At 50.4% G+C, this 142966-nt stretch overlaps 5 protein-coding genes across 7 annotated transcripts in view; 2 read left to right on the top strand and 3 right to left on the bottom strand.

Annotated features, from left to right (window-relative positions):
• The window catches only part of LOC140468189 (adenylate kinase isoenzyme 5-like), a 600803-nt gene extending 567435 nt beyond the window's left edge, over positions 1 to 33368 (bottom strand). Inside the window, exons 1-6 of one of the 2 annotated variants that reach the window (XM_072564424.1) lie at positions 32896 to 33368; positions 23844 to 24030; positions 21402 to 21569; positions 17967 to 18139; positions 17408 to 17521; positions 12827 to 13015 (exon numbers count right to left, since the gene is read on the bottom strand). In XM_072564424.1, coding sequence (XP_072420525.1) covers positions 12827 to 13015; positions 17408 to 17521; positions 17967 to 18139; positions 21402 to 21569; positions 23844 to 24030; positions 32896 to 32955 — 891 coding nt within the window. In that variant the 5' untranslated portion in view covers positions 32956 to 33368. The remainder of the gene's footprint in view (positions 1 to 12826; positions 13016 to 17407; positions 17522 to 17966; positions 18140 to 21401; positions 21570 to 23843; positions 24031 to 32895) is intronic. The other variant, XM_072564423.1, reaches the window with a different exon arrangement.
• Positions 33369 to 48500: 15132 nt separating this feature from the next.
• Positions 48501 to 61457, bottom strand: LOC140468185 (alpha-N-acetylgalactosaminide alpha-2,6-sialyltransferase 3-like). 2 transcript variants are annotated; one of them, XM_072564415.1, is made up of 5 exons: positions 61240 to 61457; positions 56686 to 56871; positions 51591 to 51997; positions 51404 to 51511; positions 48501 to 48837 (listed from the first exon to the last, which is right to left on the bottom strand). In XM_072564415.1, exons 1-5 carry the CDS (start codon positions 61354 to 61356, stop codon positions 48648 to 48650), a joined length of 1008 nt encoding a protein of 335 aa, XP_072420516.1. In that variant the 5' UTR covers positions 61357 to 61457; the 3' UTR covers positions 48501 to 48647. The 2 variants fall into 2 exon arrangements, with proteins under 2 accessions (XP_072420516.1, XP_072420517.1); XM_072564416.1 differs by lacking the exon at positions 61240 to 61457 and adding an exon at positions 60296 to 60510.
• Positions 61458 to 69925: 8468 nt separating this feature from the next.
• LOC140468187 (ras-specific guanine nucleotide-releasing factor RalGPS1-like) lies at positions 69926 to 137282 on the top strand. The gene is made up of 20 exons (XM_072564422.1): positions 69926 to 70000; positions 70901 to 71005; positions 79322 to 79417; positions 81354 to 81404; positions 90288 to 90371; positions 91062 to 91151; positions 91449 to 91541; positions 94828 to 94954; positions 123124 to 123261; positions 124507 to 124597; positions 125487 to 125551; positions 126455 to 126560; positions 127324 to 127442; positions 129217 to 129274; positions 130460 to 130531; positions 131408 to 131495; positions 132337 to 132429; positions 133364 to 133466; positions 134455 to 134549; positions 136470 to 137282. Exons 2-20 carry the CDS (start codon positions 70952 to 70954, stop codon positions 136497 to 136499), a joined length of 1653 nt encoding a protein of 550 aa, XP_072420523.1. The 5' UTR covers positions 69926 to 70000; positions 70901 to 70951; the 3' UTR covers positions 136500 to 137282.
• Positions 99565 to 117724, bottom strand: angptl6 (angiopoietin-like 6). The gene is made up of 6 exons (XM_072564414.1): positions 117287 to 117724; positions 107706 to 108383; positions 106470 to 106662; positions 101422 to 101612; positions 100079 to 100349; positions 99565 to 99985 (listed from the first exon to the last, which is right to left on the bottom strand). Exons 2-6 carry the CDS (start codon positions 108345 to 108347, stop codon positions 99789 to 99791), a joined length of 1494 nt encoding a protein of 497 aa, XP_072420515.1. The 5' UTR covers positions 108348 to 108383; positions 117287 to 117724; the 3' UTR covers positions 99565 to 99788.
• Positions 137283 to 140209: 2927 nt separating the features above from the next.
• The window catches only part of LOC140468183 (suppressor of SWI4 1 homolog), a 9679-nt gene continuing 6922 nt past the window's right edge, over positions 140210 to 142966 (top strand). Inside the window, exons 1-2 of the mRNA XM_072564413.1 lie at positions 140210 to 140368; positions 141063 to 141233. Coding sequence (XP_072420514.1) covers positions 140351 to 140368; positions 141063 to 141233 — 189 coding nt within the window. The 5' untranslated portion in view covers positions 140210 to 140350. The remainder of the gene's footprint in view (positions 140369 to 141062; positions 141234 to 142966) is intronic.

Below are 142966 nucleotides of genomic sequence, written 5' to 3'. Positions count from 1 at the left end.
TGAGGAGAGCGGGGGGGTGATTGAGGAGAGCGGGGGGTGATTGGGGGGAGTTGGGGATGATTGAGGGGAGTAGGAGTTGATTGGGGTAGTGGGAGGTGATTGAGGGGAGTTGGGGGATTGTGGGGAGTGAGGGGTGATTGAGGGGAGTGAGAGGTGATTGGGGGAGAGTGGGTGGTGATTGGGGGAGTCAGGGGTGATTGGGGGAGTGGGAGGTGATGAGGGGAGTGGGGGGGGTGATTGAGGGGAATGGGAGGTGATTGGGGGAGTGGGAGGTGATTGGTGGAGTGGGGGTTGATCGGGGAAGTGAGGAGTGATTGGAGGGAGTGGGGGGTGATTGAGGGGAGTGGGAGGTGATTGGGGGAGTGGGGGTTGATCGGGGAAGTGAGGAGTGATTGGAGGGAGTGGGGGGTGATTGAGGGGAGTGGGAGGTGATTGGGGGAATGGGGAGTGATTGAGGGGAGTGGGGGATGATTGAGGCGAGTGAGGGGTGTTTGAGGGGAGTGGAGGTGATTGAGGGGAGTGGGAGGTGATTGAGGGGAGTGGTGGGTGATCGGCGGTGTGGGGAGTGATGGAGAGTGGGGGGTGATTGAGGGGATTGGGAGGTAATTGAGGGGAGTGGGAGGTGACTGATGGGAGTGGGAGGTGATTGAGGGGAGTGATGGGTGATCGGGGTGAGTGGGAAGTGGGAGGTGATTGAGGCAATTGGGAGGTGATTTGGGGAGTGGGGGGTGATCGAGAGGAGTGGGAGGTGATTGAGGGGAAGTGGGGGTGATTGAGGGGGAGTGGGGGGTGATTCGGGGGATTGGGGGGTGATTGAGGTGAGTGGGCAGTGATTGAGGGGAGTGAAGAGAGATTGAGGGGAGTGGGAGGTGATTGAGGGGGAGTGGGAGGTGATTGCGTGGAGTGGGGGGTGATTGGGGGAGTGGGGAGTGATGGGGAGTGGGAGGTGATTGGGGGAGTGTGGAGTGATTGAGGGGAGTAGGAGGTGATTGGGGGAGTGGGAGTGATTGAGGAGAGTGGGGGTGATTGAGGGGAGTGGGGGTGATTGGGGGAGTGGGGTATGATTGGGGGAGTGGGGGGTGATTGAGGGGAGTGGGAGGCGATTGCGGGGAGTGGGGGGTGATTGGGGGAGTGGGGAGTGATGGGGAGTGGGAGGTGATTGGGGGAGTGTGGAGTGATTGAGGGGAGTGGGGGTGATTGAGGGGAGTGGGAGGTGATTGAGGGAAGTGGGAGGTGATTGAGGGGAGTGGGAGGTGATTGAGGGGAGTAGGAGGTGATTGGGGGAATGGGAGGAGATTGGGGGAGTGGGGAGTGATTGAGGGGAATGGGGGTGATTGAGGGGAGTGGGAGGTGATTGAGGGGAGTGGGGTGTGATTGAGGGGAATGGGGGTGATTGAGGGGAGTGGGGTGTGATTGAGGGGAATGGGGGTGATTGAGGGGAGTGGGAGGTGATTGAGGGGAGTGGGGAGTGATTGAGGGGAATGGGGGTGATTGAGGGGAGTGGGGTGTGATTGAGGGAAGTGGGCGTATGATTGAGGGGAGTGGGGGTGATTGGGGGAGTGGGGGTGATTGAGGGGAATGGGGGTGATTGAGGGAATGGGGGGTGATTGGGGGAGTGGGGAGTGATTGAGGGGAATGGGGGTGATTGAGGGGAGTGGGGGTGATTGGGAGAGTGGGGCATGATTGGGGGAGTGGGGGGTGATTGAGGGGAGTGGGGGGTGATCGGGGGAGTGGGGTATGACTGAGGAGAGTGGGAGGTGATTGCGGGGAGTGGGGGGTGATTGAGGGGAGTGGGGGTGATTGAGGGGAGTGGGGGTGATTGGGGGAGTGGGGGTGATTGAGGGGAGTGGGGGTGATTGGGGGAGTGGGGTATGATTGGGGGAGTTGTGGGTGATTGAGGGGAGTGGGAGGTGATTGCGGGGAGTGGGGGGTGATTGGGGGAGTGGGAGGAGATTGGGGGAGTGGGGAGTGATTGAGGGGATGGGGGTGATTGAGGGGAGTGGGAGGTGATTGAGGGGAGTGGGAGGTGATTGAGGGGAGTGGGAGGTGATTGAGGGGAGTAGGAGGTGATTGGGGGAGTGGGAGGAGATTGAGGGAGTGGGGAGTGATTCAGGGGAATGGGGTGATTGGGGTAGTGGGGGTGATTGAGGGGAATGGGGGTGATTGAGGGGAGTTGTGGGTGATTGAGGGGAGTGGGAGGTGATTGCGGGGAGTGGGGGGTGATTGGGGGAGTGGGGAGTGATGGGGAGTGGGAGGTGATTGGGGGAGTGTGGAGTGATTGAGGGGAGTGGGAGGTGATTGGGGGAGTGGGAGGAGATTGGGGGAGTGGGGAGTGATTCAGGGGAATTGGGGGTGATTGAGGGGAGTGGGAGGTGATTGAGGGGAGTGGGGTGTGATTGAGGGAAGTGGGCGTATGATTGAGGGGAGTGGGAGGTGATTGAGGGGAATGGGGGGTGATTGAGGGAGTGGGGGGTGGTTGAGGGGTATGGGGGTTGATTGAGGGGAGTGGGGGGTGATTGGGGGAGTGGGAGGTGATTGAGGGGAGTGGGGAGTGATTGGGGGAGTGGGGGTGGTTAAGGGGTGTGGGGGGTGATTGAGGGGAGTGGGGGTGATTGAGGGGAGTAGGGGGGTGATTGAGGGGAGTGGGGGTGTTTGAGGGGAGTGGGAGAATATTGGGGAGTGGGGGGTGATTGAGGGGAGTTTGAGGTGACTGGGGAGTTGGAGGTGATTGAGGGGTGTGGGGGGGTGATTGAGGGAAGTGGGAGGTGATTGGGAGAGTGGGGGTGATTGGGGGAGTGGGGAGTGATTGAGGGGAATGGGGGTGATTGAGGGGAGTGGGGGGTGATTGAAGGGAGTGGGAAGTAATTGGGGGAGTGGGACGTGATTGAGGGGAATCGGGAGTGATTGGGGGAGTGGGAGGGTGATTGAGGGGAGTGGGGATATGATTGAGTGAATTGGAGGGTGATTGAGGGGAGTGGGAGGAGATTGATGGGAGTGGGGAGTGATTGGGGGTGCGGGGGGTGATTGAGGGGAGTGGGGGTGATTGAGGGGAGTGGGGGTGTTTGAGGGGAGTTGGAGGTGACTGGGGGAGTTGGAGGTGATTGAGGGGTATGGGGGTGATTGAGGGGAGTGGGAGGTTATTGGGGGAGTGGGGAGTGATTGAGGGGAATTGGGGTTGATTGAGGGGAGTGGGAGGTGATTGAGGGGAGTGGGAGGTGATTGAGGGGAGTGGGAGGTGATTGAGGGGAGTGGGAGGTGATTGGGGGAGTGGGAGGAGATTGAGGGAGTGGGGAGTGATTGAAGGGAATGGGGGTGATTGAGGGGAGTGGGAGGTGATTGAGGGGAGTGGGAGGTGATTGAGGGGAGTGGGAGGTGATTGAGGGGAGTAGGAGGTGATTGGGGGAGTGGGAGGAGATTGGGGGAGTGGGGAGTGATTGAGAGGAATGGGGGTGATTGAGGGGAGTGGGAGGTTATTGGGGGAGTGGGGAGTGATTGAGGGGAATTGGGGTTGATTGAGGGGAGTGGGAGGTGATTGAGGGGAGTGGGAGGTGATTGAGGGGAGTGGGAGGTGATTGAGGGGAGTGGGAGGTGATTGGGGGAGTGGGAGGAGATTGAGGGAGGTGGGGAGTGATTGAAGGGAATGGGGGTGATTGAGGGGAGTGGGAGGTGATTGAGGGGAGTGGGAGGTGATTGAGGGGAGTGGGAGGTGATTGAGGGGAGTAGGAGGTGATTGGGGGAGTGGGAGGAGATTGGGGGAGTGGGGAGTGATTGAGAGGAATGGGGGTGATTGAGGGGGAGTGGGAGGTGATTGAGGGGAGTGGGGTGTGATTGAGGGAAGTGGGCGTGTGATTGAGGGGAGTGGGGGTTGATTGGGGGAGTGGGGGTGATTGGGGAGTGGGGAGTGATTGAGGGGAATGGGGGTGATTGAGGGGAATGGGGCGTGATTGGGGGAGTGGGAGGTGATTGAGGGGAGTGGGGAGTGATTGGGGGAGTGGGGGGTGGTTGAGGGGTACGGGGGGGTGATTGAGGGGAGTGGGGGGTGATTCAGGGGAGTGGGGGTGATTGGGGGAGTGGGGTTGGTTAAGGGGAGTGGGGGTGATTGAGGGGAGTGGGGGTGATTGAGGGGTGTGGGGGGTGATTGCGGGGAGTGGGGGTGTTTGAGGGGAGTGGGAGGTGATTGGGGGAGTTGGAGGTGATTGAGGGGTGTGGGGGGTGATTGAGGGGAGTGGGAGGTGATTGGGAGAGTGGGGGTGATTGGGGGAGTGGGGGAGTGATTGAGGGGAATGGGGGTGATTGAGGGGAGTGGGGGGTGATTGAAGGCAGTGGGAAGTGATTGGGGGAGTGGGATGTGATTGAGGGGAATCGGGAGTGATTGGGGGAGTGGAGGGTGATTGAGGGGAGTGGGGATGTGATTGAGTGAATTGGAGGTTGATTGAGGGGAGTGGGAGGAGATTGATAGGAGTGGGGAGTGATTGGGGGAGTGGGGAGTGATTGGGGGAGTGGGGGTGATTGAGGGGAGTGGGGGTTGATTGGGGAAGTGGGGGTGATTGGGGAGTGGGGAGTGATTGAGGGGAATGGGGGTGATTGTGGGGAATGGGGCGTGATTGGGGGAGTGGGAGGTGATTGAGGGGAGTGGGGAGTGATTGGGGGAGTGGGGGGTTGTTGAGGAGTATGGGGGGTGATTGAGGGGAGTGGGGGGTGATTCAGGGGAGTGGGGGTGATTGAGGGGAGTGGGGTGTGATTGAGGGAAGTCGGCGTGTGATTGAGGGGAGTGGGAGGTGATTGGGGGAGTGGGAGGTGATTGAGGGGAGTGGGGAGTGATTGGGGGAGTGGGGTTGGTTAAGGGGTGTGGGGGGTGATTGAGGGGAGTGGGGGTGATTGAGGGGAGTAGGGGGGTGATTGAGGGGAGTGGGAAGTGATTGAGTGAATTGGAGGGTGATTGAGGGGAGTGGGAGGAGATTGATGGGAGTGGGGAGTGATTGGGGGAGCGGGGGGTGATTGAGGGGAGTGGGGGTGATTGAGGGGAATCGGGAGTGATTAGGGGAGTGAAGGGTGATTGAGGGGAGTGGGGATGTGATTGAGTGAATTGGAGGGTGATTGAGGGGAGTGGGAGGAGATTGATGGGAGTGGGGAGTGATTGGGGAGCGGGGGGGTGATTGAGGAGAGTGGGGGTGATTGAGGGGAGTAGGGGTGTTTGAGGGGAGTGGGGGTGTGATTGAGGGGAGTTGGAGGTGATTGAGGGGTATGGGGGTGATTGAGGGGAGTGGGAGGTTATTGGGGGAGTGGGGAGTGATTGAGGGGAATTGGGGTTGATTGAGGGGAGTGGGAGGTGATTGAGGGGAGTGGGAGGTGATTGAGGGGAGTGGGAGGTGATTGAGGGGAGTAGGAGGTGATTGAGGGGAGTAGGAGGTGATTGGGGGAGTGGGAGGAGATTGGGGGAGTGGGGAGTGATTGAGGGGAATGGGGGTGATTGAGGGGAGTGGGAGGTGATTGAGGGGAGTGGGAGGTGATTGAGGGGAGTAGGAGGTGATTGGGGGAGTGGGAGGAGATTGGGGGAGTGGGGAGTGATTGAGGGGAATGGGGGTGATTGAGGGGAGTGGGAGGTGATTGAGGGGAGTGGGGTGTGATTGAGGGAAGTGGGCGTGTGATTGAGGGGAGTGGGGTGTGATTGGGGGATTGGGGGTGATTGGGGAGTGGGGAGAGATTGAGGGGAATGGGGGTGATTGAGGGGAATGGGGCGTGATTGGGGGAGTGGGAGGTGATTGAGGGGAGTGGGGAGTGATTGGGGGAGTGGGGGGTGGTTGAGGGGTATGGGGGGTGATTGAGGGGAGTGGGGGTGATTCAGGGGAGTGGGGGTGATTGAGGGAGTGGGGTGTGATTGAGGGAAGTCGGCGTGTGATTGAGGGGAGTGGGAGGTGATTGGGGGAGTGGGAGGTGATTGAGGGGAGTGGGGAGTGATTGGGGAGTGGGGTTGGTTAAGGGGTGTGGGGGGTGATTGAGGGGACTGGGGGTGATTGAGGGGAGTGGGGGTGTTTGAGGGGAGTGGGAGGTGATTGGGGAGTGGGGGGTGATTGAGGGGAGTTGGAGGTGACTGGGGGAGTTGGAGGTGATTGAGGGGTGTGGGGGGTGATTGAGGGGAGTGGGAGGTGATTGGGAGAGTGGGGGTGATTGGGGGAATGGGGAGTGATTGAGGGGAATGGGGGTGATTGAGGGGAGTGGGGGGTGATTGAAGGGAGTGGGAAGTGATTGGGGGAGTGGGGATGTGATTGAGGGGAATCGGGAGTGATTGGGGGAGTGGAGGGTGATTGAGGGGAGTGGGGATGTGATTGAGTGAATTGGAGGGTGATTGAGGGGAGTGGAAGGAGATTGATGGGAGTGGGGAGTGATTGGGGGAGTGGGGAGTGATTGGGGGAGTGGGGGTGATTGTGGGGAGTGGGGGTGTTTGAGGGGTGTGGGGGTGTGATTGAGGGGAGTTGGAGGTGACTGGGGGAGTTGGAGGTGATTGAGGGGTATGGGGGTGATTGAGGGGAGTGGGAGGTTATTGGGGGAGTGGGGAGTGATTGAGGGGAATTGGGGTTGATTGAGGGGAGTGGGAGGTGATTGAGGAGAGCGGGGGGTGATTGGGGGGAGTTGGGGGTGATTGAGGGGAGTAGGAGTTGATTGGGGTCGTGGGAGGTGATTGAGAGGAGTTGGGGGATTGTGGGGAGTGAGGGGTGATTGAGGGGAGTGAGAGGTGATTGGGGAGAGTGGGTGGTGATTGGGGGAGTCAGCGGTGATTGGGGGAGTGGGAGGTGATTGAGGGGAATGGGAGGTGATTGGGGGAGTGGGGGTTGATCGGGGAAGTGAGGAGTGATTGGAGGGAGTGGGGGGTGATTGAGGGGAATGGGAGGTGATTGGGGGAGTGGGGGTTGATCGGGGAAGTGAGGAGTGATTGGAGGGAGTGGGGGGTGATTGAGGGGAGTGGGAGGTAATTGGGGGAATGGGGAGTGATTGAGGGGAGTGGGGGATGATTGAGGCGAGTGAGGGGCGTTTGAGGGGAGTGGAGGTGATTGAGGGGAGTGGGAGGTGATTGAGGGGAGTGGTGGGTGATCGGCGGTGTGGGGAGTGATGGAGAGTGGGGGGTGATTGAGGGGATTGGGAGGTAATTGAGGGGAGTGGGAGGTGACTGATGAGAGTGGGAGGTGATTGAGGGGAGTGATGGGTGATCGGGTGAGTGGGAAGTGGGAAGTGATTGGGGGAGTGGGGATGTGATTGAGGGGAATCGGGAGTGATTGGGGGAGTGGAGGGTGATTGAGGGGAGTGGGGTGTGATTGAGGGGAATGGGGGTGATTGAGGGGAGTGGGGTGTGATTGAGGGGAATGGGGGTGATTGAGGGGAGTGGGAGGTGATTGAGGGGAGTGGGGAGTGATTGAGGGGAATGGGGGTGATTGAGGGGAGTGGGGTGTGATTGAGGGAAGTGGGCGTATGATTGAGGGGAGTGGGGGTGATTGGGGGAGTGGGGGTGATTGAGGGGAATGGGGGTGATTGAGGGAATGGGGGTGATTGGGGGAGTGGGGAGTGATTGAGGGGAATGGGGGTGATTGAGGGGAGTGGGGGTGATTGGGAGAGTGGGGCATGATTGGGGGAGTGGGGGGTGATTGAGGGGAGTGGGGGGTGATCGGGGGAGTGGGGTATGACTGAGGAGAGTGGGAGGTGATTGCGGGGAGTGGGGGGTGATTGAGGGGAGTGGGGGTGATTGAGGGGAGTGGGGGTGATTGGGGAGTGGGGGTGATTGAGGGGAGTGGGGGTGATTGGGGGAGTGGGGTATGATTGGGGGAGTTGTGGGTGATTGAGGGGAGTGGGAGGTGATTGCGGGGAGTGGGGGGTGATTGGGGGAGTGGGAGGAGATTGGGGGAGTGGGGAGTGATTGAGGGGATGGGGGTGATTGAGGGGAGTGGGAGGTGATTGAGGGGAGTGGGAGGTGATTGAGGGGAGTGGGAGGTGATTGAGGGGAGTAGGAGGTGATTGGGGGAGTGGGAGGAGATTGAGGGAGTGGGGAGTGATTCAGGGGAATGGGGTGATTGGGGTAGTGGGGGTGATTGAGGGGAATGGGGGTGATTGAGGGGAGTTGTGGGTGATTGAGGGGGAGTGGGAGGTGATTGCGGGGAGTGGGGGGTGATTGGGGGAGTGGGGAGTGATGGGGAGTGGGAGGTGATTGGGGGAGTGTGGAGTGATTGAGGGGAGTGGGAGGTGATTGGGGGAGTGGGAGGAGATTGGGGGAGTGGGGAGTGATTCAGGGGAATTGGGGGTGATTGAGGGGAGTGGGAGGTGATTGAGGGGAGTGGGGTGTGATTGAGGGAAGTGGGCGTATGATTGAGGGGAGTGGGAGGTGATTGAGGGGAATGGGGGGTGATTGGGGGAGTGGGGGGTGGTTGAGGGGTATGGGGGTTGATTGAGGGGAGTGGGGGGTGATTGGGGGAGTGGGAGGTGATTGAGGGGAGTGGGGAGTGATTGGGGGAGTGGGGGTGGTTAAGGGGTGTGGGGGGTGATTGAGGGGAGTGGGGGTGATTGAGGGGAGTAGGGGGGTGATTGAGGGGAGTGGGGGTGTTTGAGGGGAGTGGGAGAATATTGGGGAGTGGGGGGTGATTGAGGGGAGTTTGAGGTGACTGGGGGAGTTGGAGGTGATTGAGGGGTGTGGGGGGGTGATTGAGGGAAGTGGGAGGTGATTGGGAGAGTGGGGGTGATTGGGGGAGTGGGGAGTGATTGAGGGGAATGGGGGTGATTGAGGGGAGTGGGGGGTGATTGAAGGGAGTGGGAAGTAATTGGGGGAGTGGGACGTGATTGAGGGGAATCGGGAGTGATTGGGGGAGTGGAGGGTGATTGAGGGGAGTGGGGATATGATTGAGTGAATTGGAGGGTGATTGAGGGGAGTGGGAGGAGATTGATGGGAGTGGGGAGTGATTGGGGGTGCGGGGGGTGATTGAGGGGAGTGGGGGTGATTGAGGGGAGTGGGGGTGTTTGAGGGGAGTTGGAGGTGACTGGGGGAGTTGGAGGTGATTGAGGGGTATGGGGGTGATTGAGGGGAGTGGGAGGTTATTGGGGGAGTGGGGAGTGATTGAGGGGAATTGGGGTTGATTGAGGGGAGTGGGAGGTGATTGAGGGGAGTGGGAGGTGATTGAGGGGAGTGGGAGGTGATTGAGGGGAGTGGGAGGTGATTGGGGGAGTGGGAGGAGATTGAGGGAGTGGGGAGTGATTGAAGGGAATGGGGGTGATTGAGGGGAGTGGGAGGTGATTGAGGGGAGTGGGAGGTGATTGAGGGGAGTGGGAGGTGATTGAGGGGAGTAGGAGGTGATTGGGGGAGTGGGAGGAGATTGGGGGAGTGGGGAGTGATTGAGAGGAATGGGGGTGATTGAGGGGAGTGGGAGGTGATTGAGGGGAGTGGGGTGTGATTGAGGGAAGTGGGCGTGTGATTGAGGGGAGTGGGGGTTGATTGGGGGAGTGGGGGTGATTGGGGAGTGGGGAGTGATTGAGGGGAATGGGGGTGATTGAGGGGAATGGGGCGTGATTGGGGGAGTGGGAGGTGATTGAGGGGAGTGGGGAGTGATTGGGGGAGTGGGGGGTGGTTGAGGGGTATGGGGGGTGATTGAGGGGAGTGGGGGGTGATTCAGGGGAGTGGGGGTGATTGGGGGAGTGGGGTTGGTTAAGGGGAGTGGGGGTGATTGAGGGGAGTGGGGGTGATTGAGGGGTGTGGGGGGTGATTGCGGGGAGTGGGGGTGTTTGAGGGGAGTGGGAGGTGATTGGGGGAGTTGGAGGTGATTGAGGGGTGTGGGGGGTGATTGAGGGGAGTGGGAGGTGATTGGGAGAGTGGGGGTGATTGGGGGAGTGGGGAGTGATTGAGGGGAATGGGGGTGATTGAGGGGAGTGGGGGGTGATTGAAGGGAGTGGGAAGTGATTGGGGGAGTGGGATATGATTGAGGGGAATCGGGAGTGATTGGGGGAGTGGAGGGTGATTGAGGGGAGTGGGGGTGATTGTGGGGAGTGGGGGTGTTTGAGGGGAGTGGGGGTGATTGAGGGGAGTGGGGGTGATTGTGGGGAGTGGGGGTGTTTGAGGGGAGTGGGAGGTGACTGGGGGAGTTGGAGGTGATTGAGGGGTATGGGGGTGATTGAGGGGTATGGGGGTGATTGAGGGGATTGGGAGGTTATTGGGGGAGTGGGGAGTGATTGAGGGGAATTGGGGTTGATTGAGGGGAGTGGGAGGTGATTGAGGAGAGCGGGGGGTGATTGGGGGGAGTTGGGGGTGATTGAGGGGAGTAGGAGTTGATTGGGGTAGTGGGAGGTGATTGAGGGAGTTGGGGGATTGTGGGGAGTGAGGGGTGATTGAGGGGAGTGAGAGGTGATTGGGGAGAGTGGGTGGTGATTGGGGGAGTCAGCGGTGATTGGGGTAGTGGGAGGTGATTGGGGAAGTGAGGAGTGATTGGAGGGAGTGGGGGGTGATTGGGGGAGTCAGGGGTGATTGGGGGAGTGGGAGGTGATTGAGGGGAGTGGGGGGGTGATTGAGGGGAATGGGAGGTGATTGGGGGAGTGGGAGGTGATTGGGGGAGTGGGGGTTGATCGGGGAAGTGAGGAGTGATTGGAGGGAGTGGGGGGTGATTGAGGGGAGTGGGAGGTGATTGGGGGAGTGGGGGTTGATCGGGGAAGTGAGGAGTGATTGGAGGGAGTGGGGGGTGATTGAGGGGAGTGGGAGGTGATTGGGGGAATGGGGAGTGATTGAGGGGAGTGGGGGATGATTGAGGCGAGTGAGGGGTGTTTGAGGGGAGTGGAGGTGATTGAGGGGAGTGGGAGGTGATTGAGGGGAGTGGTGGGTGATCGGCGGTGTGGGGAGTGATGGAGAGTGGGGGGTGATTGAGGGGATTGGGAGGTAATTGAGGGGAGTGGGAGGTGACTGATGAGAGTGGGAGGTGATTGAGGGGAGTGATGGGTGATCGGGTGAGTGGGAAGTGGGAGGTGATTGGGGGATTGGGGGTGATTGGGGGAGTGGGAGGTGATTGAGGCAATTGGGAGGTGATTTGGGGAGTGGGGGGTGATCGAGAGGAGTGGGAGGTGATTGAGGGGAAGTGAGGTGATTGAGGGGGAGTGGGGGGTGATTGGGGGGATTGGGGGATGATTGAGGCGATTGGGCAGTGATTGAGGGGAGTGGAGAGAGATTGAGGGGAGTGGGAGGTGATTGAGGGGGAGTGGGAGGTGATTGCGGGGAGTGGGGGGTGATTGGGGGAGTGGGGAGTGATGGGGAGTGGGAGGTGATTGGGGGAGTGTGGAGTGATTGAGGGGAGTGGGAGGTGATTGGGGGGTGTGGGAGTGATTGAGGAGAGTGGGGGGTGATTGAGGGGAGTGGGGGGTGATTGGGGGAGTGGGGTATGATTGGGGGAGTGGGGGGTGATTGAGGGGAGTGGGGGTGATTGGGGAGTGGGGTATGATTGGGGGAGTGGGGGGTGATTGAGGGGAGTGGGAGGTGATTGGGGGGAGTGGGGGGTGATTGGGGGAGTGGGGGGTGATTGGGGGAGTGGGGAGTGATGGGGAGTGTGGAGTGATTGAGGGGAGTGGGAGGTGATTGGGGGGAGTGGGAGTGATTGAGGAGAGTGGGGGGTGATTGAGGGGAGTGGGGGGTGATTGAGGGGAGTGTGGGGTGATTGGGGGAGTGGGGAGTGATGGGGAGTGTGGAGTGATTGAGGGGAGTGGGAGGTGATTGGGGGAGTGGGAGTGATTGAGGAGAGTGGGGGGTGATTGAGGGGAGTGGGGGGTGATTGAGGGGAGTGTGGGGTGATTGGGGGAGTGGGGATGATTGAGGGGAGTGGGGGTGATTGAGGGGAGTGTGGGGTGATTGGGGGAGTGGGGATGATTGAGGGGAGTGGGGGTGATTGAGGGGAGTGGGGGTGATTGGGGGAGTGGGGATGATTGAGGGGAGTGGGGGTGATTGGGGGAGTGGGGAGTGATTGAGGAGAGTGGGAGGTGATTGAGGGGAATGGGGTGAGTTGACCAGAGTGGGGGGTGATTGAGGGGAGTGGGGAGTGATTGAGGAGAGTGGGAGGTGATTGGGGGAGTGGGGAGTGATTGAGGCGAGTGGGGGGTGATTGGGATAGTGAGGGGGGGTGATTGAGGGGAGTGGAGGGTGATTGAGGGGAGTGGGGAGTGATTGAGGAGAGTGGGAGGTGATTGGGGGAGTGGGGAGTGATTGAGGGGAGTGGGGGTGATTGGGGGAGTGGGGATGATTGAGGGGAGTGGGGGTGATTGGGGGAGTGGGGAGTGATTGAGGAGAGTGGGAGGTGATTGAGGGGAATGGGGTGAGTTGACCAGAGTGGGGGGTGATTGAGGGGAGTGGGGAGTGATTGAGGAGAGTGGGAGGTGATTGGGGGAATGGGGAGTGATTGAGGCGAGTGGGGGGTGATTGGGATAGTGAGGGGGGTGATTGAGGGGAGTGGGGAGTGATTGAGGAGAGTGGGAGGTGATTGGGATAGTGAGGGGGGTGATTGAGGGGAGTGGGGGGTGATTGAGGGGAGTGGGGGCTAAGTGTTCTGAATGACAGAGGATTGTGAGGGAAGGAGTGAGTGAGTGAAGTTACTGCAGAAATTAAAGGAGTGTGGGATAGGAGGGAATTCCTGAGGGTGTGCTGTGTGGGGATGGAAACCAGGTACAAGACTGAGGCAATTCTGAAAGGTCAGAGAGAGAGACCGGATGAAGGGCAGATATCGAGGGCTTGGGGTAGGGGTGGATGAGATAGTGACTCTCCTGAAGGCTGTAGTGTAAATGGGCTGAAGGGCCTGAGGATTCCCAGGTGTTCAGTCCCACTCACCGTCACGATGAGCTTCCTCTCCTGATAGTATTGGACCAGGGGCATGATGTTTTGTTTAAAGGTGACCAGGCGCCGGTGAATGGCCTTCGGATTGTTATCAGGCCGACCATCCTCAGCCCGTTTCTCCAGGCGTTCCTTCAGCTGGCCCACCGCACACGACAGGTAGATCACCAGGTCTGGAACACAGATCTCAGAGAGACACACACCTCCAAACATTACCATCCACATTCTCACTCTGCACTGAGAAACTCCCTCACTCCCCACTTTGAAACACCCACTCTCCACATTCTTTATCCACACTGAGAAACACCCTCACTCCACATTATCACTCTACACTGAGAAACACTCATTCCACATCCTCACTCTGCACTGAGAAACACTCACTCCACATTATCACTCTACACTGAGAAACACACTCACTCCACATTCTCACTATGCACTGAGAAACACCTTCACTCCACATTCTAACCCCGCACTGAGAAACACTCTCTCCACATTATCACTCTACACTGAGAAACACACTCACTCCACATTCTCACTATGCACTGAGAAACACCTTCACTCCACATTCTAACCCCGCACTGAGAAACACTCTCTCCACATTCTCACTCCACACTGAGAAACACCCTCACTCCACATTTTTACTCCGCACTGAGAAACACTCTCACTCCACATTCTCACTCAGTACTGAGAACACCCTTACTCCACATTCTCACTCCGCACTGAGGAACACCCTCACTCCACATTCTAACTCCGTACTGATAAAAACTCACTCCACATTCACACTCCGCAGGCAAAACACCCTCACTTCATATGCTCACTCCGCACTGAGAAACACCCTCACTCCACATTCACACTTTGCAGAGAAACACCCTCACTCCACATTCTCACTTCGCAGAGAAACACCCTCACTCCACATTCTTACTCCACACTGAGAAACACCCTCACTCCACATTCTCAATTTGCACTGACAAACACCCTCACTCCACATTCTCACTCTGCACTGAAAACACCCATACTCCATGTTCTCACTCCGCATTGAAAAACACCCTCACTCCACATTCTCACTCTGCACTGAGAAACACCCTCACTCCACATTCTCACTCCGCATTGAGAAACACCCTCACTCCGCATTCTCACTTCGCAGAGAAACATCCTCACTCCATGTTCTCACTCTGCATTGAGAAACACCCTCACTCCACACTCTCAATCCATACTGTGAAAACCTTTCTCCACATTCTCACTCCGCACTGAGAAACACCCTCACTCCACATTCTCACGCTGCACTGGGAACACCCTCAGTCCACATTCTCACTCCGCACTGAGAAACACCCTCACTCCACATTCTCACTCTACACTGAGAATCACCCTCACTCCACATTCTCACTCCACACCAGGAAACACCCTCATTCCACAGTCTCACTCCACGCTGAGAAACACCCTCAGTTCGCATTCTCACTCAGCACTGACAACACCCTCACTCCACATTCTGACTCCAAACTGAGAGACACCCTCACTCCACATTCTCACTCCGCACTGGGAAACATCCTCAGTCCACTTTCTAACTCCACACTGAGAAACACCCTCACTCCACACTGAGAAACCCCCTCACTCCACACTGAGAAACCCCCTCACTCCAGATTCTTACTCTGCATTGAGAAGAGCCATCACTCCACATTCGCACTCCACACTGAGAAACACTCACTCCACATTCTCACTCTGCACTGAGAAACACCCTCACTCCACATTCTCACTCCGCACTGAGAAACACCCTCAATTCACATTCTCACTCCACACTGAGAGACACCCTCACTCCACATTCTCACTTCGCATTGAGAAACACCCTCACTCCACATTCGCACTCTGCACTGAGAAACACTCACTCCACATTCTCACTCGGCACTGAGAAACACCCTCACTCCACATTCTCAATCTGCACTGAGGGACACCCTCTCTCCACATTCTCACTCCACACTGAGAAGCACCTGCAATCCAAATTCTCACTCTACACTGAGAGTCACCCTCACTCCACATTCTCACTCCACACTGAGAGACACCCTCACTCCACATTCGCACTCCACACTGAGAAACACTCACTCCACATTCTCACTCTGCACTGAGAAACACCCTCACTCCACATTCTCACTCCACACTGAGAGACACCCTCACTCCACATTCTCACTCTGCACTGAGAAACACCCTCACTCCACATTCTCACTCCACGCTGAGAAACACCCTCACTCCACATTCTCACTCTGCACTGAGAAACACTCACTCCACATTCTCACTCTGCACTGAGAAACACCCTCACTCCACATTCTCACTCTGCACTGAGAAACACCATCTCTCCACGTTCTCACTCCACACTGAGAAACACCCTCACTCCACATTCTCACTCCGCACTGAGAAACACTCACTCCACATTCTCACTCTGCACTGAGAAACACCCTCACTCCACATTCTCACTCCACACTGAGAGACACCCTCACTCCACATTCACACTCCACACTGAGAAACACTCACTCCACATTCTCACTCCACACTGAGAAACACCCTCACTCCACATTCTCACTCCACACTGAGAACACCCTCACTCCACATTCTCACTCCTCACTGAGAAACACTCACTCCACATTCTCACTCTGCACCAAGAACACCCTCATTCCACATTCTCACTCTGCACTGAGAACACCCTTATTCCACATTCTCACACCGCATTGAGTATTCCCTCACTCCACATTCTCACTCCGCGTTGAGAACACCCATATTCCCCATTTCTGATGAACATGTTAATCTTTCTCCCCCATCTTACTCCCAACCAGACATTTCAGTTTGCCCATGACCCCTAACCTGCAACCACAATTTACCCATTATTGTTCAGGGACAATCGGTCCAGAGTCAGAGAACATACAATTTTATCCAAAATCCACAAACTTCAACCTCACGTGCAAACTGAATATGAGTACAGTTCTCAGGGAGTGATCACGTCGGAGGGTCAGTGCTGAGGGAGGGGCACTGTCGGAGGGTCAGTGTTGAGGGAGTGGGCACTGTCGGAGGGTCAGTGCTGAGGGAGCGCCGCACTGTTGGAGGGTCAGTGTTGAGGGAGTGGGCACTGTCAGAGGGTCAGTGTTGAGGGAGTGGGCACTGTCGGAGGGTCAGTGCTGAGGGAGCAGCGCACTGTCGGAGGGTCAGTGCTGAGGGAGTGCCGCACTGTCGGAGGGTCAGTGTTGAGGGAGTGGGCACTGTCGGAGGGTCAGTGCTGAGGGAGTGGGCACTGTCGGAGGGTCAGTGCTGAGGGAGCAGCGCACTGTCGGAGGGTCAGTGCTGAGGGAGTGCTGCACTGTCGGAGGGTCAGTGCTGAGGAAGGGGGCACTGTCGGAGGGTCAGTGCTGAGGAAGGGGGCACTGTCGGAGGGTCAGTGCTGAGGGAGTGCCACACTGTCGGAGGGTCAGTGCTGAGGGAGCGCCGCACTATTGGAGGGTCAGTGCTGAGGGAGTGCCGCACTGTTGGAGGGTCAGTGCTGAGGGAGCGCCGCACTGTTGGAGGGTCAGTGCTGAGGGAGCGCTGCACTGTTGGAGGGTCAGGGCTGAGGGAGCGCCGCACTGTTGGAGGGTCAGTGCTGAGGGAGCGCCGCACTGTCGGAGGGTCAGTGCTGAGGGAGCGCCGCACTGTCGGAGGGTCAGTGCTGAGGGAGTGGACACTGTCAGTAGGTCAGTGCTGAGGGAGTGCCGCACTATCGGAGGGTCAGTGCTGAGGGAGTGCAGCACTGTCGGAGGGTCAGTGCTGAGGGAGTGCCGCACTGTTGGAGGGTCAGTGCTGAGGGAGTGCCGCACTGTCGGAGGGTCAGTGCTGAGGGAGTGCCGCACTGTTGGAGGGTCAGTGCTGAGGGAGTGCCGCACTGTCGGAGGATGTTGTGTGTTTTGAGATTTGAAGGTGAGGTTCTGTCTGTTTCCAGCTGCTGTTAAAGCTCTGGGAATGTTATTGTTGAAAGTGGGGAACGTGACCCAATCATTAGGCCGTCTGATTTATCCCTCCAATCAGAATGTTGTTGTGCACCACACAGTGTCCCTTAACCAATCACACAGTGACTACATCGTACACATATTAGATTATGAGGTTCAGGGTCTGGGGTTGGGATTGGGATTGGGATAGTGATTGGAATTGTCAGGGTCAGGGATTGGGTTTGTCAGGGACTAGGATTGGGATTCGGATTGTCAGGGAGTGGGATTGGGATTGGTATTGTTTGGGTCTGGAATTGGCATTGAGATTGTTAAGGAATGGGATTGGGATTGTCAGGATCTGGGATTGGAATTGTCAGGAACTCGGATTGTGTCTGGGATTGTCAAGGATTGGGATTGTCACGGTCTGGGACTGGGATTGGGATTGTCAGGGTCTGGGATTGCGATTGGTATTGAAAGGCATTAGGTTTGGGATTGGGAGTGTCAGACACTGGGATTGGGGTTGTCAGGGACTGGGATTAGGATTGGGATTATCAGGGATTGGGATTGGGATTGTCAGTGTGGACTCTGTGACAGTGAATGTTTTTCCTTTTTGAGTTGACCGATTGGATCATGTGATCACCTGATCATCGAAGCTGATTGCCTGGGACACTTCCCGGGGGAATCCATCAATTACAAATCCCAGAGCTCCGGGCTGCTGCATCAGCTGCTGCTTAATCTCCATTATCGTGGTCTCCTGCCAGGGAACCAAAACAAACGGCTCTGAACGTCACAAACAGGCAAGGATTTCAGCTCCATACCCTGGGCACTGGTGAGTCCGGGCCTGGTATTCCAGGCTTGATGGAGTGTGGGACCTTCAGAGCCCAGTCCCTGGGGATCACCCACTGACCTGACTCAGAGCTAACCTCACCCTGTCCTCCTCAAACCAACACAGCTTCAGATTCTCCTAATCCCTCTTTCACAGGATCCGGGCACCTATAGGCATTCGCTGCCCACCCCAATTACCCTTGGAGGCCTCTCTCGCACATTTCGGAGGGCAAACTCCTTGCTGTGGGTCTGGAGTCACATGGAGAGGCCGGGCAGAGTAAGGATGGCAGATTTCCCTCCCGAAAGGGCAATGGTGTACCTAACCCCCACCCCCTCCCACCGGCCCATACCCAGAGCTGTCTGCCCTCCATTACCTGAGGAGCCAACTCTCCGTTGGTGATGATCTTGGCGATCAGGCCCCATTTGCGGTTGGTGCTGGCATTGTGAAGCATCTTCTCCCTCAGCAGCTCACCCACGGAGACTGAGACAAAGCCATAACACTCGGTCAGCTTCACACTCTGTGTCCTTTTACCACTGGCTGGGCCGCCTTCAGGGGGAGGGGGGGAGGGGGAGGGGGAGAGAGGGAGGGGGAGAGAGGGAGGGAGAGGGAGGGAGGGTGGGAGGGAAAGAGGGAGAGGGAGAGAGGGAGGGAGAGGGAGAGAGGGAGGGAGGGATAGAGGGATAGAGAGGGAGGGAGAGGGAGAGAGGGAGAGGGAGGGAGGGAGGGAGAGAGGGAGAGGGAGGGAGGGAGAGAGGGAGAGGGAGGGAGGGAGGGAGAGGGGGAGAGGGAGAGGGAGAGAGGGAGGGAGAGGGAGGGAGGGAGGGTGAGAGAGGGAGGGAGAGGGGGAGTGGGAGAAAGAGAGGGAGGGAGGGGAGAGAGAGGGAGGGAGAGAGGGAAAGAGTGAGAGAGCGAGAGGGAGAAGGAGGGAGGGAGAAAGGGAGAGAGAGAGAGAGAGAAGGAGGGGGAGAGAGAGGGAGAGAGAGGGAGGGAGGGAGAGAGGGAGGGAGGGAGAGAGAGAGGGAGGAAGAGAGGGAGGGAGGGAGAGAGAGGGAGGGAGAGAGAGAGGGTGGGAGAGAGAGAGAGATGGAGGGGGAGAGAGAGAGGGAGAGAGGGAGGGAGAGAGGGAGAGAAGGAGCGAGGGAGAGAGGGAGGGAGAGAGGGAGAGTGGTAGAGAGGGAGGAAGAGAGGGAGGGAGGGAGGGAAAGTGGGAGTGTTGGGGGTGGAGGGAGGGAGGAGACACTGATATTACAGGCAGGACAACGCAGAGATCAATCTGTCATTGAGATAATGCTGGGTTCCTGACCACTCCCCATGTTGTACAGAAAGGCAACATCCAGGACAATGGTCGCCATTTTGATCGACTCCCCACCCACACACATCCACTCCCTCAGTAGCTGCAGCAGTGCGGACTATCTACAAGATCAGTGCAGTTCTGGTCTCCTTCCTATCGGAAAGATGTTGTGAAACTTGAAAGGGTTCAGAAAAGATTTACAAGGATGTTGTCAGGATTGGAGGATCTGAGCTACAGGGAGAGGCTGAACAGGCTGGGGCTGTTTTCCCCGGAGTGTCAGAGGCTGAGGGGTGACCTTATAGAGGTTTACAAAATTATGGGGGGTATGCATAGGAAAAATAGACAAAGTCTTTTCCCTGAGGTCAGGGAGTCCAGAACTAGAGGGCATAGGTTTAGGGTGAGAGGGGAAGATATAAAAGGGACATAAGGGGCAACCTTTTCACCAGAGGGTGGTACGTGTATGGAATGAGCTTCCAGAGGATGTGAAGGCTGGTACAATTGCAAACAGTTAAGAGGCATTTGGATGGGTATATGAATAGGAAGGGTTTGGAGGGATATGGGCCAGGTGCTGGCAGGTGGGACTAGATTGGGTTAGGATATCTGGTCGGCATGGACGGGTTGGACCGAAGGGTCTGTTTCCATGTTGTATATCTCTATGACTCTATGCCCTGGAGACAGATCCTCAGACATCACCTTCAAACCACGAGGACTTAAACATCCAACATAGAACTGTACAGCATGGGAACCGACCTCCCAGCCCACTGTGATGCCAAATTAAACCAATCCTGTGTATCTAAAAGTCCCTTAAATGCCCCAATCGTATCTGCCTCCACCAGCATCCAGACTTCCATCTGGAAGGACAAGGGCAGCAGATCCATGAGAACACCACCCCCTGCAAGTTCCCCTCCGAGCCCCTCACCATCCTGACTTGGAGATTTATCAGAATACAGGAACCCCCTCCCTCGGGGCATTGTGGGTTACCCCACAGCAGGTGGGCTGCAGTGGATGTTCCTGAACACCAATCCCCTGGGGCAGCAAGTATTGGGCTGACCGGTGATAGCCCCAGTATGACTGAGGGATTGGGCAGTGGGAAGGGATTCAATGAGATCCAATCCTGGCCAATCTAGGCATGGATATGCCCCCCCCCCCCCCCCCCCCCCCCCCCCCCCCCCCCCCCCCCCCCCCCCAGTGTCACTGGTCACAGGAAGGGGCAACTATGCTAATACCTCCCCCCATTCGAATCTAAGACCTTGATCAAATATAGTCATCCAAAAAGAAACGGTTACTTCAGTTTGTCAGTCTGTCATTCACAAGGTGTGGGAGAGATGTGCCTGGCTCCTACAGAACTGTTTATGGCTGTAATTATCCCTTCACACCCAGTTTAGCTTCATCATCATTCACAAGTATTAATATCACAGCCGAGGAATGAATCATAGAGTCACAGAGTCAAATGGAGACAGCACACGAGAGGATGGTCGGCCCATTGAGTCTGTCCTCAGTCAGTCCCAGTCTGCTATTATCCCCTGGCATCTACACAGCACAGTCTATACTGTCCTCAGGCAGAGCCAGTTCCAGTGTAATGTCCAAGGGTTTCTGATTATACTGAGCCCTGTCCTTCTCCTGGTGATTCACAACTGGGAAAGTGCCAGGAATTTTCAGGCAGCCTCTGATCAGAGCAGTGGGATCACTCGGAATGAGATGGTTCTGGGATCTGTCCCACCCACACCATGCAGGATGTGGATCTTACCAATAACCCCACCCCCCTCACCCTGGTGACCTTACCCATGACCTCCCAATGACCTTACCCACAACCCCCTGGTGACCTTATCAATAACCCCCCAGTGACCTTACCGATAGCCCCCAGTGACCTTACTCATGACCTCCTGGTGACCTTACGATAATCCCCAGTGACCTTACCCATGACCCCCAGTGACCTTACCGATAACCCCCCAGTGACCTTACCCACGACCCCCGGTGACCTTACTGATAACCCCCCAGTGACCTTACCTGTGACCCCCCCCCATGACTTTACGACCCCCTGGTGACCTTACCGCTGATGCTTTCCCAGTGACCCAGCTGGTGAACCCCTCCCCGGTGACCCCCTGCTCCCGGTGCCCCCCCTCCCCTAGTATCCCCCTGCTCCCGATGCCCCCTTGATCCCGATGCCCCCCTCCCCCGGTGACCCCCTGCTCCCGGTGCCCCCCTCCCCTGGTGACCCCCTGCTCCCAGTGCCCCCTTGATCCTGGTGCCCCCCTATTCCTGGTGCCCCCCCTCCCCCAGTGACCCCCTGCTCCCAGTGCCCCCTTGATCCCGATGCCCCCTCTGTTCCCAGTGCCCTCCTCCCCCAGTGTCCCCCTGCTCCCAGTGCCCCCTTCCCCCAGTGCCCCCCTGCTCCCGGTGCCCCCCTCCCCCAGTGACCCCCTGCTCCCAGTGCCCCCTTCCCCCGGTGCCCCCCTGCTCCCGGTGCCCCCCTCCCCCAATGCCCCCCCAGTGACCCCCTGCTCCCAGTGACCTTACCGATAACCAGGATGATCCTTGGCCGGGGTTTGGATGGGTCAAACACCATGTATTCCTCGAGGAGCTCATCTGTCTCGGACAGGTCCGTGTCACTCTCAATGGAGAACTGGTGAATGGGAGGGAGGCGATCATACCGACAGTGACTAAGGCTGTGACTCTCAGAGAAAGCTGAGGGCAGACAGAGCAAACGGTCAAACACTGGGGCATTTTGAAAACCACTATCAGCCCCAGGCTTTCAGCATTCAATCGCCAACACTCCCACTCAATACAAAGCGACAGTTCCAAACCAGCCATTATCAGCTGCTCTGTACACATCCAGGAAATGAACTGCTTTGCATTGATTTACATCGTCTTCTACTCCCACACACCATCACCAAGTTACAATTTAAAACCACCAAATCACTTAAACACCAAGGCTTTGTTTTCAGTGTTACAGAGTCATAGAGCACCGAATCCAGCGTCACTTAACTCAGCTTTACTTTCATAATGTAACCAAGGTAATGTGTTTTAATGTCACCACTCTCTTCCTCATCTATTGTAATGACTCTGAATCTCTTCCTGATGCTCTTCTCTGTGTTCATGGAAGGTCAGAATTTCCACCTGCCTCTCCGGGTTTACAACACAAACTTTGATTTAACCCATACTGTGAGAGGGGCTCTGACAGTGAGGAGACAGTGAGGGCTGCAGATGCTGGAGATCAGAGTCGAGAGTGTGTTTGGTGCTGGAAAAACACAGCAGGCCAGACAGCATCCGAGGAGCAGGAGAGTCAACATTTCGGGCATAAGCCCTTCCTAAAGAACAGCAAGTCTGATTCACTTAAACAAAAACAGATGTATATTGGAGCAAAATAGGTCAGTAACAGAAATACTGCACTTAACTTGCAAATTCTAAATAACCCACTGGTCATTTTTAAAATGCCTTTCATAGTATTTGAATCATTCTCAGTTGTAACAAATCTCATTTCATAGGTTGGCTATTCAACCATTGGAGCATCACAGCTGAGGCTAACCACTTCTGAATCCAACAGTCATAGAGTCACACAGCATGGAATCAGACCCTTCGGCCCACCCAGTCCATGCTGACCATAATCCCAAACTAAACGAGTCCCACCTGCCTGCTCCTGGCCCGTATCCCTCCAAACCTTTCCTGTTCATGAACTTATCCCAAATGTCTTTTAAACATTGTAACTGTTCCAACATCCACCACATCCTCAGGAAGGTCATTCCACACGTAAACTACCTTTGGTGTAAAAAAAAATTACTGTTCGTGTCCTTTTTAAATCTTGCCCTTCTCACCTTAAAAATATGCCCCTTAGTTTGGAACTCCCCCAACCTGGGGAAAAGACATTTGCTAGTCACCCTCTCCATGCCCCTGATGGTTTTATAAACCTCTATAAGGTCACCCCTCAGCCCACTAGGCTCCAATGAAAGAAGCCCCTCTCCAGCATCTCCTTATCACTCAAACCCTCCATATCCGGCAACACCCTGGTAAATCTTAACAAGATCCTTTCAATAACATCCTTTAAATAATATCCTTCCTATAGCAGGGCAACCAGAACTGTACAGGGTGGTCACAGGCTCCTCTCGTTCAGGGCCCAGCAGGAGTACCACCCACATGGTGTTCACCTTCATTCATAGAACATAGAACATAGAACAATACAGCACAGAACAGGCCCTTCGGCCCACGATGTTGTGCCGAACTTCTAACCTAGATTAAGCACCCATCCATGTACCTATCCAAATGCCGCTTAAAGGTCGCCAATGATTCTGACCCTACCACTCCCACGGGCAGCGCATTCCATGCCCCCACCACACTCTGGGTAAAGAACCCACCCCTGACATCTCCCATTGACAAAAGATTTGAAACATCACTATATTTAGAATTAGCAAGTTAGGTGCAGTTTTTTTGTAAACTTCTTTGTGTGATTTGCTTCAGTATAAATCTAATTCTTGAAATAAATTAGAGTTGCTGTTCTGCCTGAACCGTATGTTCCGAGAGAATTGTGCCCCCCCCCCCCCCCCACTCCATTGAGAGATGGTGGTGGGTGGGTGTAGTAAGGTACAAATGGTAACTCCCTTCTGCTTTGCTTCCTGTCATGTGATGGAAACGAGGATCTTCCTGATCCGTACCATCTGACCAAGAGTTATCTTCCCAACACCCATCCATGAGCAGTTCCAAAGAAGCACCTTTTAGTTGGCTATTTGCATGGAGTTGGGTCAGGTGATGGTGGTGAGATGGGATCAGCTTTCTCAGGAGTTGGATTCCCGACTCCAGTCAGGGAATTCCCGAAAACATTACAGGAAGGAACAATCCGAAACATCCCTCAAACCCCCTTCCCCCCCTGCCCCCACCACACAGTGCCAAGCCTGATCACTGAATAACAATCAGAAACAGACAGAGGACATTAATGTAGACGACAGAGGATTTGAGGCTGATCCTTACCGCTCCGATAAATGGATCTCTTGCCCTCGCTCCCACTGACGGGTGGTAGTGCCCGTTTCTCCTGAACGATGAAGGTGTCCCACCGTACTTTCTCCAGGCCCCCAATCTCTCGTACCTTCTGCAGACAGCTCTCCAGATACTCCAGGGGTTCGTCAGGCCGGTGGTACATGAGACCTGTCAACATACTCTGAGAGAGAAACACATGCTCACACTGACTCAGTATCCAACAATCAGCAGAGAATACCTGCAGTGTGGAAGCTGCCCAATCGGCCCATCAAATCGACACTGACCCTCCAAAACAGCAATACATCCAGCTCCACCGTATCCCTGTAACCTTGCATTACCCATGGCTAACTCACCTTGCCTGCACATCCCTGAACATCGTGGGGCAATCTCCCATGGCCAATCCACCCTAACCTGCACATCCCTGAACACCATGGGACGATTTCCCTAGGCCAATCCACCCTAACCTGCACATCCCTGGACACTATGGGGCAATTTCCCATGGCCAATCCACCCTAACCTGCACATCCCTGAACACCATCGGGCAATTTCCCGTGGCCAATCCACCCTAACCTGCACATCCCTGAACACCATGGGACAATTTCCCATGGCCAATCTCTCCTAACCTGCACATCCCTGAACACCATCGGGCAATTTCCCGTGGCCAATCCACCCTAACCTGCACATCCCTGAACACTATGGGGCAATTTCCCATGGCCAATCCACCCTAACCTGCACATCCCTGAACACCATGGGGCAATTTCCCATGGCCAATCCACCCTAACCTGCACATCCCTGAACACTATGGGCAATTTCCCATAGCCAATCCACCCTAACCTGCACATCCCTGGGCACTATGGGGCAATTTCCCATGGCCAATTCACCCCAACCTGCACATCCCTGAACACCATGGGGCAATTTCCCATGGCCAATCCACCCTAACCTGCACATCCCTGAACACCATGGGGCAATTTCCCATGGCCAATCCACCCTAACCTGCACTTCCCTGAACACCATGGGGCAATTTCCCATGGCCAATCCACCCTAACCTGCACTTCCCTGAACACTATGGGCAATTTCCCATGGCCAATCCACCCTAACCTGCACTTCCCTGAACACCATGGGGCAATTTCCCATGGCCAATCCACCCTAACCTGCACTTCCCTGAACACTATGGGCAATTTCCCATGGCCAATCCACCCTAACCTGCACTTCCCTGAACACTATGGGCAATTTCCCATGGCCAATCCACCCTAACCTGCACATCCTTAGATTGTGGGAGGAAACCAGAGCACCCAGAGGAAACCCACGCAGACACTGGGAGAATGTGCAAACTCCACACAGACAGACAGTCACCTGAGGCTGGAAACGAACCCAATCCCTGGTGCTGTGAGGCAGCACTGCTAACCACTGAGCCACCATGACCTATTATAAAGTTACATTTTAAATGCTTTTTTTAAAGTGACAATGTTAAATTTTTAACACATTATTAATGCTTCAGTGACCAGGTGACACAATAATGAATCATTATCCAAGACAGTCATCTCCCTCTGTGTAGATATATATACACACACATATGGGCAACACGGTGGTTCAGTGGTTAGCACTGCTGTGTCACAGCACCAGGGATCTGGGTTCAATTCCCACCTCAGGTGACTGTGTGGAGTTTGCACATTCTGCCTGAATCTGCGTGGGTTTCCTCCAGGTGCTCCAGTTTCCTCCCACGATCCAAAAATGTGCAGGTTAGGGTGAAATGTCCGTAGTGTTAGGTAAAGGGGTAAATGTAGGGGAATGGGTCTGGGTGGGTTGCGCTTCGGCGGGGCGGTGTGGACTTGTTGGGCCGAAGGGCCTGTTTTCACACTGCAAGTAATCTAAAGAAAAACATACTCCACGTGAACCTCTTAGAACACAGTTTATAATCTAGGAAACTCTACATCTTTTAACTTCACAGGAATTTAGCCCAGCCACGATACATTCCTATACCTATAACGGGAACTGGCTATGTAAACATGTCACAGTATAATGACACCTCCCCCTCCCCCCTTCCCCCCCTCGGTGGTTGGTGGTGCTATTGCACCTGGGTTTCCCTTCTTTGGTACGTGTGCGAAAATCCATCTGTTTCTTTACTGGTTTGGTGCAGCTTTGGCTGTTTGGATGGTGAGTGAGGGATAAACTCAGTGAGGGGGTGATGATTACACACAGGCACATCCTGCCCACTCCACACAGAGATTCCACTTCACCCCACTGCAGGCTGTGACCTCTTCGTGTTCAGGATTGTGGTTAATGGAATATTTTGAAGAGATTGTTCAGAGAGCTATAAATAAATTCCCCGTAATGAGTTGTTTGGAGGATTTGTTGATGCACTGTAAAACATCAAGCTATCCGGAACTCTGCCTGAAGAGGAATATTGACCTTTCGTGTACAGACACCACGAGGATGGGATCAGGAGCAGGAGCCTGTGGGGAACGTTAGGCCATGTGTGAATCCTTGTGGATCTGCACAATGTCAAACGCAGTCCATGCTTTGTCTTGTCTGGCTCTTTACGCTTTACCAGCCCCCTTACTGCAGGTTGCTTCAGCTCTCGGGATCTTGCTGTGTGTATTAATCTGGACAGGAAGCTATCACATCCGCATGCAGCCCTGTCCCATATCCAGGCGCTGATACTGTCCAGTGGGAATGTTGCTGGATCCAGATGGAATCCTTTCACCTACCCTGGATATTAGTCACTGGTCCGGTCTAATGGTCAGAATTCTCCAGGCCCGAGGGGCATCTGTAGGGGACATTCCTACTGGGTTTAGCTAATGCCCAGGTGCCACCTTCCCTGGTCAAATAGTCAGCAGTACAGGCTGGAAAGGAATCTCACCCAGACCAACAGGACAGTCTCAGGAACTTCCCACTTCCAGGTCACTTTCCAAACTTCCCAACAAGATGTCCTGAAACGCATTAAAGGTGGATAAATCCCCAGGACCTGATCAGGTGTACCCTAGAACTCTGTGGGAAACTAGAGAAGTGATTGCTGGGCCTCTTGCTGAGATATTTGTATCATCGATAGTCACAGGTGAGGTGCCGGAAGACTGGTGGTTGGCAAACGTGGTGTAATTGTTTAAGAAGGGCGTTAAGGACAAGCCAGGGAACTATAGACCAGTGAGCCTGATCTCGGTGGTGGGCAAGTTGTTGGAGGGAATCCTGAGGGACAGGATGTACATGTATTTGGAAAGGCAAGGACTGATTAGGGATAGTCAACATGGCTTTGTGTGTGGGAAATCATGTCTCACAAACTTGATTGAGTTTTTTTAAAGAAGTAACAAAGAAGATTGATGAGGGCAGAGCAGTAGATGTGATCTACATGGACTTCAGTAAGGCATTCGACAAGGTTCCTCATGGGAGACTGATTAGCAAGGTTAGATCTCATGGAATACAGGGAGAACTAGCCATTTGGATACAGAACTGGCTCAAAGGTAGAAGACAGAGGGTGGTGGTGGAGGGTTGTTTTTCAGACTGGAGGCCTGTGACCAGTGGAGTGCCACAAGGATCGGTGCTGGGCCCTCTACTTTTTGTCATTTACATAAATGATTTGGATGCGAGCATAAGAGGTACAGTTAGTAAGTTTGCAGATGACACCAAAATTAGAGGTGTAGTGGACAGCGAAGAGGGTTACCTCAGATTACAACAGGATCTGGACCAGATGGGCCAGTGGGCTGAGAAGTGGCAGATGGAGTTTAATTCAGATAAATGCGAGGTGCTGCATTTTGGGAAAGCAAATCTTAGCAGGACTTATACACTTAATGGTAAGGTCCTGGGGGGTGTTGCTAAACAAAGAGACCTTGGAGTGCAGGTTCATAGCTCCTTGAAAGTGGAGTCGCAGGTAGATAGGATAATGAAGAAGGTGTTTGGTATACTTTCCTTTATTGGTCAGAGTATTGCGTACAGGAGTTGGGAGGCCATGTTGCGGCTGTACAGGACTTTGGTTAGTCCACTGTTGGAATATTGCATGCAATTCTGGTCTCCTTCCTATCGGAAAGATGTTGTGAAACTTGAAACGGTTCAGAAAAGATTGACAAGGATTTTGCCAGGGTTGGAGGGTTTGAGCTATAGGGAGAGGCTGAACAGGCTGGGGCTGTTTTCCCTGGAGCGTCGGAGGCTGAGGAGTGACCTTATAGAGGTTTATAAAATCATGAGGGACATGGATAGGGTAAAAAGACAAAGTCTTTTCCCTGGGATGGGGGAGTCCAGAACTGGAGGGCATAGGTTTAGGGTGAGAGGGGAAAGATATAAAAGAGACCTAAGAAGCAACTTTTTCACACAGAGGGTGGTACATGTATGGAATGAGCTGCCAAAGGATGTGGTGGAGACTGGTACAATTGCAACATTTAAGAGGCATTTGGATGGGTATATGAATAGGAAGGGTGTGGAGGGATATGGGCCGGGTGCTGGCAGGTGGGACTAGATTGGGTTGGGATATCTGGTCTGTTTCCATGCTGTACATCTCTATGACTCCATGACTCTAAGATCCCACATCTGGGTCATATTACCTAACCCCTCACAAACTCCCATCTGTCATCACACAGCAGCTCAGAGACTCAGGGTGGAGGTGGTAATGTCCCTACCTCTAGAGAAGAAGCTCTAGATTCAGGTCTCACTGGTTCAGGAGGGTGAACAAGTGGGTCTCACTGAATCAGGGGGTGCGTACAAGTGGGTTTTACTGGGTCATGGAGTATACTGGTGGTTTTACTGGGTCAGGGGGAGTGTACTGGTGGTTTTACTGGGTCAGGGGGAGTGTACTGGTGGTTTTACTGGGTCGGGGGGAGTGTACTGGTGGTTTTACTGGGTCAGGGGGAGTATACTGGTGGTTTTACTGTGTCAGGGTGAGTGTACTGGTGGTTTTACTGGGTCAGGGGGAGTATACTGGTGGTTTTACTGTGTCAGGGTGAGTGTACTGGTGGTTTTACTGGGTCAGGGGGAGTATACTGGTGGTTTTACTGGGTCAGGGGGAGTGTACTGGTGGTTTTACTGGGTCAGGGGGAGTATACTGGTGGTTTTACTGGTTTGGGGGAGTATACTGGTGGTTTTACTGGTTCAGGGGGAGAATACTGGTGGTTTTACTGGGTCAGGGGGAGTGTACTGGTGGTTTTACTGGTTCAGGGTGAGTGTACTGGTGGTTTTACTGGTTCAGGGGGAGTGTACTGGTGGTTTTACTGGGTCAGGGGGAGTATACTGGTGGTTTACTGGGTCGGGGGAGTGTACTGGTGGTTTTACTGGTTCAGGGTGAGTGTACTGGTGGTTTTACTGGTTCAGGGTGAGTGTACTGGTGGTTTTACTGGGTCAGGGTGTGTATACTGGTGGTTTTACTGGTTCAGGGGGAGTATACTGGTGGTTTTACTGGTTCAGGGGGAGTATACTGGTGGTTTTACTGGTTCAGGGTGAGTGTACTGGTGGTTTTACTGGGTCAGGGTGTGTATACTGGTGGTTTTACTGGTTCAGGGGGAGTATACTGGTGGTTTTACTGGTTCAGGGGGAGTGTACTGGTGGTTTTACTGGTTCAGGGTGAGTGTACTGGTGGTTTTACTGGGTCAGGGTGTGTATACTGGTGGTTTTACTGGTTCAGGGTGTGTATACTGGTGGTTTTACTGGTTCAGGGGGAGTATACTGGTGGTTTTACTGGTTCAGGGTGAGTGTACTGGTGGTTTTACTGGTTCAGGGGGAGTATACTGGTGGTTTTACTGGTTCAGGGTGAGTGTACTGGTGGTTTTACTGGGTCAGGGTGTGTATACTGGTGGTTTTACTGGTTCAGGGGGAGTGTACTGGTGGTTTTACTGGTTCAGGGGGAGTGTACTGGTGGTTTTACTGGGTCAGGGTGTGTATACTGGTGGTTTTACTGGTTCAGGGGGAGTATACTGGTGGTTTTACTGGGTCAGGGTGTGTATACTGGTGGTTTTACTGGTTCAGGGGGAGTATACTGGTGGTTTTACTGGGTCAGGGTGTGTATACTGGTGGTTTTACTGGGTCAGGGTGTGTATACTGGTGGTTTTACTGGTTCAGGGGGAGTATACTGGTGGGTAGGAGCAGGTTCATTTCCAACTACAGTTGATCGGAATGATTCCAGACCATCTCCTCATTAAACCATCTGCTCCTGCCCCTCTCTCTGGACACTCCTACAGCCCTGTGATCCTGTTGAGATCTTTGTGCTGCTCAAGGCTGGGATCCACAGGGACCCCCTGTGTCTCAGGGAACCTGGAGATTGGGGGAACAGGACAGTGAAGATGAAACGCAGGATTAGCCCCATGGTGTTACGGGGATGTGGTGGGGTGGGGGTTTTGGTGCTTTATTGACAGTGCCTTCACCTGGGATCCAAGCTCCGAAACCCCCTCCTTCCTCTCCCTCTCCCTTTCCCACTCCCTCCCTCTCTCCCTCTCCCTCCCTCTCTCTCCCTCCCTCTATTCCTCCCTCTCTCTCTCCCTCCCTCTCCCTCTCTCCTTCTCTCTTGCTGTAACTTGTCTTTCACCAACATTTTTCCAACCTGCCCTCATACCAGCTGATGGTGGTTTGGTATTAACCTTTGTCTGATGTACGGGCTCCGTGAGTAGTTCCTGGCGATTGGTGCCGTGACTGTACTGTCAGAGAGGGTTTGGCGTTGGCACATGGGGTCCGGAACCCATGCCCCAGATGCCCAGTGTTCTCCCAGCAGTGTCTGAGTAATTCCCCAGCTGGGCTGACCCTCCCTTCAGACCCACTGGGAACTGTCTGCAGCCCATTTGAGTCAATCCTACAGCGAGATGGCTCGGAGTTAGAATGGTTCACTTGGAGCTAGTGCCTGAGGTTCCAGAGCTCAAACCTCACTCAGCCTCACTCAGATTTGTTGAAGGGCCTGGCCATTTACAACTCATGTGTCCGCTCAGAAATCTCCCGTTTGGGGACCTACTGATGATGTGTTGCTATAGCAACCTGCCCCCTGTGGGAGCAGCAATTTCTCACTGAAGTTGACAGCAGTCACTGACTGACTGAGGACATGGGTCAGTCAGTAACACACCAGGGGGGAGAGTTTCCAAAGCACCGTGACTGTGGTGAATCCAGGTGTGGCATGGAGGAAGTTGGTACAAATCCCAGTGTGGCAATACAATTCACCAGATAACACAGGGTATGGAATGTATACTGTTGGGTGTATGTCACATATAAGCAGATAGAGTTGTATGTGCAGTGCTGTGTAGACCGGGAGGCTGGGGGGGAGAATGACTCCTGATTGTGTGTGTGAGTGTGTGAGAGAGTGTGTGAGAGAGTGTGTGAGAGAGAGAGAGACAGTGTGTGTCTGTGTGAGAGAGAGAGAGAGTGTGTGAGAGAGAGTGCTTGTGTGCATGTGAGAGAGAGTGTGTGTGAGAGAGAGTGTGTGAGAGAGTGTGAGTGTGAGAAAGAGTGTGTGTGAGTGTGAGAAAGTGTGTGTGCATGTGAGAGAGAGTGTGTGTGTGAACGAGTGTGCTTGTGAGCGAGTGTGCATGTGAGAGAGTGCGTGTGTGAGAGAGATTGCGTGTGCATGTGAGAGAGAGTGTGGGAGAGAGTTTGCATGAGTGTGTGAGAGAGTTTGTGTGCATGTGAGAGAGAGTGTGAGTGTGAGAGAGATTGTGTGCATGTGAGAGAAAGTGTGTGTGCATGAGAGAGAGTGTTTGTGTGCATGTGAGAGAGAGTGTGAGTGTGCATGTGAGAGAGAGTGCGTGTGCATGTCAGAGAAAGTGTGAGAGTGAGTGTGTGAGTGTGAGAGAGTGTATGTGTGAGAGAGAGAATGCGTGTGCATGTCAGAGAAAGTGTGAGTGTGTGTGTGAGAGAGTGAATGTGCTTGTGAGAGAGTGTGTGTGCATGAGAGCGTGTGTGAGAGAGTGTGTGCGCATGTGAGAGAGAGTGTTTGTGTACAGGTGAGAGAGAGTATGTGTGCATGTCAGAGAAAGTGTGTGTGCGTGTGAGAGTGAGTGTGAGAGTGAGAGTGTGTGCATGTGAAAGAAAGTGTGTGTGTGTGTGAGAGAGTGTTTGCATGCATGTGAGTGTGAGTGTGTGAGAGAGTGTGTGTGCTTGTGAGAGTGTGTGTGTGAGAGTGTGTGCGCGTGTGAGAGAGAGTGTTTGTGTGCATGTGAGAGAGTGTGTGTGTGCATGAGAGGGAGTGTGTGTGAGAGAGAGAGTGTGTGTATGTGAGAGTGTGTGTGCGTGTGAGAGTGTGTGTGTGTGTGTGCAACACTTGCTCCCTTTATCAGAGAGCTCCAGGAATGGTTCTGAATGCATTCAGAGACACACGCACTGATACTCACACAGATACAGAGACACAGATACAGAGACACAGATACAGACACACAGATACAGAGACACAACTGCACACATACTCACATAGGTACATACACAGACACAGAGAGACACAGATATACACACACAGATACACACAGAAACACAAAGACATACACAGACACACACATAGACACACACACAGACAGACACACAGACACAAACAGAGACACACAGACACACACAGACACACACACACATACACACACAGACAGACACACACACACAGATACACAGACACACACAGAGACACACAGACACATACACAGACAGACAGACACACACAAATACACACACACACACAGAGACACACGCACACAGACACACACACACACACTCTCACATACACACACTCTCTCTCTCACACACACTCCCTCTCATGCACACACACGCACACAGATACACAGACACACACACTGAGAGTGAACCCGATGTCCCGACGTCTCAAACAACACTTATCAATAACACCTCATTTCCCGGGGGAGGTGTTGAGGGAGTGAGGGGGGAATGTTCGGAATGGTAAGTGGGTGTCCCCAGTCACCTTTGGGTGTTCATTCCCCCCCCCCCACCCTGTCCCCTGCTGACACTGACCCTAATCCCCTAACCACCCCCAGCTCAGATCTGAACACACCTTGTACATGAGTTCCAGCTGGTCAATGTTGAACAATAATATTCAAAACATTTCAGGCTATTTCGAAAAGAATAAGATGGATGGATTTTAAACCCTTACCTCGAACAGCAGAGGGATTTGCCTTTTGGAAATGTAATCTTTCGCTTCAGTGTTACTCATCCTGAAGAATCTCTCCTCTCAGTAATCTCAGGTTCCTGTTGATGCTGTGTGTGTGTTCCTCCCCAGCTTCCACTCTCTCTCTCTTCTCGCTCTCTCCCTAAATCTCTCTCCCTCTCTCTGGTTTCACTCACAGACTCTTTTCTCTCTCCGCACCCTCTCTCCCAATCTGTGTTTCCCTTCTCCCGTCCTGCTCCCTTTCCCCCTACCCCCTCTCTCCCCCAGTCACCCACACTCTCTCTCTCTCTCTGTCTTGGTCACACACACTCTCTCTCTCTGTGTCTGTCTGTGTTCTGCTCTCTCTCTCTCTCTCTCTCTCTCTCTCAGTCTGTCTCTGTCCCAGTGTTGATGTCTCTCCCTCCCTCTCTCTTTCTGTCACATTCAGAGGAATGTTCTGCCCAGATAGACCTTTATTTATTTATGCTCAGTCTCTGGTAAGTGTTGCCTTGGTAATGCCGTATGGCAGATTGAGATCAGTACAGGCACAACCCAGGAGGATTTATCTGATGGTTTGAATGGGACCTGAAGTGTTCTCGGTGATTTGGTGGGAGTATTCCTGTCGGTTTGACCCTGGGCAGGCTCTGCCCACAGATTGGGAACAAACTCCAGCAGAAAGCCAGCAGACCCCACTCTCTGGTTCCCACAGGCAGCAGGTCCTCATTGAGAGCGGTTTGCAGGGTCCACTGACTCAGTCCGTCCTCCGTCACCCCCTTTCACCGCACTCACACCCCTCACACCCCTCCCCCTCACCCACACACATCCCCTTACATACACACCCCCACCAACACACATCCCCTTACACACACACACACACACCAACACACATCCCCTTACACACACATACCCCACCAACACACATCCCCTTACACACACATACCCCACCAACACACATCCCCTTACACACACACACCCCCCACCAACACACATCCCCTTACACACACACCCACCAACACACATTCCCTTACAAAAACACACCCCACCCACACACACACATCCACACACCCGCACACACACACGCCCCCACACACACACCCACACCACCACACACACACCCACATACACACCCCACACACACACCCCCACAACCCCACACACACACCCACACACACACACCCCGCACACACCCACACACACACCTCCACACTCCCACACACACACACCCCCACACACCCACAGCCCGCACACACCCACCCAACCCCCACACACACACCCCCACACTCCCACACACACACACCCACACACTCCCACACACACACACCTGACACACACTCCCACACACACCCCACCCACACAAACACCTATACACACACACGCGCCCACACATACACACACACCCCCACACACACACGCACCCCACACACTCCCACACACACCCCAACACACACACCCACACACACATCCCACACACACCCTTACCTACACACACACACACACCCTTACCCACACCCACACACACCCACCCTTACCCACCCCCACACACACCCACTCCCACACCCCACACACACCCACTCCCACACCCCACACATACACACCCATACACCCACTCCCACACCCCACACATACACACCCACACATCCACTCCCATACCCACACCCTCACACACACACCCCCACATGCCCCCCAACAACATACATCCCCTTACACACACACACACCCACACATACCCCACCAACACAGACACACCCCCAACACACACACCCCACCAACACACACACCCCCGCACACACCCACACCCACCCCCCACCAACACACATCCCCTAACACACACACACACACACACACATATCCCCTTACACACACACACCAACACACATCCCCTTACACACACACACCCCCACCAACACACATCCCCTTACACACACACAGACACCCACACACATCCCCTTACACACACACTCACACCCACCCACACACATCCCCTTACACACACACACCCACCAACACACATCCCCTTACACACACACACACCCACCAACACACATCCCCTTACACACATACCCCACCCACACACATCCCCTTACACACACACACCACCAACCAACACACATCCCCTTACACACACACACACACACCCACGAACACACGTCCCCTTACACACATACCCCACCCACACACATCCCCTTACACACACACACCACCAACCAACACACATCCCCTTTCGCACGCACACCCCCCACCAACACACATCCCCTTACACACACACAGACTCCACCAACACACATACATCCACACACCCCCACACACACACACCCTGAACACACCCACACACACCCCACACAATCCCCACACACACCCCCACACACTCTCACACACACACACCCCACACACACATACCCCAACGCACCCCACAGACACACCTACACACACACCCCCACACACACACCCCCCCACACCCGACACACCCCCCACACACACCCCACCCACACAAACATCTATACACACACCCTTACCCACACCCACACACACACACCCTTACCCACACATACACACACACATCCCACACATACCCACACCCACACACCCACACCCCACACATACACACACCCACTCCCACACCCCACACACACACCCACACCCCACACACACACCCACACCCTCACACACCCCACTCGCACACACCCACACACCCACTCCCCACATACACCCACACCCTCACACACCCCACTCGCACACACACACACCCACATGCCCCCCAACAACATACATCCCCTTACACACACACACACCCTCCACACACACACCCCACCAACACACACCCCACACACACACCACCAACACAGACACATCCCCAACACACACACACCCCCACACACAACCGCACACACCCACACCCACACACACCCCCCACCAACATACATCCCCTTACGCACACACACCCATACCCTTACCCACATCCACACACACCCACTCCCACACCCCACACACACACCCACTCCCACACCCCACACCCCACACACCCACACACCCACTCCCACACCCCACACACCCCCACACCCACACACACACCCCACACACCCACACACCCACTCCCACACCCCACACACCCACTCCCACACCCCACACACCCCCACACCCCCACACCCCACACCCACACACACACCCCCATCCTCCACACACACCCCCACAACCCCCCCAGACATCCGACACACACCTCCCACACACCGCCCCCACAGACCCCCCACACCCCACACACACACCCACAAATACCCACACTGGCCCCACACTGCCCCCCCCCCCACACACACACACACACCCACACATTGAAAACTAAGCTGAAATGATTGTTGTTGTTCCCTTAATTTCTCTGGGATCCGCGTTGGATGGACTTGACACTTTCCCGTTAGACCCCTTTTCCGAAGCAGAGGTTGGGTTTTGAGGAATGTCAGTGAGCCCACAGAGTGTGGACATGGATCTGTCACACCCAGTATACATAAACCACAGGAATATGACACCGAGGTTGGTGGTTTCGTGACGATGTGGAGGAGCCGGTGTTGGACTGGGGTGGACAAAGTTAAAAATCACACAACACCAGGTAATAGTCCAACAGGTTGATTTGGAAGCACACTAACTTTCGGAGCGCTGCTCCTTCATCAGGTAACTAGTGGGGCAGGATCATAGGACACAGAGTTCAGAGTAAAAGATCAAAGTATCACACAACTGATGCAAAGTATTGAACAAACCTCGATTACTGTTAAGCCTCTCATTTTTTAGAATGGGGATGCAGGGTTCAGTTCATTAAAATGTGAATCTCAGAGTGTCTTTCTAGTTGGCACGGTGGCTCAGTGGTTAGCACTGACACCTCACAGCACCAGGGTTCCAGGTTCGATTCCAGCCTCAGGCAACTGTATCTGTGTGGGTTTCCTTCCCCCAGTCTAAAGATGTGCAGGTCAGGGTGAATTGGCCACGCTAAATTGCCCGTAGTGTTAGGTGCATCATTCGGAGGGGAATGGGTCTGGATGGATTACTCTTCCGAGGGTCGGTGTGGACTGGTTGGGCCGAAGGGCCTGTTTCCACACTATAGGGAATCTAATCTAATTAGTCACAATCCTGAGATAACTTATGGCTTTATTTTTTAAAAAAGGTGATATCTCAGCTCAGACAATGTGTTAAAGGTGTGAGGTTAGAGTCTGTCTGTATTCCAACCTTGAGTCAGACTGGTTCTATTTCTGAAATAGGAATTTGTAAAATGTTACATGGACTGACTGCCTACAGATTGTCTGCTTTTTCAGCAAAATAGAATGTACTTGCAAATTCAGATTGACAAATACAAATTCACCCCATAGACTTATGTGTTTGCCTGTGTGTGTGAGGGAGAGAGAGTGTGAGGGTGTGTGGGGGGGAGAGTGTGAGCATGTGTGTGTGCTTGATAGAGTGTGTACATGAGTGTGATGGAGTATATGCCTATGAAATAGAGTGTGTGTGTGCGGGGGGTGTGTGTGTATGTGTGTGTGTGCGGGTGTGCGCGCGGGTGTGTGTGTATGTGTGTGTGCGGGTGTGTGTGTGTATGTGCAGGTGTGTGTGCAGGTGTGTGTGTATGAGTGTGTGAGTGCGGGTGTGTGTGTGCGGGGGTGTGTGTGTGGGTGTGTGTGTGTATGTGCAGGTGTGTGTGTATGAGTGTGCGTGTGCAGGTGTGTGTGTGCGGGTGTGTGTTGCGGGGGTGTGTGTGTGCGGGGGTGTATGTGTGTGTGCAGGTGTGCGTGCGTGTGCAGGTTTGTATGTGTGTGTGTGCGCGGGTGTGTATGTGTGTGTGTGTGCAGGTGTGTGCATGAGCGGGGGTGTGTGTGCAGGTGTGTGTGTGTGCAGGTGTGTGTGTGCGAAGGTGTGTATGTGTGTGTGTATGTGTGTGCAGGTGCGTGCGTGTGGGTATGTGTGTGTGCAGGTGGGTATGTGTGTGTGCAGGTGTGTATGTGCGTGTGCAGGTGTATGCAGGTGCGTGCGTGTGGGTATGTGTGTGTGCAGGTGTGTGCAGGTGCGTGCGTGTGGGTATGTGTGTGTGCAGGTGGGTATGTGTGTGTGCAGGTGTGTGCGTGTATGTGTGTGTGTGTGTGTGCAGATGTGTGTGTGTGGGTGCATGTGTGTGTATATGTATGTGTGTGGGTGTGTGTGTGCGGGTGTGTATGTGTGTGTGTATGTGCAGGTGCGTGTGTGCGTGGGTGTGTGTGTGGATCTGTGTGTATATATGCCTGTGTGTGCGGGTGTGCATGTGCGCGTGTGTGTATGTGTGTATGCGGGTGTGTGTGTGGGTGTGTGTGTGTGGGTGCGTGGGGTGTGTGTATGTGCAGTTGTGTGTGTGTGTGGGTGTATGTGTGTGGGTGTGTGTGCGGTTGTGTGTGTGTATGTGTGCAGGTGTGTGCATGTGCAGGGGGGTATGTATATGTGTATGTGTGTGCAGATGTGTGTGTTTGCAGGTGTGTATGTGTGTATGTGTATGTGTGTGTGCAGGTGTGTGTGTGCAGGGGTGTGTGTGCGGGGGTGTGTGTGTATGTGTATGTGTGTGTGCAGGTGTGTGTGTGTGCAGGTGTGTATTTGTGTGTATGTGTATGTGTATGCAGGTGTGTGTGTGTATGTGTGCGGGTGTGTGTGTGCGGGTGTGTGTGTGTGCAGGTCTGTGTGTGCGGGTGTGTGTGTGCAGGTCTGTGTGTATGTGTGTGTGTGCAGGTGTGTGTGTGCGGGTGTGTATGTACAGGTGTGTGCGTGTGCGGGTGTGTATGTGTATGTGTGTGCAGGGGTGTGTGTGTGTGTGCGGGTGTATGTGAGTGTATGTGTGTGGGTGCGTGCGCAGTTGTGTGTGTGTGGGTGGATGTGTGTGTGCGGGTGTGTGTACATGTGTGTGGGTGGATGTGTGTGTGCGGGTGTGTGTACGTGTGTGTGTGTAGGTGCGTGTGTGCAGGTGTGTGTGTGTGCAGGTGTGTGAGTGTGTGTGTATGTGTGTGCAGGTGTGTGTGCATGTACAGGTGTGTGTGTATGTGTATGTGTGTGTGCGGGGGTATGTGTGTATGTGTATGTGTGTGCAGGTGTGTGTGTGTGCAGGTCTGTGCATGTGCGGGGGTGTGTGTATATGTGTGCAAGTGTGTATGTGTGTGTGCAGGTGTGTGTGTGTGTGCAGGTGTGTGCATGTATGTGTATGTGTTTGTGTGTGGGTGTGTATGTGTATGGGTGTGTGTGTGCAGGTCTGTGTGTGTGTGTGTGGGCGCGGGTGTGTGTGTATGTGTGTGTGTGCGGGTGTGTGTGTGTGTGGGCGCGGGTGTGTGTGTATGTGTGTGTGTGCGGGTGTGTGTGTGTGCAGGTCTGTGTGTATGTGTGTGTGCGCGGGTGTGTGTGTATGTGTGTGTGTGCGGGTGTATGTGTGTGCAGGTCTGTGTGTATATGTGTGCGGGTGTGTGTGTGTGGGTGGGTGTGTGTGCGTGCGTGGGTGTGTGTGTATGTGTGTGTGTGCGGGTGTGTGTGTGTGCAGGTCTGTGTGTATATGTGTGCGGGTGTGTGTGTGTGGGTGGGTGTGTGTGCGTGGGTGTGTGTGCGCGTGCGTGGGTGTGTATGTGTATGTGTGCGGGTGTGTGTATGTGGGTGTGTGTATGTGGGTGTGTGTATGTGTGTGCAGGTCTGTGTGTATGTGTGTGCGGGTGTGAGTGTGTGTGCGCGGGTGTGTGTGTATGCGCGGGTGTGTGTGTGTATGTGTGTGTGTGAAGGTGCGTGTGCGCGCGCGGGTGTGTGTGTATGTGTGTGTGTGCGGGTGTGTATGTGTATGGGTGTGTGTGCGCGCGGGTGTGTGTGTATGTGTGTGTGTGCGGGTGTGTATGTGTATGTGTGTGTGCGGGTGTGTGTGTGCAGGTCTGTGTGTATGTGTGTGCGCACGGGTGTGTGTGTATGTGTGTGTGTGCAGGTCTGTGTGTATGTGTGTGCGGGTGAGTGTGTATGTGTGCGGGTGTGTGTGGGTGTGTGGGTGGGTGTGTGCGTGCGCGGGTGAGTATGTGTATGTGTGTGCGGGTGTGTGTGTGTGCAGGTCTGTGTGTATGTGTGTGCAGGTCTGTGTGTGTGTGTGTGCGCGGGTGTGTGTGTGCGCGGGTGTGTATGTGTATGTGTGTGTGCAGGTCTGTGTGTATGCGCGGGTATTTATGTCTGTGTGTGTGCAGGTCTGTGTGTATGTGTGTGTGTGTGCGCGGGTATTTATGTCTGTGTGTGTGTGAAGGTGTGTGTGTGCAGGTCTGTGTGTATATGTGTGTGTGCGCAGGTGTGTGTGTGTATGTGTGTGCGGGTGTGTATGTGTATATGTGTGTGTGTGTGTGTGTAGGTCTGTGTGTATGTGTGTGTGTGTGTGTGTGTGTGTGTGCATGCGTACCTGAGAGTGTGTGTGTGTGAGTAAGAGAGTGTGTAGTGCAGTGGGGTCACCCCTCTGTAGTGTGACATGAACCCAAGGTCCCAGTTGAGGCCATTCCCCCCTGGGGGTCCTGAACTTGGCTGTCAGCCCCTGCTCGGCCACTTTCTGTTGTTGTCCTGAAATCCAACTTTGAGGTTAAGTGGACAGTGACGAAATCAAGATCAGGATTGCAAATATTTCTTGATCAATTGAGTCAATGGGGTGAAGAGTAAAAAATGGAGTTTACATTTGATAAATGTGAGGAATTGCACTTTGATAAAACAAACCAGGACAGGACTTATACAGTTAAAAGTAGGGCCTTGGGTGGTGCTGTAAAACAGAGAGAGATGGGGTTCAGGTAGATAATTCTTTGAAGTTTGCATCACAGGGAGACAGGGTCATTAAGATGATGTTGAGCAGACTTCATTGCTCAGCTCTGAGTGTCAGAGATGGGACACCATATTGAAGTTGTGCAGGATATTGGCGAGGTCCCTTCTGGATTACTGTGTCCAGTTCTGGTCACCCTGTTACGGGAAGGTTAGTATTAAACCAGAGAGGGTTCAGAAAGAGATGACCAGGATGTTGCAGGGTGTGGAGAGTTTGACTTATAAAGACAGACTAGATAGGCTGGGACTATTCTGACTGGAGTGTCAGAGGCTGAGGGGTGACCTTATAGAGGTTTATAAAATCATGAGGGGCTTAGATAGGATAAATAGGCAAGTTCTATTCCCCCAGAGTGGGGGGAGTTCAAAACAATGGGACATATTGTTAAGGTGAGAGGAGAAAGATTTTAAAAAGGACACGAGGGGTAACAAAGTTACAAATCACCCAACACCAGGTTAGAGTCCAACAGGTTTAATTGGAAGCACACTAGCTTTCGGAGCGACGCTCCTTCATCAGGTGATTGTGGGGTAACGTTTTTACGTAGAGAGTGGTTCGTGGATGGAATGAACTTCCTGAGGAAGTGGTGGATGTGGGGACAGTAACAACATTTAAAATTGGGATAAGTTCATGAATAGGAAAGGCTATGGGCCAAGTGCAGGCAGGCAGGACCAGTTTAATTTGGGAACATGTTTGGCATAGACTGGCTGGACCAAAGTGTCTGTTTCCATGCTGTAAGACTCTAACTTTCTAATCTCCTTCAAAACTAATCGATCCAATAACTAATCGATCCAATAACTAATCGATCCAATAACTAATCGATCCAATAATTAATCTATCCAATAAGGTATTGGGTAATGTTTCAGTTTGATGGTCTGCTAGACCAGTGTAAATACTAACCTGAATATATATCTCACCTTGTTTCTTGCTGTTATCGGGGACTGAATTACTCCCACAGACTAAAATACAAAGATAACTGATAGCAGGTCATTCGATAATTGTGAATAAGACAGGTTCTGTCTGTCTGTGATGTCAATCCAACTTCTGCACTGTCTCTCCCAGGAGCTGCTGTTTTTACTTCAGTGACCAGCTCCTGACTCAGGGCTCAGTTTGGGTCCCAGAGGCTTCATCCAAAAGAGGGTCTTAAATTCATGTTCCTCACCTTGACATACGCACTCACACACACATTCACACACAGAGACATATACACACACACACACACACAGACATACACACACATACACACACACAGACATACACACACACACTCACACAGAGACATACACACACACAGAGCCATACACGCGCACACAGATACACACACACACACACACACACAGACATACAAACACACAGACACAGACATACACACAGTCTCACACACACACACACACACACACACACACACACACACAGACATACACACACACACACAGACATACACACACACACAATGTACACACACTCACACACACAGACATACACACAAATACAGATACCTACAACACTGACACTAATGTTCACACTCACACACAGTACAGATACCTACAGCACTGACACTAATGTTCACACTCACACACAGAGAGATGTACACAAAAATACAGATACCTACAACACTGACACTAATGTTCACACTCACACACAGTACAGATACCTACAGCACTAACACTAATGTTCACACTCACACACAGAGAGATGTACACAAAAATACAGATACCTACACTGACACTAATGTTCACACTCTCACACACAAACATACACACAAATACAGATACCTACAACACTGACACTAAAGTTCACACTCTCACACACAAACATACACACAAATACAGATACCTACAACACTGACACCAATGTTCACACTCACACACACAGACGTACACACAGTAAAGACACCTACAACACTGACACTAATGTCACACTCTCACACACAGAGATGTACACACACAGTATATACCTACAACACTGACACTAATGTTCACACACACACAATACAAATAAACACACTCTCACTTCCTGACACACACACACACACACACACACACACAATACAAATAAATACACTCTCACTGCCTGACACACACACACACACAATACAAATAAATACACTCTCACTCCCTGACACACACACACACACACAATACAAATAAATACACTCTCACTCCCTGACACACACACAATACAAATACATACACTCTCACTCCCTGACACACACACACAATACAAATACATACACTCTCACTCCCTGACACACACACACAATACAAATAAACACACTCTCACTCCCTGACACACACACACAATACAAATACATACACTCTCACTCCCTGACACACACACACACACAATACAAATACATACACTCTCACTCCTTGACACACACACAATACAAATACATACACACTCACTCCCTGACACACACACACCCACACAATACAAATAAATACATTCTCACTCCCTGACACACACACACAATACAAATACATACGCTCTCACTCCCTGACACACACACTCACATTACATATCAACACACTCTCACTCTCTGACACACACACAAAACAAATAAATACACTCTCACTCCTGACATACCCACAATCTGAATAAATACACTCACTCTCCAGATACACTCCACACAACTACACACACAGGCAGATATATAATCTCACAAAAATGCAACTGACAATCATGTTAACAGTATCGATGATAACTGTTTGGAATGTGTAACATGAAAGGACCCAGAATGACGTATTCCAGGAACAGCTCTCAGGCCGACAGGTGATCGCCTGTTCTCTTGTTCCACTGGATCCTGACGAACCTGTCTCCAGCTCTATTTACTTTGTAAGTGTGGGGCTCCTCATCCAACACAAATGGAGAGAGCCAAATCTCAAAACTCCTACGGGAATGCAAATGGCAGATTGGGTCTTGTTATCCAAAGGGCATAGAGTATTAAAATAGGGACCACTTAATTAAACTGTACAAGCCACTGGTTTGACCAGTCCTGGAACTCAGTGAACAGTTTCGATCCCCTCATTCTGAGGAGAGATACAATGGCTTTGGAGGCAATCAGGATAAGGTGGACTCGGCCGGCCCATGGTCTGGAGAGATTTTCTGAGGAGGAGAGTTTGAATAGGTAGGACCTGGACTCTTTAGAGTTGAGAATACTGAGAGGTGACTCCAGGGAAACATACAGAATTCTTCAGGGACTTGATAAGAGTCTAGGAGCAGAGAAGGATTGCCCGCTGAGGACAGGGATGCAGAGGGGAGGGAACTTGCGGAATTCTTTATCACAGAGAGCTGTTGAGGATGGGTCGTTACACAAATTCACGGCTGTGATGAACTGATTTTTAATCAGTAACGGAATCACCGATTAGGCAGAGGAGTGGAGTTGAGGATGATGAGACCAGCAATGGCCAATGGCCCCTTCCTGCTGTTAGATCTTATGGCTTTAATCCATTAAAATGGAAAGTCTGGTTAAAATAAAGGCGGAAACGGGGTTTGAGAGAAAGAGAATGAGAAATCTAATAACAGATAGTAAGAGTTTCTCTCAATATTGAAACAATAAAACCCTACACTGTGTGTTGGCCCTGTACAAACATTAATGATGAAAAGTAAGGTGGTCCAGGTGAACACAGCAGCTAGGTTGCATTGTCCTGGATTACACAGGGTTCATGTAATGTTCCAGAAGCTGGGATAATTCCAGAAGTAGGAGGGAGAAACTCAGGAAACTCGCAACCAAAAGGCAGGGAGAGAGTGTGTGTAAGAAATGACAGGGAATAAGCCAATACAGGAAATGGCTGGAAAAGCTCAGCAGCATCTGGGGAGAGAAATCAGAGTTAATGTTTTGGGTCCGGTGACCCTTGCTCAGAACGGATGGTTTTTGGATGGAAAATAGGGTGGGGAGCAGGGGGGTGTGGAGAGGAAACCGTTACTGAGGAAAGGGCCCAAAGAGAGATTTTAAAAAAACAAGTCAGACAGACAAAGGAATGGTTCGTGGTCAATCGAAGGGGGAATGAGGTCTTCAAGAGCTGACAATGGGTTGTGGATGGGAGCAGTTGAGAGAGTGTGGTGCTGGAAAAGCACAGCAGGTCAGGCAGCATCCGAGGAGCAGGATGAAGGGCTAACTGATGAAGGCCTGAAACGTTGATTCTCCTGCTCCTCGGATGCTGCCTGACCAGCTGTGCTTTTCCAGCACCACACTCTTGACTCTGACCTCCAGCATCTGCAGCCCTCAGTGTCTCCTGTGTATGGTAACAGCCCCATGTGATGGCAAGGGCCTGGTCTGTGGGGGTGGGAGGAAAGCAGGTGAAAGGTGACCTCAGGAAAGTCCAGAGGGCTGCAGGGTTCCCAAAATGAGGAGCTGTTCTTCCAGCTTACGCTGAGCATGGCACCAAGATTGAGACAGAAGTGTTGGATTGTGTTAACAGCATGCCACGTGAACAGGCCAGGAGCTGAGAGTATGATTGGCATTGAGGGTTGGCATCACCAGCTGCTCTCATGTGTAGCTGTTACAGTGGCACTCTCTGCCCGTCCCTGCCACCCCCAGTCAACGGCTGAAAGGTGCCAGAAAAATCTCTCAACCAGAAAGAGAGGGAATGGGAGCTTAGATAGATCTCAAAACATTCGGGAATTCACCCCCCAGTTAGCGGCAGGAATCTGATCAGACAGAAATGCTCCTGGATCACTAACTGGGATGGGGGGCACACCAAACAGTAAATTGTGAAGAGCAGTTAAAATAGCTGGTTAACAGCAGCTCCTTTGATGCTGATTAATTCTTGCACAGTGGGAGATGATGGGTTGGAAACACCGAGATTTAGGAGATTTACCCAATGAGGGACAGTCAGGGATGAGCCGAACCAATCCCAGTGTTTGTCCTCTTCTCCTGATGGTCTTTCAGATTTAGAACCAGTTCCCTCACCTTTATTATCAGACTCTGAAACAAACACGGTCAGAGACAAAAAGACTGCAGATGCTGGAATCCACAGTGGACAGGCAGGAGGCTGGGGGAACACAGCAAGGCAGGCAGCATCGGGAGGGACAGGCAGTGGGCTGGGGGAACACAGCAAGGCAGGCAGCATCGGGAGGGACAGGCAGTGGGCTGGGGGAACACAGCAAGGCAGGCAGCATCGGGAGGGACAGGCAGGAGGCTGGGGGAACACAGCAAGGCAGGCAGCATCGGGAGGGACAGGCAGGAGGCTGGGGGAACACAGCAAGGCAGGCAGCATCGGGAGGGACAGGCAGTGGGCTGGGGGAACACAGCAAGGCAGGCAGCATCGGGAGGGACAGGCAGGAGGCTGGGGGGACACAGCAAGGCAGGCAGCATCAGGAGGGACAGGCAGGAGGCTGGGGGAACACAGCAAGGCAGGCAGCATCGGGAGGGACAGGCAGGAGGCTGGGGGAACACAGCAAGGCAGGCAGCATCAGGAGGGACAGGCAGGAGGCTGGGGGAACACAGCAAGGCAGGCAGCATCGGGAGGGACAGGCAGGAGGCTGGGAGAACACAGCAAGGCAGGCAGCATCGGGAGGGACAGGCAGGAGGCTGGGGGAACACAGCAAGGCAGGCAGCATCGGGAGGGACAGGCAGGAGGCTGGGGGGACACAACAAGGCAGGCAGCATCGGGAGGGACAGGCAGTGGGCTGGGGGAACACAGCAAGGCAGGCAGCATCGGGAGGGACAGGCAGGAGACTGGGGGAGACACAGCAAGGCAGGCAGCAATCAGGAGGGACAGGCAGGAGGCTGGGGGAACACAGCAAGGCAGGCAGCATCGGGAGGGACAGGCAGGAGACTGGGGGAGACACAGCAAGGCAGGCAGCATCAGGAAGGACAGGCAGGAGGCTGGGGGAGACACAGCAAGGCAGGCAGTATCGGGAGGGACAGGCAGGAGGCTGGGGGAGACACAGCAAGGCAGGCAGCATCGGGAGGGACAGGCAGGAGGCTGGGGGAGACACAGCAAAGCAGGCAGCATCGGGATGGACAGGCAGGAGGCTGGGGGAGACACAGCAAGGCAGGCAGCATCGGGATGGACAGGCAGGAGGCTGGGGGAGACACAGCAAGGCAGGCAGCATCAGGATGGACAGGCAGGAGGCTGGGGGAGACACAGCAAGGCAGGCAGCATCGGGAGGGACAGGCAGGAGGCTGGGGGAACACAGCAAGGCAGGCAGCATCGGGAGGGACAGGCAGGAGGCTGGGGGAGACACAGCAAGGCAGGCAGCATCGGGAAGGACAGGCAGGAGGCTGGGGGAACACAGCAAGGCAGGCAGCATCGGGAAGGACAGGCAGGAGGCTGGGAGAACACAGCAAGGCAGGCAGCATCGGGAGGGACAGGCAGGAGGCTGGGGGAACACAGCAAGGCAGGCAGCATCAGGAGGGACGGGCAGGGAGCTGGGAGAACACAGCAAGGCAGGCAGCATCAGGAGGGACAGGCAGGAGGCTGGGGGATCACAGCAAGGCAGGCAGCATCAGGAGGGACAGGCAGGAGGCTGGGAGAACACAGCAAGGCAGGCAGCATCGGGAGGGACAGGCAGGAGGCTGGGAGAACACAGCAAGGCAGGCAGCATCGGGAGGGACAGGCAGGAGGCTGGGGGAACACAGTAAGGCAGGCAGCATCGGGAGGGACAGGCAGGAGGCTGGGGGAACACAGCAAGGCAGGCAGCATCAGGAGAGACAGGCAGGAGGCTGGGAGAACACAGCAAGGCAGGCAGCATTAGGAGGGACAGGCAGGAGGCTGGGGGGACACAACAAGGCAGGCAGCATCAGGAGGGACAGGCAGGAGGCTGGGAGAACACAGCAAGGCAGGCAGCATCAGGAGGGACAGGCAGGAGGCTGGGAGAACACAGCAAGGCAGGCAGCATCAGGTGGGACAGGCAGGAGGCTGGGAGAACACAGCAAGGCAGGCAGCATCAGGAGGGACAGGCAGGAGGCTGGGGGGACACAACAAGGCAAGCAGCATCGGGAGGGACAGGCAGGAAGCTGGGGGAACACAGCAAGGCAGGCAGCATCAGGAGGGACAGGCAGGAGGCTGGGAGAACACAGCAAGGCAGGCAGCATCAGGTGGGACAGGCAGGAGGCTGGGAGAACACAGCAAGGCAGGCAGTATCGGGAGGGACAACAGGAGGCTGGGGGAGACACAGCAAGGCAGGCAGCATCGGGAGGGACAGGCAGGAGGCTGGGGGAACACAGCAAGGCAGGCAGCATCAGGAGGGACAGGCAGGAGGCTGGGAGGACACAGCAAGGCAGGCAGTATCGGGAGGGACTGGCAGGAGGCTGGGAGGACACAGCAAGGCAGGCAGTATCGGGAGGGACTGGCAGGAGGCTGGGGGAATACAGCAAGGCAGGCAGTATCGGGAGGGACAGGCAGGAGGCTGGGGGAACACAGCAAGGCAGGCAGCATCAGGAGAGACAGGCAGGAGGCTGGGAGAACACAGCAAGGCAGGCAGCATCAGGAGGGACAGGCAGGAGGCTGGGGGAACACAGCAAGGCAGGCAGCATCTGGAGGGACAGGCAGGAGGCTGGGGGAACACAGCAAGGCAGGCAGCATCAGGAGGGACAGGCAGGAGGCAGGGGGAACACAACAAGGCAGGCAGCATCAGGAGGGACAGGCAGGAGGCTGAGGGTACACAGCAAGGCAGGCAGCATCTGGAGGTGGAGAGGGCGATGTTTCAGGTGTAACCCTCGTTCAAGATTCCTCCACCTCCTGATGCTGCCTGCCTTGCTGTGTCCCCCCAGCCTCCTGCCTGTCTATCTCCATTAAACACAGCAGCTTCACTCTGTCTGAAAGCACAGGGGGAGAGGGAACAGTAAGAATTGCTCCAGATACAGGGTAATACGGCCCTTTATTGAGAACATGTGGAAGCACAGAGACTTAATCAATATGTCATTGTCCAATTGTCTCGGGGCTGTTGATCGGGGTTGAAGTGGGAAGCTGCAGTCCCCTCTGTTGACGGAGAGACAGTTTGAGGTGTATCAGGAGATCTGCCAAGTGGGGTTGAAGAATTTGATCTTCTTCTGCTTGGCCCAGTTTGCGAAGACTCCTTTCTCAGTAATGAACCGGTGCCCTCCGTACTGTGCATTCTCGTGGAGGTAATACTCGGCACATTCGTCCTGGCCGCTTGGCTCGTAGTAATGATACGGCACTTTCCGGTGCCCGGCAGCACTGCCAACGGAAAAGACACCACTTGATTCTCTTCAAGAAGGTTAGAGACACCAACAATTCCTCCAACACTCTGGTGCCACTCCAATGCAGTGCAGGGAGATAGCAGCCCTGCCTGAGGTGCTGTGTTTCTGGATAAACCGTGAATCTGTCTCCTCAGAGAGATCAAAACAATCACATGGTACTTTCGATAGAAGGAGATGGGGAACCCTCCCCCTTTAACATCACAGTAATCGGATGAGCTGCTGCTGCTGCCAGTTTAACCAACAGTGTGTGTTACCTTCACACTGCACAAGGACCTGCCAACATTCCTCGGGATTGTTTTTGTGGGAGGTGGGAGCTGTTGTTAAGAACAGAATTTGCTGGCCATCCATAAATGCCCCTTGGATAGTGACATTTGTGAGGACATGTCAAAAGGTGGTCACACCTCAGCCACATCGCTGCAGTCCCATGTAGGCCTCACCCAGGTAAGGACGGAAGGGTCCATTCCCAAAAGGACATTACGGAACAAGATGGGGCTCTCTGACAATTCATAACAGTTGCCATGGTCACCATCCCAGCGATGAATTAGTTATTTCAGATTTCTTGTCCCCTGGGCCCCTGGATGAGTAAACCAGTGACATTACCATCCCATCACTTTACCCAATCCACACGAACAGGAACGGACTGGAATATACTTTGAGTCGGGATGACCATTTCAAAGATGTGAATGAAATGCAATTTCCTTGTTAGTGATGTTTTCCCCCAGAATCGGGGTCTCTGTCCTCCCAGTGAAATGGCCATTCTCCCCACGGAGTTAGACTGATCGTGTAACTGGGGGATCCCCCCCCCCCCCATGGGGTTAGACTGACTGTGTAACTGGGGGATCCCCCCCATGGGGTTAGACTGACTGTGTAACTGGGGGATCCCCCCACCATGGGGTTAGACTGACTGTATAACTGGGGGATCCCCCCATGGGGTTAGACTGACTGTGTAACTGGGGGATCCCCCCCCCCATGGGGTTAGACTGACCGTGTAACTGGGGGATCCCCCCCCCCATGGGGTTAGACTGACCGTGTAACTGGGGGATCCCCCCCCCCCCCACCCCATGGGGTTAGACTGACTGTGTAACTGGGGGATCCCCCCCCCCCCCGTGGGGTTAGACTGACCGTGTAACTGGGGAACCTCCCCATGGGGTTACACTGACATTGGGAATCCTGTAACCTGACAGCAAGAATGGCAATAATACTCACTGATATTTGCCTGACCTTCCTGGTGGTGATGGTGGTGGTGATGGTGATGGTGATGATGGTGGTGATGGTGGTGATGGTGATGATGGTGGTAGTGGTGGTGATCGTGAAGGCAGTGGTGATGTTGTTGATGGTGATGGTGGTGATGGTGGTGGTCGTGATGGTGATGGTGGTGGTGATGCTGATGGTGATTGTGGTGATGGTGGTGGTGATGGTGGTGGTGATGATGATGGTGATGGTGGTGAAGGTGATGGCAATGGCGATGGTGGTGGTGGTGATGGTGATGATGGTGGTGGTGGTGGTGATGGTTGTGATGGTGATGGTGCTGAAGATGGTGATTGTGATGGTGGTGATAATGATGGTGATGGTGGTGATGGCGATGGTGGTGGTGATGTGGTGGTGGTAATTGTGTTGGTGATGGTAATGGTGGTGATGGTGGTGGTGATGGTACTTTGTTCAGTGTGCAAACTCTCGCCCATTCTACACACTGTCCCCACATTAACACAACTAGATAGTTATATCACACCACCAATACCCAACCAGCAACAACCTTCTGCCTTTGATTGTCTGTAGGGAATCCCTTCTGGCTCTGGATAATCCCTAGGCTTCACCAAATTCTGATTGCCAGCTAATCCTTCCTGCAATGCTTCCGAATAACTCCAAACACAGTCGGAGTCTACGTAAGAGGGAAGTCAGGAAAGCACATACAGGACATGGAACAGCTTTGGTAAATTGTGTTAGGGAGAATCCAAAGGGTTTTTACACATACATTAAGGACACAAGGGTGACGAGGGAGAGAATAAGGCCCCTCAAAGAGATGTCTCTGACTCTAAGATGAGGCAACCTGAAACTTCCTCCCCCCTCTGTACAGGGTCTCTCTCTCCCCCCCCCCCCCCTGTACGGGGTCTCTCTATCTCTCCCCTCCCCTTCTCCCCCTCCCCCCTGTACAGGGTCTCTCTCTCTCTCTCTCTCTCTCCCCCCCCCTCTCTACGGGGTCTCTCTCTCTCTTCCCCCTCTGTACGGGGTCTCTCCCTCTCTGTCTCTCTCTCTCTCTCCTCCCCCCCCCCCAACTCTGTACAGGGTCTCTCTCTCTCCCCCCCATCCCTGTACGGGGTCTCTCTATCTCTCCCCTCCCCCTCTCCCCCCCTCTCCCCCCCCCCCCCCCCCCCCATACAGGGTCTCTCTCTCTCTCTCACTCTCCCCCCCATCCCGTGCGGGTTCTCTCCCCCACCTGCCGTGTTCAGGGATGGGGTTATCCTGCCCCCCGTTGGCATGAGGGTGGTGGTGGCTGGGTCGGTGGGGTGTGCTTCCTGCCTGGCTGTTGTGGGATTGCCCCGTACCTGCAGAACGAGGCGTTAATCATCCCAAAGACCTGAATGGACCGGCACGCTTCCATCGCCACGATGAAGGTAAACCAGCCCGTACTGAGGTAGGAGCCTGACAGCACCCTGGGGGAGAGAAACACAGACCGAATTACCAACAATCCCAGTCGTGTAGCCATCCCAGCCCGTTCCCTGGGCTCCTTACCTGTCCTTCCCCGTCTCCTTTTTAAAAGCCAGGTCACAATACCTCATCTGCTCCTCTGTGACGGTGTAGAGTCTGGCCGTAGGGAAACGGCTCTGAACAGTCCGCAGTAGGTTATAGACGATGCCCTTGCCATCACGCCTCATGTTCCTGTAAGGCCCCCACAGGATGTAAATGGTGCTGTTGTGCTGGGAGCTGAGGGTCTCTTCCCGGAGGAGCCAGGGTGCACTGGTGTGGGAGACCACTCTCACCGTTGTTTTACTGCCCACATCAGACTCGTATCCCTCTGTCGGAGCGTTGTTCATCCTCCAGACACACTCAGAGCGATCAATCACAGGCCCCAGGCCCATCCCCAGCATCTGGCCAGAGCTCGACACAATACTGCACTGGTCACAACGCAGGGTCAGTGGCTATGGACAGAAACACACACACACAGTCAGTCAGTCACACACTCACAGTCAGTCACACACACTCAGTCACACACAGTCAGTCAGTCACACACTCTCACACACACAGTCAGTCAGTCACACACTCTCACACACACACACAGTCAGTCAGTCACACACTCTCACACACACACACAGTCAGTCAGTCACACACTCTCTCACACACACACACAGTCAGTCACACACTCAGTCAGTCTCACACACACACACGCACACACAGAGTCAGTCAGTCACACACTCACACACACACACACAGTCAGTCACACACAGTCAGTCAGTCTCACACACACACACACACACCCAGTCAGTTACACACACTCTCGCACACACACAGTCAGACGCGCACACACACAGTCAGTCAGTCACACACTCTCACACACAGTCAGACGGACACAGTCAGTCACACACAGAGTCAGTCAGTCACACACACACACAGTCAGGCACACACAGTCACACACAGTCAGTCAGTCACACACTCACACACACACACAGTCAGTCACACACAGTCAGTCAGTCACACACTCTCACACACACACACAGTCAGTCAGTCACACACTCTCTCACACACACACACAGTCAGTCACACACTCAGTCAGTCTCACACACACACACGCACACACAGAGTCAGTCAGTCACACACTCACACACACACACACAGTCAGTCACACACAGTCAGTCAGTCACACACTCTCACACACACACACAGTCAGTCAGTCACACACTCTCACACACACACACACACACAGTCAGTCAGTCACACACTCTCACACACACAGTCAGTCACACACTCAGTCAGTCTCACACACACACACACACACACAGAGAGTCAGTCAGTCACACACTCACACACACACACACAGTCAGTCACACACAGTCAGTCAGTCTCACACACACACACACACACACACCCAGTCAGTCACACACACTCTCACACACACACAGTCAGACGCGCACACACAGTCAGTCAGTCACACACTCTCACACACAGTCAGACGGACACAGTCAGTCACACACAGAGTCAGTCAGTCACACACACACACAGTCAGGCACACACAGTCAGTCGCGCGCGCACACACACACAGAGTCAGCTACACACAGTCAGTCAGTCACACACACAGTCACACACCCTCACACACTCAGTCACACACTCTCACTCACAAGTCAGTCACACACACAGAGTCAGTCACACACACACACAGAGTCAGTCACACACAAACACAGAGTCAGTCTCACACACACACACAGTCAGTCACACACACAAGTCAGTCAGACTCTCTCTCACACACACAGTCAGTCACGCACACAAAGTCAGTCACATACACACAGTCAGTCACGCACACAAGTCAGTCAGACTCTCTCTCAAACACACAGTCATTCACACACACACAGCCAGTCAGTCACACACTCACACACAGTCAGTCTCACACACACAGTCAGTCTGTCACACTCACGCAGTCACACACAGTCAGTCAGTCTCACACACACAGAGTCAGTCACACACACACACACAGAGTCAGTCACACACAGTCAGGCAAACACACGCACACACACAGTCTCACACACACACACAGAGTCAGTCACACACACAGAGTCAGTCACACACACACAGAGTCAGTCACACACACACAGAGTCAGTCACACACAGAGTCAGTCACACACAGAGAGTCAGTAATACACTCACATACAGTCACATAAACACACAGTCAGTCACACACATGCACAGAGTCAGAGTCAGTCACACACACACACATTGTCACATACTCACACACAGTCAGTCACACACAGAGTCAGTCACACATACACATACACAGTCATTCTCACATACACACACAGTCAGCTACACTCACAGTCAGCTACACAGTCTGTCACACACTCACACACAGTCTGTCACACTCACACAGTCTGTCACACTCACACAGTCAGTCAGTCTCACACACACACAGTCATTCACATACTCACATACACAGTCACACACACACACAGTCACACACAAATACACAGTCTGTCAGTCTCATACACACAGTCTGTCAGTCACACACACACAGTCAGTCACACACACAGTCAGTCACACACACAGTCAGTCACACATACAGTCAGTCTCACACACAGTCAGTCTCACACACACAGTCTGTCAGTCACACACACACAGTCAGTCACACACACACAGTCAGTCACACACACAGTCAGTCACACACACACAGTCAGTCACACACACAGTCAGTCACACACACACAGTCAGTCACACACTCTCTCTCTCACAGTCACACATTCACACAGTCACACACACAGTCACACAGTCACACAGAGTCAGTCACACACACACGTGCCCTGTTTACAAACACACACATACAATCTCCCTCACCATGATCTCAGGGTCAATTATTACCAGCGTGTGGACAGTGAGCTTCCATCAGCTATTCCATCATGAGGTGCAGCCCTCCCAATGTGGCACTCAGGGGGTGGGCACTGTCACAGGGTCAGTGCTGAGGGGTGGGCACTGTCACAGGGTCAGTACTGAGGGGGTGGGCACTGTCACAGGGTCAGTGCTGAGGGGTGGGCACTGTCACAGGGTCAGTGCTGACGGAGGGGCACTGTCACAGGGTCAGTGCTGACGGAGGGGCACTGTCACAGGGTCAGTGCTGAGGGAGTGGACACTGTCACAGGGTCAGTGCTGAGGGAGGGGCACTGTCACAGGGTCAGTGCTGAGGGAGGGGCACTGTCACAGGGTCAGTGCTGAGGGAGGGGCACTGTCACAGGGTCAGTGCTGAGGGAGGGGCACTGTCACAGGGTCAGTGCTGAGGGAGGGGCACTGTCACAGGGTCAGTGCTGACGGAGGGGCACTGTCACAGGGTCAGTGCTGACGGAGGGGCACTGTCACAGGGTCAGTGCTGAGGGAGTGGACACTGTCACAGGGTCAGTGCTGAGGGAGGGGCACTGTCACAGGGTCAGTGCTGACGGAGGGGCACTGTCACAGGGTCAGTGCTGAGGGAGTGGACACTGTCACAGGGTCAGTGCTGAGGGAGTGGACACTGTCACAGGGTCAGTGCTGAGGGAGTGCCGCACTGTCGGAGGGTCAGTGCTGAGGGAGCGCCGCACTGTAGGAGGGTCAGTGCTGAGGGAGTGCCGCACTGTCGGAGGGTCAGTGCTTAGGGAGCGCCGCACTGTCAGAGGGTCAGTGCTGAGGGAGTGCCGCACTGTCGGAGGGTCAGTGCTGAGGGAGCGCCGCACTGTCGGAGGGTCAGTGCTGAGGGAGCGCCGCACTGTCGGAGGGTCAGTGCTGAGGGAGCGCCGCACTGTCGGAGGGTCAGTGCTGAGGGAGTGCCGCACTGTCGGAGGGTCAGTGCTGAGGGAGCGCCGCACTGTCGGAGGGTCAGTGCTGAGGGAGCGCCGCACTGTCGGAGGGTCAGTGCTGAGGGAGTGCCGCACTGTCGGAGGGTCAGTGCTGAGGGAGCGCCGCACTGTCGGAGGGTCAGTGCTGAGGGAGCGCCGCACTGTCGGAGGGTCAGTGCTGAGGGAGTGCCGCACTGTCGGAGGGTCAGTGCTGAGGGAGTGCCGCACTGTCGGAGGGTCAGTGCTGAGGGAGCACCGCACATACGGAGGTTCAGTGCTGAGGGAGCGCCGCACTGTCGGAGGGTCAGTGCTGAGGGAGTGCCGCACTGTCGGAGGGTCAGTGCTGAGGGAGTGCCACACTGTCGGAGGGTCAGTGCTGAGGAAGTGCCGCACTGTCGGAGGGTCAGTGCTGAGGGAGGGGGCACTGTCACAGGGTCAGTGCTGAGGGAGCGCCGCACTGTCGGAGGGTCAGTGCTGAGGGAGCGCCGCACTGTCGGAGGGTCAGTGCTGAGGGAGTGCCACACTGTCGGAGGGTCAGTGCTGAGGAAGTGCCGCACTGTCGGAGGGTCAGTGCTGAGGGAGCACCGCACATACGGAGGTTCAGTGCTGAGGGAGCGCCGCACTGTCGGAGGGTCAGTGCTGAGGAAGTGCCGCTCTGTCGGAGGGTCAGTGCTGAGGAAGTGCTGCACTGTCGGAGGGTCAGTACTGAGGAAGTGCCGCTCTGTCGGAGGGTCAGTGCTGAGGAAGTGCCGCACTGTCGGAGGGTCAGTGCTGAGGGAGCGCCACACTGTCGGAGGGTCAGTGCTGAGGAAGTGCCGCTCTGTCGGAGGGTCAGTGCTGAGGAAGTGCCGCACTGTCGGAGGGTCAGTGCTGAGGAAGTGCTGCACTGTCGGAGGGTCAGTGCTGAGGGAGGGGCACTGTCGGAGGGTCAGTGCTGAGGAAGTGCTGCACTGTCGGAGGGTCAGTGCTGAGGGAGCGGAGAGTATCAGAGGGGTAGGCCTGGTCACCTTGTTGTCAGTGCTGTTTGTGTATATAGGAGCCTCGTGGAATAATTTGATGAGGAGGGATATCATCCTGACTTTAATCCCCTATCACCATCACAAAATAGATTAGTTGATTATTTGCTGTTTGTGTAGATATGCTGCTGCATTTCATACCACAAAGATCTGCACTTCAGCTGTCCTGCATTGCTTCCAATTGGCTGGAGAACATGGCAAGGATGTGCAAGGCACTATAGGAATGCAAATTACTCTAATGTGTAGAGTAAATCAGGACAATTGACCGAAATGTTGTGATGTGTGTGGCATCCCCACTGTACGTACCTGTTGCTCTCTGAGGCTAACATAACCTGGCAACACCTTGGCATCCATTCCATGGTTCTGTCTGCTACCCAACTCCCCGCCCAAAGGAGAGAGTATTATGGGATAGGGAGACTGATGGATGTAATGCACCACGGCAACGATGAAGGTTAACCCTCCAATCAGAGCCACCGCCACCAGAACATGGAGCTGCACACAAAGAGACAAGAAATGATGGTCAGACTGACTCTGTCACATTGGCTCACCGCGCCACACCAACACGGCCCCGACTCACCGCGCCACACCAACACGGCACTGACTCACCGCGCCACACCAACACAGCACTGACTCACCGCGCCACACCAACATGGCCCCGACTCACCACGCCACACCAACACGGCCCCGACTCACCGCGCCACACCAACACGGCACTGACTCACCGCACCACACCAACACGGCACCGACTCACCGCGCCACAGCAACACGGCACCGACTCACCCCGCCACACCAACACGGCACCGACTCACCCCGCCACACCAACACGGCACCGGTCACCGTGCCACACCAACACAGCACTGACCCACCCCGCCACACCAACATGGCACTGACTCACATGCCACACCAACACGGCACTGGCTCACGTGCCACACCAACACGGCACTGACTCACGTGCCACACCAACACGGCACCGACTCACGTGCCACACCAATACGGCACCGACTCACCGCGCCACACCAACACGGCACTGGCTCACGTGCCACACCAACACGGCACTGACTCACGTGCCACACCAACACGGCACCGACTCACCGTGCAAAACCAATACGGCACCGACTCACCACGCCACACCAACACGGCACCGACTCACCGCGCCACATCAACACAGCACCAACTCACCGCGCCACACCAACACAGCACTGACTCACTGCGCCACACCAACACAGCACTGGCTCACCGTGCCACACAGACACTGCACCGACTCACCGTGCCACACCAACACGGCACCGACTCACCGTGCCCCAACACGGCACTGACTCACCGTGCCCCACCAACACGGCACCGGTCACCGTGCCACACCAACACAACACTGACTCACCCCGCCACACCAACATGGCACTGACTCACATGCCACACCAACACAGCACAAACTCACCGCACCAAACCAACACAGCAGTGACTCACCCCTTCACACCAACACGGCACTGACTCACATGCCACACCAACTCAGCACCGACTCACCGCACCAAACCAACACAGCACCGACTCACCCCGCCACACCAACATGGCACTGACTCACATGCCACACCAACACAGCACCGACTCACCCCGCCACACCAACACAGCCCAGACTCATCACGCCAACACGGCACTGACTCATCGCGCCAAACCAACACGGCACTGACTCACCGCATCACACCAACACGGCACCGACTTATGTGCCACACCAACACGGCACTGACTCACTCTGCCACACCAACACGGCACCGATTCACCATGCCACACCAACACAGCACTGACTCAACGTGCCACATCAACACACCGGCTTACCGCACCACACCAACACGGCACCAACTCACCGTGCCACAAGAACAGGGCTCTGACACACCATACCACACCAACTCAGCACCGACTCACTGCGCCACACCAACATGGCACCGACTCACCAAGCCACTACATGGCCCCAACACACCACACCAAACCAGCCTGGCACCGACTCACCCCACCATACCAACTCACCCTGCCAAACCAACATGGCACCGACTCACCGTGCCACACCAACATGGCACCAACTCATCGCGCCACATCAACACGGCACTGGCTCACGTGCCACACCAACACGGCACCAACTCATCGTGCCACACCAACACAGCACCGACTCACCATGCCACATCAACACAGCACTGACTTTCCGTGCCACACCAACACAACACCGACTCACCGCGCCACACCAACACGGCACAGACTCACCATGCCACACCAACATAGAACTGATTCACCGTGCCACACCAACACACCGGCTTACCGCACCACAATAACACGGCACCGACTCACCCCGCTACGCCAACACGGCACTGACTCACCGTGCCACACCAACACGGCACCGACTCACTGCGCCACAACAACACGGCACCGACTCACCGCGCCACACCAACACCAAGCCACACCAACACGGCACCATCTCACCGTGCCACACCAACACGGCCCTGACTCACCCCATGACATTAACGTGGCCTTGACTCACCGTGCCACAACAACACGGCACTGACTCACCACGCCACTACACAGCCCCAACACACCGTGCCACGCCAACACGGCACCGACTCACCACGCCACGCCAACACGGCACCGACTCACTGCGCCACTACATGGCCCTGGCATACTGCACCACACCAACACGGCACCGACCCACCCCGCAACACCAACATGGCACTGACTCACCGCGCCACACCAACACAGCACTGGCTCACCGCGCCACACCAACATGGCACTGGCACACCGTGCCAAACCAACATGGCACCGACTCTCCGTGCCACAACAACACGGTACTGGCTCACCTTGCCACAACAACACGGCACTGGCTCACCGTGCCATACCAACACAGTACCAGCTCACCGCGCCACACCAACACAGTACCGGCTCACCGCGCCACACCAACAGGGCCCTGACTCACCGCACTACAACAGCACAGCACCGACTCACCGCACCACACCAACAAGGCACTGACTCAACGCGCCACACCAACACGCACCCAACACACCGCACCATGCCAACACGGCACTGACTCACTGTGCCACACCAACACAGCCCAGACTCACCACGCCAACATGGCACTGACTCACCCCAACGCTGCACCGATTCACCGCGCCACACCAACATAGCACCGACTCACTGCGTTCCACCAACACAGCACCGACTCACTGTGTCACACCAACACGGCCCTGACTCAACCCGTGACATTAACACAGCCCCGACTCACCCCGTCACACCAACACGGCAATGTCTCACAATGCCACACCAACACAGCACCAACTCACTGTGCCACACCAACACAGCACCAACTCACTGTGCCACACCAACACAGCACCGACTCACCCCACCACACCAACACGGCACCGACTCACCCCGCCAACACGGCACCGACTCACCCCATCACACCAACACGGCACCGACCAACCGTGCCACAACAACACGGCACCAACTCACCGTGCCATGCCAACACAGCACTGACTCACCGTGCCACACCAACACAGCACAAACTCACCCCGCCAACACGGCACCAACTCACCACGCCACACCAACATGGCACCGACTCACTGCACCACATCAACATGGCACTGACTCACCATGCCACACCAACACGGCACAGACTCACCGCGCCACACCAACACGGCACTGACTCACCCCGCCACACCAACACGGCACTGACTCACCGCGCCACACCAACACGGCACTGACTCACTGTGCCACACCAACACGGCCCCGACTCACCTCGCCACACCAACATGGCACCGACTCACCGCGCCACACCAACACGGCACTGACTCACTGTGCCACACCAACATGGCACCGACTCACCGCGCCACACCAACACGGCACCCACACATTCTGTCACACACATATGACACCAACTCACCAGAATATCAGCCAGGGAACATCACTGATAGAGGCCCCAAACCAAGAAAGCTCCCAGGAATTGGAGGGGCTGGGGGAGGTGACAGAGATAGGGAGGGGTGTAGGGCTGGAGAAGGTGACAGGGATAGGAAGGGGGTGTAGGGGCTGGAGGGTATGACAGAGATAGGGAAGGGGTGTAGGGGCTGGAGAGTGTGATAGGGAGGGGGTATAGGGGGCAGGAGGGAGGACAGAGATAGGGAGGGCTGGGGAGGTGACAGAGATAGGGAGGACTGGGGGAGGTGACAGAGATAGGGAGGGGTGTAGGGGTTGGAGGAGGTTACAGAGATAGGGAGGGGTGTAGGGGCTGGAGGAGGTTACAGAGACAGGGAGGGGGTGTAGGGACTGGAGAGTGTGAGAGGGAGGGAGTATAGGGGGCTGGAGGGGGGGACAGAGATAGGGAGGGGCTGGGGAGGTTACAGAGACAGGGAGGGGGTGTAGGGGCTGGAGGGTGTGATAGGGAGGGGTTGTAGGGGGCTGGAGGAGGTGACAGAGATAGGGAGGGCTGGGGGAGGTGACAGAGACAGGGAGGGGTAAAGTGATAAGAATGTGAACAGTAAACATTCCAGCTTTACTGGAGCACAGCTGATAGAGGCAGAACACTGACCAAGGGCTGGGTAAGGAATGCTTGTTCGATTCATGCAGGCATATGACCCGTTCTGATTAAAGACCTTACCATTTCCTGCAGCCTGTGTGTTTACCAGTATCCTGGGGCACGGGGCACGGGGCCGGGGGGTGGGGGGGAGACACAGAGATAGCTGAACAAATACCAGCATCAAACCAAAAGGGCTGGTAATGTGGATGTGATGGTGAATTGGTAACTGAAACTGAAAGGATATTGTTCATCTCTTCCCCTCATCCTGTGCCTCACCCTGATCACAATCAAGAGGAAAGAAACAATGCATTTACCTTCCTTTGTGCACACACCATGGTCTCTCCAGCTGGCTTGCAGGGTGTGGAGAGAGAGAGAGAGGGAGGGAGGGAGGAGGGAATGGAGCAGGGAGACTCTCTCACTGATCCAAGCATCCATCGAGACAGCCCCAGGCAGCAGCTCTGCCTGTATCTGGGTCTCTCTCCCCGTCCTCCAACCACCCCAGCCCACCATCAATCACGTGACTGGGAGAGGCCAGTTACATGAGATCGCCTCGGTCTGGGGGCTGTGTCAGTACAGTAAGGAGCTGCTTCTCTGCGCTGTCTGCCTGGGGGTTAAAGCTGCACAAACTCTGCTACATCCTCCCCCTGTCTGTGCCTGCGTTAGACTTTACAACGCACAGTCCCAGCCTCCGCTGTCATGAACTGGATCAGTCCCACGGACCAGAGCTGGGAAAGTCTTCATGATGACAGTCGGCTTCTCTGATAGAATCCAAAATACAGTGAACTGGGGGCGGGGGGAGATCAAAAGGACACATTTAGTGCCCCTTGTATTTTGGAAATCTCCCCGAGGTTAGATAATCTTTATGTTCCAGGGTATTTTCTCACCAGGATTTACTTGTTAAAAAATGAATCCAAGTACAGGGATTCTGGGATCTGTCACCTCTCCACCCTCCCCAGTGGGCTAGGATACTGCCGCTTGTATTTCAGCCCGTGACCTCTTCATTCCATCTTCATCATCTCCCGAAACCATCAATTCCCGAAACCAGCACTAAACCACATTCAGAAAGGCACCCTTCTCACGTTCCCTAACATCACTGCGCCTCCCAACCTCTAACCTCCTCCAGCCCCTACACCCCCTCCCTATCTCTGTAACCCCCTCCAGTCCCTATACCCCTCCCTATCTTTGTAACCCCCTCCAGCCCCCACACCCCCTCCCTATCTGTGTAACCCCCTCCAGCCTCTACACCCCCTCCCTATCTCTGTAACCCCCTCCAGTCCCTACACCCCCTCCCTATCTCTGTAACCCCCTCCAGCCCCTCCACCCCCTCCCTATCTCTGTAACCCCCTCCAGCCACTACACCCCCTCCCTATCTCTGTAACCCCCTCCAGTCCCTACACCCCCTCCCTATTTCTGTAACCGCCTCCAGCCCCCACACCCCCTCCCTATCTCTGTCCCCTCCTCCAGCCCCTACACCCCCTCCCTATCTCTGTCACCTTCTCTATCCACTACACCTCCTCCCTATCTCTGTCACCTCCTCCATCCACTACACCCCCTCCCTATCTCTGTCCCCTCCTCCAGCCCCTACACCCCCTCCCAATCTACTGTCCCCCCTTCAGCCCCTAGACCCCTCACTATCTCTGACACCCCTCCAGCCCCTACACCCCCTTCCTATCCCTGTAACCCCCTCCAGCCCCTACACACCCTCCCTATCTCTGCCCCCTCCTCCAGCCCCTACACCCTCTCCCTATCTCTGTCCCCCCCTCCAGCCCCTACACCCTCTCCCTATCTCTGTCCCCCCCTCCAGCCCCTCCACCCCCTCCCTATCTCTGTAACCCCCTCCAGCCCCCACACCCCCTCCCTATCTCTGTCACCTCCTCCAGCCACTACACCCCCTCCCTATCTCTGTCACCTCCTCCATCCACTACACCCCCTCCCTATCTCTGTCCCCCCCTCCAGTCCCTGCACCCCCTCCCTATCTCTGTCCCCCCCCTCTAGCCCCTACACCCCCTCCCTATCTCTGTCCCCCCCTCCAGCCCCCACACCTCTCCCTATCTCTGTCCCCCTCCAGCCCCCACACCCCCTCCCTGTCTCTGTCCCCCCCTCCAGCCCCCACACTCCCTCCCTATCTCTGTACCCCCCTCCAGCCCCCACACTCCCTCCATATCTCTGTACCCCCCTCCAGCCCCTACACCCCGTCCCTATCTCTGTCCCCCCCCTCCAGCCCCTACACCCCCTCCCCCCAGCCCTCAGTACTCAGACTGATGTTAATGGGTTCAGTGTAGGGGAGACAGGGACTGACAAGTGACAGGGAAATCTGTCAGTGAGCCACATCTCCCAGCACGGCCGACAGAGTTCGGGGGCTCTCGAGGTATATTTCCTCAAGAAAGAACAGCAGGACAACCGAAAAAACCCCAAAGCTGTGGGTGCTGGAAATCTGAAAGGGAACAGGAGAAACTCAGCCAAACAAATCCTAGGAAGGTTCCCTGGACCTCGAAACGTTCCCTTTGCTCTCTCTCTCTACAGGTGCTGCCAAACCTGCTGAGTGTCTCCAGCTATTTTGTCTCTCTCTCTCTCCTTCCCTTGTAATGCAGTTTGCAAGAACAGCAGCCCAGCGTGGTCCAGTGGAGACTGACCCCTTTTCCCCAGGACCGGTACCATTACCCTACCATCTGGAATCCACTTCCCCAACACCATTCTGAGCTGCACGTTCATCTCCCAAATCGGATTGGACAATGCAGACGTTCGGACCTTTGAGTTTCTGCTTCTTAACTTGGAGCTGAGCTCCTCCCACTGCCGATGGAGATGCTCCTTTCTGTCACTCCTAGTCTGTGTATACCGTGCCCACCCAATCCTTCCCCTCCCAACTCCCTCACTCTTCCCTTTCCCACTCCTTCACTATTTACACAGTGAGAGAAATCTCTGGGGTTCCTCTTTACTGGCCGCCAGTCTTTTCTCATTGCATGGCAACCTCGATTATCTGAACCTCAATTATCCAAACATCAATTATCCAAGGTTTGGATTATCTCAACAAGATCTCAAGGTCCCATAAAAACAGCGTTAGATAACTGAGCATTCGGTTACCAGTTAAACGGCATAATGGCGTGCATTGTCAGATAACTGGCACTCAAATTACTGCTTGTTTATGATAGATCAGTTATCCGAATAATCCAAACAAAATACACCCCGCCTGTCTCGTTTGGATAATCGAGGTTATTCTGTGTTCTTTGCTCCTTGAAAATGTCTTCCCACCTTCTCTCTGAACCTGTGACATACTTGATCAGGCTGGGCCTGTATTCTTTCCAAACGCATTATGAGGAAAGTAGAGAGTGTTTTAAACTAGAGACAGACAAAAATAGCTGGAGAAACTCAGAAGGTCTGGCGGCATCTGCAGAGAGAGAAACAATGTTAGCGTTTCAGGTCCAGTCACCCTTCTACAGAATCGTTCTAATGAAGGATCACTGGACCCGAAATGTTAACTCTGCTTTCTCTTTCAACAGATCATGCCAGATCGGCTGAGTTTCTCCAGCTACTTCTGTGTTTGTTCAGATGTCCAACAGCCACTGCTCTTTCTTTTCTGTTTAGTTTTGAACTGGGTAGTGGGGACAATAGATCAAATTTGAAAATATGAGACAAAGAGTCGAGCCAAGTCAGCAAATAAAGAAGTCTAGAGTTTATAAGCAGCGTCAAAGGAGAAGTTGAAAGGTTCTGTATCTCAATGTACATAGCATCGGAAATTAAACTGATGGACTGAGAGTTACAGTGTCATAGAGATGTACAGCACAGAAACAGACCCTTCGGCCCAACTCATCCATGCCGACCAGATATCCAAACCCAATCTAGTCCCACCTGCCAGCACCCGGCCCATATCCCTCCAAACCCTTCCTATTCATATACCCATCCAAATGCCTCTTAAATGTTGCAATTGTACCAGCCTCCACCACATCCTCTGGCAGCTCATTCCATACACGTACCACCCTCTGCGTGAAAAAGTTGCCCCTTAGGTCTCTTTTATATCTTTCCCCTCTCACCCTAAACCTATGCCCTCTAGTTCTGGACTCCCCTTCAAATAAAAATTAATAAATACAATCTGATAGCCATAACAGGGTGACAGGGATTGTGACCTGAATCTTGAAGGATATGTGACGTTGAGAAAGGAAGGGAAAGTAGGAAAAGGTGGCTGGGTGGTCCTGTTAGTTAATGGTGGTGTTAGCACATTTCAAGGGGGCTGGCCCAAGTTCAGGACACAGTTTGGGTAGAGATGAGAAATTATAAAGGCAAGAGTTAACAGTCTTCCTTCAGGGGCTGCCCAGCAGGATGAGGAATCAAGGAAAAAATAATTCCAGCTTGTCAGAAAGGCATGGCGGTAATCATGGGAGATTTTTACCGATATATTCACTGGAAAAGTCAGGTAACGAGATGGTTTTTTTGGGATAGTTCCTTCGAACAGTATTCTGGAGTCAATCAGAAAGCAGGCTAAACTAGATCTGCTATGACACAATGAGGGAGGATGAGTTAATTATTTCCTACTTTAGGGGCCCAGGTAGCAGCAACCATAACAAGATCGAATTTTATTTTTATTGAATTCAAATTTCACCATCTGCCCTAGCGGGATTTGAACCCAGGTGCCCACAACATCATGTGAGTCTCTGGATTAAGGGACTAGCAATAATACCACTTGGCCATCACCGCCCCCGCCCCCCCACAACCAACCCTGTCCCAAAATTCAATTTTACCCTCAGTTTGAGGAATAGAGAAAGGCATTTAACTGCGTGAAACAAAGAAGCTAAAGTGAATTGGCAAACTAGGTTCAAAGATAGGTCAGGAGAAAGTGAGGACTGCAGATGCTGGAGATCAGAGCTGAAAATGTGTTGCTGGAAAAGCGCAACAAGTCAGGCAGCATCCAAGGAGCAGGAGAATCGACGTTCCTGAAGAAGGGCTCATGTCCGAAATGTCGATTCTACTGCTCCTTGGATGCTGCCTGACCTGCTGCGCTTTTCCAGCAACACATTTTCAGTAAAAGATAGGTCAGCATAGACGTGGAGCCATTCGATTAAAGGGATATTTCAAAACACACAATACGTACACTGCAAAGTGCAAGAAAATTTCCAAAGGGCAGACCCGCTGTCTGTAGTTAACTAGAAAGATTAACGGTCACATCAAACTAAAAGACATAAAACACAACTGCACAAAGACATGGCTTTGTAGCTGTACAGGACATTGGTTAGGCTGCTGTTGGAATATTGTGTGCAATTGTGATCTTCCTATCGGAAAGATGTTGTGAAACTTGAAAGGGTTCAGAAAAGATTTACAAGGATGTTGCCAGGGTTGGAGGATCTGAGCTTCAGGGAGAGGCTGAACAGGCTGGGGCTGTTTTCCCTGGAGCATCGGAGGCTGAGGGGTGACCTTATAGAGGTTTACAAAATTATGAGGGGTGTGGATAGAATAAATAGACAAAGTCTTTTCCTTGGGATGGGGGGAGTCCAGAACTAGAGGGCATAGGTTTAGGGTGAGAGGGGAAAGATATAAAAGAGACCTCAGAGATAACTGTTTCACACAGAGGTTGGTACGTGTATGGAATGAGCTGCCAGAGGATGTGGTGGAGGCTGGTACAATTGCAACATTTAAGAGGCATTTGGATGGGTATATGAATAGGAAGGGTTTGGAGGGATACGGGCCGGGTGCTGACAGGTGGGACTAGATTGGGTTGGGATATCTGGTCGGCATGGACGGGTTGGACCGAAGGGTCTGTTTCCATGCTGTACATCTCTATGACAAGTGGTAGTCAGAATCCTGTACATAATATAAAACAGCAGAAAATGGCCCAAACATTAATAATGACTGAAAATTACATCATGAGGGAAAACTAGCCAGAAATCTAAAAAAAAGACAGCTTCTATAAATACTTAAAAAAGAAAAGTTAATAAAGTGCATGTTAGTACTGTAGAAAGGGAGACTCGAGAATTAATAATGGTGTTTACTGTGGAGAAGGATACAGAAGATATAGAATGTGGGGAAATAGATAGTGACGTCTTATTATATTACAGAGGGGGAAGTGCTAGATGTCGTAAAATGCATAAAGGTGGACAAATCCCCAGGACCTGATCAGGTGTACCCTAGAACTCTGTAGGAAGCTAGAGAAGTGATTGCTGGGCCTCTTGCTGAGATATTTGTATCATTGGTAGTCACAGGTGAGGTGCTGGAATACTGGAGGTTGGCTAACGTGGTGCCACTGTTTAAGAAGGGTGGTAATAATAAGTCAGGGAACTATAGACCAGTGAGCTGATGGTGGACAAGTTGTTGGAGGGAATCCTGACAGATAAGATTTACATGTATTTGGAAAGGCAAGGACCGATTAGGAATAGTCAACGTGGCTTTGTGCGTGGGAGATCATACCTCACAAACTTGATTGAGTTTTTGAAGAGGTAACAAAGAGGATTGATGAGGGCAGAGCAGTAGATGTGATCTATATGGATTTCAGTAAGGTGTTCGACAAGGTTCCTCATGGGAGACTGATTAGCAAGGTTAGATCTCATGGAATACAGGGAGAACTAGCCATTTGGATACAGAACTGACTCAAAGGTAGAAGACAGAGGGTGGTGGTGGAGGGTTGTTTTTCAGACTGGAGGCCTGTGACCAGTAGAGTGTCACAAGGATCGGTGCTGGGTCCTCTACTTTTCGTCATTTATATAAATGATTTGAATGCGAGCATAAGAGGTACAGTTAGTAAGTTTGCAGAGGACACCAAAATTGGAGGTGTAGTGGACAGCGAAGAGGGTGACCTCAGATTACAACAGGATCTGGACCAGATGGGCCAACGGGCTGAGAAGTGGCAGCTAGTGTTTAATTTAGATAAATGTGAGGTGCTGCATTTTGGGAAAGCAAATCTTAGCAGGACTTATACACTTTATGGTAAGGTCCTGGGGAGTGTTGCTGAAGAAAGGGACCTTGGAGTGCAGGTTCATAGCTCCTTGAAAGTGGAGTCGCAGGTAGACAGGATGGTGAAGAAGGCGTTTGGTATGCTTTCCTTTATTGGTCAGAGTATTGAGTACAGGAATTGGGAGGTCATGTTGCAGCTATAGAGGACATATGTGAAGACAATTTTGGAATATTGCATGTAATTCTGATCTCCCTACTATAGGAAGGATGTTGTGAAAGTTGAAAGGGTTCAGAAAAGATTTATAAGGATGTTGCCAGGGTTGGTGGATTTGAGCTACAGAGAGAGGCTGAACAGGCTGGGGCTGTTTTCCCTGGAGTGTCGGAGATTGAGGGGTGATCTTATAGAAGTTTATAAAATTATGAGGGGGCATGGATAGGATAAATAGACAAAATCTCTTTCTTGGGGTGTGGGAGTCCAGAAGTAGAAAGCATAGGTTTAGGGTGAAGGGAAAGATTTAAAAGGGACCTAAGGGACAACTTTTTCACACAGAGGTTGGTGCATGAGCTGCCAGAGGAAGTGGTGGAGGCTGGTACAATTACAACATTTAAAAGGCATCTTGATGGGGACATGAGTCGGAAAGGTTTGGGGGAAATGGGGCAAATGCTGGCAAATAGGACTAGATTAGGTTAAGATATCTGGTCGGCATGGACGAGTTGGACAGAAGGGTCTGTTTCCATGCTGTACAGCTCGATGACCTGAACATAAGGTGAACAAGCTGATGAATTAAACAGGTAACTGACCTTGCCAAGTGATGCCCACATCCCACGAGTTAATGACAAAAAACTGGAGAGAATCCCAAAAGAAATGAGGAAATGGACGAGTGGGAGGAACTCAGGGAAATCAGCAGGGACGTGGTTTTGGGTAAGTTGTGTGAGCTGTGGATGACAAGGTACCTGGTCCTAGTGGACATCAATCTAGGAACTTACAATATAGCTCACGAGATCATTTATGGTCTTAATTTTTCAACAGTGCATGGATTTGGGCAAGGTCCTATTAGATTGAAAGATTGTGCATTTAACATCTTTAATCAAACAGAAGAATGAGAAATCAGGAATTACAGGACAGTTAGCTTAACATCTGTCACAGGAAAAATATTAAAAACTATTATTAATAACATTATGTAAATGCAATTCAATAAGTTGAAGATAATTGGGCAGAGTCAACGCAGTTTGGTGAAATAGGAATCAGGTTTGACCAATCTGTTAGAGCTTTATTTTGGGGAGGTAATATGCGCTGCACATAAAATAAATTCTCTTTTGGAGAGCCAGTATAGACAAGATGGGCTGAAAGGCCTATTTCTTTGTTAAAGGAAGTCTCTGATTCTGTGACTGTACGGATCAGGCTGACCCAGAACCTGGTCAGTTGGATGGTCCTCCCCTCCCTACTCGACATTGTTCTTTGCTGGTTGACCTCTCACTGTTGGATTTGAAGCCGTGTTGGTTTTCCAAAGACTCCAGTTGGTTTTGGTCCCACCTTCAGGCGAGATGTTGAGGGACTGTGATAGACTCAGGTGTTATTTTATCTCTTTCCTCTGGCTTTATCTCAGGCAGAGAGACACAGAGAGATAGATAGAGAGACAGAAAGACACACAGAGATAGATAGATAAATAGAGAGAGAGAGAAACACATATATAGAGAGAGAGAGAGAGAGAGAGAGATAAAGAAAGACAGACTCACTGTCTCTCTCTCTCATTCACACGAGCTCTCTCCAGGCGCGCACCTTTAATTGCTCACCTGAGGCGCGACCCCGATTGGTGCGCGTGCGTAGACAGGTAGCAGTCGGGTGCGCGGGACCGCGCCTCTGGAACCGCCTCTTTCTTCAAACATGAACCCGCGAAGTTGCTGTTTTCCTACAGATTGCAACCTGTCCTGGGACTGACCAGGGGCTGCACTGGCCTGGCCTAGGACTGACCAGGGGCTGCACTGGCCTGGCCTAGGACTGACCAGGGGCTGCACTGGCCTGTCCTGGGACTGACCAGGGGCTGCACTGGCCTGTCCTGGGACTGACCAGGGGCTGCACTGGCCTGGCCTGGGACTGACCAGGGGCTGCACTGGCCTGGCCTGGGACTGACCAGGGACTGCACTGGCCTGGCCTGGGACTGACCAGGGGCTGCACTGGCCTGGCCTGAGAATTACCAGGTCTGGGTGCTGAGGGTATATCTCCCAATCTAGAACATTCCATGTTTGGTTTATAGTGTCTTACTGTTAATCTTTTAAAAGCTTGTTTTGGGAATTGTGTGCAGCTGTTGCTGATGTGACTGGTGGATACTTAAATTTACTTATTCAACAGAGTCAAGGAGAAGGGGACTCTTCAACTTGAATTTGAGGGAGTTTTAATTAAATGAGATGTTTGAGGGCCAGTGCTCACTTGGGGAAGTAATTCACTTTTGGAATACATATGAAGAAGGTTCTGTGGAACCCCATAGCATAAATGTGGATTGTTAAAGTTGTGACCATTAAATGGGGGGGGGGGGAATAGCAGAGGCATCTAAAGGGGAGTTTGGTGAATTGTGCTGTCATTGAATGTTTGGGAGGAGGGTGAGCCAATACTGAGTTCCGTTGCATTAGGCACCTGTGAGATGTGCCTTGCCCCTCCCCATCTCCAGAACCTTCCCCAACCTCTGCCCCTGTCTAATTCCATTGCTTCCCCCTCCCCCTCCCCCACCAGTAGTTGCAGAGGCCCCAAACTCTGGCTTTGCCCCACCTCACTCCTTCATCTCTTGATCTATCTCCATTTGAATTCACCTTAAAACATTTCTCCTTGTGTCTTTCTCTGGCTCACTGCTGCAGAGTATATTGGGGCATTTTACCCTAATAGTGGTACATGTAGGTAAATGTTTTCCATTTTAATTTTTTGTATTAATTATTTGATATTTGGCAAGGGGGTGAGGATATCAAAGGGAAATGCTTAGAATTGTCAAGTTGTTGGTTGTAATCTTTAATTGTTCCAGTACCTACTCTATTTGATGGCTCACTTAATGAAACACATTCTCCAAATGTGAAACCTGAAGCTCATTACTTCCATTCCATCTTTTACAGAGTTTGACCCACTTGGGGTGTCCCAAGGTTGAAGGATTGCCAGCTGTTGCTATGGAGATGACCGAAGACTTGCACAGTGACACTGAGTCGGATTGTGACCACGAGGTAGGAATGTGTTGTGTCTCAGCCTCAGTCTGTTGTTGTAACCTCCGGCGCCCATAACCGAATACAGCGAAAGTACCGTGAGGTATATTGACACACTGATGTGGAATGTCCCATTGAGAAGGGAGTTTAACTTCAGATTAAATATCGTGGAATATCGTTGGGTTTGATGAAATGCAGTTCATGAGTTCTCCTCCCAGCTCTGTGTTCTGGCTGAGCTGGGAGCTGCAAGGGAAGAGCTTGTATTTTGCTCACACCTCTTTAACATCCTTTGCAACAACTCTGAAATATTCACTGCTGGAATTTTGAGAAATGCAGCAGTCACTTTGCACATGGCAGGATCCCATAGGCAGGCCCGTGCGGTAGCTGTGATTTTTTTTTGTGTGTGATGGTGAATATAGAGTCATAGAGATGTACAGCATGGAAACAGACCCTTTGGTCCAACCCGTCCATGCCGACCAGATATCCCAACCCAATCCAGTCCCACCTACCAGCACCCGGCCCATATCCCTCCAAACCCTTCCTATTCAGATACCCATCCAAATGCCTCTTAAATGTTGCAGTTGTACCAGCCTCCACCACTTCCTCTGGCAGCTCATTCCATACACGTACCACCCTCTGTGTGAAAAAGTTGCCCCGTAGGTCTCTTTTATATCTTTCCCCTCTCACCCTAAACCAATGCCCTGTAGTTCTGGACGGCCCCGCCCCAGGGAAAAGACTTTGCCTATTTATCCTATCCATGCCCCTCATAATTTTGTAAACCTCTACAAAGTCACTCCTCAGCCTCCGACGCTCCAGGGAAAACAGCCCCAGCCTGTTCAGCCTCTCCCTATAGCTCAGATCCTCCAACCCTGGCAACATCCTTGTAAATCTTTTCTGAACCCTTTCAAGTTTCACAACATCTTTCCGATAGGAAGGAGACCAGAATTGCACGCAATATTCCAACAGTGGCCTAACCAATGTCCTGTACAGCCGCAACATGACCTTCCAACTCCATTCTCTGACCAATAAAGGAAAACATACCAAACACCACCTTCACTATCCTATCTACCTGCGACTCCACTTTCAAGGAGCTATGAACCTGCACTCCAAGATCTCTTTGTTCAGCAACACTCCCCAGGACCTTACCATTAAGTGTATAAGTCCTGCTAAGATTTGCTTTCCCAAAATGCAGCACCTCCCCTTTATCTGAATTAAACTCCATCTGCCACTTCTCAGCCCATTGGCCCATCTGATCAAGATCCTGCTGTAATCTGAGGTAACCCTCTTCGCTGTCTACTACACCTCCGATTTTGGTGTCATCTGCAAACTTACTAACTATACCTATTATTCTCGCATCCAAATCATTTATGTAAATGATGAAAGGTAAAGGGCCCAGCACCGATCCTTGTGGCACTCCACTGGTCACAGGCCTCCAGTCTGAAAAACAACCCTCCACCACCACCCTCGGTCTTCTACCTTTGAGCCAGTTCTGTATCCAAATGGCTAGTTCTCCCTGAATTCCGTGAGATCTAACCTTGCTAATAAGTCTCCCATGGGGAACCTTGTTGAACGCCTTACTGAAGTCCATATAGATCACGTCTACTGCTCTGCCCTTATCAATCTTCTTTGTTACTTCTTCAAAAAGCTCAATCACGTTTGAGAGACGTGATTTCCCACGCACAAAGCCATGTTGACTATCCCTAATCGGTCCTTGCCTTTCCAAATACATGTACATCCTGTCCCTCAGGATTCCCTCCAACAACTTGCCCATCACCGACGTCAGGCTCACTGGTCTATAGTTCCCTGGCTTGTCCTTACCACCCTTCTTAAACAGTGGCAGCATGTTTGCCAACCTCCAGTCTTCTGGCACCTCACCTGTGACTATTGATGATACAAATATCTCAGTAAGAGGCTGAGCAATCACTTCTCTAGCTTCCCACAGAGTTCTAGGGGGAATTTATCCACTTTTATGCGTTTCAAGACATCCAGCACTTCCTCCTCTGTAATATGGACATTTTTCAAGATGTCCCCATCTATTTCCCTGCAGTCTATATCTTCCATATCCTTTTCCACCGTAAATACTGATGCAAAATATTCATTTAGTATCTCTCCTATCTCCTGTGGCTGCATACAAAGGCTGCCTTGCTGATCTTTGAGGGGCCCTATTCTCTCCCTAGTTACTTTTTTGTCTTTAATGTATTTGTAAAAACCCTTTAGATTCTCCTTAACTCTATTTGCCAAAGCTATCTCATATCCCTGTTTTGCCCTCCTGATTTCCCTCTTAAGTATACTCCTACTGCCCTTATACTCTTCTCAGGATTCACTCGATCAATCTTGTCTGTACCTGACATAGTTAAAAATCACACAACACCAGGTTATAGTCCAACAGGTTTAATTGGAAGCACTAGCTTTCGGAGCGACGCTCCTTCATCAGGTGATTATGGAGGGCTCGATTGTAACACAGAATTTATAGCAGGAATTTACAGTGTGATGTAACTGAAATTATACATTGAAAAATTGATTTTCTGTTAAGCCTTTCATCTGTTAGAATACCGTGATAGTTTCACTTCTTTCATGTGTAAATCACAAAACCCTTTTTTTTTAAAAAAGTTGCGTTCTCAGGTTAGCTGTTAACAATGGGTGATAGCTAGACAATATGTTGAAGGTGTTAACCCCCCGTGTTTAGATTGATTCTAATCTAAAAAGTGAGATAACGGAGTTTTACATGAATGCATGCAGTTTTTGAGCAAAGTACAATGTACCCCTGCAAGTACAAATTCACCCCACAAAATATTTTTGTGTGTGCATGTGGGTCTGTGTCTGTCTGTCTGGGTTGGGGGTTGTGAGTGTGAGAAAGTGTGTGTGTGTGTGTCTTAAGTCTGTGAGGGGGTGCATGTGAGTGTGTGTGTGTGTGTAGGTACTGCAATGGTGATCACCTGTAATATGACATTAACCCAAGGTCCCCGTTGAGGCCCTCCCTATGGGTACCAAACTTAGCTAACAGCCTCTGCTCGGCCACTTTTCTCTGCTGCCTGTCCTGAAGTCCGCCTTGGAGGATGGTCACTCGAAGGTCCGAGGGTGAATGTCCTGGACCACTGAAGTGTTCCCCAACTGGGAGGGAACCCTCCTGTCTGTTGATTGTTGTGCGGTGCCCATTCATCCGTTGTCGTAGCCTTTGCTCGGTTTCCCCAATGTACCATGCCTCAGGGCAACCTTGCCTGTAACGTATAAGATAGGCAATGTTGGCTGAGTCACATGAGTACCTGCCATGTACAAGGTGGGAGGTGTCCCCACGCCTAATGGTGGTATCTATGTCCACACTCTGACACGTCTTGCAGCACCTACCTTGACAGGGTTGTATGGAGTTGTCCTGAGAGCCGGGCAGCTTGCTACGAACAACGATCTGTTTGAGGTTTGGCGGTTGTTTAAAGGCAAGTAGTGGAGGTGTGGGGAAGGTCTTGGTGAGGTGCTCATCCTCATTGATAATGTGTTGCAGGTCACGAAGAACATGGCATAGATTTTCAGCCCCTGGGAAATACTGAACAACGAAGGGTACCCTGTCGGTTGCAGCACGTGTCTGTCTCCTGAGGAGGTCATTACGGTTCCTTGCTGTGGCACATCAGAACTGGTGGTCGATGAGTTGGGCATCGTACCCCGTTCTTGTGAGGGCATCCCTGAGTACTTCCAGGTGTCCATCACGTTCCTCCTTATCTGAGCAGATCCGGTGTATGTGTAGGGCTTGTCCATAGGGGATGACTGTTTTAATATGTTTTGGGTGGAAGCTGGAGAAGTGTAGCATTGTGGGTTTGTCTGTGGGTTTGCAGTAGAGTGTGGTGCTGAGGTGTCCGTCCTTGATGGAGATGCATGTGTCCAAGAATGAGACAGACAGTCGAGAGTAGTCCACGGTGAGTTTGATGGTGGGATGAAACTTGTTGATGTCACTGTGTAGTTTTATCAGTGACTCCTCACCATGGGTCCAGAGGAAGAAAATGTCATCAATGTACCTGGTGTATAATGTTGGTTGGACAACAATCAACAGACGAGGGTTCCCTCCCAGTTGGGGAACACTTCAGTGGTCCAGGACATTCAGCCTCGGATCTTCGGGTGACCATCCTCCAAGGTGGACTTCGGGACAGGCAGCAGAGAAAAGTGGCCGAGCAGAGGCTGATAGCTAAGGTCGGTACCCATAGGGAGGGCCTCAACCGGGACCTTGGGTTCATGTCACATTACAAGTGACCACCATTGCACTATACACACACACACACACACACACACACACACACACACACACACACACACAGATATTCCTACACACATACACTCTCACATACACACGGACATAGGTACACACAGACACACACACACACACTCTCACACATGCACCCCCTCACAGACTTAAGACACTGTACACACACACAGACAGACAGACACAGACCCACATGCACACATATACTTTGTGGGGTGAATTTGTACTTGCAGGGTTACATTGTACTTTGCTCAAAAACTGCATGCATTCATGTAGAAATCTATTATCTCACTTTTTAGATTAGAATCAATCTAAACATCATGGCTTAGACAGAGAACACAGGGGGCCAACATCTTCAACATATTGTCTAGCTATCACCATTGTTAACAGCTAACCCGAATGCAACTTTAAAAAAAAAGTTTTGTGATTTACACATGAAAGAAATGAAACTATTCTAACCATCAATTTTTCAATGTATAATTTCAGTTACATCACACTGTAAATTTTTGCTATAAATTCTGTGTTACGATCGAGCCCTCCACTATCACCTGATGAAGGAGCGTCGCTCTGAAAGCTAGTGTGCTTCCAATTAAACCTGTTGGACTATAACCTGGTGTTGTGTGATTTTTAACTTTATACACCCCAGTCCAACACCGGCATCTCCAAATCATACCTGACATATGCTTCCTTCTTTTTCTTAACCAAACTCTCAATTTCTTTAGTCATCCAGCATTCCCTATACCTACCAGCCTTCCCTTTCACCCTGACAGGAATATACTTTCTCTGGATTCTTGTTATCTCATTTCTGAAGGCTTCCCATTTTCCAGCCGTCCCTTTACCTACAAACATCTGCCCCCAGTCAGCTTTTGAAAATTCTTGCCTAATACCGTCAAAATTGGCCTTTCTGCAATTTAGAACTTCAACTTTTAGATCTGGTCTATCCTTTTCCATCACTATTTTAATATAGGCCAGAGAACATCGCCACAACGCATGTGCACACATCCTCTCACCTCTTTGCCCCCCCCCCCCCCACCAAAAACCACCCCCTTTACAAAACAAAGTGCCTCTATTTCTTTGAATGTTAGCACAGGAGCCTTAATAAGCTCCTGAAGACGTGTTACTGCACTGATCGCACCTTGTGTTTGTGTCCTGTGGTGGGGCTTGAACCCATGAGCATCTGACTGAAATGGAAGTATTACTGACCCCAGATGGGAAATACAGTCTTGTAAGACCTTTTATCCAGTTTCTCTCTTTTCCCAGCTCGGACCAGACCTTGGGAATGTTAACGTTGGAAGTTCCAATGACAGGCACCGAGATTAGAGAATACCCTACAGGTATTCTGACCACCTTGTACTGTCCGTCAGTCACGACTCTCTGTACTGAGGTTTCAGGCACTATCTTGCTGCATTGTATAGCAACTGGGAAAGGGGTGGATTGTGTTTCTTTGTAACGGCCAGAGATGCTGGCAGGGAGGGGCAATATTGACTTGTGTCACAGTCTGTGCTCACTCTGCGCTTCTGAGTGAGGAATGTGATAGAAGTATGAGGGAGGGAAAATATTATTTGTCTCTTCAACAAAAAGAAGAAAGTGCCTTTTGGAATAGCTATTCATTGCTTTGGTAGCTATTGGACTATAAAAGGCTTCACAGAAACTCTGCTCTTGTTGACATTAATTTTGCAACTAAATTTGTTGCATCTCTGGCTGCTCTAGGTGTGGACATACAGATATCATTCAGAACCCTGGCAATGAACAAGCAATGTTTTTGTGTCTTTGTTCTGTCCTTCAGTCGCTATCTCATGTCCTCTGCTTTCCAGGCTAATCCACATCTTCCTGGAACAGCATTAGAAATCGTTCTCCATGTTAATGTTGATCCTTTCTGAAAGGAAATTAATTACGGCTAAGCATCAAATACAAAAGATCGATTTGTGTCTCTTTTCTCCCTCTCTTCCCTTCCTGTTTCCAATTAAAATTTGGAGGATGGAGGTTTAAATGATTATGTGGGATTAAAGCTTTCACGCTTTGAGGTTAATTTTAAACTTTTGGTGTTAATTCAATTTTTTTCATGTGTTGGAGTTTAAGATTGAAGGGGTGGGAGACCAGACCCTGGCTATCAGAGGGAAGGTCTCTGATTTTGTGAAATTTCTTCATAATCCACATCCATTTCCACCAACTCTACTGAGATGTCACCACCACATACACATTCCCCTCCCTTACCCTGTCAGCGTTCCATAAGGACCATTTCCTCCGGGACATCCTGAATACTCCTCCTTCCCTCCCGACATCCCCACAGCCTCATGGTACCCTCTCCTGCAATCACAGAAGGTGTAATTACCAGCCCATTGACTACTTCCCTCCCCACCATTCAGCACACCCCAGACACGCCCTGCAGGTAAACGAGCGTTTACTTTCACTCCCCTCAATCTAACCTACTGTGTCTAACCAATGCAGTCTCCTCTACACTCGAGAAACAAAGTGCAAACTAGGTAATTGCTTCACTGAACACCTATATTCTGTCCGCAAAAAGACTCTAGCTTCCATCTGCCTGCCAGTTCAACAGACCTCTATTCCTGATGAAGGGCTTTTACCCGAAACGTCGATTCTCCTGCTCCTTGGATGCTGCCTGACCTGCTGTGCTTTTCCAGCACCACTCTGATCTAATCTCTGGTTTCCGGTATCTGCAGTCCTCACTTTGGCCTAGTTCACCACCCCACCCGATTCCCTGGCCAACACTTCAGTGCAGTGCTCCAGTGAAACTCAGTGTAAGCTGGAAGAACAGCTCCTCATTTTCCACTTGGAAGCCCTGCAGCCCTCTGGACTTTTATTGAGTTCAACCATTTTCGGGCTAGATCACCTTTCACTTGCTTTCCTCCCACCCCTACACACCAGATCTTGTTGTTAAATCAGCTGCTCCCATACACAATCCATTGTTAGCTGTTAAAGACCCCATTAGCAGTTATTCATTCCCCCAGACTGACCTTTAACCATTCCTTTATCCAACTGTTGTTCCCCTTCCTTGGGCTCTATCCCCACCTATAGTTTCCGTACCCACCTTCTATCTTCTGTACAAAAATCCTCCTTTCCCGAGTTGCCATCAGTTCTGAGGAAGGGTCACCGGACCCAAAACGTTAACTGATTTCTCTCCACAGAAGCTGCCAAAACCTGGTGAGCTTTTCCAGCCATTTCCTGTTTTGGTTTCGGGTTTCCAGCAGTTTTTTTGGGGTTTTTTTTTCTCTGTCAGGTGAAACTCTTATGTTGGGCGGGGGGGGGGAAGCGCGTGTGTGGTGGGGGGGGGGGGGCAGTTGCAGCAGACTTTACTCTGACCGACAAATGAGGAACCTCCCTGGAGAGGCTGTGATAAACTCCGGGAATCCTGGGATCACCTGAAAGGCCTTGGGTTGTCGAGGAGAGATTCCAGCACTTCATGGATGAGAAGAGGCTGGAAACAGAAAGGCAGGGAAGAGACAGCACCTTTCCAGAGGATTTGGCCAAGTTTTGACAGAGCGAGTGAAGCTGTCCCCATTGAGGCCCAATAACTAAGACTCCTGGATTCTGAGCGAATGGCGACAGATCTCGAGAGGAGTTGAGTATTTTTGCTGGGAGTTGGGATTGGGAATGCTGCACCCTGAGAAGTGGTGGAAAGGGATTTGCTCCCAAGCTGGAGAAGTCAGTGAGGCTGCGGAGACAATGACTCCTTCAAAGGGACAGCAGAGGCAGGATGGACTCTGGCCTTCTCCTCCTGGGCTGTATGTTTCTGTTTCAGGTGTCTGGGGCTGGGTTTCTGATGGAGCGAGCAGGAGTTACTGTCTCACTCCGTCACCTCGTCCTCCTCACTGGGCAAGAGGTGGGTCAGCAGCTGTGTCTGGTGTCCTGGCTAAGGATCCCGCCATCAACGTCCCAAAACACACTCTGGGATCTCGCTGTGCAGCAATGGTTGCTGTGCATCCTACATTTTTAAATATGTTCATTAGAAGTTCAGGGAATTTGAAAGTGTTCCCAAGCTTGGGTGTGTGAGTGAACGAAGCTGACGTTAGTGTTGGAGCCATCAATGTTGCTGACTGGAATACCTCCTGATGCTTTCTGTCCTCCTGCAGAGCCCAGCTGCTCCCTCCACACAGACAGGGTCCTGTGACTTCTACTTTGATGCTGTGGTATTTGACATTCTCATGGTGACTCCAGAAGAATTTGCAGTGAGTAGAACATGAAGTGGGCCGTGGCGAGGGGTGGGGGAGATGGCGGTGGGATGGATAGTGGACAGTAAATTGGGGGTCTTGGTTGTATAATGGTGCCTGGAGCCATGAGCTGTGAGATCGTAAAGCTGCAGAGAATGAATTTGAACTTCAGTGCCTCAAATTCACCCAGAGGTGGTGCTGAATATCGTGGGAGCAATAGATTGGCGATTTCACTCAGAGTCTGCGCTCCTCTCTGGCTGTAGCTCATTTCAAATGAACTCTGATCAACATCCAGTGAGCTCCCCAGTGGACGTTCCCAAGAATATCTGAGAGGGGGTCAGGATTACCTGCAGTGAATCCCCCCCCCCCAGGTTCAGGGCCCGGGGACTCTGTCAGGCCCAGGGAGACAATCCTGGAGAGTAGGCAGGGGCCAGAGGGAGGTGACAGGATTGGGGGCACGCTCTTCCTGGGAGAAAGGGGTCTGTTTGTAGAAAGGGAGTGAAGGATGGTTATGGAGCCCCAGTGGGAAAACCCCACCCAGATTCATGGATGACAGGTTTTATAAGTGTCTGACCTGGTCATTGAGCTTGAGTTTGGATTTCTGTTACACCTTCCACAGCTACAGGATCTGTTAACCACCCTTGAAGGTGGTCATGGTTGTTGGAAGTCAGTCACCGCCGCTCCAGGAGTGCCTCAGGGCAGTGTCCTTGGCCCAACCATCTTCAGCTGCTTCAATCAATGGCCTTCCCTCCATAAGGTCAGAAGTGGAGATGTTTACCGATCATTGCGCAATGTTCACCACCATTCACAGCTCCTCAGATACTGCAACGGTCCATGTTAAAGTGTGACAGGATCTGGACAATATCCAGGTTTGACCTAACAACTAGCAAGTAACATTGGCACCACCCAATGCCAGGCAGCATCTGCTGTCAAGACCAGTCCCTGGGTGAGAGTCCCAGTTCACAATAATTGTAGATGGGATAGTTCCAAAATAGTTAAATCCCAGGTGAGGAGGGATGCAGTGTTCCCCTTCTTTTCTCAACCCCCCCCCCCCCATCAGAGTATTGCAACAAAGTTAATGTATAAAAGAACCCCTTCCCTTGTGGATACCTTTTTTCGAGTCCAAATATATTGATATTTTAAAAGGGACCAAATAAGCCAGGCTATTTTGAATGAAAGAGAGTGAGAGTTTATTAGCTACTGTGCAGTATTCCCTCCGTGCTGTATCGGAGTATCAGCCTGGGTCAGCTATTCTGTTTGTGGGTCCATCACTTCTTTGGGTTAACTCAATCCTGCAGGTGAGGCTGGAGATGGGGAAAGGGTCATCTTTTGTTTCTGAGCAGTCTGCAGTGAATTGTTCTGCCGGTTGTACGTTGATATTACTCTTAAATATCTCCCCGATCTTTGGACCGTGCCTTAACCATATCACAAAACCATCAGCATCTGTTGTCTATGTTTGCAGAAGAGAAGGTGAAAGGTTTGTGGATTTTAGTTTTGGAAATCTCAGACAGTGTGGCAGGTGAGTCTTGTTCATGGTGAAAGATTGGGTCAGCTTTTCAGTAAGGCCAGTGCGAGTTTCCTTTTAAGAATATATTTTTGTGTGGTTCTTGTTTTACTTGCTTTGGTAATGTAAGTATCTATTAAACCTTTGGCAGTGAATGTCTCACCATAGCATCATAAATTAGTACTGCACTGAAGGAGGCCACTTGGCCCATCAGCTCTGTATTGGCACTTTTGAAAAGTCTAGTTTGTCGCAACCTCCCGCTGTTTATATTCCTGTAGAGGACGAGTTAGGGATTGACCCAGCCGGAGACGACACCATCCTGTGAATGAATTAAAAAAAACCCGATCTGGAAGAGCAGATTGTGAAATAGGGTCTTCTTATTTGTCGGTGAAATAATTCTGTTCCATTTTCTATCCTGAGCTTTGACTGATCCTGAATGTTCTATTGCAGAGTCAAATCACCCAACTCGACATTCCAATCTTCAGAGCCATTCAACTCCAGGTAGGACCTGGGCTGGAGGTGGGATTCAGGGTGGGGCAGTGGGACTGGGAACATGGAGAGGGGTCAGAGAGAGAGAGAGAGACGCACGATGGTCAGGGATTCAGGCCGATGGAGGTGAGAGGGGCTGGCTTTGGGTGGATGGGGTAAGCACTTCAGGCATGGAAGGGGTAGAGGAGGGGGAATGGGAAAGTGGGAGCTGACTGTGGGGATAGAGAAGCTCAGCTGAGGGGTAGGAGTCTAGGTCAGGGGAGAGGACTAGCTAGCCATGTGCTGAAATGGTGCAGAATTGAGGCTAATCTCGCTGTCAACATGACCATCTTTCACAAAAGGATTTTCTGATGGGACTTGAACATGGTTGACATGGCTAGTGTTGGTTGTTCATCGTTTAGTTCTCCTGGAGAAGGCCATCCGGCATAAGAGCAGGAGTAGACTATTTGACCCATTGAGCCTGTCCCACCATTCAGTGAGATTATGGCTGATCTCATAGTCCTCAACTGCACTTTTCCCCCATAACCCTTGATTCCCTTACTGATTTAAAAACCTGTCCTTCAATCTATTTTATTACCCAGCCTCAACAGCACCTGCTGTTTTATTTAAAAGTAAAATACATAGATTCACTTCCCTCTGAGTAGAGATTCCTCCTCATCTTTGCCTTAAATGTATGACTCCTCATTTTGAGCTTTATTCTCCCTGGTCCATGACTCTCGCACAAGGGCAAACACCCTCTCTGCCTCTATCCTACCAAACCTCTGAAGCGCTCTCTGTTTCAATGAGGTCACCTCCCATTGTCCTAAACTCCAGTGAGTACAAACCCCACGTACTCAACTTCCCATCAGGAAATCCCTTGCTGCATCCCTGGGATCAGCCAAGTGAACGTTCTCTGGATTGCCTGCAAGACCCAGCCTATCGTTCCTTTGATAAGGGGCCCAACACTGTTGACCGTGTTCCAGGTGTGGTCTTGTATAGTTTGAAAATAGCTCCCTATTTTTAGACTCCATTCCCTTTGAGATAAAGGCCAACATTTCATTGGCCGTCCCTCTAGCTGCTGACCTTGGACACTAACTACTTCCTATGGTGATTGGAAGGTGGGGGTGAGCTGCCTTCTTGAACCGCTGCAGTCCGTGTGCTGTAGGTAGACCCACAATGCCCTTAGAGAAGGAATTCCAGGATTTTGGCCCGGTGAGACTGAAGGAATGGAAATCTATTTCCCAATCAGGCTGGTGCGTGACTCCGAGGGGAAATTGCGGAAACCCAAGTCTCTGCTGCCCTTGTCCTTCTAGATGGCGGTGGGTGTGGGCTTGGAAGATGCTATCCCTGGAGCCTTGGTGAACTTCTGCGATGTGTCTTGTAGATGGTACAGGCTGCTGTGACTGGATGTTGGTGATGTCTGTGTCTCCCTCGATCACTTTTGTGACCTTGTGGAGCCTCTGGAATGTTGGATGGCTTCAGGAATTGGAGGTACCTGTTGCTGAGTGACCAGAAGGACAAGCAGTGCCCCTCTTTACTCTGGAGAGTAGTCTCTCTGGGTTAGTCAGTGTGGGGTTGTGATGAGACTGCTCTATGTCACTAAGTTGCTGTTTCGGGTCCTACAGTGGTGCATTCCTGGATTAACCAGCTAGTTCTGACAGGTGGAGATGTGAATAATCTCCACCTGGAAAATTACTTTGTTTTTATTTTTTCACACAACAATTTTCCTCTTTCTTGCTGTAATATGATGATTATTGCTCTGCTTTGGTGGCTGTTGGCTCCTGGATTTTAATATCTTTTGAGATAACGTGAAGGTTTTTTCCTCGGGTAGTGACCCTGACAATTCGGAGGCTTTGCTCAGTTATCGGCCTCTGAAGCCATCCTAATAGTGCTGCTGTTGGTTTAATTGCATATTTGCATGTATCTATGGTAACCTGCGTTAATTATACCTTACTGGATGACCAAGTTCAAACTAAATGGGATGGTTTTAGTACAATGGTTTCATGTCAAATTGAATAAAGTCATCTCAAGTTCAAATCTCTCCACGATATTGGTGCCTCAGCGCGACCTCTGTAATCTCCTGAATTCAGGCCGACAGCCCTCCAACTCTGTCCTGCTCCGTGAAACCCATTTCCTTCAGTCCTAGTGACTATGCTGCCAAGTTCCAGAACCATGAGCTTTGTAATTCCCTCCCTGAGTCCCTCTGCTCTTTCCTCATCATAGAATGCTCCTTCAAACCCCCACCATCCAGCCTGGCTTCTTGGTTGCCTGTCCATGATGTCTCCTCCTGTGACTCAGCGCTGGGTTTCATTTGACAGCCCTCCTGTCAAGGTTTTCAGTGTGGCGCCCCACAAGTGCAGAAGGTAGTTGCTTGAGTTTAGCCAAAAGTGTGGGAGTGAGGGTCATGCACAGAGGAAGGGGACCATGAGGTCTCCCACTGTCTGCTGTACCCCCTCCCACATGTCCTGCACACACCACCTCCCGCCCCTCTGTCCACCCCGCCACTGCCCCCTCCTTTTCCGGAACCTTCTTTTGTCTCCCCTCCCCACCAGCCCAGAGGCAGAGTCCCAGTGTTCCAGTCTGTGTGTTCTCTTTGGTCTTTTGAAAATAACTTTACTTGGCTCCAATTGTGGATTAGCTTCATTGTTTTTTTTTAAATTTCCCTATTATCCCACATCACGATCAACACCTTCACCTTGGATTCCTATGTTCTGCTCCACCCGCCTGTCTGGCTGTTAGTCAGGAGTGTGTCCACCCTCCTGTCTGGTCAACATAAAGAGACAGATATTTAGAAACTAAAATCCCAATCAGACAACTTCACCACCTCCTACAATCAGGCGACAAATATGCTTGAATGTCACATTTTAAGAGCTCACCGTGCCAGCAACTTCACCTCCTTGTTACAGCATCAGTTTCTGTTCATACACACAGTATTTTTTTGTTTTGAGTTAATTGTTGCTGCTTCATGTTTAACAGCCTTTAAAATAAGGTGTAGTTGTTTGAAGTGACTGTGAGAGGCTGCCATGTCGTTGGCGATCCAGATGTTCGCGTTTTAATATCCTGCTGCTGCAGAAATTAAGGCAAAACAGCAAACAGCACAAAATGAGTGAGAACTGAGCTAAAAATTGCAAATCCCCGGATTGAGAATTCCTGAGTTTTGAACACCGGTTTCCCTGTGATAGGGTGGGACTGAAGCTGGTGTTGCTGTATCTGTGTCTGGAGTGCCCCCCCAACCCCAGTACTGGACAAATGGAAACTCTGAGATTGTGGTTTACTGAGCTGGGAGATTCTTGGAATTCACTCTACCCTCCCCCACCCCATTCTTTCTCCTCCCCACCCCCATAACCACCCAATGGGAGTTTTGAGGACTGTAGCTTCAGATTCCATTGAGACAATGTTCAATATTTTGATAGGTAATGAACAACTGCATGAGGTACCACCTGGTTTATAGAACGTTGGTCTGTGTCTGTCTCCCCATCTATCCACTCACCCACTCCCTCACAGTAACCTGACTGGGGGCCAGTCTGAAGGATGGGTGCAAGGTTTTGTCCCTCTGTCTGGGCCAGGTCAAGGTCAGTCCCACTGCGTCAACTGTCTCTGTGTAGGGTCCTGTCCAAACACTGTACCTAACGAGACTGGTTCCCACAGCAGCTCTGTAGGTGCCAACAGAAGCACATGATCCAACAAGGGGCTGTGCATGTGGCTGCTTTGATAGATTCCTTTTAAGATGCAGTCTTGTTTTTATTACCTTGCCAACCAACTGAAACACCGTTTGGAGCTGGTTCCCACTCACCCAGCTCCTGGCTATTTGGGAACTGTGAATTACAGAAATTATTGCCAAACCCTCCCAGATTCTGGGCAGTAGCTCTTGCTGGTTAATTGTATCTTTTACAATCCATGTTGCTGTCCTATATGGTCTTTCTGGGTAAATGGTTTCCCTCAGCAACTTGTATTCAGACTTGATTAGTTAAACAACAGCAAATCACTGTAGATGGGGAGAGCCAAAACAGCCTTGTGAAGTGTTGGAAAAACTCAGCAGGTCTGGCAGTATTTGTAGGGAGGGAGAGCGAGAGAGAGTGTGTTAATGTTTGAGTCCACTGCGATTCTTCTTTGACACTGCTATTGATTAGGTGTTTCTGTTGGGGCTTGTCTGAACCTTTCCATACACAGTGACAGCCGAATGTAGCCAGGTGTGTGCTTAGAATTTAAAATGGTCGCTGTAATGTTCAACACATGGCCTCACCTCCTGACCCTCTAAGTTCCTGCAACCCTGAATAGAACAATACAGCACAGGAACAGGCCCTTCGGCCCATCAAGCCCACGTTGATTCTGACCCTTGTTTAGACCCACTACTTATTGCCCATAAGTGGTTTCTATCCCACTGTTTGCCTCCTGTTCATGTGTCCACCAAGATACACTTTAAATGTTGCTAGTGTGCCTGCTTCCCCCACCTCCACTGACAGTGTGTTCCAGGCACCCACCACCCTCTGTGTGAATCATTTTCCCTGCACTTCTCCCCTAACCTTTCCCCTTCTCACCTTGAATCTCTGCCCTCTTGTAATTGACCTTTCCACCCTGGGGGGAAAAAACCCTCTGACTATCCACCTGATCTAAGGCTCTCATAATTTTGTAAACCTCCATCAGGTTTCCCCTCAGCCTCCAGTGAAAACAATCCAAGTTAATCCAACCTTTCCACATAACCAAAACCCTCCAGACTAGGCAACATCCTGGCAAACCTTCTGGGCACCCTCTCCAAAACATCCCCTTCCTTCTGGGAATGTGGTGACCAGAACTGCATGCAGTATTCCAAATGTGGCCTATCTAAAGTTTTATACAGCTGCAAAATAACTTGCTAACTTTGATATTGGGTGTCCTGCCAATGAAAGCATTCATGCTGTGTGCCTTCCTGACCACCTTATCCACCTGAGTTGCCACATTTGGGGATTGTGGACCTGTACACCTCGTTCCTTCTGTATGTCAACTCTCCGAAGGGTTCTGTCATTTATTGTATAACTTACACCTAAATTTGATTTTCCAAAATGCATCACTTTGCATTTATCCTGACTAAACTCCATCTGTTATTTCTCTGTCCAAATCTATAATCTATCTATATCCTGCTGTGGTGCATGTCGTGGAATGAGCTGCCAGAGGAAGTGGCAGAGGCATCTACAATTACAACATTTAAAAAAACATTTGCTCAGGTCCATGGATGGGAAAGGTTTGGAGGGAAATGGGTCAAATGCAGTCAAATGGGAGCTGGTTCAGTTTTGGAAATCTGGTTGGCATAGGCAAATTGGACTGGAGGGCCTGTTTTCATGGTGGAGACCTCTGACCACCTCCTTCATTATGTTGACTTGCCCAAGTATATTCTTCCTAATCTCAGCATCCCTCATATCCCCCTCCCCTTGGTGTAAAGTGCTCATTAAGGTTCTCTTCCATTTCCTCTGCTCCATACCCAACCTCTCTCCTTTATCCTTGAGTGGGTAAACTGTTTCCCTAATTACACTCCAGTTTCTAATGTACGTATATAACTCTGCTGACCAAAGACATTTCCGAGCCCCTTGTAGCCCCCCTAACTGCCCATCGCAGCTCCTTCCTACTTTCTGTATATTCTTCAAGGACTGCATTTGTTTTTAGTTGGGTAGACTTTAGGTACACCTCCTTCTGTTCTTAAACTCAGCCGATAACTCCCCCGTCATCCCGTGTTCCTGAATCCTGACATTCCTGCCCTTTGTTTTCACAGGAGCATGCCTGTGGTGCAGCCTACTCAACTGGTCTCTAAAATACTCCCACGTGTCGGATGTGGATTTACCCTCAAACAGCTGCTCCCCAATTCATATTCACCAATTCTTTGTCTAATTTGATGTGGAGGTGCCGGTGTTGGACGGGGGTGGACCAAGTTAAAAATCACACAACATCAGGTTAGAGTCCAACAGGTTTATTTTCGGAGCAGCGCTCTGAAAGCTAGTGCTTCCCAATAAACGTGTTGGGCTCTAACCTGGTGTTGTGATTTCTAACTTTGTCTAACCTGATCATAGTTGGCCTTAGGCCAGTTTAACACCTTTGTCCAAGGTCTACTCTTGTCTTTATCCATAAATATCTGAAAATTTGTGGAATTATGGTCACTATTCCCAAAATCCTGCCCCACTGAAACTTTGATCACCTGATCAGTCTCATTTCCCAATAGTACGCGCAATATGGCCCACTCCCTCATTGGACTCTCCGTATACTGTTTCAAAAAGCCCTCCTGGACACACCTATCAAACTGCTCCCCATTTGAATCCCCAGCACTGAGGGAGTCCTAATCAATATGGGGAGGGGGGGGCATGTTAAACTCACCCACCACAACAACCATGAATCTGAATACACATGCCTTCCCCTCTTTCCTGCTGAAAGCTGGGAGGTCTATTGTCCAATCCTAGCACTGTGATTGCACCCTTCTTGTTCCTGAGCTCTACCCATAATACCCCACCCTGAAGGGTGTCCACCCCAGCAGAGTTTGCTATGCTTCCTAACCAGTTATGCATTCCCCCACCTCTGCTTCCCTGTCTCATCTGAAACACTGATATTCCGGAACATTAAGCTGCCAATCCTGTCCCTCTTTCAACATCTCTCTCTGTGAAAGCAACATTATCATTGCATGCATTAATCCAGGCTCTAAGTTCACCTGTCTTAACTGTTGTACTTCTTACATTGAAACAAATACAGTCTAGCCCTCCAGTTCAACTGAGCTCAGCAACCTCTCCCTGACTGCGCTTCCTCTTTAGCTATACTTGTCTTAGTCTCAAATGTTTCCCCAGCATCTGTACTTACTGACCTGCTGCTCCTGTTCCCAGTCCCCTTAACCACCCATAACTCTCCCGAATGGTACCATCAAACCTCCCTGCTAGGATATTGGTGCCATCCAGTTTAGGTGCGACAAGTCCTTTGTGTTCACTTGTCACCTTCCCTGATAGACATCCCAATGACTCACCGAGCTGAAGCTCTCCTGCCTACACCAGCTCTTTAGCCACATGCTGAATTGTACTATGTCTCTGTTCCTAGCCTTGGTAGCATGTGACATGGGGAGTAATGCTGAGATTACTACCCTGGAGTCCTGCTTTCTAGTTTATTACGTAATTGCCTGAATTGTCATTGCAGGACCTCCAATCTCTCTCTGTTCCTCTAATTCCAGTGTGCCGCGTATTCTGTCCACCACTGGGAGGTTAGCAAACCTTGAGCTGATAAAGACCTATTCTCTTCCGAACCTTCTCCCCCCGACCCACCCCTTGCCTTGTCCAAGAACTCGTTGACCAAGCGTTTGGCAGCCCAGGGGCTAGATCTCCATCAACAGCTTGCTGGTAACACTCTGGTGAAGCACCTGGAATGCTTCCCTCTGTGAAAGATGCTATCTAAATGCAACTTATTGTTGGTTAACTCCATGCCAGTTGTTTAGAGGTTTGTTGGCAGTTTGTTTGGGGTGATCCACTTTCTTGAACCTGGGTGCCTGGCCGCTCCAAGCGAGGGATTGGAATCTTCCGTTGGATTCCACCAGTTTCAAACAGCGACTGCTTTCGGAAAGCTGGAGAGGGCCAGCTCCAGCCTCTGGCTGGGATATTTACTTCATCACTTTGTTCAGCGCCTCCCCCCCTCCCAACCCCCGTGGTCTCACTTTCTCTCCAAATTAAAATAATCTTGATTTAATAAAAATCATTTTATGACCAACTCATGCAGTTTGCCAGAGAACGAAGTCATGTAATTAAAATTCAAGAGTCTGGAAAAACATCTGTCTTCAATCTTGGAATTTATTTGATGAAATGTTTCATTTCCAATGCCCCCCCCTTCAAAAAAAACAAAACTTGATTAAATCAGCAGCTTACTTTTAGGTACTTTTTAAAATCTCAGATCTACAAATAGTTTCTTAAATATTATCTCCAAATGTGAATCTGTAGTTGACCATTAGTTGAAGGGGGATTCAGATACAATCATTGGCCATTATCTGCCTTTGTTTGAGTTAATTGAAACCATGTTGTGAGTTTTAATGCACAGTAGCCTGATGTTAACCTGTACCTTGTATCATGTCGGGTACATTTTACTGGATAAATGGAACTCCCATTCTGGGTTTGCGTTCAAGCACCAAACTGGACTTGCTCATCACCTTTTGCAAATTTTTGGGGTGAATGCTAACTCTTTATGTAAAATGTTTCATCAAATTTGGAAGTCTGCTCATTTAATACAACCAGTGAAGTTCCCATGTAGTGTGGTCACTCATGTAGGAGTCACACCAGCCTATCTGTGCACAGCGAGATCCCATTGAGCACTACCACCTGATGAAGGAGCGACGCTCTGAAAGCTAGTGTACTTCCAATTAAACCTGTTGCTCTATAACCTGGTGTTGTGTGATTTCTAACTTTGTACACCCCAGTCCAACACCGGCATCTCCGAACCATTAAACAGGAATGAGATCAGGATCAAGTGATGGGTGTGGAGTTAAATATTATCCAGGGCACACAGGGAGAGCTCTTCTCTTCCTCTTTGGGTAACTGATGACGGATCTTTGCAGAGAACAGGTGGAGCCTCAGTTTAACACGACGACCTCCAACACTGCGGCGCTCCCTCAGCACTGACCCCCCCCCCCCCCCCCCCAGTGCGGTAAATGAACACCAGGTGACACAGGACAGCAGCGCTTCACAGGAGGCTCCGAAGCACTGAGGATGTCACCGAGACAGGGAATGAAACGTCTGTAAATCAACTTCCCAGCTCGGTGAACATACCCACAACTACAACAACCAGCACCCAGGCGACGAATCTTCATGCATACCTTGAATAATATTTGGAATAAAGGGTAAATTTCAAATTGGGATCTGGACCAATAACTGATTCAGTTTTTGTTGTGCGTGGAATTAAATCCTGAATGCTTGTTTTCTGACCAAACAGGAGTTGTCCAATTGCAATTGGATCAAGAAAGAGAAGCACACTTTGGCTCCAAATGTGGTCGCTTTTACCAGGAGGTTTAACCAGGTAAAGTGTCAAACCAGGCGACATCTGGTAATTAAACAGAGGTGTTGAAATCTCTAACTGATTTGGTCTGTTTAATTTCTGTATTGTTGAACTGATCTTGCCCAGCTCTGGAAATCTGTCCACATTCAGCACCTTTTTTGCCTGTCACTCCCCCAGAGCCTCTGTCCCCTTGTTCCAGGTCTATTTCTCACTCCTGCTGGTATTTCAGTTAAATGTCACCCCCCACCCCCCCCCCCCCCCCCACCCCCAAATCAGCCTACTGATATTTACGGTCAGAACAAGTCCAGATCTGGCTGGAGAATGAGAAATAAAATCTTAAGCTGCTGTGAAGCTGCCTATTAATGGGATCCATGGGAGTGGAGGAGTTCTGACGTTTAAACTTTCTGATGCAATAAATTAAATGCAGAAGAATGACCTCTAGCATTCTTGACTAAAACCTATTGGTGTCCAAGACTGTCAGAGCCTGGATGAAGTAGTGGAGTTTGGCCCATTGAATCACCTCCACTGTTTGATCATGGCTGATGTTTCTCAATCCCCTTGTCACACCTTCTCCCTCTAAGCCTTGACCCCCCTTACTAATCAAGAACCCATCTATTTCTGTATTAAACGCACTCAATGACTTGGCTTCCACAGCCCTCTGAGGCAATGGTATTATGACAACAGAGAAGTGAGGGGTTCTGTCTTTTTCAGGTCAGTTTCTGGGTCATCCGAGAGATCCTCACCAAACAGTCTCTGAAAAGAAGAGTGCAAGTTGTCGGGCATTTTATCAAAATTGCAAAAGTGAGTTTCTTTTGATCCCGAGAGGAGCCGTGCAGTAAGCTGCAGGTTTGACCAGTTGACTCTGTGTTGGCCCTGAGAATTCACTCACTTGCCCCAAGCGTGTGATTGTTGAGAGGTTGTTCCAGATGATGAGAGTGCTGCTTCCCACCTGTTTGACTTCAGAAAGCCTTTGGTAATGAACCCTGTGAGAGAGAATGGAATACGGTCTTCTCTCCCAAACATTTCATCGCATGTGTGTGTGTGCCCCTCAGGGCAGGGAAAGGATTTCTATAAAAACTAGTTTGTTTGTTTTTGCAGAAACTTCAGGGTCACCATAATCTTCATGGATTGATGGCTGTTGTTTCAGCATTACAGAGCACGCCAGTGTTCAGGCTGAGGAAAACATGGGCGGTAGGTCATGGTCTATTTCTCGTTTTTAATTGTTGGTGGTGGTACTGAACGCTGTACCAGACTGAAGAAGAATCCAGCATTAACTCCCCCCCCCCCCCCCCCCCCACATCTCTCCCTCACCAGAGATGTGACGTTTCTCCAGCACTGCCTGTGTTTGCCTCTGATATCCGGCAGACCCACTGTTTCATTTCTTTATCAGAGAGTCCTGACCTGGTCAGGCAGTGCAGGGATTAGATGAAACTGGTTGAGTCGTGGGATTGTGGTGGGTTTTGAATATTTGTGTTGGTTGAGAGACAGACTGAAAAGCGTAATTAACAGAAGAGATACGAGCTTTGTTGGCTCGTTAACCTTCATATCATTTGATTATCTTTACATGTGTTTATTCCAAATTCGGCGAGAAGTGGCATTTAGTGTTGCCACTGTCTGGTGTCAAGTTAGAACATGGAAAATAAACCAAAACACAGAATATAAAGCCAGAAAAATACAACAGTGAGGTTCATCTTGTGGCCTTATCTTGTTTTCAGCGTAAGGGTCTGGTTTTGTTCGTTCATTCTGTCCATGCTCTTCCATTTAGTTTATTTGGTTGGAAATGATTAGGACTGTTCTTGGAGAGAAGGCTGATAGAGATTCGTAGAGGCTTTCCAAATTCTGAACAGGCTGCACAAAGTAGATTGGAAAAGCTGTCCCCTCTCCGAAAGAGGTCAAGAGCCTGTGGAGTGCACTGCCTGGAACTGTGGCAGAACTCAGTTCAATTGAGGCCTTTGAGAGATCTTTGGATCATTAATTGGACAGTAGAGTATACAGAACAGGCAGCAGACTGGCTGTCCTAATGCTCCTGGATTGTTTGGTGCTGTGCAGTTTGGTTTTCATCTGAATCTCTCTTTATTTTTTGTGTGTGAATTAATTTTCATCAATTTTAGCCAAACGATTACGTTGTGCATCTCTGCACCTCCCACAAGACTGACATCAGAGCAGATCACTTCAGGTGAAATTTACTCTCTTCCCCCTGCCTCCTTAACCCGTTCAGGCAGGAACTAGGCAGAGTATGGGATTAGTTTGGGGTTGATACAGAGCTGTGGTGAATAATGTTTACAATATGGCCTAGTGGTATTATCGCTGGGCTTTCGATCTAAGAAGAAAGTGAGGGCTGCAGATGCTGGAAAAGCCCTTCCTGATGAAGGGTTCTTGCCTGAAACATCGACTCTCCTGCTCCTCCTCTGCTGCCTGACCTGCTCTGCTTTTCTAGCACCCCACTCCCGTCTGTTAACCTCAAGACTCCGGCAATGTTTGAATTCTGTCAATACATTTTAAAAAAAAACCTGGAATTAAGAGTCTAATGACGACCATGAATCCTCTGCCTATTGTCAGGGAAAGTTCATGTGGTTCTCTAATGCCTTTAGGGAAGGAGACAGCCATCCTTAACCGGTCTGGCCTGTGTGTGACTCCAGGCACACAGCAATGGGGTTGACTCTTAACTGCCCTCAGGGCAATTAGGGATGGGAAATAAATGCCCGCATCCCAAGAATGAAGGAAAGAGATATTGTTATTTGGGCACTTAGTTTCTGAAGTAGAAGTAGGTAGGTTTTTTTGGTTTTCAGTTCTGTAAGAGGGGATTTTATTTTAAGGGTCAGAAACCTTTACCAGTGATTTAACATGACATTTCCAATGAATCATTTAGATTAGATTAGATTAGATTAGATTCTCTATAGTGTGGAAACCGGCTCTTTGGCCTAACAAGTCCACGCCGACCCTCCGAAGAGTAGCCCACCCCCCTCTGACTAATGCACCTAACACTATGAACAGTTTTGCATGACCAATTCACCTGACCTGCACATCTTTGGACTGAGGGAGGAAACTGGAGCACCCGGAGGAAACCCACACAGACACGGGGAGAATGTGCAAACTCCACACAGACAGTCACTCGAGGCTGAAATCGAACCTGGGGCCCTGGTGCTGTGAGGCAGCAGTGCTAACCACTGAGCCACTGTATCAATGTATTTGATTTAAGCTAAATTACCAGAGAAGCGACCTGGTGAGATAATTGCTGAAGCGTTTCCGAAGTTAAAGTTTATAGCAGGTCAGGCAGCATCAGAGGAGCAGGAGAGTCAGAGGTTGGTTCAGTTCAGAAGGGGAGGTTCTTAGCAGCAGGAAGGCAGTTTGGTTTCGGACGTCTCCAGGTCTTCAGAACTGGAAAAAACTGTTTCCACAGCCCAGGAAGAAACAGGGCTTGAAGCCAGTAAGTTAACCTGCCGCTTGGGATAGACTGAGAGACGCATGTGCAAGGAAGCATTTGTGGCCTTACTCGTTGAGGAAAGAATAGCTGTATGAAGGCAGCAGTGTTACTGACATTCCCAGTGGTTGCTTTCTCAAAGCATAGAGAGTGAGACAGACAGACAACTGGTGATTAACTTCGCCTGAGGGTCATCTCGGGTGAGGTTGAGAAGGTGTGATGCTTGTAGTGAATCCACATTGTTGGTGTCACTCAGCATCGCAAAACAGCTGTCCACCCAACTGAGCAATTACCCTCGGGGAGTGATACTTCGCTGGGGTTGAGTGTCTGTAAAGGATATTGTTGGGGTAAAAGACCGATTCTTTCTTTTTACTGTTTATGATGAGCTGTTTCTAAATATATAATAGCTTTATTTTGGTCTGCTTTGTGTAAGAAACTTGCTTTTTTTTTGCCAAAAACACATTGGTAATCTTGTCTGAATATGTTCTGTGACTGAACACCAAGGTAACTAAAATTAGGGAAAAGTAGTTCTAGTACATGAAGCTAGATTTCACTCTGGAATCTGACTTGTGTGGTATTACCATTAGTGGGGTCATAACATGACAGGGCAGTGGGGTTAGTTTGGGAGTGAGGGCAATAGGGAGTGGGCCAGTGGGATTGGGATGGGGGCAGTAGGGAGTGGGACTGTGGGATTAGATTGGGATTGGGATGGGGGCAGTAGGGAGTGGGACTGTGGGATTAGATTGGGATTGGGATGGGGGCAATAGGGAGTGGGGCAGTGGGATTAGATTGGGATTGGGGTGGGGGCAGTAGGGAGTGGGGCAGTGGGATTAGATTGGGATTGGGGTGGGGGCAGTAGGGAGTGGGGCAGTGGGATTAGATTGGGATTGGGGCTGGGGCAGTAGGGAGTGGGGCAGTGGGATTTGCTCCCTGAATGGACCTGATGTTCTCCTGTGTGGTGTCAGTTGTTGTTCACTGTGCTGTGAGAGTGTAATCCTGTTGTGGTTAGTACGAAAGCAGAATGTTGTCATTAAGCTTGTGTTCTTTTGGTTACAGCTGTTGAGCAGGAAAGATAAGGCTACGTTTGAGAAGCTGCAGACTCTGACGTCCAATGGCGATAACTATGAAGAGCTCCGAAATTATATTTGCAGTTTGAAAGCGACCCCATGTATTCCATATTTAGGTGAGTTTAATCTCCTCCTATCTCTCACAGGGCGGCTGCATGTTCAGGATCTGCTACAAACTTCCCACACTTCAGTATTGGTGCCTGCTGTCCCATTGACCGGTGTCTGAGCCCGGGGTCTGGGGGGAGGGGAGTCTCCCCCCTGTCTGAGCCCGGGGTCTGGGGGGGAGGGGAGTCTCCCCCCTGTCTGAGCCCGGGGTCTGGGGGGGAGGGGATTGTTCCCCTGTCTGAGCCCGGGGTCTGGGGGGGAGGGGATTGTTCCCCTGTCTGAGCCCGGGGTCTGGGGGGGGAGGGGAGTCTTCCCCCCCCCCCCCTGTCTGAGCCCGGGGTCTGGGGGGGAGGGGAGTCTTTCCCCCCCCCCCTGTCTGAGCCCGGGGTCTGGGGGGGGGAAAGGGAGTCTCCCCCCTGTCTGAGCCCGGGGTCTGGGGGGAAGGGGAGTGTTCCCCTGTCTGATGTGACCCTCCTTGATGGTTTCCTGCCTTTTGCTTTGTCCCTTGTGGTGTAGAATTCTCACGGTGGTGAAATCAGCTCCAGACTAATGGGTGTTTGTCCGGTTAATGCACGGTGTGTTAGAAACAATAAAACGTCTGCTGTTTTGAGGTAGGAGGATGTGTTTGTGTGATCCATGTTTGAAATAACCAGGCTGGGTTAACTCTGGGAACAGAGTGAGCCTGATTTTTCAGGTTGTCGCTCTCTGCCTCCTTCCTACACAACAGCACAGATTCACCTCTAATCTCTGCAAAGAGGAGAGTTGTCTGGGGAAAATTTGAATCACAGTGAACATGTAATGCATCAGGAACCTTGGGGTCGAACACTGGTGAGCAGTTTTATTCTGGAAATGGTACTTCGTCTAAACTTTACTCCATCAATGTTACTGATGTCTCAAAACCTTCAGTGAGTCCAAGAAATGACCAGCTTTGAAACTGTTAGCAGGAGGTTGCTATTAACGAAACATTCTCCTATCCACGATTCCTATATGTCAGTTTATTGTGTCTGCAATGTAATGTTGGCCACACGGTTTAGTTTGCGATGTGTGGAATGAATTGGAGCAGCCATGTGTCTGACTGTGTGGGTCCTCACTTCATAGACAACACTGACCACACCACCTGCACATCAGCTCCAACCAGCAGCCTTGTATGTTCCCGATACAAGCTGCTACAAGGGGCATCAGTCAAACTGCACATCAGTACAAGTTAGAAGTCAGCATTGTGTTTGAAGGAGGTTAGATGTTGCCTGTGACAGGTGTATTGTGTAATTTGCATGCAGAGAGAACTGTCGAAAGGGCTTTGACTGCTGGTGGTTAGTGAGTGTGATGCTGTGACCCGTGGCAGGTTTGTCCTGTGGTTTTGTATTTACTGTCACTCCTCACCAACAGCCCGACCTTCTTTCTGCTGTTTAATTCCCACTATCCTGAGGTTGAATGAAAACCCAGCTCTCTCCCTCTGATGCTGAGTAATTCAGGGCTGCAGCGGTTTCACCGTCACATCGTTCTGCTTTTACCCAAATGGGATTTCTGTGTTGACTCGGGCACATACTGAGATTCTCCAATACTTCACTGATTCACTACCAAACTCCAAAGTATATTACAGCAGGAAGTGGTTTATTTGTTCTGGTATTTACAGTGTTTTCTAGCACACAAGTGTAAACAAACATAAAGAGTTAACAGGTTAATATCTAGGATGAGAATGCATCTAATTCCGTGTTAGTTTTCTAGGAAATCGGGCCATATCTTGTTTAAAGCAGTGAGCAGATGATCAAATGGAGGGAGTTGCATTCTGCTGATGATGGGTTCCCACACAGAATGATGGTGATTAATGTCTTGGTGAATTTCAGGAGAGGGTCGGATTGGAAATGATCAACTAATCCGAACTGAATTGTGATTGCCTCCTGCTGGCCTGTTCTGGAGGTACAAGGACTTAAGGGCCAGCGTTGCTGTGTCTGAGCCGTGTACAGTCAATGATGTGGGCGAAGTGTGGGGTAGAGGAATGAAAGGACTGCAGACAGTACAGAGTGTGGTTCTGGTCATCACTTTTATCTCAAGGCACTGGAGAGGGTGCCCGGTGGGGGGGGGCTTCTAAACGTGAAGCTCAGAAACTGAGGTGAATACATCAGGAGAGCGGCTAACTGTCTTTTCTCTTGAAAACAGAAGGTGACCTAATTGAGGCCCTTTTAAAATTAAAGATTTTGATTGTGTGAAAATATTCCTCCTGTGGGAATTGGAGGCTGTCAGTATAATATTTCCCAAGAAAGCCACTTGAAGGGAGTGAGAATGTGGAACCCGCACCCTGAGGGAGGGATTGGAGTGAATGACATGGATTTTATTTAATGGGAACTAGAGAAATGTTTCAGGGAGACTGGAGTAGACTATTACTGACTGCAGTAATACTAAAGCTGAAAGAGTTAACTTGAAGAGAAGTTGCAGAGACTGGGCTTATATCTCCAAGTATCGAAGGTGAAGAGGTGGTGTCATCAGCGTTTAATAGAATGGAAAGGGCTGACTGGGTCAGTACAGTAGCCAGCTCCTCCAAACAGGTTTTGGGAGTGGGATAGCTGGGTTGAAAGCAGCATTTTAAAAATCAAGTCCCCAGATCAATAATTATTCCTGATGAAGGGCTTTTGCCCAAAACGTCGATTTTGCTGCTCGTTGGATGCTGCCTGAACTGCTGTGCTCTTCTAGCACCACTAATCCAGTAATTGGTTTTCAGCATCTGCAGTCATTGTTTTTACCCTGTGTAAATCTCCACCTGCCCTTCACAGTCAGGGGTTCGGTTAGAAAGATCAGAATTCAGATTGCTGAAGGTGGTTTTTCTTTTAGGGGACGGTGTTGAGGCGGGGTGGAATTAAAGACCGGTAAACAGTGTTGGGTTATCCATCAGCTATAATCTCATGGGATGCTAGAACAGGCGAAGGGGTGGAATGGCTTCCTAAGTCACCAATTATTTTTTTTAATTCGCTCTTGGGATGCGGCCATCACTGCTTGAGCCAGCACTTATGGCCTAGATGCCTTTGAGAAGGCAGTCCATGTGTTATAGGTTGATCCACAAAACCCTTAGGGAGGGGATTCCAGGATTCTCACCCAGTGACAGTCAAGGAACGATGATATATTTCCAAGTCAGGATGGTGAGTGGGTTGGAGGGGAACTTGCAGGGGTTGGTGTTCCCATGTGTCTGCTGCTCCTGTCCTCTAGTTGGATGTGGCTGTGGGTTTGGAAGGTGCTGTCTGAGGGTCTTGGGTGAGTTTCTGCAGTGCATCTTGTAGGTGGTACACGCTGCTGCTGCTAAGTGTCAGGGTGGTGGAGGGTGTGGGGCTTGTGGATATGGGGGCCACTAATTAATTTCAGATAATTGCCTCAACTGACGATCGACATCCTAAAGAGGTTCTCGATTGGAAATGAGCCCCAAATATTGAACTTTAAATGTTTACCCTAATGATCTGTTCACTTTTTTTTTGGGGTGGGAGCAGTTTTGAGGTGTAGGATGTTGGCATAGAGAACAAGATGTGGGCAGTTTGGCTCAGTGGTTACTACTGCTACCTCAGTGTCAGGGACCGGGTTTGATTTCAGCCTCAGGTGACTGTGTGGAGTTTGCACATTCTCCCAGTGTCTGTGTGGGTTTCCTCTGGGTGCTCCGATTTCCTCCCACAGTCCAGAAAGATATGCAGGTCAGGTGAACTGGCCATGGGAAATTGCCCCATAGTGTTCGGGGCATTAGTCAGGGGTAAACATAGAGTAGAGGAATGGGTCTGGGTGGGTTACTCTTCGGAGGGTCAGTGTGGACTTTTTGGGCTGAAGGGCCTGTTTCCACACTGTAGGGAATCTAATCTAAAGACACATTCTGTTATTGGGCACCCAGTCTCCCCATCAGACACCTGAGGTAGGGTTTAGCAAATCTGCCTGCAGGTTTAAATGCGCCACTCATAGAACCCCGGTACCCCCCTTTCCCATGTAGAGCCCACACCTTGGTGACCCCGGGCAGTGTGCAACTATGGAGCAGTCCTCTGCTTTGGGGCCTGTGTTTAATTGAACTACATGAGGGCTGTCCTGTTCACTTCCTGTAGCCACCTTACAGTTACAGCTTAACTCTGCCAATAGTGTATTGGCTTCTAATTATCCTGATGCTTCCAAGATGGTGGCTGCTCCTCCTGAAATCTTTATTTCTATAATTCACTGAAAAGACACTGCAGCTGATTATAAAATGTAATAAATGATGAGCGATATTACAATGGTGTGTTGCTTGTCCAGTGTGAGGATCTCAGTGGGAGATGGGAGGCTGGGATGGGATCTGGTGACTATTGTGAGCTCTGTCCCTTAACCATTACTGTCCTAAGGACTTGGAGATGCCGGCGTTGGACTGGAGTGGATAAAGTTAAAAATCACACAACACCAGGTTAGAGTCCAACAGGTTTAATTGGAAGCACTAACTTTCAGACCACCACTCCTTCATCAGGTGAAGGACATGATTTAAGACACAGAATTTATAGCAAACGTTTCAGTTACATCACACTGTAAACGTTTCCTATAACTTCTGTGTCTTCAATTGTGTTCTCTACAACCACCTGATGAAGGAGCAGCGCTCCGAAAGCTAGTGCTTCCAATTAAACCTGTTGGACTCTAACCTGGTGTTGCATGACTTTTAACATAGTCCTCAGGACCATTCTCTGGTTCAGGCTGAACAGAAGAAACAGCTTTAGACTCCTCAAGCCATAGTATACTCTAGGTAGGTAGTTCAGTTGTTTGTAATGTTGTGGATACAATGGTGACTGTAACACAATGTGTAATATAGTATGAAGAGGTGATAACTTGGGCAGTGGGACACAAGTGCTGAGAGAGTGGGGTTTACAGCAGGATCTGGTTTGGGCGTATCATCATCATCACTCTCTTCAAGGAGTACGCACCCCCACGGAATTCTGCCCAATAAACTCCGTCCTGGTACTTGCTGCGATAGTGCCCTCCTTTATACCACACTCCATTCAGGTTTGAGTGGGCACACGTATAATACCACCAGCCTCCTTTCTGGTAGTGGGCACAGTTACCTTGGAAGGAAACAGAGAGAGAGAGAGCAGTGAGGACAGTCCTTCATTATCCTGACTGACCATTGCACTGTAACCCCAAGGAAACTGTCCTACCTAAGTACAGATCCCGATCCCTGTCCAGGGTGGTGAACTGCTTGCCGTTGTGCCAGGATAAGGAATCTCCGGCGTTCCCATGGTAATGGCCTAACCTCAGCCTGTAGAAGTCTCCCTCTGCTTCCACCCGGAAGTCGTCGTACTCTGCAAACACTCTCCTGCCTTGCCAATCTTCCATTACGATCCGCAGCTTGTAGTTATCCTGATTGGTCAGCCAGTAGATGTTCTCCAAGCCCAGCCAGTATTCACCATCAATGTTGCCAAAACCTTGCTACAGATCACAATCAAGGCAGTGTTTATTGATAACGTTCCCTTGTACGTGTGGGAAATACAGTGGAAAGACTATCTGCTTTGAAAAGCAAGTATGTTAAAATCGAAACAAGCGCTGGAGAAACTCTGCATGTCTGGCAGCAACTGTGGAGAGAGGGAGTTTGGTGACTCTTTGTCAGAATGAGAGCCAATGGGGAAGGGTGGTCTTTACGCGGGTGGGATGGTGAGGAGAATATTCTGTATTTGCCACCAAATTGGCCTTCCTGTAAACATGTCACAGGTTACTGCTTTGAGCCAGTCCCTGTGTGGGGTTGCATTCATTTTACTCTTAAATGAGTCTACCCACTCCTGAGTGACTTGCAAGGCTCTTTCAGAGAGCAGTTAAGAATCTAGCAGGGAGGATGGATTGGTTTGTTAGGCCAGTGGTTTGATTAATCTAACTGAATTTCCCTGTTGTGAGATTCTGATCCACGGTCTCTGGGTTACTGTGACTGTCCGTTACCTGTTCAGGCTTGGGCACTGGAATATCTTTGAGTCAACCTCCTCCTAAACCTGCCCACCACCTATCCCAGATCCTGACAACATAAAATCCCCCCCCCAAAAAACCCCAGAATGCTATGGAAACTCAGCAGGTTTGGCAGCATCTGTGCAGACAGAAACAGAGTGAACGTTTTGAATCCAATGACTTGTTTCGAAAGAATAGTCATCCAGCACAGAAACAGACCCTTCAGCCCAGCCAGTCAATGCTGACCATAATCCCAAACTAAACTCGTCCCACCTTCCTGCCCCCCAGCCCATATCCTTCCAAACCTTACCTGTTCATGTACATCTGAGCCTGAAATGTTAACTCTGTTTCTGTCTCCACTAACCTGCCGAGTTTCTCCAGTATCTTCTCTGGTGTGGGCAGGAGGTGTGAGGATAGGTGTATAGTGCCCAGTAACTGAGAGTACCCTTTATACTCTGGGCCCCGAGGCAGCCCAGGCCTGGGCCTGTTATGGGAAATGTATGTGTGAGGGAGGTGGACTCAGACTGAGGGCGGAGTGCTGGGCAGCTGATGCCCCAACTTCACTCACCTTGTAACTCTCCCAGGTCCTGAAGAAATTGACCGAGCCATCTTGCCGTCTCTGGATGACGGTCCAGCCGCTGGGACCTTCCTGATGGTCACACCAGACCTGCATCAAGCGATTGGTGGTTGGCTTGATCAAGTAGATCCCACTGGATCGGTGACCATCTTCCAAAACCTGGAGGCAATCCTTCCAGGGACCTGGTCAAAACAGAATCGCCTGGTAACCCCACAGAACCACTCTCATCTGGCCCTATGCGTATGTTATTCCGATGCTCATTCCCAGGATATTGTCCTCCTCATCCCTGACCACAGTATGTCCATTCTGTACAACAACTTTGGACATCGAGGGAGCAAGTGATGTCAGAAATTTGAGGCATAGACATGTACAGCACAGACTCAAACCTTTCGGTCCAACCCGTCCATGCCGACCAGATATCCCAACCCAATCTAGTCCCACCTGCCAGCACCTGGCCCATATCCCTCCAAACCCTTCCTATTCATATACCCATCCAAATGCCTCTTAAATGTTGTAATTGTACCAGCCTCCTCCACATCCTCTGGCAGCTCATTCCATACACGTACCACCCACTGCGTGAAAAAGTTACCCCTTAGCTCTCTTTTATATCTTTCCCCTCTCACCCTAAACCTATGCCCTCTAGTTCTGGACTCCCCAACCCCAGGGGAAAGACTTTGCCTATTTACCCTATCCATGCCCCTCATAATTTTGTAAACTTCTATAAGGTCACCCCTCAGCCTCCGACACTCCAGGGAAAACAGCCCCAGCCTGTTCAGCCTCTCCCTGTAGCTCAGATCCTCCAACCCTGGCAACATCCTTGTAAATCTTTTCTGAACCCTGTCAAGTTTCACAACATCTTTCCAATAGGAAGGAGACCAGAATTGCACGCAATATTCCAACAGTGGCCTAACCAATGTCCTGTTCAGCCACAACATGACCTCCCAACTCCTGTACTCAATATTCTGACCAATAAAGGAAAGCATACCAAATGCCGCCTTCACTATCCTATCTACCTGCGCCTCTACTTACAAGGAGCTATGAACCTGCACTCCAAGGTCCCTTTGTTCAGCAACACTCCCTAGGACCTCACCATTAAGTGTATAAGTCCTGCTAAGATTTGCTTTCCCAAAATGCAGCATCTTGTACTTATCTGAATCTGGTCCAGATCCTGTTGTAATCTGTGGTAACCTTCTTTGCTGTCCACTACACCTCCAATTTTGGTGTCACCTGCAAACTTACTAACTATACCTCTTATGCTCGCATCCAAATCATTTATGTAAGTGACAAAAAATATGAAAATAAACCTTGTATCTATAAGCAATGCCTTCCTAATTCTGACATGGTGGATTAAATGGGTTAGAAATGGAGTTAGTGTCTGTTTGAGGAATTTGTTTTTGTGGGAGAGTTTCAAATCAGCAAACCACAACCTCCAAATGAAGGGTCACTCATTTAAAACCAATGGGGAGGAATTTCTTCAGAGTGGAGTCCATCTGTGGAGTTCTTTGCCACTGAAAGGTGTTGCGACTGGGTCAGAGAAGGCCGAGAGACAGACAGACAGATTTTTAATCAGTAAAGGGATCTAGGTTGAGAGCAGACATGTCTACCTAATGATCAGGTCAGCTACTGAATAGCAGAGCAGACAATGGGCTGAATGGCCTACCACCATCTTATGGGTAAATGCCACCTTTTTGTGCACAGCATGATCCCATGAGCGTCAATGGCAGGGATCAGTGGTTATTCAGTGTTTAGTGGTGACTGAGAGCAGAATATTAACTGGAACCTGCTGTTTTCTTGTGTCCCTGATCTTTCACTTCCACCTCTGCATGAGGCAACATTTCAGTGGGAGTGCAGCCCTAGGACGATGCTATACTCCCTGTGCGCTTCCCTGCGTGGTCAGAGCTCTGGGCCAGAGGGGATACCATTGTCAGCTCAGCTCAGCTAATCAGAGTCAAGAGGGTGGTGCTGGAAAAGCACAACAGGTCAGGCAGCATCCGAGGAGCAGGAGAATCAACGTTTCAGGCATAAGCCCTTCTATCGGTAATGAGGCTTTTGTACGAAATGTCGATTCTCCTGCTCCTCGGATGCTGCCTGACCTGCTGTGCTTTTCCAGCACCACCCTCTCGACTCTGATTCCAGCACCTGCAGACCTCACTTTTGCCCAGCTAATCTGACCCAGGTCAGGCTGACACACTGTCCTGGACTAAGCAGTGCTGACAGGGGCTATGTTTCTCTATTCTGTGTGGCTGTGCTTTAGCTCATTAGGTCACACTCTGGAAGAATTGTGAGGAATATAGCTGATCTCATTGTGGCCACTTCCTGCCTGACTACATTCTCTGGTCAATCAAAAATCTGTCTAACTGTGCTGATTATATTTAATGACCAGCTCCACTGCTGTCTGTGCAGGAGATTTCCAGACCAAAGACAGAAGCAATTCCTCCATTTCTGTTGAACCTGAGGGGCAACTTTTTTTACACAGAGGGTGGTGCGTGTGTGGAATGAGCTGCCAGAGGAAGTGGTGGAGGCTGGTACAATTACAACATTTAAAAGGCATCCGGATGGGTATATAAATACGAAGGGTTTAGAGGGATATGGGTTGAGACTGTGGTGCTGGAAAAGCACAGTAGGTCAGGGTGCATCCGAGGAGCAGGAGAATCAATGTTTCGGGCAAAAACCTTTCATCAGACTCCTGGGAGATCCCTGATGAAGGGCTTTTGCCCGAAACGTTGACTCTCCTGCTCCTCAGATTCTGTCTGACCTGCTGTACTTTTCCAGCACCACCGTCTCGACTCTAGCCTCCAGCAGCTGCAGACTTCGCTTTGTCCTTTAGAGGGATGTGGGCCAAGTGCTGGCAAATGGGACTTGATGAATTGAGGATATCTGGCTGGCATGGATGAGCTGGACCGAAGGGTCTGTTCCCGTGCTGGATAGCTCTGACTCGATGACTTGGCCTTGAGTGGGAGGGAGACCTGTTACTGAGCAAGCTGTGCTGGAGTTCACGTGTTTTATTGTCAGTGGTTGCTATGTTATTAGAGCTGTGGGAGCAGCTTTTGTGTTTTGTAGCAATGGTCTATTATCACAGGAAGTGAGTATGCTCATTGCCCTGTGACTTCTATCTGTGGTGTGAGTAACAGTTACGAAAAGGTCAGAGAATGTTTCCAGACCCACAGTGACCTTGGTTTAACTTCTTTCTTCTGCCTTAGTTAAGATGCTTCACAACACATTCCAATCTAACTTTGATCTTCAGACATTTGTTTGGACCTTACCTATTTTTGAAGAAAACAAGTCAGTCCTTTGTGGCGATGGGAGGTGGTGTCTGAGCTGGGGGTGGAGAGTTGGAGATGGCACTGGATTTACCCCTCCCCCCGTTGCTCGGGGGCGGGGGGGGGGGGGGGCGAAGGTTTGTCCCACTGGGATCTTGGAATTGGCTGGCCTTGGTTTTCCACCAATCTGTGATCCCTGTGTTTAAATCCAGATGTGATGAAGCAGCATTTTAACATTTACAGAGTAGGATTGAAATGGGACATGCAGGATTGGAGTTCACCATCTCCATTGGGGGAACTTACCATGTGTCTTTAAGACAGTGTGTGCAACAGGAGCAGAGAGAAGCAAATGGAGGGGTGTGCAGAGGGGGGATATCAGCTCCTCCAGTCAGAGGTAGCACCAGTGAGACGTCTGGCTTTGCCATGGTTATTTTTAGCAGGGCACATCGAAACCAAGATTAGTTTGAAAGATATTTCCTTAGCTGTCTTGTATCTATGTAGTTTCTTTGTTCTCATGTCTCTTGGAAAACGGGAATGCTTGGTGAACTGAGGCCACTCGACCTAATTTGGCTCCAGCTGTCCTGGGGACACACCAGCACATGATGATAAGGGAGTTATTGAGCAATCTCCACCACAGCCAGAATGAGGTGAAGGATCACCCTTTTCCCTCTTTTTGTTTTTTTCCTCACCCCCTCACCCCCCAAAACCACGACAGCACGATTTTTCAATGTGTTTTCCCTGCTCTTCACCCACGAGCTGCAGAACAATAGATCTTTTCGTCCATTGAATGAATTGAATTGAATTTATTGTCACGTGTACTGAGGCATAGTGAAAAGTGTTGTGTTGTGAGCAACAACAGGCAGGATCACAGAGTTAAGTAGCAGAGATAAGTAAATAATAGTTAAACAGCGATAAAAACAAAACCGACCAGACATCCCCCATCTCGTCCCACCTCACTGTGAGCGGCCCATTTGCCCCTGAAGTTTTCCTATTTCTGTCCATTGTGACTGTACCTGCATCCCCTACTTCCTTTGGCAGTTGGTTCCACGCACGAGCCACTCTCTCTCTATGCGGAAGTTGCCCCTCGTGTCCCTTTTTAAATCTTTCCCCGCCCCTTAAAGATCTGTCCCACCCTAGGGGCGAGACCTTTGTTGTCAGCCTGCGTGTGTTTGAATGGATAGTTGCTACCTGGCTGACCTAGATGTAGGATTGTGGGTGATTCAACACAAGACCATCCCCTTTAGTGAAAGGATGGACACAGTGTCACCCCACGCGATCTCACTGCCTCCCCTCACAGCCACAACGCTCCATCAGCCAATTTGGATAATTTCATTGGGAATGAAGGATGGAGAAACAAAGGAGTCCTCAAAGTTCAAAAGGTAGAATTGGTGTAGAACGTGATTTCGGTGAAATATTAACTAAGGAGCCAGACAGTGTGCACACCATCGGGTAATAGACACACCAAGGTTATTTGGTGATTTACCCACCTCTCCATGGGGTATCCACCACCTCGAGGGCAATTAAGGATGGACCAAGCCAGAGATGCTAGAATATTTAAGGAGCCTATTCCCCCGATTTACTGGAGGCAAAATATGAGTGAATTGGATGTGGTGGGGATTTTGTGTTGAATGATCTTGTCAGCTGTGACATTAGACAGCTTGTGGAAAGTGTCCTCTCCGTGGTCAGCAGGAAGTGGGAGGTTCATGGGGTCTGCCAATGGTAAACACAGGGGGCAGTATCTCCCATTGCAGCGTCCCTGAGAGGTGACTGTTTACTCACCGGCTGTCTTGGTCGTTGCCATCGGGATTGTTGTGGGAGGAGGTGACTGCTCCCTTCTCTTCAGCCTGTCCTGTGCCACACTGTAATCCTGATCCTTCAGTATTTCGTTGCCCGAGACCAAGCTCTTGCTCCAGTTGTTGCTGGCGTTCCGAGTGTTGGGTATCACAGCCACGAGTGGTGGCTGTCCTAGTGCCTGTTGATAAACACACAAATCCCCCCCGTTCCCCCCCCAGGGAGATCATTCCATGTAAATCTGTCACATCCCTCACCTCAAACTAGTTTTTTTTTTACTGATTAACCCTTGGCTGTGCCAGTGTGTGACTGGGTTCTGCATCCACACAAAGTGGTGGATGTCCAAGTCCTGAGTTGAGTTTGTGTTCCCTAGCAGCAAGAGGTATCCAGAGCGTTCTTTAGAGACACACTGTACTCCCTTCTCCACAGGCTCTGTGTGAACTGCTTGTGACTGACTGTCTCTGTCTGTCACCAGCTCACAGACATAAGCTACTGTCAACAATATGTTGCAGATAGCACACCGTCTAATGGTCATAATCCCAAGAATGTGATGGGGTTTGGGGAGATTGGAAGTGGTGCCGGAGGGTGAATCATGTATCACGTTTTCCGCGGCTAAACTCCCTCCCTCCAAACCTGGGAATGCAGGGAAGTGATTGATTTGAGCTTTGAGGATGGTTGTGTTCCGATCAGAGGCTCCTCTCTGTTACAGAGCCCTGTCCAATTCAAGTCGGACTGGGTCTCTCGCCTATTTCAGCCCATTTCCTGTATTCCTGATGTTCCACATCTCCCAGCAACCCAACGGTGGGATGGTTTTGTAGTTTGTTCGGGGGAGGATTTGGCTGCACTCAATCCCTGCCCTGAAGGTCAAGTCTCTTTTTGGAAAAAAGGCATCATGGTCCCTGTGACGGGGGGGGTCAGGGTCTCGGGGTGACCCTCCCCTGTGACGGGGGTCAGGGTCTCGGGGTGACCCTCCCCTGTGACGGGGGGGTCAGGGTCTCGGGGTGACCCTCCCCTGTGACGGGGGTCAGGGTCTCGGGGTGACCCTCCCCTGTGACGGGGGGGGGTCAGGGTCTCGGGGTGACGGGGGGGGTCAGGGTCTCGGGGTGACGGGGGGGGGTCAGGGTCTCGGGGTGACGGGGGGGGTCAGGGTCTCAGAGAGAGTGAGTGTGCCTGGATTGTCGAGTCGATGTGGAGGAGAGTGAAGGAGGGAAGCCGTGGTTTTACCTGGGGTTTGTGCTGCTGGTTCTGCTGGTGTTCCTGAGAGCACTGCCTGCACTGTTGTTCCAGCTGACTGATGGTTTGGCTCTGGTTGTTCAGGAGTGAGCTGAGGGCCGTGTACTTGCGCTCCAGCTCCCTGTACTTGCTCGAGAGCTTCAGTACCTGGGTTGTGATGTTCAGCACCATCTTCTCCAGTTGGGAAACCTCCAGGGAGTCATCCTTCTTCTGAATGATCTCATGCAGTAACTGGGTGTAGAGCTGGGTCACCCTGGTGTTCATGATGAGGTTTTCCTTGCGCAGAATCTTCACCTCGTTGAGCACGTCCCCGTCCACTTCCACCATTTGTCTCAGGTCTTCGATTTGTTGCTGCTGTTCCCTCATCTCCTGGCGTATGACCTGGAGCTCACTGTGGTTGTGGGACACTGGGCTCCTGGTGTTCAGGCAGATCGGGCCTGTCAGCTGTTGCTGTGGGACAATGAAGGTGTAGGTACACCCACTGGTCCCTGGGCTCTCAGCCGAGGGCCTGGCCCCTCGGCTGGTCTCCCCTCTCTTGGCATGTTGGTGGCTGGTGCCTGGTTTTGGGGTGGCTCCTTCGGCTGTTGCTAAACCCACCAGGAACAGGAGGTTGGTGATGAACATCACTATCATTCCAGCTGGGATTGTAGGAGCTGGGAGGTTCAAAACCTGTGACACATAGGAAAACAACATATTGAAACATAGGAATATACAAACTAGGAGCAGGAGTAGGCTGTTCTGCCATCTTATACCATCATGGCTGATCGCAACACCAAATCCCCACTTTCTCCCCATACTCCTTGAGACCTTTAAAATGTTTTTTAAACAACGTAGCCGTCTCTTTGCTGAACATTTTCAGTGACTTGGCCTCCTTCACGTTTCTGTGATGGAGAATTGCCCAATCTTTGAAAACTAGTTCAAGGCTCACATTGTGTTGTGTTTGTGATCCGCTTTTTGTCAGCAAATACCTTGTCTGAGCTAGCTGTGGGGGAACACTGACGTGTGTGGAATGAATCCAGCTAACGGCCCTGAGGGAGCAGTGAGGGGAAAATGTTTCCCATTTTATCCTGGTCGTCCTCGTTTCAAGTCCAAACCATGCCCCTCCCTATCGGGTAATCTCTCCTACCCTGGCCCCATCTCAGCTGCACACATCCCCATCCCACTTCTCTCAGTGACTTCAGGTAATGGAGCGATAATCTCTGGCATTTCCTCTTGCCACTTGCTCCTCGTTTAAAAACTATCTCTGATTGAGCTGTCTTCACAGCGCTCGGGGACCCGGGTTCAATTCCAGCCTCGGGCGACTGTCTGTGTGGAGTTTGTACATTCTCCCCGTGTCTGTGTGGGTTTCCTCCGGGTGCTCCGGTTTCCTCCCACAATCCAAAGATGTGCAGGTTAGGGTGGATTGGCCATGAGGAATGCAGAGTTACAGGGGATAACATGGGATACTGTTTGGAGGGTAGATGCAGTCTCAATGGGCTGAGTGGCCTCTACCTACAGTGGAAGGATTCTATGATTCTGAGTACCTCACAGTCATGCTTGCTATCAGTTGTTCTCCCCTGTTTGTGAAGGGCTGTTTGACTTTGTTCAACGTGCCATATATTTGATTGGGAGAGAGTGTTAAAAGGTCATTGCAATCTTGAAGGATGTTTCCAAATGATGCAAAATGACTCTTTTTGAAGCTCAATGTGTTTGAATTGACACTGGCTTGTGAAGAACCAGTGGGTGGACTTTGTGAGGTGCTGCTGGGTGAACTGGTTGTTTTCGAAGTTTATAGAATGAAAGATAAACTCTGGGACCCCCCCCCCCCACTTGGGAATTTGGAGCTGATGAGGCAATATCAGTCAGAATTGTCACCTCTTGATCTCTGTCCTTGCTGTAACTGGGCGAGAATTCTGAAATGTCCATTCTTGATCGCAGTGTGTTCATGTGATATACCAAGAGTTATCCCCTAGCAATTGTGATGTTTGACAAGAACTTATGGAATAATCAAAGAGTCAGCTGACTTGGGAGAGTGACAGTGAGGTCCTGAGGTAAATCCTGGACTTGTCGCATTGTCATGAGCATCTGAAATGACCAGGAGGAAACCATCTTCAATGGAGATCCCCCAAATGGCTGGAGCACTGTGCCTGCCTCCTCCCTTGTTCACAGCACCCACCTCCCGTCCCCAGCCCCAAAACACAACCTGAAGATATTGTCATCACCAGAGAGAGAGCGAGAGTAAAGCCCTGAACCAATACACACTCTTAATATTGCCCTCCAATCTGAACAAGCGATCAGGACCAGCCTGGGGGGGGGGGAATCTCCCATCAGGCATCAGGCCTGTGTTTACCTTCTGAATGATAAACCAGCCCAGCTCCCCCCTCCTTCACTCAGGAACCAGCCCAGCTCTCTCCCCCCTCACTCTCACCTAAGGAACCAGCCCAGCTCCCCCCTCCCTCACAGTCTCACTCTCACTCAGGACCCAGCCCAGCTCCCCCTTCCCTCACTCTCACTCAGGAACTAGCCCAGCTCCCCCCTCCCTCACAGTCTCACTCTCACTCAGGAACCAGCCCAGCTCCCCCCTCCCTCACAGTCTCACTCTCACTCAGGACCCAGCCCAGCTCCCCCTTCCCTCACTCTCACTCAGGAACTAGCCCAGCTCCCCCCTCCCTCACAGTCTCGCTCTCACTGAGGAGCCAGGCCAGTTCCTCTGAAAGAGAAAAGCGAGTATTTGCTAGTCTATCCTGACACCGTCCCGTAGTTGTCCTCTGATCAGAAATGTCAATCTTAACCCGTTGTACAAACCCTCCAGGGTCTGGTTTGTCCCAGAGTGCATCCTGAACCCATCGTTTCTCGGAGTGCGAGTCTGCCTTAGCAGTGGTTTCTGCGCTAACTAACTGTAAAGTCAGCTTGATGCAAACACTGAGAATTCTCAACACTCAATCTCAGGAAGCAATTAAAATGCCAAGATGCGGTAACCTCCCATTGAATCCATGTCTTCACATCTTTGTCTGTGATCTCTCTCTCTCTCTCTCTCTCTCTCTAACCAGATTCCCACAGCCTCTTTGCAATTATTTGTATTCCACGCATTTGCCACAGAGGACTGTGGAGGCCAAGTCATTGACTGTCTTTGATACAGGGACAGTTTCTTGCTCATTAAGAGAATCAAGGATTATAGGGAGAAGGCAGGAGAATGGGGTTGAGAAACAGAACAGCCATGATCGAATGGCAGAACAGATTCAATGGGCTGAATGGCCTTATTCTACCTCCTTCACTTGTGGTGTAACGGAGGTGTTGGACATTATGCATCTTGGTTGCCAGTTAATCGTTTTGAACAAATTGGAGATGCTGACTCTGGATGTATTCCTGGAGGTTTCATTACATGATTTCCCGTTATCTTCTGGCATATCTATCATCACATACCCTGCTTTCTCATAGCCAATCAGGAAGTCAGAAGACTCCCAACTAATGAATGGGAAGCAACACAACGAATATTTTATCCCATCTTTAATATTAATCATGTTATTAGAAAAGAAAGATTTCACTGTCCCTCGCTATCGTGCTGGAACTGAATAATTTCAGGAGTCTCTGGGGGTAATTCTGCAGAGTTAGTGACTCTCATTAAAAGCTGATCATTGCCTCCTTGGATGTTCTATTCCCCAATCCTTTGATTTGGAGATGCCGGTGTTGGACTGGGCTGTACAAAGTTAAAAATCACACAACACCAGGTTATAGTCCAACAGATTTAATTGGAGGCATTAGCTTTTGGAGCGCTGCTCCTTCATCAGGTGATTGTGGAGGGCTCAATCCTAACGTATAGAATTTATAGCAAAAATTTACAGTGTGATGTAACTGAAATTATACATTGAAAAATACCTTGAGTGTGTGTTGAGTCTTCCATCTGTTCGAATACCATGATAGTTTCACTTCTTTCATGTGTAAATCTCAAAACCTTGTTTTAAAAGTTGCATTCTCGGGTTAGCTGTTAACAATGGTGATAGGAGAAAGTGAGGACTGCAGATGCTGGAGATCAGAGCTGAAAATGTGTTGCTGGAAAAGCGCAGCAGGCCAGGCAGCATCCAAGGAGCAGGAGAATTGACGTTTCAGGCATCAGCCCTTCCATTCTCCCGCTCCATGGATGCTGCCTGACCTGCTGTGCTTTTCCAGCAACACATTTTCAACAATGGTGATAGCTAGACAATATGTTGAAGGTGTTGGCCCCCTGTGTTCTCTGTCTATGCCATGATGTTTAGATTGATTCTAATCTAAAAAGTGAGATAACAGAATTTTACATGAATTCATGCACTTTTTGAGCTCAGAGTTCTACATGAATGTATGCAGTTTTTGAGCAAAGTACAATGTAACCCTGCAAGCGCACACACATACTTTGTGGGGTGAATTTGTACATGTGGGTCTGTGTCTGTCTGTCTGGGGTGGGGGTTGTGAGTGTGAGAGTGAGTGTATATGTGTGTGTTGAGTGTAGAGTGCCTTAAGTCTGCGAGGGTGTGCTCGTGAGAGCGTGGGAGTTGGGACAGCCTTTCTCCAATTACTCCAACAGAAAGGAAGCAGGCAGAGAGTACGCATCTGGAATGAAGCCAGAACCTATCAGCTGGTCCCTTGGTTTTCAAAGGTAAAGGTTTTGAATGTGACCCTTCCTTTGGCAGTCTGACTATGATAAGATCAGAGCTGAGATCCAAAGCTTTTTCTGTCTCTTTCGCTCAGCCACTGACCTCCTGCTCGTTTCCAACAATTTTTTATTTTTAGCCTGCAGCTCTGTTCTCTGTTAAATCTGCTTTTATTACAGTCTGGAGAAAAGTCACCATTTCTAACTGCTCTGTTATTTCCATAGTCCCGTCTCAGACAACCGGTTCCTTCTAAATACGCAGTAGCTGCATTTTTGTTTAGTCAGTGAATTTTTTAGTAATTGAAATTTCCAAAAAAGATCTGTAAAACGTTCCTTATTAAACCTGTTGCAAAGGACCAGGAACATGCAGTGAGTGATGTCTGTGGGGAACATAGCTCCCTCCTTATTCACAGCTTTTGATTTGTTCCTGGATTTTTCTTCCTATGTACAGTTTGGGAGTAAATTGTTGTAAATTTCATAATTATAAATAAATTTCAATCAGTGACTTCATTCATGAGATTTTACAGGCGTGAAAAACAAGTTCAGAACAGGCAAAGAGTGAAGCTTTGTCTAAATTTTACTGCTGATAAAATGTTAGAAACATTAATTCTGTTGATATTGAAGCAAAAGATGTGTTGGGAAATAAACAAGACTTTAGCTTTTATTTCCTTGGAAGCACACTAACACCTGGAATCGATACATCTACCTCCCTAATCTTACAGTCCAAATCTTACAGTCCAAATCTTACAGTCCAAATCTTACAGTCCAAATCTTACAGTCCAAATCTTACAGTCCAAATCTTACAGTCCAAATCTTACAGTCCAAATCTTACAGTCCAAATCTTACAGTCCAAATCTTACAGTCCAAATCTTACAGTCCAAATCTTACAGTCCAAATCTTACAGTCCAAATCTTACAGTCCAAATCTTACAGTCCAAATCTTACAGTCCAAATCTTACAGTCCAAATCTTACAGTCCAAATCTTACAGTCCAAATCTTACAGTCCAGTTATGGACTGGACCAAATTCCCTCCATCTATATTCAGAAGATTGTCTAGACCCTAACTTTTTTCTCATTTTAAAGATAAGTGTAAGGTGTTGTATTCCAGATGCAATTCAATTTGTCAAACTGTTCAACTTTAAGCAAAATACACCTTATTTTTACACTATACTTAAAATACAGATAAAATGGAAAGAGACCTGGGTTCAATTCCTGCCTCAGGCAACTGTCTGTGTGGAGTTTACACGTTCTCCCCGTGTCTGCGTGGGTTTCCTCCGGGTGCTCTGGCTTCCTCCCACAGTCCAGAAATGTGCAGGTCAGGTGAATTGGCCATGCTAGGTGTTAGGTGAAGGGGTAAATGTAGGGGAATGGGTATGGGTGGGTTGCTCTTCGGAGGGTCGGTGTGGACTTGTTGGGCCGAAGGGCCTGTTTCCACACCGTAAGTAATCTAATCAAATTGACTAAATTGTAACTATCAAAATGTTTAAGGAAACAATATATGTATTAACAATTGCGAATTAGCTCTTCCAATATAATAAAATTTCACAGATGCACCCTTGGCAAAGGCAAATTCAATATAACAGACTCTCATGTGCAATTCTAGTAGCAGGCAGAGAACCCCAGCTTTTAACTGTAACAGAGAAAGGAATAAGAGCTCCCACATCCAGCTATAAGACACAGCAACAGGTACTGAAAGCTAAAACTAAAAATCCTGGTTCTGTGGGAACATGACCCCACCCATTCAGGCTGCTTCTATTGTTCCAATGTTTTTAAAATGTCCCAAGGCCTCACAAGGTGTTCATGTTATTGGCTTTCAGCAGACTGCTCAGGACCTCTGTCTCAATCTTTCTTCATTAAAAAAATAAAAACCAGGACAAAATACACTTGTTAAAGCCGTACTAGTGTTACAAAGCAAACACAAGATGTTGAACTGACTGTGTTATGACAACTTAATTACTATCCTGGTATCCATATAACTAAAAAAAGGCTGAGTAGTACAAGAAGTTTGTGATAAATGACTCCGATTACAAAATTTATCATCACCATTAATTCATAGTTTTTTTTAAACCACTTTAAAGGAAGGGCTATACTGGCAGAGAAAGGAAGACGTTGTATTGACTACACTTTGGTTAATTAAGTCACTGATGTGAACATTTAAATTAAATCAGTGACATAAATTACAAAAATGTAGATTTCAAGATTGATAAATTGGGGAGGAAACTGAGCTGAGATTAAGCCAATCTACTACTCAAGACCAGATCATAGTGAGCACTTAATTTTTTTTGTCTTAGTGATTCTCAAAAAGAAATAGTTAAAGTAATTCCATGTCATGTTATTAAAAGATTGCAGCCTTTCTTTACTGATCTCAGCAACTCTGCCTTTAGCTAGCACCTTTAACGTAGTTAAACATCCCAAGGTGTTTCACAAAGGGGATTGATGGACAGCGATTTAACAGTGAGCTGCAAACAACTTCCAAAAACAGGGAGACAGAAAACTGCAGTTATGAAGAAAAATCGTGTTGAACTCAACCTTGACTCTTTCTCTCTCCCAGATGTTGACAGACCTGCTGAGGTTCTCCAGCATCTGCAACACATTGCTTTTCAGCTCCAGGCCAATGCACTTACCTTTTGTCATCGTGGAAATGTAAGAAACTGTTGATAAATAAGTATTGGCAGGTACCCTGGAAGATTCAAGGTGATCAGACCGCATCACCAAGAAATATTATTGAACCCATCTGTTGAAGTTCTTTAAGGAAGTGACATGCTGAGGATGAAGGGAAACCAGTGGATGTAGCACCTCTTAGATTACATTAGATTACTTACAGTGTGGAAACAGGCCCTTCGGCCCAACAAGTCCACACCGACCCGCTGAAGCGCAACCCACCCATACCCCTACATTTACCCCTTACCTAACACTACAGGCAATTTAGCATGGACAATTCACCTGACCTGCAAATCTTTTGGACTGTGGGAGGAAACCGGAGCACCCGGAGGAAACCCACACAGACACTGGGAGAATGTGCAAACTCCGCACAGTCAGTCACCTGAGGCGGGAATTGAACCCAGGTCTCTGGCGCTGTGAGGCAGCAGTGCTAACCACTGTACCACCGTGCTGCCCAAGTGCCACATGAGAGATCAGTTTGAAAAATCACAGCTTGTGCTGTAGGGGTGGCACATTGGTAAAGATGGAAGATTAACTGCTGAACAGCAACAGCCATCAAAAGGTGGGTCTCAGCTAGGCAGGATGTCCTGAGTGGTGTGCTCCAGGGGCCAGTGCTGGGACCTCAGCTGTCCACATTCATATGAATGGCTTGACTGAAGGGATGGAAGGTATGCTGGCTACGTTTGCTGATGACACAAAGGTACGTAGAAAAGGAAGTCGCAAAGAGAATGTAAGGAAACTACAAAGGGATCTAGGTAGTCAAGTATGCAAACCAGTTCTGTTCTGGAGTCTGTTTGGAAGTCATTTTGTATGTAACTCCACATAACATAACCATTCATATGAACATTTCCTGTACTTATGTCATATCTTTATAATTCCAGCCCTGCACTGAATTGTGTTTGTAAGTCGAGGCACCCTTGTACAATGTGGGAAATGTGAACTCAGGAGAAAGTGAGGACTGCAGATGCAGAGTGGTGCTGGCAAAGCACAGCAGATCCGGCAGTAGCTCTTTGGGAAAGTGAAACGGCTCATTTTGGCAGGAAGAATTTTTTTTTAAAATGCAAGTTGCCTGAACAGTGAGAGTGTGTAGAAATATCTGGGTCTCATCGTTCATGAATTGCAACAGGTTGATGTTCAGCTGCAGCAAGTAATTAACAAGCTAATGGAGTATTATTGTTGATTGTGAGAGGAGTTGAATAGATAACAGATTAGTTGAGAGCCACATCTTGAGTTCTGAGAACTGTCTCAGTCCCTTTCGTTAAAGAAAGTGTTAAAGTGTTGGGAGGAGGTCAGAGAAAGTTGATCAGACTAATGCTGGCAATGTCAAGGTTAGAGTGGTGCTGGAATAACACAGCAGATCAGGCAGCATCCGAGGAGCAGAAAAATCAATGTTTCGGGTAAAAGCCCTTCATCAGGACCTTTTGCGCTCCTGCCCAAAACGTTGACTTTTTTTTCCTGCTCCTCGGATGCTGCCTGACCTGCTGCGCTTTTCCAGCACCACTCTGATCTCCAGCATCTGCAGTCCTCCCTTTCACCTAATGCTGGCAATAGGCATTTTGTTTTATGGGGAAAAGGCTGGGTCCTGCTTCCTCTGGAGTTTACATAAGAATCCAAGCTGACTGGATTGAAACCTACAAGAGCCCAAGGGGTCTTGACCGAGTTGAGAGGATGGTTCAGTTTGTGGGAGAATCTCAGCCTTGGGTCACAGTTTGAAACTAAAGGATCACCTATTTGAAGCAGGTGAGGGGAAATGGTTTTTCTCACAGAGTGAGTCTCTGGAATTCTCCTTCCACCATGTTTTGAGGAACTGAGGCCTTGGCCCTGATTCTTAAAGGTTCGATTCTCGATCAGCAAAGGGAGGGTGAGAGGTTGTTGTGGGCAATTGGAAATACGGCATAATCAGATCATGATCTGGTTGTAAAGGGGAGCAGGCCAGACGGTGTAAATCTTCATATCTTTGTGTGTGATTGCTGCTGGAGGTTTTCCTGTTAAGGAGATGAGAGATTGGCCTGCCATTGTTTCCTGGTAGTGTCTGAGGGAGTGGTATTGCTGAGCGGCTTGGGGTGACATGGGAATTGTTAACAATTCTCAGATCACTGGGACCATTAACCCACCTGAATAGCGGAATCCTTTCACTTGTCTGATTTCTTAAGAGATGTGGGTGTGTCTTTGTCTCCCAGTGGGTCAGTACACTATATAGAATCCTGAGAGAAAACTTGTTTAACTTTCTTTACAAAACCTGAGAAGTCACATTTACACAAAAGCAATGTATTTCACTGAAGTATTGTAAGATAACAAAAAGTCCTTACCTGTAAGCAGACTTGAGCTGCCCAATAGCTGGATATCTGACTGTATCTAATATTCTCAACTTCAGATCACCAGGGAAATGTCCAGTGAGGAACATACTCCTGTACCTTTAATTCCTATGGATCAGAGTTAATCAGGATTCCCTCTGTGCTCTTGTTCAACAGCCTATGTTCACAATCTTCCCGGTCGGAGGAGTGTTGTCGGTCATTCCACCCTGTGCTGCTGTCTCTGTCTGTGTCTGTGTGTGTTTGACAGGGCAGTGGGGAAAGGCAGCTGCAGTTCAGCTCTGCCCTGTCTCTCACCGACTTTATCAGAATCAGCAGCCAGTCTCCTTGTGCCTTTCCGCCCTTTCGGAGTTCGGCCTGTCAAGCTGATAACTGATGTTTCTCCACTGTGCCAGGCTCCTCCCAGACACAGTAAACTGTTGATCAACATCGACCTGGGAGTGATCCTATCATCTCCCAGCCTCTTGTCTTTTCCAATGGGACTGACGTTATTTTAATTCAAGCTGGGCATTTCTCAAACTAAATGAGTTGAGATCTGTCTCCTGTGTGAAACTAGCGTGAAACTAGAAGTGCTCTGTGTGTGTGTGTGTGTGTGTGTGTGTGTGTGTGTATTTCTGTTTCTGTGAATGAAGTGGGGCTGGGGGTGTGGCACACCCCCGTCATGTCAATAAACCAGTCTTAAAATAACCCCACTTTGAAAAGAATAGTCAGCTCATGTGAGAGTTGGAGTGACTGGGAGACTCCTGATTTCTCTCTCTCAGCATGGTGTCAAACTTAGTGCCTGCTGAGAGACTCTTTGTGCCCAGGCAGTGAATGGGGAGAGGTGGTGGGGAATTAAAATCAACTCCTGCCCTGATTGTTTTATGGTTGGGGAGTTTATGTCACTGCAAACTGCCGCAAACAAGTGATGACCATGTCTCTGTCTCTCTGATGTTGGTCGAGGGATAGATATTGGCCAGGTCCCTGGGAAATTCTTTGCAGTTATGTTTAAATTGTGTGGTGGGCATCTTTTGCACCAACCTGAAAACCCAGACAGGATCTCCATTTAATGACTAGATCAAAAGACCAGGCCTAAACCAGTGTGGCACACCCTCTGGTGTGGCACCCCCTTTGTGTACCTCTGCTGATGTTGGCCTGGATTTTGTACTGCAGTTCCTGAAGTGAGTGTTGACTGTCTTTCCCTGAAGTGGGAATACTGTCTGCAATCACCAGGTGGTTGAGGAAGTGAGGAACCAGTTTAAAGCAGTCATGGTGCTGATAGTCACAGCAAAATCACTGAATGCGGGTCTGCTCCTGTGTAATGATCAGTGGCTGAGTCAGGCGGATGTTCTCAGGTCAGTGATGTTAGCTGGACTGGACTAACATGTTAAAACTGGCCGGAGCACCCCAGGGCTGAGACACGCCAAAGATTAGCCTGAGTTCCTAGGGCTGAAAGCAAGCTGAAGTCCAGGTGGTGCTGTGGTCAGGGTAAGGGGGACTGTGTCTCACTGTTCCTGCTCCCTGTAACCCTGGGTGAGCCACTGCCTTCAGGAGAAGTTGGAAGTGGGAACTGGGAAAGCGAAAGGCATTTGTAGGACAAGTGAGGTTACTTGGCTTTCCAAACAAATCTGCAGTGATGAGTCAACAGTGATTAAAATGGATGTGAGAGCAGATGTTAAAATATACATTCAGGTCAGTGGCCTCCATATCCAAACAATTCCTCACTAAATTCTGTGGTTTTGCAGCACTGAGCTTGGGTTTATTTACTGAGCTGACGGATTTACAGATTGTGAGCTCTCCCAGAGCTGTTGGTGAGTTTTCAGGAGGGTCTCAGACTACCCAGGAACTCAGCAGGAATGTTTTGGTTAAAATTCTGGTCCAATGCCTTGGTTTGTGATGTAGCTGTGAGGTACTGGATATTAAGTTCTGGTGTTGCCTTTATAAATCTCTCGAGGACACTTTCCTCCTTTTCAGACTCTCCGATCTGCCCAAGCCCTAATATCTCCTCGCATGGTTCAGTGTCATCTTTGATTTTATAATGTTCTTATGAAGTTTCTAGGATATTTCATCATCTGTGGAGTCAGTATATAATCATCAGTTGCTTTTCATTGTTAACTGTATCATCAGTTTTCACTTTTGTGTCTGAAATTGAGACATGGAGAGTTTGTTTTTGCTGTTCTTGGTACAGTCTCCCAGTGTCACATTCGGTCTAATGTGCGTACACCCTCACACTTAGACACTCTTGCATGCACACTCGCACCCCCTCTCTCACTCACTCATACACATACATTTCTCACTTACACACGTACACTTGTCTGCACGTGCTCTCGCCCACACTTGTTCCTGCTAACACACACTCACATGATCTCTCACACCTGCACCCATACACCCAATTCCAACTTGAATTCCTGACTGAGATCCAAACTTGCACCACCCCTCTGCTGGAAGGGGTGACTCCATTTATAGTTCCGATCCAGTTAGCTGCTGGGTAAAACGTCCAGCCAGATCAGGCTGAAGGACTGACCTTCATCCATCCCTGATAACAGTCAGTCCATCGACTGGGGCCTCGAATACGTGTCTCTTCCCTCCCATCACTCTTTGAGGTGACCCTGTTAGTATCATGTTGAGTAGGTTATTGCTACACCTCCTTGATTATTATGGTGACTATCTTCAAAAGTACTTCATTGACGTTACAGCATATTGGGATGTCCTGAGGTTGTGAAAGGCGCTACATAAATGCAATTATTTAATCCGTTGACAACGACAAGCACAAATATGGAGTATTTCTAATGGGGCTCTTCCCCCCCCCCCCCCCCCCCCCCCCCCAGCAGGCTGGAGCGTTGCTCTGTGTTGGAGTAGATGGATTATGTTGTGTTGAGAGAGGCTGAGCAGGAGATAGACTGACAGGAAATGACAAGGTCCTTCTAGCAGCTCAGCTCAGTGACTGTTACCTACCACGGTGAATGTTTGCAGGTCAGGAGCTTCTCTTTTCCCCCCCCCCCACCCCCGCCCAGGAGCAGCACTGAGAAGTGTTAAACGTTTCCACAGGAATATTTACCCAATGTTGCTGTCGATTAGATCGAGGATTCACTGGCTGCTTGTGTCACTTTGACCTGGTGTTTTGCACGAGTTTCCAAAACTATCTGAATTCACTTTTGATCTTGTACCTTCAAAACATTCAAAACTGTCTCCTTTCCAAGTTCCTTTTTAATTGAATTGTGGTTCTGTGTGGTTATAAAATGAAACCATTGCAACAACATGGTATTGATTTTGTTTCAGAGACTCAGTGGGGTAAGGTATGTACCGGGCAGGCTGGGAGGGAGTTGTCGAGCTCTGGAGCTGTGGTTTACTAAGGAAGTTGAATCTCTTGTCAAGAGGAAGAAGAAGGTTTATGTTAGGAAGAGATGTGATGGCTCAGTTAGGGTGCTTGAGAGTTACAAGTTAGCCAGGAAAGACTGAAAGAGAGAGTGAAGAGGAGCCAGGAGGGGACATGAGAAGTCACATGGCATGGGGTGGAGGGTGATTTAGCGGTTTGGATCAGAAATTGGCTAGCTGAAAGCGGACAGAGGGTGGTGGTTGATGGGAAATGTTCATCCTGGAGTTCAGTTACTACTGGTGTATCGCAAGGATCTGTTTTGGGGCCACTGCTGTTTGTCATTTTTATAAATGACCTGGATGAGGGCGTAGAAGGATAGGTTAGTAAATTTGCAGATGATACTAAGGTTGGTAGAGTTGTAGATAATGCTGAAGCATTTGCAGGTTACAGAGGGACATAAGTTGCAGAGCTGCGCTGAGAGGTGGCAAATGGAGTTTAATGTGGAAAAATGTGAGGGGATTCACTTTGGAAGGAGTAACAGGATTACAGTGTACTGGGCAGTGTAGATGAGCAGAGAGATCTGTGTCCAGGTACACAGATCCTTGAAAGTTGCTGCCCAGGTTAATAGGGTTGTTAAGAAGGCGTACAGTGTGTTGGCTTTTATTGGTAAAGGGATTGCGTTTCGGAGCCATGAGGTCATGCTGCAGCTGTACAAAACTCTGGTGTGGCTGCACTTGGAGTGTTGTGTACAGTTCTGGTCACCGCATTATAGGAAGGATGTGGAAGCTTTGGAAAGGGTTCAGAGGAGATTTACTAGGATGTTGCCTGGTATGGAGGGAAGGTCTTATGAGGAAAGGCTGAGGGACTTGAGGCTATTTTCATTAGAGAGTAGAAGGTTGAGAGGTGACTTAATTGAGACATGAGAGATAATCCGAGGGTTAGATAGGATGGACAGGGAGAGCCTTTTTCCTCTGATGGTGATGGCTAGCACAAGGGGACATAGCTTTAAACTGAGAGGTGATAGATATAGGACAGATGTCAGAGGTAGTAGGGGCGTGGTATGCACTGCCTGCAACAGTAGTAGACTCGCCAACTTTAGGGGTATTTGCATGGGCATTGGATAGGCAGATGGGCGAGAATGGGATGGTGTAAGATGGATGGGCTTCAGATTGTTTCACAGGTCAGCGCAACATTGAGATTGAAGGGTCTGTACTGCGCTGGAATATTCTATCTAGGTAACACATCATTACTAGGTTAATAACCCAGAGAATCAAAACTGACAGTCTAGAGAGCAGAACTCCAACTAGGGAGGTTTCAAATGAATGGATAAATCTGAAATAAAATGTTAATCCTATTAATAGTAATGAAGCTGCCGGATTTTACAGAAATCTTCATTTGCTGAGCCTGTCTCAGAGGAACTCTACCATTCCTGGTCTGGCTAACATCATGTACACAGTTTCACAATGTGATTAACTCTTAACTGTTCGCCGATGTAGCTGAGCGAGTTCCTCAGTTTGATCCAACCCTTACAGAATGAATGATTGAAGGTGTACCTACACAGGCTCACCAGCATCTGCCCAAGGAGAATTGAAGATGTTCAAAGATCCCTGGAGTTTTCAGGTTGAGGATCCAGTCCACACTCCAGCCTGCTGTTTCAGAGGGGTTTTGGAGGGGTGGGGGCAGGATTCCAGAATTAATTTGTTCAAGTTGGTCGACATGGACGGGTTGGACCAAAGGGTCTGTTTCCATGCTGTACATTTGAGTCTAAATGGTGATCCAACTCTGAAAGAATTTTTTAAAAATCATTCAGGGTGTCTCTGGCTAGGCAGAGGGCAGTTCAGAGTCAATCACATTGCTGAGGGTCTGGAGTCACATGCAGGCCAGACCAGGTGAGGGTGAAGTTTCCTTCCCTGAAGGATATTAGTGAACCAGATGAGTTTTTCCAACAACCAACGATGGTTTCCCAGTCATCATTCAATCCTTAGTCCCAGATATTTATTGAATTCCATTCCCACAGTTGCTGAGTTGGGATTTGACCCCAGGCCCCCAGACTTCTTGCCTCGCTGGGTCTGTGTATTAACAACCCAGCGATAATCCCACCTCCCCATTTGCAGCAAATCAAAGGAGAGTGTCGGTTGGGGGGGGAGTCACTTTTCTGAAGCGGGTGTACGTTTACCGGACAGACTGAGGGAGCTTTACTGAGTGACATGATGTTACACCAGACACTCTCTGTGTGAAATATTCCTATAGCATCCTCCACCAGCTCTGCATTGTTTACAATGTAGTTGTTTCTAAGAAGAGTAACCTCTGTAAACTAAGATTCAAGGCTCCCAACCTGTGCACAGCAAGATCCCATGTACAAAGGGTCAACGACCTGGTTGATATACTTTAGTGATGACAGGTGAGGCGACATTTGTGATGCAAGAGCTTAATGTCCCTCACCTTTGAGTGAAATGGGACAACCAACTAAAGGTTTGTATTTCAGAAGGAAGCCTCGGGTTCGGGTGTCTCTGACCCTGGCGCCTCTTGTCTCTCGCAGGGATTTACTTGTCTGACCTTACCTACATCGACGCTGCGTTTCCACCATCGACAGGAACCCTGCAGAAGAAGCATTGCTGTGACCTGACCAAGAACGTTCTCCGTCTCATCTTGGATTTGCAGCAGTTCTGTGAATACGGTAATAGCCTCTGACTGTCGTCTTTCAATGTGTTAGTGGCGGTGTTGGACTGGGCTGGACAAGGTCAGAAGTCACACCATCCCAGGTTATAGTCCAACAGGTTTATTTGAAATCGCAAGTTTCTGGAGCGCTGCCCCGTGGTCACTTCACCTGATGAAGGAGCAATGCTCCGAAAGCCTGTGATTTCATGTTAACCTGTTGGACTGTGTAACCTGTGTCATGTGACTTCTGACTTTGTCACCTTTTGGATAAACTGAGATTGTGGCTGTTTTGAACCTTTCTCAATAAAGTCCACATGCTGGTGCAGAGGAAATCCCTTCATAGAACGGGGTACATCCGGTTTCGGAGAGGGAGCCGAGGTATTTGACAACGTGCAGTATCTAGCAGTGATCAGAAGTAGGCCATTCAGCCCATCAAATCTGCTGTCCTATTCTGAGATCACAGCTGGGTCTGATAGTCTTCTCTTTCCTACCTTTTTCCCCATTACCCTGGATTCCTTCGCTGGTTAAAACTATCTATCTCAGCCTTGAATATCCTTAATGACCTAGACAGACTAAGGGAGTTTTACTGAGAGACATGAGGTCTGTGTGAAATGAAGAAATGTTTCTGTAGTGTCCTCCACAAACTCTGGATTGCCTGAGAATGACATTGTTTCTAAGAAGAGCTCTACCGTAAAGAATTCCACAGATTGACTTGTTGCTGAGACAAGAAACATCCTCTCCATTTCTATAGTAACTCCTTGTTCTGAGATTATTCTGCTTGTCCTGGACTCTCCCACAAAGGGAAACAGCCCACCCTGGCAGGCTGCTGGCCATCTTCTGTTTTAATAAGGTTTCCAGTGAGTAAAAGCTTCACATTAGGGAAGCAGGTTGGGATTTTCCCCACAGCTTTTCCCAGAGGTGAGCGTTCAATCCCAGATTTATTAATTGAGTTTAAATTACACCAGCTGCCCTACTGGTATTTGAACCCAGGGGTCTCTGAGTTCCTCACTAGTGACATTGCCTCTGCTCCAGGGCAGAGTGTCTATTTGAATGGGCCTGGTGTCGGTGATGATGAGTGAGACACTCTATTCACACTGTGGTTTGCCAATTTCATCAAAACAATGAACAAATTGCTGGCAACTTCCAATGGATTCATTGGTACCTCAAGGGAGAGTGTTAACGTGTGTGTGTGTGTGTGTGTGTGTGTGTCTCTCTCAAATGCTGACGTGTTTTCTCCTCCCATTCCCACCTGGCTGGTTTGCAGACCTCCCGACATTGCCTCATGTGCAGAAATACCTGAATTCCCAGACCTACATCGAGGAGCTGCAGGGATTCATGGAGCAGGATAACTACAGGTTAGTTCTGTACTCAGCTGTGCTTTCACTGAAGATGTTATCCAAAAGGGCAGCCAATACATTTCCTAAACTAGGAATGAGATAGAACCTTGCAGGCAGGAAAATGCTGGCTGTGTTTCAGAACGTTCCATCACCTCATCCGGATTAGAGGGGGAACCTGGAAGTGGGTTTTGTTCATAAAGAAATAACATAAGGGTGGCACGGTGGCTCAGTGGTTAGCACTGCTGCCTCACAGCACCAGAGGTCCGGGTTCGATTCCAGCCTCAGGTGACTGTCTGTCTGTGTGGAGTTTGCACATTCTCCCCGTGTCTGCGTGGGTTTCCTCTGGGTGCTCCGGTTTCCTCCCACAGCCCAAAAATGTGCAGGTTAGGGTGGATTGGCCATGGGAAATTGCCCCACGGTGTTCAGGGATGTGCAGGTCAGGGTGGATTGGCCATGGGAAATTGCCCCACGGTGTTCAGGGATGTGCAGGTTAGGGTGGATTGGCCACGGAAATGCAAGGTTACAGGAACAGGGTTTGGCGTGAGGGGTGGGCCGGTGGGGTGTGGGTCCTGCTGGGATGCAGTTTGGTGGGTCGGTGCAGCCCGATGGGCCGAATGGCCTCATTCCACACTGTAGGCATTGTGATTCCCAGATGATGTGGAGAGGCTGAGTGAGGATGCCGGAGGTTGGGGCATGTGAATGTGTTAATCGAGAAATTTGGAGTGGACTGAGGGAGATTCGCTCGGCCTCAACGTACAGTTAGATGCAGAGTATTTCAGGCAGAGAGTGTTCCATTTGTATCCACCTGCTCACAGTGACTGACTGAAGGTTGAATAACTTCCAGATTAATCCGTTGTTTTCACTGAATAAACCCTGAAAGTTTTTACGTTGTGACATCTTTCTACAGATTGTCTCTGATGATTGAACCTGCATCATGTGCTCAGCAATGTGTCTCCTCAAGGCAATCTCAAGGTGAATGACTTTTTAAAAAAATCCTGCTATAAACCTGTTCACAAATGGGCAATTCTCAGGCTGAAGTTGATTGAGAGATGGTGTGTAGTGGTTCTGGGGACACCTAGTGGAATTTAAATTCAGTTCATCAATCTGGGCTAGCCTCCATGATGGTGACCCTGATAACCATTATTGTATGATTTGATTTGTTATTGTCACCTATACAGCGATACAGTGAAAAGTATTGTTTTCCATACTGACCAGACAAATTATAACTTGCATAAGTGTGGCACGGTGGCTCAGTGGTTAGCACTGTTGCCTTACAGCACCAGGGTCCCATGTTCGATTCCAGCCATCAGTGACTGTCTGTGTGGAGTTTGTACATTCTCCCCGTGTCTGTGTGGGTTTCCTCCAGGTGCTCTGGTTTCCTCCCATAGTCCAAAGATTTGCAGGGCAGGTGGGTTGGCCATGCTAAGTTGCCCATAGTGTTAGGTGTATTAGTCAGAGGGAAATGGGTCTGGGTCAGTGTGGACTTGTTGGGCTGAAGGGCCTGTTTCCACACTGTAGGGAATCTAATCTAATAAGTACGTCAGGGTAATAGACCAGAATATGGTGCTGCAGATTCGGAGAAAGCTCAAACCTATGAGAGGTCAGTCATAAGTCTGATAACAATGGGGAAGAAACTGTTTGTAAATATGTTGATACATGTTTTTCAACTTTTGCATCTGCTGTCCAATGGAAAGGGAGTGGAAGAGTAAAACTGAGGAGGGAGGACTCTTTGATTTTGTTGGCTGCTTTCTTAAGGCAACATGAGTGTAGACTGAGTCAATGGAGGAAGGCTGGTTTTCGTGATGACCTGGGCTGCGTTCACAACTCTTTTTAACCATGGAACAGTCTGTAAAGGATTCTGGGTCTTTTCCTCAGGCTCCCTCTCCCCCAGTGAAGATACTGAAAGCTCTCGCGGTGATGCCTCAGTCACGTGTCTGTGTTTGACGCGGGGACATAGAAGGTGGCGCAGTGTCGATTACAAGTGAGTGGTGACCTCAGTCGGGTATCTGTAATCTCCTCTTTGACTCCCTCTTTAACTGAGACACTGCTGGATTGTGCCAGTGGGCTGTTAGAGGTCAGTCATACATCCCTATCGTTCTAACATAGCCATTCTCCTGTCTGGGGCGGGTCTCCTCCCTGGAACAAAACCAATACTGACCCTGGATACCCCTTGAACACGAAACCACGGTCTGTCTCCGGGTACTTTAATGACTGTGTAACATGGTAACGCTTTGGGACATGGTTCTGTTTTCCTTTATTGGGAGACAGTGAACAGGTACCAGCAGTGTTCAGTCCCACTTGCTTTCCACACACACTGGGTCGGGGGCTGGTGGGAGTGAGACAGGGGCAGAGCTCTTGTTGGGTGGAATGTGGAATGTGGGAGAGGGGGTATAGGCCTGTGGAGAGTGAGCACACTGTCTCCTATCGTCAGTGTCTGTGACATTTGGGAAGTCCCACTTGAAAAGCAGATGCTGGGAGAGGTCAGCCCATTGACCTGAGCCAAGGTGAGCCAAGCTAATAGTCAGAACGTTCTGAGAGAGTAGTTATTGTTTTATCTGCAGTTGGCTGTCTCTGGGCTTTGGGGAAGCATTGGTGATTGAAGGGGATTGTGGGTTTGGATCCACATGATTGGAGAGATGGGTGAGGGGATGGTTTTGGGTTACAGATGGCTGCAGATTAAGTGCCTTCACTTTCTCTCTCTCTTCCCCCACACCCCCACGCCGTCTACTATTGGATATTGACAGAGCTGGACGGACCAATGTCAGCACCCAGAGAAGTGCCACCTTCCCTGGCTCATTGCCTCGGTATCTCCTGGATGACAGTGAGATGGAAGGTGATTTGTTGTGGGTGAAGCAGACAAAGGGTGAGTCTACCCATGAGTGCTCTCCAGGTCAAACACCGCCCACCAGCAGACACAGTAACTTTTACCACCCAATGGGGTTTGGTCTCTTTCTGATACTTGGGGTTTGGCTTTGGTACCCCTGTGGGGGGGGAGCAGGTACCCTGTGGGGGAGGTGTTGTTGTGAGCTGCTGTTGGGGTTCTCTGACACAACACCAATGGTGGGTGGTCCTTTACCTGCTCACCATTCTCTCTCTGGTGGTCAATGTGGCTCCTCGAAGGTTCGGCCTTTGAGGCCGTGAGAAGATTTTTAAGAATCCCTGCCGTTTAAACACTTCTTCTTTCAAGATGCTCAGCAGAACGCTGTTAACTTTCTGGGTTCTCTCAGTCTGCAACGTGGAGATGGGGGTGGGGGGGGGGGGTCACACCAGGAGGCAGTTTGAGAAACCCTGTTTAGATCTGAGCAATCTCTCCACGTCCCAAAGCCAATGAGGTGCAGGTGCTGTTGTAGCTCAGGAAATGCAGCAGCCAGTGTATGCACAGCAAGATCCCAGGTGGACTGTCTGCTCAGTTGCTGTTGGTTGAGGAAGAAATGTTGAGCAGGACCCCAGGGAGAGATCTCCTGTAACCTCCTGATGTGGGGTGTGGGGGTCTGTGATTTTTTTTTTTGGTTGTTGGCCATTATCACTTTCAGATGGTCTCGGACATTATCACATTGTGGGATCTTGCTGTCCACTGTTGTGGCAAGGTGGTGAACCCTACTGTTAATTAAACCGAACCCCCAGAAAAGCTCAACCCACCTCGTAATGAGTAAAGTATGAGTAATGGAGAGCTCTCAAATTCCACTACTTAAAGAAAAATATTAATTTATTCTTTAACTCTCAAAGGTGATCATTAAACAACAACTATTCACAAATCTAATCCCCCCTTTCTCTTAGCTGTTTACGATCTACCGCCAACTCTGTACCAATATACTGTTCCAATAAAAACTTATTAAAATGACATCAGCTTAATTTCAAATCATTGTCGGTGTCTGTCTTCCTCTGGCTGTCGATCTCCCTGGGTCGAAGGCTTTCTTTTCAGTGTGAATATGTTTCATATGAAAAAGGTACCTTTTGATACAGAGGCTCTGTCTGTCTGTCTCACACTCTCATTCGTTTATTGGCAGTTGCTCTGTCTGACTTTCAAACTGCCTGCCTTTTTTAATGCTCTTAAAATCTGATCATCTTATTGGTTCGATGATGGCAAAACAATAAATTCACACTTAATTGGGTTTTAGTATCCTGGGGCATAATTTTAAACTGGCTAAATTTGAATTGTTGTCAACAGCAACCAACTCAGGTCTTCATTTCACAGCCAGATGTTACGTATTTTCAATTTTCCAGTACACTCTGAGACTGCTAGCTAGTCATATGACAGGTGCTTGTAAGCTCTCAGTGCAGAACAGCATTCTCTCTTAAAGGTACAATACATGCCTTAAACTTCATAACACCACAAACACCTGCTACCTTTCTCTCCAAGTCCAGTGTCTTCAATGGCTGCACATTCTGATGCTGTATAGCAGACTCTGGTTTCTGTGTCCCTGCATCCTTCACCAAGAACCCAACGATGTTTGTCAGCCCCACAGCAGCAGAGCATCTACATTTCACCCACACTGAGTTTTCATGCCTCATCACTTGCCTGGACCTCATGGAGTCTACCTGCTCACTAACCTGAGCCAGAGTTCGGGGCACTGTGAGGGGATTGTGGAAGCAATTGGTTGGGGTTTCATGGATTCATTTTAATTTCTTGTTCCCAGCCTCTCAGGCAGAAAGCTGTGATGTTCGAGAGAGAAACCCGTGTTCATCTTTTGAACGGTGAGACAAACGAGCAACTTAACTCGAAGTTAAACTCTCTTTAAGCAAAGCAAAGTGAATATTTGGACACCCCCCTGACCATGCGTGGAGAGATTAACACAAACCAGACGCAAACTACCAGGAGTGTGGGAGGGTGAGGGGGTAATCTCACAGACAGGTGCATGTTTAATGGTGTAGAAGGAGATCGATCTGCCCGTCCTGTCTATGTCATCTCTCCAAAAGATTTTCTTGGTGCGATTCTCCTGTTAAACTTTGATATTATTGCTGTCCAGGTAACAACTGAACTCCCTTCTGAATAACTCGACTGAACCAGTCTTGACCTCACTCTTGGGCAGCGTATTCTTGACCCAACTCACTTGCGTTGTGGCTAGGTTGGTTTTGGTCATGTTGTGTTTGCTGCTTTTGCGTATCATTTTAAATCTCTTGTTCTCAAACTTTTTAAGAGTGGGACCAGCTTCTCCTGATCTACTCTGTCCAACTCTCCCTCATACTTCTGAAAACTCTCTATCAAATCTCTGACTGACTGCCTCCTCTCTCTCCCAGGCGAGCAATCCCGACCCCTCTGTTCCCCCCCCCCTGCTGAAGTTTTGTATCCCTGGAAATCTCTGCTGCACCTTCTCCAATGGGTTTGGATCCTTTCTGGACGTTGTGGACATAATACACCAGCTGAGGTCTAACACACACCTTGTACAAGGTCCACATCACCTCTTTGCACTCCTACTCTCTGTCCTCTTAATAAAACCAGGGACATTGTCCACTTTATTCATATCTCTGTCTGCACTGTCCTCCCACCTTCAGTTATCCACATCCAACTCCCTCTACTCCTGAATCATTTTAGGATTAATAGTGAGTTTTTGGGATTTTGCAAAGAACTGACTGGGTAGGTGGAGGGGGAGTGTTGACTGGTGAAAGATTCGGATAAGGGGTGTTAATCTGACATGGACTCATGTGAACAAAAATGGAGAGCTCTTTCTTCACACAAAGAGCAGTCTGAGTGTGAAACACTCTGAAAGGAAATCAATGCTAAATCAATAATGGAAATGTTTTAAATGTTCGGGTTTACTCTCGGAGTGGTAGTAGGGTCATGGGGCTGAGGTAGCTGGTTACAAATCCCTGCTGTTCCTGTGAGCCCCTCCCCCGACTGTGCAGGCATTGATTGGGACTTGTTTGATTCTGTTTCCACAGTAACACTGGGTTTTACTGCTCCCTGGGCCGTGTGACAACGTCAATGTGGAACCCCCTCAGGAACCTGCCTGGGTATGTACCCCCACCTCACCCAACCCTGTGAGGCAGCTGCTGCACCGTCAAGTACTGAACCTCACCCCCCCCCCCCCCCCCCCCCCCCAAACCACTGACACACACCGTCAGGTACTGAAACAACACCAACCCCCCCTTTCCCCCACCTCTCTCACACCAGGTACTGAAACCCCCCTCCCCCGAACGCTTGCGCACACAGTCAGTACTGAAACCTCCCCCCCCCCCCCCCCCCCCCCACCACCCTCTCTCTCTCACTGTCAGTTACTGAAACCCCCTGCCCACTCCACTCTTTCCCCCCCCCCAAACCCCTCACACATAGTCAGGTACTGAAACCCCCTCACCCCGTCACACATACCATCAGGTACAGAACCCCCACCCCCTCACGCACAGAGTCAGGTACTGAAACCACTCCCCCCCCCCCCCCCCCCCCCCCCCCCTCACATGTCTGGAAGCATGTGTATATACAGTCGGGGTATAGAATCCATACAGTGACCATTCGGCCCATCGAGTTTGCACTCACCCATTCCCCATCAGCCCACATTTCCCATGACCAATCCATCTGACCCTACACATGTTTGAGAGGAACCTGAACCCGATCTCCTGTGAGTGCGTTGCCTGAGAATCGCACAGACCCCCAGCCGACCCTGACCGAGCTGCAGGGCTGCATCTGATCTTGGGAGGAGAGCTGGCAGGGATTCCTCGGTTCCCTTCCTCTCCCCACGTCAGTAACGTGCTAGTGCTGGAGTGTCTCCATCAGCACAGAAAGGTGAATTGATGGGGGAGGGGGGGGGTGGTGTTTGAACATGCAGATTGAACATGAAGAGTTGTGGAAATTCACGTTCCTGGACTAATCGATCCCAATGTTACTGTACCTAGAGCCGCACTGCATTCTGATGGAGGGGCAGCAACTATCCAAAGTGCATTGAGAAGGAAAACCATCCTGAAAGGCAGCAAGAAGCCAACGGTAATGGGAACGATGAGGAACAATTTGTGTTTGCTTTCTGATTTCATCTCCTGGTGTTAACGGAGAGATTCAGATGGTTATAAATTCTGTAATGGAGCGTTTGGTTCCAACTGGTTTTTGAATTTTTGTGGGAGCTCCCAACTTCTGTTGAATAATGTTCTTGTATTTTTATATTTTGTGCTGAGACTGATCACCAACCAGGGGTGAAACACTATAAACCTCCAACTGGCCTGATTCCACCGTAATAAGGAAACAACCACACGAACTGCATTTCTGCAGCGCCTGTCACTGTCAGGGCATCCCCCCTCCCCCCACCCAAAAAGCATTTCTCGGCCAGTGAAGGTGGTGATGGGAGTCTCTCGTAATGAGCAATGTGATAATGACCATCTTTAGTGATGTGGGAGGGGACAGATGGTTCACTTAGAGTGAGCTGGCCTTCAGGACCCAGCTTCCATTCAGTCAGCCTGCACTTGACAATGCCCATGTAGTTGAGAAGCCTGCTCTCTTGTTACACACATGGCACTTGGGGCAAGGGACTGGTGAGACCAATGGGGAAACTGGTGGGTCAAATGTATGTAGCCCCCCCAACACGGACACAGAGACAGACAGACATAAGTACACACACACACACCCCACCATCTCTCCATGTATCCTCTCAATACAGCCCTGAACCAAGGGACTGCAGGAACCAGCCCTCTCGCTAACTGACAACTGACCTGTGGGATCCGGAGAGAGATCAGTGTGTCGCAGGGAGCCTGTGAGAACAGATTGTGGGACTAAGTGGTCGGTGATGTTGGAGAAGGAATGTCTAAACTGGAGACTGTTGTCTGTCTGTCCCCAGGTCTCCCTGTGGACTACCTATTGGGTCGTACTCTCTGAAGGCCAGCTGTTTTACTATGGAGCCAAGTCACTGACATCGACTGAAAGGAACCAGGTCAGTATGGTTAAAAGACCATTGGGAAAGGGGTTTACTTATTTGATCAGGGCATGTGTTTTCAGTCACAGCCACATTTTGGGGAGCACCTGCAGGGGGAGGGGGAGCATCCATGAGGGGAGGGGAGGCACGGCGGGGTAGGGGGGGGAGAGAGGCACTCTCGTTTTGGGTCCACATGATTCTTCAGAGCTGGAGTGAGGTGTAGAGGGAACAGCGTTTATACTGGAGTTGTGTTGGGGAGGATGCAGAGTTGGTGGAGGGCTGGTGGAGGGCTGGGGGAGAAAGGATGTTGATGGTTCTGAGTAAGTGATTGGAATGTGAGAAAGATACAAACTGAAAAGAACAGACAGGAGAGCATTCCTGATGAAGGGCTTATGCCTGAAACAGTGACTCACTCGCACCTTGGATGATCCAGCACCACACTTCTCGACTTGGAAAGAACAGACAGTCCCACGGGGGGTGGGGGGAGGGGAGAGAGACGGACTGTAGAATGTAAACACGGAAAGCTTCCCCTCTGAGCTCCAACTGTAATCCTGGGAAACAGACCAAATCAGCCCAATCACACCAAGTGTTTCTTCTGACACTCACCCATTCTGATGCTTTAAGTCAAACATTTCGATGGGGTCACCCCTCAACCTCATTAACTCGGGGATACAGGTCAGGTTTATCCAAAGTGACCCAGTGGGTTAACCCTTTTAGTGCTGGTTATTCTAATGAGTCTGTGCTCCTGCTGTCCGTCCCTCCTTTGGGCTAAATAACTCTTTAGTGAAAGGGTCCTGACCCTTTCTCCTCCCCTCTTCCTCGTTACTGTACAGTCCATTTTGGGGAATATTTTTGAGCTACAGGGACAGAGTTGTCAGGTTGGAGCTGAATTTAACTGTTTGTGTCCAGTTGTTGAAGATAATGATTTGTGAGGTTTCTTTTTTTGGAGCAGTTTAAGTCAAGCTGGTGTAAGAGAGTGTGTCTTGTTGGTTGGATGCCATTTCTGATGGAAGATCCAGATGTGGATGTTTTCCAGCTCTCCGACTCTGAGCACGGTGAGTTTACACTGTCCTTACCTCAGGAACTGCCTTTGTAGTTTAACAAACCAGGGCAGGTGTCAAAGAGAAGACTCTTCACTAGGTAGTGAGGGGTTATTTCTCTCGATGGGGCTGGTTAAGGAGTTGTTTGTATTTATGATCACAGTCTCCGCTTTAAGTGAATAACTGATTCTCAATGCATTCAACTTTAAGGCTGGCGTTGGGTTCATTCTGACGTTTCTCAGGTGGAGATAGCAAAATAAAATTGGAAACAATCTCCCCCACGTGTACAATGCCTAGCATTCCTGGGTGAAATAACTCTGTTAATTACAAACAGTCTGAAATCTAACAGAAATATCCCATACAATATTCCAAAGACTAGATTTGCCTGTACAGTCCCATTGGATTAACTAGGCTGCAGGGTTAGGACATTGCAGGGAGTATTGGGAAGGAGTTTAGATTCAATTACATTCCCTACAGTGTGGAAACAGGCCATTTGGCCCAACAAGTCCACACAGACCCTCTGAAGACTCACTCACCCACCCAGACCCATTCCTCTACCCTATATTTACCCCTGACTAATGCACCTAACCTATGAGGTAATTTAGCATGGCCAATTCACCTGACCTACACATCTTTGGATTGTGGGAAGAAACCAGAGCACCCGGAGGAAACCCACGCAGACACGGGGAGAATGTGCAAACTCCACATGTTCCCCACCCCACCCCTCCTTCACTAAAGGAACATGGTTAGCTTTATAATTCTTTCTTTCACGTCTGTACTCTCTGCCTCCTTTACTGAGAGAGCTATCCAGTAAGCTGTTCCTTGGGCAGGAGTGATGGTCCTGAAAGGGATGGGTTGGGGTTGTGGAGAGCAGCAGGATTGGAATCCGATGTGACCCTGGTTTGTGAGAGAGGCCTACATGTCTGAAGTAAAGGGATCGTATTAGTCTGGCCTTTCCTGTTGAGATAGTTGAACTTTGCCAACTCTCCCTCTGTTTTTCAAGCAGGGCATTGTTATCGATTCCACGCAGGGAGCAGACTGAATGCAACACTGTGGGTCAAACACTTAAGCAAGGCCTGTGAGAGAAACAGGAACCAGGTAAGTGTGACCCAATCAAGGACAAACTTATTTGAAAACAAGCCTGTGTTTCCCTGATGGAGCGTTTGGTTCTTCCAGCCCTCTACAGTGAGGACTGCTACACCTCTAGTGATCAGATAGGTATCACATTTCTCCCTCCACCTATTGTGTCTGACCCTCCGACAGCACAGTGCTCCCACGGCGCCACCCAGCTCCTGACCTCATTACAGCCTTGGTTCAAATGTGGACAGAAGAGCCAAATCCCAGAGGGGAGGGGAGGGGAGAGTGACAGTCCTTGACATCAAGGCTGCGTTTGACTGAGTGTGATATCACAGAACCCGAGCAAAATTTTCTCCTGGTTGGAGTCATACCTGACATGTAGGAAGATGGCTGTGGTTGTTGGAGGTCGGTCATCTCAGCTCCAGGATGTCTCTATAGGAGTTCCTCAGGGGAGTGTCCTAGGCCCAACCATCTTCAGCTGCTTCATCAATGACTGTTCCCTATGGTAAGGTCCGAAATGGGGATGGTACAATGTTCACCACCATTCACCACTCCTGAGGTACTGCAGCAGTCCATGCTTCTCTGCAAACCCAGATGCAGCAAGATCCAGACAGTATCCAGGCTTGGGTTGACAAGTCACATTCACACCACACAAATGCCAGGCTATGACCATCTCCAAAAAGAGACAGGCTAATCACTAGCTCTTGACCTTCAATGGGGTTACTGTCATTGAATCTTCCAGATTCAACATCCTGGGAGTTATCATTGACTGGAAACTGGACCTTACTCAACATATAAACACAGAGGCTACAAAGCAGGTCAGAGGCTAGGAGCAAGTAACTCACCATCTGAGGTGAGATGGTGCCTCAGCTATGTCTCTCAGCGCTAGGGGACCCGGGTTTGATTCCACCCTTGGGCGACTGTCTTTGTGGAGTTTGAATATTCTCCCCGTGTCAGCATGGGTTTCCTCTCCCCTCAGTCCAAAAATGTGCAGGTTAGGTGGATTGGCCATGGGAAATGCAGGGTTATATTGGGGTGCGTATGGATGGGATACTGTTTGGAGGATCAGGGTGGACTCAATCGGCCGAATGGCCTCTTCCACACTGTAGGGATTCTATGATTCTGTCTACAAGGCCCAAGTCAGGAGTGTGATAGAATACTCCCCACTTGTTTGGATGAGTGTAGCCCCAGTAGGTCAACACCACTCTGGACAAAGCAGCCTGCTTGATTTGGCACCGCACCCACTCCCTCCAGCACCGACACTTAGTAGCAGTAATGTGTACTATCTTCAAGATGTACTGCAGAAATTCACTAAAGATCCTCAGACAGCTCCTTCCAAACCCATGACCATTTCCATCTGGAAGGACAAGGGCAGCAGATACATGAGAACACCACCCCCTGCAAGTTCCCCTCTGAGCCAGTCACCATCCTGACTTGGAAACATACTGCCGTTCCTTCAGTGTCACTGGATCAGAATGCAGGAACTCCCTCCCTAGGAAGTCTCTGGTTGTACCTCCAGGACACGGACAACTCACTGTCACCACTTCGAGGGGAAACTAGGGACAGGCAATAAATGCTGCTCCAGCCAATGATACCCATATCCATACTGACCCTGCGACCGTGTAGCACTCTGTCTGTTGCTATACTGAGGCTTGTGTAACCTCAGTTGATGAATGTTTATTGAACAATTCGTTGGTCTCCATAGTTGGTGCAGGATCTGTTAAGAGCAGGTTATTAACTGGAAGGAATCTTCACCCCAGGGGCATACAGCAATGTCTCTGTCAAACTCCCTCACATTTATCCCATTTCAGATAAAGCTGTGAAATCAATTCATTCTAGCCTCCCCTTCCTCCCCATCTCTCTGGGGGTTTCTTTCTCTCGTTGACCTTGTGTCTGATTCAGAACCCGATTTTATTTTGCGCTAATTAATGTTTATTGCAGCCTCCCCTGAACTTGATGTCTTTTGAATGAGTGAGGAAGCTGTGAAGATTTCCAGAATGTTTTCAGAAATTGAAGCAGATTGCTGGCTGAAGATACTGAAATGTTGTAAACTGATGCCAGTGTCACCCCCTGGTTTGCAAGCTTTGGACGTTTTTCATTGTCCCAAACAAATTGGGAGAGAATTGTTAAACTCTGCTGAGTTCCCAGTGAGCAGGGTCTGGGATCTGCCTTTTACAGATACTGCTGCTCACTGAACAGACAGTGATCAGTGACTTTGTTGGTATTTCTCAATTATTATCCAATGTCAGTCACTCCGATTTGTAATGAGGATGTTGTGGGTGGGGCAAATCTTGTGTGGAATTTTACTGCACATTGTTTTCAGATGGGATGGATGGGCTAAATCACAATCATTTGTACAAAATCTATTGGTGGAAATGGCTCTGGAATTCTTTAAGTCAACAACCACTGTTAACCCCTTCCTGTTCCTTTTCACATCAATTAAATGTTTGAAGTTTTGCCAGAGTAAGTTCTGCAGCTCCTGTTTGTTACACTGACTGACGTCATTGCCATTCCCTGGTCACCTCCCCGTGTTTCCCAATCAGAGTGTGACTGCACTTCTCCTCCTGACGGTGGTGAATGAGTAGGGCACTCCCTCTGTCCACATGGTCCACTCTCTCTGCCATTGGCTTTTGTTAATTTGTGTCCTGTGTGTTTTAACAGCCCCTGATGATCCCCTCCATTCAAACCCAGTGAGGAGAGACAGAGCAGGGCACCTCAGACCACAAGCTACTGTCTGGCACAGACCCCCCCCCAACCCCCCCTCCACCCCCCAACCCCCCACCCCAAGACTCATCCCAACCCTCAAACCTCCAACAGGACAGTTACCTGCCAAATAAACCAGGTCCAAACCCTGTGTAAAATGGGAATCCACTTCGCCAGCTCATACTTGCTTTCCTGAAAAGCATTAAGGGGTTTTGTTTAAAGCAGGGATCAAAATAAATCCATCCTGACATCAATATTAACACCTGGGGATGTGTTTGAGAAAGGGAAGTCTTGTTGTTCTGTACGATTGTTTGGAGTTGTTCACGACTCACGTGTTCAAGTTTCAGTTGCCAACTCTCCTGTGATGTTTTCCTGCAAATTTCATCTCCATTTTCTCTCCTCCTCAAATCCCCAAAAGCTGCCGCAGTTGGTCACTGAGCACATTCAGCCTCATGATGTCCTCCCCTTGCCCCTCACTACCCCTGCCTCACTGATCACAAAGCAGGTGCAGATCGAAAATCCCACTTCACCTCACCACCATGTTGGCCATGAGAATGGTTGCTGTCTCCATCATTGTATCTCTCTCCCGGGCTGTCATCATTTCAGCCTCATCCTCATGGTGCTGTGCTTGGACTGGGAATGGGCAACTCCCTCTCACTGTCTCCAATGAGAAGCTCCGTCTTCCCGAGTGTCGTTGAGGAATACAGCACCAGCTCCTGACAAGTCAACAAGTCTATTCGACAGCACCCTCCCCTTTTTTGTTTTTGTGTTAAATCCCAGTAGCTCCTGGTGCAGTGTCCCACTCTCCAGTCCCCCACTCCCTCCAAACTCCAACCTGACTCAGAGGGTGAATGTTATGGTCGCGCTGATTACAGCACAGTAGTTTGGTTTGGTTTGGTTTGATCTCCTGACAGTACAATCTTTATCTTTTAATTCACTCTGCCGCAGAGCGAGGATGAGACACCTCTGGGAAACCGGTGCTGAATTTTCATTGACATCCCCAATTGCACTAGCTTCCACATTACACCCAGAACCTGACTCCCTGTCCCTTCACAATGTCTGAGAGAGAGAACGCTGTTGGTGCAAATCCCCCTGACTCCTCCCTTGCTAAGTACCTTTAACAAGATTCATAAACTGACTACCAAATTAAAACAGAATGTATGTAAAATGTGTACATATTAATTTAACTAACACCCAGAGCCCTGTGGATGTTTGCAGATTTGTTCCTGCTATAAGTGCGGCTGGTGAGAGTCCAAGACACAGCTGCTCTGTTGTAGACAGACCCGGAGTGAACCCAGGGGACTTGGTGATGTTTGTTGCTCTGTGTTTACCCACAGGACCATGTTCACCAGTCACCGCTTCCTCAGTCTCAGCTGATGGGTTTTTCTCTGCTCAGGTTTTATACATTGCATGGAGATGGATTTTTTATTTTTAATGCGATTGATTCCTCAACCCCTGAGCTGACTGTGTTTTAAGGAAATTGTCCGAGGATTTTCACTCACTTCATGTACAGCGCCTGCCCTTGGTGACTTTTTACAATAAAATAAATATTTGTTGTAATCCTGTACCTGGCTCTGCAATACTTTATTCCCTTGTAAAATGGATTTCTGTCTTGTTTTATTTCAAAAAATACTTTATTCACTAAAAAAAAACTCATATACATGCAAACACAGTTCAGTTCTGAACAGCAGCATCTCAAGGAATCAAACATTGGAGTTTCACTCTATCCAATCAAACCAAAAGCATCTCTTACTTGAACCAGACTGAGAGTCAATATATTAGGGGCACCAGGAGAGTCCAATAACTGAACGGATTCCCATTTACCTTGGGCAGGAAGTCCTCACACGGTGGTCTTTCCCCACTGTGCATCCCTCAGCACGTAGACCTGGACCTTGGGATGTGCCAGTATCTGTACTGGGCTAATTCACAGGTAAGGGCTGAAAATGTGTTGCTGGAAAAGCGCAGCAGGTCAGACAGCATCCAAGGAGCAGGAGGATCAATGTTTTGGGCATGAGTCCTTCTTCAGGAATGAGATCCTAATTCACAGGTAAGGTTATCAACAATGGTGACAGATCGACACTGGACAATCTCCACTCCCTGTTGCTCACCACTGTCACAACTAACTCTGATTATAGACAGGGCTTCAAACTAAACAGGGGGTCGGGAAGGTAATGTCGATTACAAAATGATAGAATATGGCAACATTACAGGGTAGCTATTTGGATGTCTATATCCAGAGAGGGTCAGAGTATATAAATGGGGAAAATAGCAAAAGGAACAAAGTTGGGAGGCGGAGGGGAGGTGCTGGCAAGAGGCAAAATCAATGGCTCTTTACTGAAAGGCATATGCGATACAGAACAAAATGAATGGATTGTTGGCACAAAGAGGTTAATAAGTATGATGGGTATAATAGCCATTATGGAAACAAAGCTGGTTAGAAATAACCAGGGGGAAAAGGTACTGATGGGAACAGTCCATGTGGGGCAGCATTGTGGCTCAGTGGTTAGCACTGCTGCGCCTCAGCACTAGGGACCCAGGTTCGATACCAGCCTCTGATCTGTGTGGAGTTTACACATTCTCCCTTTGTCTGTGTTTCATGGAATGGTACAGCAGACTTGATGGGCTGAATGGCCTACTTCTGAGTCTACGTTTTATGGATTCTCTCTCTTTGGGTATAATTGGAGCTGTAAGCAGTGAAAAACCAGGGCTCAATCCTCCAGTTGGCAGTTGTTGATATGCAGGTACAGTATGAAGAACCTAAAGGTTCCCTCTCCCCAGTTGTTCAATCAATGATAGTGTCATGATACCAGGGCAGGAGATTGGATTTTATTCCTTCAAATATAACACAGTCCCAGGGTCAGCTCAGGGTCTGCATTTGCCAATAACCCACAGGGTGTTGTGTCAGTGAGACCTGACTTTCTGCCCAGTGTCATTCCCAGACTCTCCACTAGGGGCCGGTTTGAGGCCGGAACCTTTGTGCGGGAGAGGGCGGTTCCGGCCGGAGCGGTGAGCGGGGCGGACCCGGGGTCACGTGGTCAGCGGTAATGGCGGCTCCGGCTGGAAACGTGTGAGACGGAGGAAAGAGAAGGAGGTCGGCGGCAGCAACAACAACAACAACGATGGGGAAACGCGGAAAGGTCAGGCCCGGCCTCATCTTCATCCCCATTCCCCCTCTCTCTCCCCACCCCCCCATTCCCCATCCCCCACCCCCCCCATTCCCCATCCCCCCCCCATTCCCCATCCCCCCCCCATTCCGCATCCCCCCCCCCATTCCCCATCTCCCCCCATTCCCCATCTCCCCCCCATTCCCCATCCCCCCCCCATTCCCCATCCCCCCCCCATTCCCCATCTCCCCCCATTCCGCATCCCCCCCCCATTCCCCATCTCCCCCCATTCCCCATCCCCCCCCCATTCCCCATCCCCCCCCCATTCCCCATCTCCCCCCATTCCCCATCCCCCCCCCATTCCCCATCCCCCCCCCATTCCCCCCCCATTCCCCATCTCCCCCCATTCCCCATCTCCCCCCATTCCCCATCCCCCCCCCATTCCCCATCCCCCCCCCATTCCCCATCCCCCCCGCATTCCCCATCCCCCACCCCCCCCCCCATTCCCCATCTCCCCCCATTCCCCATCCCCCCCCATTCCCCATTCCCCCCCCCATACCCCATTCCCCCCCCCATTCCCCATCTCCCCCCCCATTCCCCATCCCCCTCCTCCCTTCCCCCCCCCGCCCCATGCTCAATCCTCCTATCCACAAATCTCCCTTCTGTCCCCTCCCCTCTCTCTACAACCTCTCTCTGTAGTCACTAATTTGTTTAAATCCTGTTTCAGACGAAGGCTCAGAAGCGAACTCGTGAGATTGCGATACAACGGTCTCAGGAGGAATTCGCCACTGTCCCTCACACGTTCATCTTCAGCCGAGGACAAGTGGGTCTGAATGTTCACCAACTGATCACTGACCTCAGACGGATCATGGAGCCTTACACAGCCCGGAACCTGAAGGTGAGGTTCCTGGGTAAGGGCGAGGAACTCTCCTTACTCTAGGAAGGTCAACAGCCACAACACAGAGAGCCATCCCCTGAGCTTCCTTGGCAGGGAATCCTTGCTTTACCCAGGGATTGATCATTTCTCCTTTCTATTTAGTGGAAGCATGAGAGAGGTAGGAGTGGAAGGTTATGTTAATACAGTGAGGTGGGTGGGACGTAAAAGCATAGACGCTGTGGGCTGAATGGACGGTCTCTGTCAATGCTATGTACCTCTAGAGGAGAAAGTGAGGACTGCAGATGCTGGAGATCAGAGTTGGAGTTTGTGCTGCTGGAAAAGCACAGCTGGTCAGGCAGCATCCGAGGAGCAGGAAAGTCATCATTTTGGGCATAAGCCCTTCAACAGGAAAATGTCAGAAACGCCGATTCTCCTGCTCCTTGGATGCTGCCTGACCTGCTGTGCTTTTCCAGCATGTGTACACCAACCATGTTCCTTTAGAGGTAATTTGAGCGCATTTCTTACTGTCCTCATGGAAGATGGTGTGGTAGTGGTAATGTCACTGGACCTGGCACAACAAGGCCCAGGATAATGATGTGGCTTTACTGCAGCTGGTAGAGTTTAAAGCCAGTCTCTGTTATCATGATGATTATCTTTAAAAGAAACTGTAGGCCACTACTATCCCTTAAGGAAGGAAAAGTCCTATCCCTAATTGGTCTGACCTTATTGTGGTAGCAGAGCATCAGCAATGTGGAAAATTGGTCACTGTGCTCTGACAAGCTGCACCGTTCGGGGAAATCAGGAATGGGCAGTTTGACATGGAAAAATAAACAAGTCTCTGCTTCCGTTTCCAGTTAGAGGAAGGAATGTGTGTCACTGTTTTAATAAGTTTAGTTTCAAACAAAAAGGGTGAAGACCAGAAATCTGGAATGCACAAAGCTCTCAGCAGCTGAGGGGAGCAGGTTAATGCAATGATGAGTGCCTTTGCCTGAGGTGATGTCCCATAACGGGCTGTCACAGGTTTTGTGAGAAGATGATTAATGTCCGAACTTGATCAGAGATGATGGGGAAATAGGAGAAAGATGTTTCTATTATGGGGAATATGTTAATATTGGTGGTAGGGTGTCACAGAAGGGGACATTCAGCCCAACATTCAGGGGATCGTGGCTGATCTGTCCATCAATTCCATTTACTTAATTCCATATTCCATTGTTTCTTTGTCCAATAAAATGTTGAACATATGATTCATTCCCGGCTGCACCATCAGCCAGTGTCTGTCCCTAACTGCCCTTCAGACGGTGCTGAAGTCCATCTGGGGTATAGTTGAGCTCTGATTGTGGGTAAGTGGAAGTTCTATTGTCTGCTTAAACAATTCCTGGAGAAATCAGCACAGGAACAGTGACTTCCTTGGACCAGCATGTGTTCACAGCTCACTGATATAGAAACAGACCCTTTGGTTTAACTCGTCCATGCCGACCAGATATCCTAAATTAATCTAGTCCCATTTGCCAGCATTTGGCCCATATCCCTCTGAACTCTTCCTAGTCATATACCAACCCAGATGCCTCTTAAATATTGTAATTTTACCAGCCTCCTTCATTTCCGTTGGTAGCTCATTCCATGCGCAGACCACTCTCTGTGTGAAAAAATTGTCCCTCAGGTCCCTTTTAAATTTTTTCCCTCTCACCCTTTCAAGTTCAACATCATCCTTCCTATAGCAAGATCCAGAATTTTACGCTGTATACCAAACGTGG

The sequence above is a fragment of the Chiloscyllium punctatum genome, chromosome 46 (genome assembly GCF_047496795.1).
Source record: "Chiloscyllium punctatum isolate Juve2018m chromosome 46, sChiPun1.3, whole genome shotgun sequence".
NCBI classification, from domain to species: Eukaryota; Metazoa; Chordata; class Chondrichthyes; order Orectolobiformes; family Hemiscylliidae; genus Chiloscyllium; species Chiloscyllium punctatum.
The sequence above is the reverse complement of the archived record's forward strand: the minus strand, read 5'-3'. Positions and strand labels throughout refer to the sequence as shown.

What these genes read in the sequence shown, in the direction of transcription:
- LOC140468185 (XM_072564415.1), bottom strand. Translation starts at nt 61,356, where the DNA reads ATGCTTGGATCAGTGAGAGAGTCTCCCTGCTCCATTCCCTCCTCCCTC. An exon ending in TGGTGTGTGCACAAAGGAAG is followed by an intron (nt 56,872 to 61,239) that starts GTAAATGCATTG and finishes CTTTGTGTGCAG; the next exon opens with CTCCATGTTCTGGTGGCGGT. An exon ending in TTAGCCTCAGAGAGCAACAG is followed by an intron (nt 51,998 to 56,685) that starts GTACGTACAGTG and finishes TTCTGTCCATAG; the next exon opens with CCACTGACCCTGCGTTGTGA.
- LOC140468187 (XM_072564422.1), top strand. Translation starts at nt 70,952, where the DNA reads ATGGAGATGACCGAAGACTTGCACAGTGACACTGAGTCGGATTGTGAC. An exon ending in ATTTTATCAAAATTGCAAAA is followed by an intron (nt 91,152 to 91,448) that starts GTGAGTTTCTTT and finishes TTGTTTTTGCAG; the next exon opens with AAACTTCAGGGTCACCATAA. An exon ending in CCCCTCAGGAACCTGCCTGG is followed by an intron (nt 130,532 to 131,407) that starts GTATGTACCCCC and finishes TACTGTACCTAG; the next exon opens with AGCCGCACTGCATTCTGATG.
- angptl6 (XM_072564414.1), bottom strand. Translation starts at nt 108,347, where the DNA reads ATGATAGTGATGTTCATCACCAACCTCCTGTTCCTGGTGGGTTTAGCA. An exon ending in GGACCTGGGAGAGTTACAAG is followed by an intron (nt 100,350 to 101,421) that starts GTGAGTGAAGTT and finishes TGTGATCTGTAG; the next exon opens with CAAGGTTTTGGCAACATTGA. An exon ending in GGATCGGGATCTGTACTTAG is followed by an intron (nt 99,986 to 100,078) that starts GTAGGACAGTTT and finishes TTTCCTTCCAAG; the next exon opens with GTAACTGTGCCCACTACCAG.